This window comes from Cicer arietinum, chromosome 5 (assembly GCF_000331145.2).
Source record: "Cicer arietinum cultivar CDC Frontier isolate Library 1 chromosome 5, Cicar.CDCFrontier_v2.0, whole genome shotgun sequence".
NCBI classification, from domain to species: Eukaryota; Viridiplantae; Streptophyta; class Magnoliopsida; order Fabales; family Fabaceae; genus Cicer; species Cicer arietinum.
In genome coordinates this window covers 78,506,357-78,632,957 of record NC_021164.2, presented here as the reverse complement: position 1 = coordinate 78,632,957, position 126,601 = coordinate 78,506,357, and the positions used below count along the sequence as shown (strand labels likewise).

Below are 126,601 nucleotides of genomic sequence, written 5' to 3'. Positions count from 1 at the left end.
TGCATGTATAATAGCATTATCATATTTTAAATTGTTCCTGATTTTATTTTTTGGGTCAAACGTTGTCCTAATATGATTATAATTTTGACAGGTGACAAACAATGGATGGGCTGAGGGTGAATGCAAAGGGAAAGCAGGGTGGTTTCCATTTGGTTACATTGAAAGGAGGGACCGAGTCCTTGCAAGCAAGGTTTCTGAAGTGTTTTAAATTTTCCTATTGGGTTGGTTTATTGACCTAGGGATTTTGTATGTGTGTCATGTGTTGGTATTGTGAATAGCAATAGATAATGTGTTTTTATCTATGTAGCACAGACACTTGCGATTTAAGGCATGTCTGGTGTTCGGCGTGTGTCAGTGGTAGACACCAACACGACAAATGAATGTGGTTATCTTCAATCACTTTTATTTTTTCTATTTAGTATCCGTGTCTACTGTCGGAATCGTGTTTGCCTATTTGTGTCTTAGCTTCATAGCTTAGCATACAACAAATTGATTTGTGATATAGCTGACAACTTTTTCCATGTGATTATCAGTCGATAAAAGATTGTCTTGTTGTTCATAGCTATTTCATTGCATTGGAGGTGAGGTGTTCCTAACTTCATCTTTCACACCTTGCATTCTTTGTAGTTTATTAAGCATTTTCTGAGACTGCCAAGAATCAATTCCTCTGTTGATTATATGGTACAATCACAGTGTATTGACCTGTTTCGAGATAATTGACAAAATTAGCTTCGACAATTTGTTTATGTTTCATTTCCTTCAAGTAATTTTTGAAATATTTGTTTAAATGATTAGGAAACCTGCAAGTTTTTTGCATAGACTATAAACTAATCCAAACTGGGCCATAGATACACATGCTACCAAGCTCCTATCAGTCATAGGAAAAAGATTTTATCACAAATAAATTGCATTTAAAGTCCAAGTTTTGTGTTCCATGTTCATTGCTATTTTATTTTGTGAAAATACCGACTTTATATAAACATTTTTATGACAAAGTTATCAACATAGATATTTTGGGCAAATGTTACTTCTTTTTATTGATGGTAGATGTTATATCTGTATTTTGTTTGATTATGAATATGACATTATTGAAATATATGCAAAAAAATTCCTCATATTTCAAGTCCTAAGATTGTTATTATGTTTAAAGCTAAGTCAAGTTAAATAGTCTTGTACTATGCACACATTTATCTTTTACTGTCATTCGATTTAACGGTGGAACTCATTAATTGAATGATATAAATTAAAGTATATGTACGATGTGTAGATCACGTGTTCTCCTTACATGACGGCTCTGTTACACCTCTTTTAAAGACTATTGGTAACACTCTCCATTCCAAATTCCAATCCATCATCCATGCAAGCATTGAAATATAATTCATTCTTTCTTAGGACCCACTGTTTGATCACATGGCATTTTCTTATGAGTTTACTCCAATCAAAACCTGGCCTACAACTACAACTTACAAGCACCTCAAAACATAGCCTTCGCTTGATTGTGCAGTGCCTAAATAATTACTTTAAATTTTGGAAAAACATTTTTTTTTTTTTTAAATTTTATGTTAATTTTGTATAGTAGATCATGAAGTGAACAATTGACTATATTTTTATAAATAATTAAAATATCAAAAAATTATTTTTATTATTTTTAAAAATATATTTTCATTAACTAACACTTCATGTGTTTTTCATGATAATAGTCATATTCAATAGTCTTGCATTAAATTAAAATAAACACATATTTAAAAAAAATAAACTAAAAATACAATATTTTCACAAAATAAACTGAATTTAAATTTTGCCCATTACTTCTTTGTAATCTTGAATGTAAACAACAAGTCTTTTATTAAAATAAAATGAACATATATTTTAAAAAATAAAAATATAATATTTTCACAAAGTAAATTGAAGTTAAATTTGCCCATTACTTTTTTGTAATCTTGAACATAAATAACAAGATAGCGGAACAATTTATTTATGTAAGAAAAAAGTTACGAGATTTTAATTGATATTCTTTCTAGCTTAAAATGAGTGACTTATTTGTAAAAATGTTTTATTTCAAAATAAATTATCATTTTTAATTTATAAGATAGTATTAATTATTATTATTATTTTTTAATTGTACTATTTAATTTATATTACACGTACAATTTTAAATTCAATATTTTTACTTTAAATTACTTATAACAGTGAATGATCAATACTTGATAATAATATTTTAATAAAAATATCATTATCTCTCTTTTAATAAAATATTTTTCTTAATTTATGTAAAATGAACAATTACATCGTTCGTTGTTCGTTGTAATATATATTTGAACACATTGCAGGATACATAAATAACATAAAATATATTTCATGATAATTTGTCTATGCATCTAATTATGTAAATTTAGGACACTAATAATAATAATAATATCTCGAAGTCATTCTTTAAATTGATTTGGTACTTTTTAATTTTCACTCTATATGATTATAATAATAATATACATAATAAATAAATATTAATATTTTTAATATAGAGCTATATATAACACATGCATTAGCCAAAATGAATATATAATTCGTGTAAGGAATTGGTAGGTGAAAAGGACAAAAGTCAAAGGAAGAGTTAATATATGATTTGGCTTTCTATTAAAAACAAAGAAAAAAAAAACACGGTAAACTAATTTGATTCCCATTAAATTCTAACCGAAATAATATTTATTTAAAATTTGAATTTAAATATCATTTTACATAAGTATTATAAATGAAAAACTGTAAAAAAAAAATTCATTAAAATTTATCTTATCTATTCATCAAATCAAATAAAGTACGCATATAAAATGCATTCCCACTCTTCCTTTGAAAATTCTATTTATTTTTTCTTAATATTATTTGTTAGTTGTGACTTATAGTTCAAATTTAAAACCATTTTTTCTAACTTTTTATGAGTATGTTGGGCATCCTACTACCCAATATAATTTTTTTAGTTATTATTACTTAAAAAGGAAAAGGAGAAGGAAAAAATAGCCATGGCCCAATTAAGCCCTTAGGATTTAGGATGTCCCCAGTTGCATGTGAGCGGTGATCCACTAAAGCTCTGCGACAGCTAGGAGTTGGCTTCTCGACACAGACATTCCCATGTATCAAAAAGGACCACTACAAAATAATAAACATACTTAATTAAATGCATAGTTTAGACAATAATAAACAAGAATGACATATTAAAATAACTATTTACTTGGTTATTTGGTTATTAGTGTACCACATGATAAGAATATTGTTTCACGCTCTTTCTAGTGTCTAAAAGACCCGTCGAAAATGAAATCGGGCCCAACAAATTCCAATGTTTTCAATTGGTTATCCTATATCATACCAGTAGATTTTGGTTACTAATTCATTATGTTTGCATATTGTTGGTTAAGGTTGCAACATACCCATCTTTTAGGTTTGGTTTCCTTTAATTGGATCTTGCACTTTTGCTTGAAGTAATAATTAATGATTTCAAGAATCACTATCGCTCGCCGGACCAATTTTAAGTAAGAAATTCATGGATTCAAATTGTGATAGATTTTATTTTTATAAGTAGAGTATTAAGTCGTGTATAATTAATCTGACATTATATCGTATGTTAAAATAATTATTTATTATTTGTATATTCTAAAATATTAGTGTTGTTTTTTAGTTTTAAAAAACTATTTTAAAAATTAATTTTCAGTCACTTAAGATATTACTGGATGTACGTCCAAAAGATCATAACTCTTATGTGGAATATTTTTATTTTTTCAATTCACACAATTTTAATTCTAAATTTCAACACTTTAGTGTTTAAATTCCAACATCATTTTCAATAATTAATATTACAAAAAAAAATAAAAAATATACAAAGTGTTTGAGATGAACTATGTCAAAACTGAATAAAGGTAAATGACTGATACAAAAATAAATCAAATAAATAGTATCCAAGACTATTTTAAGGAATCATAGACGCCTAATTTATTCTCTCCCAATTTTAATACGACTCAATTTAATCTTTTAAAAAATTTAATATTTAAATTAATCTCTCACAAATTTATACGATAACAAATTAAACCTTAACAATTTTGTGCAACATTAATGTCTCATTTCCCTCCCAAGACAAGGTTGGGATTGAAATTTATATGCGTGATGATTCAGGAAATCTGATTACCACAATAAATGAAAGTATGTAGGCCATTTTACCATTCAAGGAAGGAGAACCTTGGTGAGCTTGACTACAAAATTATCGTTGACATTGTCAATAGCTCTAAGATGGATCTTTCTGAATTCGGGGTTTTAATTTGATAGTGCAAATGTTTTCTTAATTTAATACTCCTTTGAATCTTATTTAAAAATAAAAACGAGTTAAAATAAGTTGTTATATTTGATTTAAATTTTTAAAATGATAAACTAATATGATTATTTATTTATTAGTCAAAACAATCATGTTTTTAAGATGATAGACTGATATGATCATTCACTCATTATAAGTTTGTCAATTATCATGATTTCAATTATTTATATATTGTTGATCAATTTTTTTTTTAGTTTAACTTAATATTTGTTTTTTGTAATTCATAAAATTTAATTGTATAAGCTTCGACCTTACGATATTACACTTTGATTATATCAATTATATTTTGTTAACAATACATATTTTTAATTTATTTAAATATTTATGTAAAATACTAAAACAAACAAAATATATACTTATATAATTATTCAATTCAATCAACTATTTAAAATAACATATCATAATTATTTATATAATATTTAACTAATAATTTTATTCGTTGGAAATACCTCAAACTAATAAATTGAATTAGTGTGAATGCATCAATGTCTTGCTAGTATCATTAATAATTGTGAGGCAAAAGCTCTTGACTTTGGTATATAATTAATTTACCCATTGTACTTGTAATACACACAACTTCTTTTTACTTCTTTGGTATAAAATAAATTTACCCATTGGACTTCGTGATACACACAATTCTTCTTTTACTTCATGCTACAATTTCAAGGTACAATATATTTTAGATTTTTGTACGTAAATTCTCATAATTTTATTCTTAGTAAAAAAATATATTAATAGGTAAAAGAGTGTGAATATTATTTATAAATTACTCTTAACTTTGATTATTAAGTAATGTGAATTTCTTTTGTGTATTTGACCAGTAGTCTCTAATTAAAATTAAGGGGATAAATATTTTATTAGTCCTTATGCATGATTTAAACTCTTGTTTTATGTAATTTGTATCATGGTTCTGACATCAAACCACGATCAAATGTATTGTTTATTTTGACACTGTGTAAAACTATAACAATTTTATCTTTAATAAAATGTATCTAAGCGGATAGAGAAGAGTTATTTATAAACTATTCCAAATCTTAATTCTTATATAACGTGTGACTTTTAGTGCAAATAACACAACTACAATAAGGATAAATGGTAATGTGTTTCAGCGATAGAAAGACAATTTCTCATTTCTAATTTATAATATTTTGTTAACTTTATTTATATTCATTTTCCAACTTTTTAACCTTCCTTTGTATTATTTCTATTTTATTTTCTATTTCTATTTTTCACATTTTTTATTTAAAATTGCTTATAATTTTACCTTTATTATTTTTTCATGCGATGTATTATATTCTGTAGTCTACTTATTTTAATTATTTTTTAATCTTATAGTGCTTTGATAGCAATTCTAAGTCCTTACCCAATAACTTATCGGATGCGTTTCTAAAGCCTGTCTTCATATTCTTCTAAATTAAAGTTTACATGCTCTTCAATAAAAGGGGTTAAAACTCACATGTGTCCTTGAATGTTATTTTTATACATTTATAGTTTTTCCACATAACTCGACATATTCCTTACATATTTTTATTTTATGTCTCTTGGTAATTCCAATGACCACATATATTTTATTTTTTAAAATATTTCTCGTATTTTCAATCATATGTAGATGAAATATAAAGTAAGATTATTATTTATTTTTATTATAATCTAAAAGATTTTATCTTAATAAATGATTATTTTGTTGTAGATGAATTAAAAAATATTGATATTATAAATATTTAAAAAAGTATTCGATATTTGGTGCAGATGATTATTCTATTTTTGCTATTTTAAATTTTTTTAAACCTTTATGAAATTGTTCTATGTAAATATGTAATGTGATCATATTTTATTTTTAAAAGTATACGGTAAGATATTTTACTTGTCAATATCATTCTCTTAAAAAATAATTATAAGAGAAATTATTACAACCACATGGGCCACCAATGCAATGAGAGTTATTAGTATTAGATTGTAATTTAATTTACTGCTATTTTATTTTACTTCTGTATAAAAGACTAATAAGATAAACTATTATCGTATTTACATGTTAATTTTGTATTCATGTATAGATTTGAAAGAAATTCCATATAGAACCTATAACATAGAATACTAGTATGAGTGGAAGGTATTGTATTTTAATAAAAAGATTTAAATGCATTTTTAATATCCTAGTCAAAATAAAATTTCAATCTCTTAATTTCTAAAATATTTTTTTTATCATTTGTTAATTAAATTTTTTTGTTTGTCTTTGTCATTTTTAAGATGTGACATTTTCGTTTATAATATAATATTTAAATGACTTTTGTGAGTTAGATAAAATATTTTTGATATTATTATTTTGTAATTTATTTTATTTATATATTAAATATTAAAAATAAATTAAATAAATTTCAAATATTTTTTATCTAAATATTTTAAAATTTTAAGTTATTTTTGGATAAAAATTAAATATTTTAAGTTTAAGTTTTAAATAATATTAAAAATGTAATAAATTTAAATATTAAAAACAATTAAATAAAATATAAATATTTTATAATTTTAAAAAACTTTAAATAGAATAAATAAATTTTAAATATTATTAAATATTGAATATTATAAAATTTAAAATTTTTATATATAAACAAAATAAATTTAATTAATTTTAATAAATAAAATTAATAACAACAATAATGATATGCAAAATATTTTATTCAACTCATAAGTACTATTTAAGGGTTATGTCATTAATAAGAGTATCGCATCATCAAAAATTGTGGAGGATTAAAAAAAATCCAAAATTGGCTAATGGGGGATAAAAAATCAATTTTACAAATGATGAGACTACAAATTTATTTTGATAAAAATGACAAGATCAAAAGTGCATTTGAGTTTATAAAAAATTAAGGTACAAAGATGTTAATAAAAAACAATAATTTTTCTATATATAATTTAATTAAAAAGTTAAAATTTTCAATTAATAATACAAAATCACAATAAAATTTAAAATATAAAAAATAATATTTGATTTTGACAATAAATATATTCAAATGCATAAATAATAATATTATTTTTAAAAATAAAAAATAAAATATTAATATATAAAAAACCACAAATTATATTCACGATAAAATAAAAAGATTTATAAATACTATATAAGTATCGAAAATAACAAAATATCTAATGCAAATACTTTAATGTTAATATTTTATAAGTACACGTCTTTTATTAAATACAAAACTATGAAAAAGAATGTCATATTAGGAATTTTATCATAATTTTCCGTTTTGGTTCTCTTTGCTATCAAAATCCCATATGGGACCATGAAAAAACTCCCATATAGGGAGTAGGGACGTTATAAGAAAAACACACCCCTTTAGAGACAAATAAACTTTTTTCCGAAGAGGCTCCTTTTGTCGTTGACAATCATCATGTCACGAATCACGATTTATATAATTTTTTTTTTAGTTATTTATTTATTTCAACATGCTTCTTGTTGGTGTGGTTTTAGGGGTGACAAATTGGTGTCAATTCGCCAGTTTTAGACTCGTTTATGATGTAGAGGGGCATATACTAGCCAACTTAAGGTCATGGGTTAACCTATAATAACAAATAAAAATTAAGGTATTGGTTTTAAAGTGAGGTGACCCGTAAAAAAAAAAAATTCCGTTAAAGTTCAATGTAGTCTAACTATTTTACATAGACAATAAAATTATAAATTTATTAAATGTAGTGATAAAATATGCGAGTTGAGTGGTAAGCAGATTGGATATTTATTAAAGGGATAAATAATATCCTTAAATATATATGTATAAAATTTTAAAAAGATAAAGCTGGATAGAATGTACTTCCTCCAACATCGAATATAAATAAATAAAATATGAATAATATTTTATTATAAGGTATAAGAAAATAAAAATATTTTTATCGTGTAGAATAATGATATACAAAATATGTATCGTCTCATTAACTTGTCTCAAACCGTAAATTTTGTGTTGAGGCTGACCATAACTAAAAAAAATAAAAATATTGTAGAGCCTAAGATAAAATAGCGATCATATCTAAATAGACATTCCAATTACTCGTCTCATTCCAAAAAAATTAAAGGATATAAAATTTTATTTTTTACTCATTAATTTTACATTTTCACTCATACTCACATTCATTGTATATAAAAATAAAAAATCCCACACTTCACTTTAGATCAAAGGGTTCATAATAGTTTGGTAAATTATTGAATAATTTGTAAGGCAACGCTACTATTTGATAAAATGTTGATTAATTCATAAGACATATTGTTGATTTCAATTTTCGGCGATATGTTATTGTCTATTATTCATATTATAAATTATTTGTGGATTAATTTTTTTCATTTTATATGTTTTACTATGTGGTGACTTGTCTTGAAACTAATTCGATATTATCTTGTATTGTCATGTCTTTATTAAATTCTTATCTTATTGAATTTGATTAGGTTAAGAGTCGAGTTCAAATATAAAAAAATTATCTAATACAATATTAAGATTGAATGAATGACACACACAATCTAACAATATTAATCATTTATACAACTTTCATATTCAATTATATCATACTAAGAAATAAATATTGAATTAAATGAGATAATACCAAAAAACAACATAAGTTAAATTTATTTAATTTGATTCAATTTAGACTCAAACACAAAGAACATATAGATCAATTCAAATACTTTTGATTAAACTTTTAGACTCATTATATATTATTTGTTTTATTTTTATATCCATATAAGAAACTATAATCTATATATTATTTGTTTTATTTTTATATCCATACAAAAAATTATAATCTATATGATTTGAAATTGAAGTTAAAAGATATTAGCTTTATTTTTTAATTATAGTAAAGTTTTTATTGTCATTTGTATATCTCCAGTCAAGACATTTATTAAACAAAAAAAATATTTTTTTAATTAAAAATAATAATTTTACAAATTTTAATTAATTAAAAATACAACTTTAAGTAACTTTAGAATTAAGATTTTCTACACTTAATTTATTGACAAACTTAAACACTGTTGCATTTCCTTCTAAGTACAATAGGATTCCTCAAAAAAGAAAGAGAGTAATAGGCTGCCGCAGTTATTCCCGCTCAAATTCACATTTATTTTTGAAAAAGACTTTCGCCGCTGGCTCGATTATTTTTTGTGCGGTTGCTAGTTCCAAACAATACTATTTAATTCAAACCCACCTTTCATCTCCCACGTCATCACTCGGTAAAAACAAATCCAATAAAAAAATATTAATTCCTTAAATTTGTTTTTATAATCCATCCATTAATTTTTATTTTAAAAAAGAAATAAAATTTGAAATCAAACCATCTTCTCCTTTCTCTCGCTCACCCCTTTCCACTACTGATCTCTCCATCATCACTGCAACTAATTCCTGTTTCTTAAAGAAGACGAAACAATCACTCTCCGTCGGAACGTGCGTTTGCGTTTTATTCATAATATCTTAAAAGTCATCGAAAGCGAAAAACGAAGAAAAATTTAAAAAGCGATGAGAATCAATTTTTGCTTCCTTTTGTTTGTATAGCCATGTGAGAGTTCTGACACATTCACTTCTTCATCCACGCTACTTCAATAGTTCGTTTTTGTTTCTTTCTACTGAGTCACCAACTCGGTGGTGAGTTAACTCAATGGCGTCTTCCTCTCGAGCAAGGAGTAGTTCACCGTTTTCTCACCGGAAGCCTTCGACTCCTTACTCTTCCACTTCTTCGTCTTCTTCACTTACAAACGGTAGGTTAATACCTCGCTCTTCTTCTTCTACTGCGTCGTCGTTTTTCAACACTGGAGGCCGATCCATGACTCCGAGTCGCGGTCGGAGTGAGTCAACGTGTTACGGTTCACGCGGTTATAGAGATAGTTCTCCGGTTGCGTTTGGGGCGGAGGAGCTGATTGCAGAACCTGTTGATACGTCTAGGTCAGGAGATAGCATTTCGGTCACGATTCGATTTCGTCCGTTGAGGTAATGCTTAGATCTGTATTATGCTTTCAGATCCATTGGTGAATAATTGAATTGTTCGATTGTGGCTTTTGTTTATCGGTTAGGTTAAATATTACTGAATGATTTGGTTGCAGTGAAAGGGAGTATCATAAAGGGGATGAGATCTCGTGGTATGCAGATGGAGACAAGATTGTTAGAAATGAGTATAATCCAGCTACAGCTTATGCATTTGGTATTATATTAATTAGTTTTGTTTGATTTTCTTCGAATTATTTTTTGGTCAGGGAAACAGGTTTCTACTTGGGAAATTGATTATGATTTTGCGTTAAATGTAGAAACGTGAAATTGTAGATGTTAATTTTATAATTCTGATTTAATTATTGACAGATAGAGTTTTTGGACCACATACCAATTCAGACGAGGTGTATGAAGTAGCTGCCAAACCTGTGGTGAAGGCTGCCATGGAGGGCGTCAATGGTATGAAATTCTAATATCTGGAAATAAGGCGAATTTACAATGTGTTGTGTGATCATAGTTTGATTTGGTACTACCAAGTCATTTTCATGGATTGATCAAAGCTGTTTTGGTTTTAGCTGATATATATCTTTACTAGAATAACTAGGCTAACTGGTTAGTTATACATACTGTTCAGTGTTAGTTAGAGTAGCTACCGAGTCAGCTGAATTTTGAAGATAACTCTTTCCTTTTATAAAGTTGTTTTGGTTAATGGAAAGTAACTTTAATTCTAAACATTGCAGGAACGGTATTTGCTTATGGAGTGACGAGTAGTGGTAAGACACATACAATGCATGTAAGTGTCATTCTTTAGCTAACTGCTTTTCATTTTATTGTTTTCATTTGATGTTTTGTGCTCAAAGCCAGTGAGTCCTGCGTCACTTTTCATCAATCATCATATTGCAACATCATAGTTTAGTATCTAGATTGCAGAGTTTATCCGGGTAATATTGGCTGTTTGTCAAAAAAAGGTCATGTCAGGTAGTTGGTACTTGGTAGTAGTAATTTTGTGCCAGTTTGATTTTTGAACATGACGGCGCTTCTTGAACACTGGCTGCCTTTTTGTACTACTTTTGTGGGGAGTGTAGGTGATAGTTGCTTGATGTTTTTGTAGCTAATGATTACTTTTCCGAAGATTAGGGTCTGGGTTATGTTTAAAGGGTTTTGATCCACTTACAGTTGAGATAGTTTTTTTTTTGGGTACTACACAGTCTTGTAGGATTCTGATCATTCTTGGTTAAAAGGGATTTTAAAAGAATTAGGTATCGAAGAAGGGTGCATTATACATCCCAAGAAAAAGGGAAGTTTTGTATGGAAAAGGATTTGCATGATTGGATTAACCATTTGATTTGATATTGGAGCCTTAGTTGCTTCAGCATGCGTGCTGTGCGGTAGATGTATTTTGAATGCAATTGTTGTAACTTCATATTTCTGTCCAGTACACATAGTTCTGATGACCCATTCTTGTTAACTATTATTAACAATTAAAATTGACCTTGCTCCTGTACTGTTATTTTCACTCCCAGTTGTCAAATCATATGATCATGTTATGAATTGACTTGGTATTTCAGATAGTTGTTACCATGCTCTAACGCGTTCATTTGCAAATAGTAATGATAGGAAATCTATTTTCTCCGTTTGCTAAATTATTGATGCTTAGAAATATTATTGTGTCACTGGCACTGCTCTTTGTATGTGTGCAATAATGCAAATAATAGGAGGTCTGCACAGGATAGTAATATAATTATCTTTGCTTATTATAGCATTATAAGTTGCAACCATAAAGTTGGTTGGGTACTACACAGTCTTGTAGGATTCTGATCATTCTTGGTTAAAAGGGATTTTAAAAGAATTAGGTATCGAAGAAGGGTGCATTATACATCCCAAGAAAAAGGGAAGTTTTGTATGGAAAAGGATTTGCATGATTGGATTAACCATTTGATTTGATATTGGAGCCTTAGTTGCTTCAGCATGCGTGCTGTGCGGTAGATGTATTTTGAATGCAATTGTTGTAACTTCATATTTCTGTCCAGTACACATAGTTCTGATGACCCATTCTTGTTAACTATTATTAACAATTAAAATTGACCTTGCTCCTGTACTGTTATTTTCACTCCCAGTTGTCAAATCATATGATCATGTTATGAATTGACTTGGTATTTCAGATAGTTGTTACCATGCTCTAACGCGTTCATTTGCAAATAGTAATGATAGGAAATCTATTTTCTCCGTTTGCTAAATTATTGATGCTTAGAAATATTATTGTGTCACTGGCACTGCTCTTTGTATGTGTGCAATAATGCAAATAATAGGAGGTCTGCACAGGATAGTAATATAATTATCTTTGCTTATTATAGCATTATAAGTTGCAACCATAAAGTTGGTTGTAGTGTTAAACCTGTCAACAATTAGTATTTTTTTTCTTTCCAAAATTTATCGTTTAGGAAAGATAATTAGTATATTTTATTGTCATAGTATTTATTACTAGTTACAGAAAAAAATGTAAAATAATTAAGGGTATGTTGGTGACTAAATAATTAGTTGAAAATTTGAAGGGAGTCCTATAAAATGGAACAAAAGAAACCTCTCAAAAGATACCTGCTGTGTATCTAGCAGAGACATGATGTTTATGAGTATGAAATGAGCACATGGCATTAAACCTGTCGACTTTGGAAGTTTAGTAATGAATCCATACTTATTTCTTCTCAGTTCTTGTGAGAGTAACTCCCCTAGTCCAAAGTCTATTAATAAGTCATACTTATTTCTTCCCAGTCCTTGTGAGAGTAACTCCTCTAGTCCTTTTCCTGAGGCAACACATTCTGTGGCAAATGTTTGGTGAAGTTGTCCATTGCTTGCTGCAGTCACTTGAATACTTCTGTTTAGAACTCCATGTCCAACATATGTAAATGCTTGGTTCACTTGTTTGCTTCAGTTTCCAATGTCTTTCTGCATGTGAACTGCAGTATCTTATTGGTATATTTTTCTATGTAGGTTTGATCTTTTCGTTTGTGTTTTTAATTTTGTTTTTAATAATAATAATATATGCAGGGTGATCAAAGTTCTCCTGGTATAATACCATTAGCTATAAAGGATGTTTTCAGCATGATCCAAGATGTAAGATTTCTTGTTAACTTGGTAATTATTGATTTTATTAAAATTACATATGCGCCACTGTTGTTCATTATAACATGTTTTTTGAAGTACACGAGATGTCTCGCAACCCTTTTGTCGTAGTTGCCATATCTCAATCTCTCTCTTCCTGTGTGTGTGATAGTGTGCATGTGTCACCCTCCATTTTCCCTTTTGTTTGGCCATCTTTGTGCTCCATTCAGGCATTAGTTATTACTTATTTATTTACAAGGATACTTGAACTGTATGCCTTGATTGGTAATTTTTAGTTGTTGCTTCGATTTGGCATGATTAGAAGTATACCGTCCCATCTATATCTAATTTTATTTTCCTGCAGACTCCAGGAAGGGAATTCTTACTCCGAGTGTCATATCTAGAAATATACAACGAGGTAATAACTGAACATTATTTGCTAAATTATCTTAATGCCGAACATGGTCTAGTGTTTTTTTTTTTCCCATCCATGACCATTATGTGACAGATTTTTACATTGTTGCTTGTGTGTTGTGTTTGTGTGAGTGTCAGTGTGTGCGTTTCCAAAATATTTGTTTGTGGGAACATGCTGGTTATTTCTGCTTGGTTTCAGGTGATAAATGATTTGCTTGACCCAACTGGGCAAAATTTGCGGGTCAGAGAAGATTCACAGGTATCACATTTTGCTCTTATCTTGATTGAAATCTTTATTTACTGTTGTTTTTCCATCTATTTTTGCGTTTACCTGTAATCACGGGTGTCTGACTCTGTTTCATTTGTTCTTCAATACACAAACCCTGATATTTCCAATCACCTTGGAATATAGAGTACATGTGCTTTTGCATGATCAGTGATAGTGTTCATTGTCAGAAGATTGAAGTTCTTATGTATCACAATCCTTTTCTTTGTTTGCTCATAAAAATATTCAATTTAATGTTAAAATAATGTGTTTGAATTTCATTAAATAAATATCAGTTATGATATTTGTGATTTAGAGTGTCTAGAAATTTATTGTCGATTTAGAAGCTGGGAGCACTTTGTTTTCTTATATCTAATTGTATACTTGGTTATTAATCTTGGCTTGCAGGGAACTTATGTTGAGGGTATAAAGGAAGAGGTTGTTCTATCTCCAGGACATGCTCTTTCTTTTATTGCTGCTGGAGAAGGTACCTTTTTTGACAATGCTATTTACAAATTTCCTCCCACTTGTTTTTTCAAGAGTAGATAATATATTACTTGTGGACAATGATTGTCGGAGAAACATTTTAGTAAGCTAATTTCTTTTTGTCGCAGAGCACCGTCATGTTGGATCAAATAATTTTAATCTCTTTAGCAGCCGGAGTCACACAATATTCACACTGGTAAATATGCTCAATATTGGTAGTATTAAAATTGTTATTAAACTGATAATTTTTTCAGCTTTAAGTCTATTCAATGATAAATATCTATCACATCCGGAGGCAGTATGTTTTTAAATGTCTAAGCAGATTTGCTGTACTTTCCTTTTATGCATGCTTGTTGGAGCTGGTTGATGATTGAAAGTCCAAATAAAGTGTCTAATTATATATCAATTAATGTATTTTGGCTTTCTCTCATGAATCGAACCTCATCCGTTCAGTCAAATATATTCTAATTAATTTTATTTTAAAATTTAAATCTAAGTTCTGTAATCATCTGATACATTTACAGATGATTGAAAGCAGTGCCCATGGTGATGAGTATGATGGAGTGATCTTCTCTCAGCTTGTATGTAAAAATTATTTATGGCTTATCTGAGATTTCCATATTTATACCTGTTGGATGACTTTCTTCATTTTTGTTTATTATTTCAGAACTTGATTGATTTGGCTGGATCTGAAAGCTCAAAAACTGAAACAACTGGATTAAGAAGAAAAGAAGGATCATACATCAACAAAAGTCTTTTGACACTTGGAACAGTAGGTGTCATACTGTCTATATTTTCGCTACGGAGACGTTTTGTTATGTCTTTGTATTGCACGTGAGACCACTATTTTTAACTTCTAATTCTTGGCTATGGAAAAGTTTTACTATGACGTTTTCTTTGTACGCGACATGCTAGTTTTAGAGCATGCAATATTTGTCTGCATTGCTAATTCTGTTAAATGTTGATAAATCATATCTGTCACGCTGAACTATTTTCAAATAACAGCCTTCTCTTTGTGTGTGGGACCAGTAGAATTGAATCCTTTTTTATTTTTTGTTTTCCCGGTTGCGGAAGGCCTGAGTTAATGTCTTGCTATTGTGATTTTAATGAAGGTTATTGGAAAATTGAGCGAGGGGAAGTCATCTCATGTTCCATATCGAGATTCAAAGCTAACCCGCCTCTTGCAATCTTCTCTTAGTGGACATGGCCATGTTTCAGTGAGTTTGGAATTCTATAGCGTTTTCAACGATTTGATTGTTTACCAGCAATTTTTGTTGTCACTTTTAACTCTACTATTACAGATTGTCATTCTAATTTAAGATGCTACTTAAGTAAGGTTATACCATAGTTATTCTAGTTCTCATGTATGGATTTATTGGAAGTTTGGAACATAATATGTTAGTCTGTCTGCACATGGGTTTCTTATTAACATTTGTTCTCTAACATGAAAATTTCAGCTTATATGCACAGTAACTCCAGCGAGCAGCAATATGGAGGAAACTCATAATACCTTGAAGTTTGCCAGCCGGGCAAAACGAGTAGAAATATATGCATCACGTAATAAGGTTGATAAAAACTATTAATTATCTATACCATGGCATATGTCTATTAGCATATATATACTGGAGATTCCTAATTTGCTGTGGAATAATTTGTTGGCAGATTATTGATGAAAAGTCTCTAATTAAGAAATATCAAAGAGAAATTTCTGTTCTGAAACTCGAACTTGATCAACTAAAGAAGGGAATGCTAGTTGGTGTCAGTCATGAGGAGATTTTGACCTTAAAGCAGAAGGTTTTTATCTTCATCTGATGTTAATTTCTTGTTGTTATTGCTAAGCAGGCTCTTGCAATTGTCTAACCATATTTTCTTGTATATTGTGCCATTATATGAGTAGTTGGAAGAAGGTCAAGTGAAAATGCAATCAAGATTGGAAGAAGAGGAAGATGCCAAGGCTGCTCTTATGAGTAGGATTCAGAGGCTAACCAAACTCATTCTGGTTTCCTCAAAGAATGTAATTCCTGGATATCTAACTGATGTTCCTAACCACCAGCGAAGTCACTCTTTTGGCGAGGAAGATGTGAGCTACTCCTTCAATTACTTAGTATAGATTGTGTTTTTTTCTTCCTCTTCCCCATTTTGGGGCCGCAAGTACTCCAGAGAGACCTGGCATTTTTGTTTATATTGCCTCCTTGTAATTGAGAGGTTAAAGGTTTGAGTTGTCAAGGTAAATCCGTTTATAATAAACTTGCTATAGGTTCGGCCTTTTCTCTGTATCTCACCATGGCATAGGAGCTTCACATTATCAGGTTGTCACCCCCACGAAACCATTTTTCTCGAAGTGATAGTGCCCTCAGCTTCTTGCTACGATATGCAGTAAAACTAGTTTAGCATAATTCTAAATTTCCATAGGCAATAAATCTCCTGTTGTTAATGGTTGGTCTCCAAATAAGTTTTGCTAGGTACTACTATGCAGTGATTTTTGTTCTTCCGTCACTGATCTAGTAGACATAAACCATTATGGGGACGAAATGCTTGAAGCCCAAACGGATTTCACGTGAACCATTCTATGGCGTCCCTTTAACAGCTTAAACTTTTAGATTGAGTTGAATTTTCACTGCTCTAGTGCTTAACTATCTGTTTTCTTAAATATGTTATTACATAGCAGAAAGATATCTTTTGTGTAGAATAACTTTCGTAGTGTCCTTTTTTAAGGAAGTGTTGAACAGTATATAAAGTATTTATTCTTTTTTATTTTTCCAGAAACTTGATGCCTTTCGTGATGGTATGTTGATTGAAAACGAGAGTCAAAATGATGCTTCTTCAAGGTCATCACATCTGTTTCATGATGGTAGACATAAAAGATCATCAAGTAGATGGAATGAAGAATTTTCCCCAACTAGCAGTACTGTTACTGAATCAACACAAGCTGGTGAACTGATCAGCAAAACAAAACTGGCAGCAGTAAACTCATTCCCCCTCACTAACTATATTGTTATTTTTCAATCTTAATTTCATATCACTTGTCTCAATTATTATTTTAGAAAAAAATAATTGTAGTCACAAGGAAGTTCTCAAAGTGGGGCTGTGGTGAGTGGACCACTGCATCTGTATTGGGATCAGTATGGAGTCTAGTTTTCAAATTAGCCACTTAACTCATTATCAAGGGGCAAATTGGTCTTTGCCTTTTATTGATGTCAATATCCTGAGCAATGGATTTGGGCTGTTTAGCATATATTTTGAAGTTTAACTATCCTAGGGTGTTTATGTTAGAGGACTGCTCAAATAAATGATACAACTCAGCTAAACGATGGTGAAAATTGCTTGAGTGGATGTGGTGATATCATTCCTCTTGTTTTTATCACACTTTCACTTGAGTATTACAGTTCCATTGTAAAACAATTCTTGAATACTGTCTGGCACAATTGCATTTCCCTGTTGTTTCTCACTTTAAGCGGTAGATCATTACGTACTCTTTCATAGTTGTTGCTTTTAATGCTTGTTGAATTGTAGGGTGGGGTGACAATGTCCGATCAGATGGATCTTCTAGTTGAGCAAGTCAAGATGCTAGCCGGAGATATTGCTTTCAGTACCAGCACTCTGAAGCGCTTGATGGAGCAATCTGTAAACGACCCTAATGGCTCGAAAAGTCAGGTATTCTGCCTGTTTCAAGCATTTTTTCGTTTAACTGTGTTGTCAATAAAGAATATTAAGGGTCTGTTTACTTTGTGAAAACATTTTGTTTTCATTTTTTAAAATGTTTCTTTTTTGACTTGGAAATAAGAAAAACAATTCTTTTGACATTTTTATTATTTTTGAAAATGCAGATAATTGTTCACTTCAAAAGCTTCTTATTTCATTGTTAGCAAGTAAAAGTAACATAAATTATAGAAAATAAAAATAGAAAATGTTTTCACAATGTAAATGAACCCTATATTTTCTATTCGCAACATTCTCTCTAACCTGTTTATGTTCTGTTAGGTCTGATGTTACTACTGCACATACCTATAGTGTCATTAAGTTTGTTTGATATGTTTGTAATGCCAAATAGTTTTGTGAAAATGTTTATGGGGTTTTGATGCACCATGCCTTCTTAGACAATGCTGGCTTGTTTACAGATTGATAAATTAGAACGAGAAATCCAAGAAAAAAGGAAGCAAATGAGGTTGTTCGAACAAAGATTAGTTGAGTCTGGTGAATCATCTATGGCTAATTCATCACTAGTTGAAATGCAGCAGGTATTCAGTCAATATTACAGATTTGAGGGTTGTTTATTCATGTAAATGCTTTACTAATGGTCATTCATGCATTTGTTTTTCTTCGTGGGTTTGTTGTTACAGACAGTCTCAAGATTGATGACTCAGTGTAATGAAAAAGCCTTTGAACTGGAGGTGAGTAGTATTTTAGTTGTATTAGAGTGTTTCTTGGGTAGTAATCAGTTTAGTTCCAAAATCATATGATTTTTGTACGCCCTTCTATTTGGTCATTGAATTGTACACGGTCAGATACACCTAGTTCGACACTGATCATTCCTCTACAATACGTAATATGTCTCTTTAAAATATCTGCAGATTAAATCTGCAGACAACCGTGTCCTTCAGGAGCAGCTAAATGATAAGGTATGTGTCGTCTCATACACTTTGCGCCCCATCTCTTTTCTCCTGTTGTCTTATTTATTTATTTATTTATTTCAAACTAACAAGTTTACACGAATCCATATGCAATCCTTTTGTTGATTTTTCTTTCCTAAAAGTTGTATTTATTCTGTCATAATGTTACAAAATTTTCTATTTGACAGCCTCCCTCTTTGAATTTTCTTTTGTCAACAGTGCTCTGAAAACAGAGAGTTGAATGAAAAGTTGAAACTGCTAGAGCAGCAACTGGCAGCAATATCTAGTGGTACATCGTTATTATCTTCTGAACAACCCGCTTCCGGAGAACACATTGACGAGTTAAAAAAGAAAATTCAATCCCAGGTAAATCAGATTTTGTTGCTTTCTAAGTATGAATTATATGCATTTTAATACTGTTTCATTGCTTTTTGGTCTCTTCCCTTACTATGATGTTTTTCCCCTGCTTGCCTTTCTTTAAGGCTGCTGAGTGATGATACGTTGTCGTATTTGATTGCACTAGACTGACATTTTTCCGCCATGTTTTCAGGAAATAGAGAATGAGAATCTTAAGCTTGAGCAAGTTCACTTGTCAGAAGAGAATAGTGGGTTGCGTGTGCAGAATCAGAAACTATCCGAAGAAGCTTCTTATGCCAAAGAATTAGCCTCTGCTGCTGCTGTAGAGCTAAAGAATTTGGCTGGGGAAGTGACAAAACTTTCATTGCAGAACGCGAAGTTTGAAAAAGAATTGATGGCTGCACGAGACCTGGTCAACTCCCGTTCTGTCATGCAAACGGTTAATGGCGTTAACCGTAAGTACAACGATGCTAGATCCGGGAGGAAGGGGAGGATTTCTAGCCGCACTAATGACATTTCAGGAGCTGGTCTAGATGACTTTGAGTCATGGAGTCTTGACGCTGATGATTTGAGGCTGGAACTGCAGGCTAGGAAACAACGAGAGGCAGCTCTTGAGGCTGCATTATCTGAGAAGGAATTCGTGGAAGAGGAGTACAGGAAAAAGGCTGAAGAAGCCAAGAAAAGAGAAGAAGCCTTGGAGAACGATTTAGCTAATATGTGGGTCCTTGTTGCTAAGTTAAAAAAAGAAGGGGGAGCTGTCCCAGAATCAAACGTTGATAAAAAAGTTGACGGGGCTCAACACATAAACGATAAAAAAACTAATGGAAATGAGAGTAATTGTGTCTCTAAGGAGCAAGTTTTGGATGTATCAAAACCAGATGGTGAAACTCAAAAGGAAGAACCCCTGGTTGTGCGCCTTAAGGTAATACCATACTACAATTATTTTTATGTTTCTTTGTCCTAGAAATTTTGAACCGATTTCTAGATTGACCAACAGGATATTAATTTGATAAAAAATATTAACCCTCCCAATGGTCTTATTTATTTATACTAATAATTGGGGGTCCAAGGGTTACTAGCAATTCATTGTTCTCTACTCTGAAATATTCATAGCTTTTGTTTGAAAACACAGTGTAGTGATGCTAAACGCACGTCCACTCACCGCTCCAATTTGTAGATTTTAGGTAAACGTGAATTGTGAATGTGGAAAACCTGTATTCCAAACACGCACTTAGAAACAATAAACATTTCCGAAGGTATTTTCTAAATATTCTGGCAGTTGGATACCTTCATATACCAAAGTACCATTTTTAATTTCTACAGTAATTATTCTGAAATTCTTGAACTTGGATCATTAGGTCTGATGACAAAGCATACAGTTTCTTTGATTTTTACTACAAAATAAATAACTTGTGCTTTAAATGCCTGCTGATATACCGTTTTTGAATTGCAATTTATGATTTCAGGCACGCATGCAAGAGATGAAAGAAAAAGAACTCAAGTACCTTGGGAATGGTGATGCCAATTCCCATATTTGTAAAGTATGTTTTGAATCTCCAACGGCTGCAATTCTTCTACCATGCCGACATTTTTGTTGTAAGTTTTTCAAAAGATATTGGAATCTCTTTCATTCACATACATGGCAATTTTAAAATTTTCAATTTTTTGAAAGAATACTTACACTTTCTTGTTTGTTCTTGCAGTGTGTAAATCTTGTTCACTAGCTTGTTCTGAGTGTCCTATATGCCGGACAAATATTACAGATAGGCTTTTTGCTTTTACATCTTGACCCTATTAACAAGGTCTTTGCTTTACCTTAATATTTTCATGCATTCTATTCAAAAGTTGTAAAATTATTAACGTGTTTTCATTTTTGGCTGTTTTAATGTTTGCAGGGCTCTATTGCATTGAATTAATATGTCCCATGCAATTACGGGTGCCATTCTTTTATTAGTTTGCCTGTATGTAAGACCGTTTAAAAGGTACATCAATATCTTATTTCTTTTAAACTACCCCTGGGGAACTGTATAATAGGGGAAAAAAAGGGGTTGCGGAGAAAGAATGTAAAAAAGGGAAAGGGTGCAAACACCACCACTGAAGTACATATGAACGATGTATGTTAATACGGTTAAATTTCGTTGCAAAGTCCTTTGATGGGGGTTAAGAACAATGACAGTTTTCTGGAACTTAAACTGATTTATTTTTTTGTTTTGGATTTAAAGAGTATATACTATTTCACTATAAAAATTTAATTATTTTTCCCACTTAAGAAATTAGATCTTTAATGTATATTATATTTTTGATTTAAGTAATTGATAAAAGAAAAATAAAAAAATATAAATTGAATAATATTGTTATTAAAAAGAGTTAATTACATAAGAGTTACAAATTATTATATAGGCAATTAGATTTAATGTAAAATAATTAACTAATTACTTTAACTAACTAACCAATTTAATTAATTACTCAACTAAGTAATATCCCTCATCAATCTAGAATGTGTGTATTACAATTCTGAGTTTGGAAAATATCAACAAATATAAAATTTCAAAATACATTGACTAAACTTTTTTTTAAATGTCGAATATAAATCGTCTAACAGGTTTTGAATATTGAAAATACATCGCCTAAGATTTTTTTATGTCCAAAATACATCGACTAAAAGATTTTAAAACACTTGAAAATACACCGACTAAAATATTAATTTTTGTAAAGATTTATTATTTTCTTAAACTAAAATTTTTTTTTAATGTAATGTTGGTTCTTCCTTTTTTTTGTTGTTGTAATAGGTATTGAATCAAATCTACACCAATATGCTAGATCTTCTTTTGCCTTTTTTTTTCTCCTTTTTTTTTGATGGGATGAAATCTCATATACAACTTCTTAGTAATTGACTAGAACTTCTAATTCAGAATCCAATTATGATTTTTTTGTTCTTTATATAAACAAGAACATACTTGTTTTTTTTGTTGGTAAGTGTTGAATCTAGAGACTACATTTCTACTCAAGATCTTTGCTTGCATTTTTTTTAATACTAATTTGTCTAAAAAAAAATAATTTTGTCGTCAAATGTTTGTGTGTTTGAAAGTTTTTCAATAAATGCACTTGAATCCATCTTTCTTACTTGATGAAAATTGTTGATGTTGAAATAAGATTGATATCAAAATATTAAAGAAATCTTAGTTTTTGGTAAATTTTTGTTGACAAAAAATGTTGCCCTTAATGCCCATTACTTGATTTTTCAATTTTATTTTATTATCATCATGATGATGATGAAATGATTATAAATTAGAATTTGAGAGAGAAAGAGAAGAAAATGAAGAAAGAAAGAGAAATAACTAGTTTTGAATGAATAAAAGAGAGAAAAATAAATAAATAATTCAAGAATTAAATAAGAAAGAAAAGATAAATAAATTAAATTTCTATGAAAATTTTCCTAATAATTTTTTTAGAAATAAAATACAGAAATAATTAGCACTCTACTACCATATTATGATTTTAAGGTTAAACAATTTATGAGAGAAAAATAGAAAAAGGTAAATTAAATGATATTAATAATATAAATAATTAATCATATAAAAAGGTTGCAAACAATTATATAATTAATTAGATAAACAATTAACTAGTATAAAATAATTAACTAACTAATTAATCAACTAAAATATCTAATAAAATATATTTAAATTAATTATATAAAGAGTGAAATGAAGTACAAAGAAATGATATCACGTCCAATTGTTTTAAAAAATCTACGTAAACTATTTTGTTCTATTCTATGATTCATTATCCCAAATTCAAAGATACCCTAGAGTATTACTAATCAGAGAGACCCAAGGAGGGGTGGCTCAATGGTGCCATGCCCACCATCTTATTTAATATATGTATGTATTAAATTTACTTTTTGATCATCTAAATCTCTAGCGTTTCTTTTATGTGTACCGCTAGTAAGTCAAAATAAAAGCAACATTTCATTAAGTCTTTGCTTGCTTTGAGAGAAACAGCGGAGAGAAACATTGAAGAGAAAAGGACAAAAAAAGTTAAAGATTTGTTCTATTTGGCATGCAAATAAAGCGTGGGTCCCATACATTTTTGCTCTTTCTAGTGAAGTGAGAAGAAAGGGCCTAGAAGTGACCAAAACACTAATCAAAATGGTAAAAAAGTCTTTTAAATTATAATCTTTTAGCTTCAAAATTTTTTAAACTATAGGGTTACGGTAATATAGTCACATTTGTTTTCTTAATTTGGGGGTGAGTGTGTACTTACCAATCAATTTTGGGGTTGGATTTATAAATGTTTAATACACAGTTTTATTATATAAAATGAAATAAAATTTAAAATCGTTTAAAAATATTTTATTTGATAAAAAATAATTTAATTTAATTGTTATATATCAATAGCTTATTAAATTTATAACTAAAATAAATGAAAAAAGTTTGGACTAATAATTTAAATCTACACAATAAAAAAATCAAGCAATTCAAAAAAATTAAAAATTAATTTTATGTTTAAGAGTATTTTTGTACTTTTAAAAATAATTATATTTTTCTCTTTTCATTTTTATTAAACTAAATAAGAGAAGAAAGACAAATATAATTTTTTTTAATCTATTTTTTTTCATCTTTCTATTATACCAAACAATATATTAAATATATTTTACTTTTTATCTCTTTTTTTCTTCTCATGCGTTTTCTTTCTCTCTTCTCAACTTCTTCCAACAATCAAATGTAACCTAAAAGTAACTTAGAAGAATCCTTGATTCATTCTACTGTTAATGATAATTAAAAGTAATATTTTAAAAAATTATGTGATGCGGGCCTTGAAAATGGGCATATGAAATTGAAGTTGAAAAAATAATATTAAAACAAACAATTCCATTGTTATTTTGGAGGTTTAATTTTCATTACAAGATAGAAACTACTTTTTTATTTTATTTTGTATTAGTTATTTTTACAAGAAAACAATACTATTAGTTATATATATATAGATATATATTAATATTAAATTTGTTTGCATTTACAAAATTAATATTTTTTTAGTAAATTATGTCTTTTAGGTTTGAAGATATGGGAATTAACTAGTGCTATTAAATTCTTGGCTCCACGCCTATCACAATTGACGTGACTCACCTTGTTGGGTTGCTAAAGTAAACCACCGATGTGCAGCCATAATTAATATATTTAAACTATCCCTGTATTTTTTTTATTTTTGTTTTTATTCTATCGTACAAATTGTACAATCTTTAAAAATCTCAATAGGTGATTCCAAAAAAAAAAAAAATCTCACTAGGTGATTCCACAAAAAAAAATAAAATAATCTCAATTGGTCCCATTTGAGTTTCTTAAACGAATCTTGCAGTCACTTTGTCATTCACAAAACATTTTTTGCTTCCCAATTATAGCTAAAAATTCGGTAAAATAATTCATTATTTACCATGATTGTCATGTGAAGTACTATTTGTAAACCCTCTAAAAATCCTCAAGAAACTCTTTGGAGTTGCTTTTATGAGGCCAAAATAGTAGTTGGGAAATCGAAGAAAAAAAAAAAGTAAAGAGACTCGGGCAAGCAAAAATAAACATAAATGAATTGTAAGGAAATGCAGAAAGCAAAATAAAGAGGTTATTTTCCTCAAAAAAGAAAAACAAGTTATTTTCTAACAGATTTTTACAAACAGTTAATTATCGAGAGTGTCTAGATTTCCCTGGAATTTCTTTAACTCCAACCGTTGAATCAATCCGAGGAAGATTCAAAGGAATAGGATTAGTTAGTTGAGTTGATTGAACCTGAGCTAAAGGTACACACGTTACTTGAGGAAACAAATACTTGCTAACATGAATATCTTGGTCCTTAAATTCCGAACAGTTATTCTGCATAAACAAACTTGAAATTAGTTACTCATTCCCCTAAATAACTATAAAATATTTACACAAAAAAAAAACTATATAATATAGAGATATTTTAATAACTAATAAGACATAATTAAATGTCAAATTCTAATGTACAATAAAAACAGAATTGGTGGTATGAATTTTTTAACTAATTTTTTTTTAATTTTGACGTATTCATTACTGTAATATCTATTAAAATTAATTAAATTAAAAAATTTGATACATAAATAATCATTTAACTATAGATAATTTAATTTTTATAATATCAATAATTATTAATTTTTAAATGTATCATAGTTAAATAGATAAATAATTTCTTTTTACGTTAAATAGATATACAATATCTTTTTATGTTGCCATATGGATAAAAGATATGTTTGTTACGAATTTAAAAGAAAAATATTTTGTTGTTTAATAATTTAGAAATTATATACGGAGATTTTTAAAAAAATTGAAGCAGTTTTGAGTTCATTTGTAAGTAGGAATTACTATTTTAAAAAATAATTTCTTAGAAACTACTAAAATTAATTTATCATTTAAAACAGTTTTTACTTAATGTTGAGTTTTTTGAAAAGGCAGTCTAAATCCTAACTCCGCCTCCGACTACGGTGAAGTTGTTGGAATTCCGGCGCCGAGCAGAGAGCAGCATGAAGCATGAGCAATGAGTAGTCTTAATTTGAAGGTTAGTTATTATAATTGAAGGGTATAGAGAGAGCAAATTAAACCTTACAGAAAGCATTAGGAGCAAAAGAAGCATCGAGAAAATCTTCAAAACAGTAACCAGGTATTGTTTCTATCAAATACTCTGAAATGCTGCTTGTTGATACTGAACCACTCTCACTACCCATGTTCTCTTCAACCTTGTTACCATAACTACTCCCATTTTCATTCGAAACCGATCTCTCTATTATATTTGTTGATGATGATGATTCTGGATCCAAAGAATTGCTTGAAAGCTTCACGCCACTTAGAAGAAACCTGTTATGTTTCTCTGTATGTTCATTTGCTCTGTGAATTGAAAGGTCACATTCTCTGCAAACTATCGCTCTGTCTTCTTGGCAAAATACATATCCACGCTTCTCCTGCAATATAACTTCAAATATTATTTTCTTTTCATTCTATTATATTGTATGATAATCATCACCAATGTTTACATTATGTTTTTATGTTGCTGTAATAGCAACACTACTGTGATTTTTATTTTTGTCTGGTAATTTGAAGTTTGGTCGAGTATGAAAAGTCTGGTCAATAATTAACTGAAATTTATTAATCATTTTGATGGATTTGATTGCAATTGTATGAAATAGGAAGGATTGCGATGAGTGCAGGTGCTATTTAAAGTTTGATGGATTCATACTTGACAGATATCACAAAGAGGGAATTCTTTGGAGTGAAGGTGAATGAGAGAGAAACGTGTGTGTTTGGTTGCAAGCTTATTGGCATGGTGGATGGAAAGGTCACATCCATGGCAAAGAGCAGCTTCATCTGAAGGACAAAACAAAGAGGCTTGAACTTTCTCACACACATCACATTGGATCTTCATATCACAGTTTTGTGGTTTGATTGCTTGTGAGGTGTTTGTGTTAATGTTTGTGTTATCTTGACTCCTTTATTTACTTTTGTTGAAGGGAAAAAGTAAAGGAAAAAGAGACAAAAGAATTATGGGCAAATTGGCATTAGGGTCCAGAAACATCAGCTCCCACTAGGCCTCAGACTTGAGGGTAGTATTTATTGATTTCTGACTTTGAGAGACTCATATGAATGCCTATTTCATACCTATCTCTCTTTTATTTTCTTTGATTAAAAATTAAATAGGGAGGGAGGGAGGGACTATGCAAGTTGGGTATTATTATTATTATTATTATTATTATTATTATTATTATTAGTATATGGTTGCACAATAGCTTTCGCTCTCATTCTGACTTTATCAGTTTTTTTCTGAACTTTGAGGCATGGTCTGCCTTCTCTTTTATTCACTAGATGCATCAGTACATCTAGCTTACTTGCCATCCTATGTATTTAGATAACCACTTCTTCACTATTCTAAGTTAACTACTAAATAACAACTATTCAGATTCATCTATTTAAGGCATCCAATGTTTAACTATAGATAGTATTCCATCAAGAACAAGTGGAAAAACAAATCCACATTTTTTTTTAACAAATTTTATTACTAAATATAATATTAAATTTGGATCGTCCGATATTTCAACTAGGTGAACGTCCAAAATTTATGAGTGCAGGGTGTCAGAATTCTAAAATAAGATAAAAAATTTAGTTCCTTACAAAAAAAAAAGCAACGGGAGTGATCCACTTTTTTTGTTGTGTTGTTAAACAATAGAAAAAGATTTGATTTAATGAAAATTTGAAATCAATAATTAAAATTATACTATCTCTTTTATATCTCTTAAAACAACTTTAATTTTTTTAGATGACTTTTTAATATTGTAACTAAATACTTAAAAATTATGTAGAAATAATAGTAATTGAAAATAATTAGATTAAATATTTGTATTTAACATCTATAAATATTTAAGTTTTTAAGAAAATCAATTTATACCAACAAAAGATGTTTTTATATTTTACCAAATGACATTTAAAAAAAAAAGGTCGGATCAAATGTTTTTTGCATTGGAATATAGAAGCTCTCCTAAAATAAATGACAAATTAGATAAAGAAGATAAATTGAGATGATGCCACTGATTTCACTACTGTGAATTATTGATGATCAAAGCTTCCTTCTCTCCCTCTTTATAGGATCATCCAAGACCCCATATGTCTTGACTAACTCATATATACCTATCATTCTTGGCCATATGACTATACTCACTATTAACCCTAAAGATACATGTCAACCCTAATCCAAACGACTAGAAAGAGACAAAAGCGATAGAGTATTTGCTGAAGATAAATATTTTTATTCTCAAAAGAGCCAAGCTTCACACTATATGTATAACATTGTTCCGACTCAATAAAAGATACATTTTCTTCATTCTAATATCTCTCACACTACTTAAATATATATTTACTTAAATGTTAGAGTGTAAGTACCACCCCTTTAAAAACCACAAAGTACCGTAAATCTCTTGGTATCATTTTTTTTATAAAGAAATGTTACAAATCAATGATTATGTTGATTTTTGATATTTTAACTTGGGACTATCTTCCTAATTCTCCTTGAAAGTTGCTTAACTTAACCTGAATTATCTCCTAAGGTTGTAATTAGCTAGTGAGATATCTCTTGCTAATATCCTTGATTAGGCGTTGACAAGTTGGCCTAAGTTATGGACACTCGAAATAACACAATTGTCTCGAAAATCAAAGGCGCAATTAAGCAAAGACATCATCACACACACATAGATAGGGAGAGAGTCTAGTTTAGAACTTTCATTGCTTTGCCTTTTTAACTTCGTTTGGCCAACTAGTTATTGGAGGGGACCAAGCATGGGACACTAACATATAATTGTATCAAATTTAGGCCATCTATAATCAAAATATGACTTTGAGGTCAAATATCCCAATCGTTGGTTTGGTCTAATGAGTCATATTTTGACGATTTCATTAAATATTTTAAAATAAATATTTATAATATAACATGTTGCATCTTGGATCAAACGATGGAGATGTGCTGCTTCAACAACTATTGTAGATATATCAATCACACCTAATCTAAATCCCATTTTACCAAGCAAGCATGGTAATATAAAGGGTTCTCACATCAATTTGAATGATTCAAGAAGAAATGAACATGTGTTTTTAATATCAATATATTTTTGTGTCAATAGGAGGATTAGTGAAACATTTGAGTTAAAAATAACAACACAATTAAATTGAGGAGTGTATCCTCGTCTAAAATTTAAAATATTATATATATAAATTATTTTATATATAATATTTAATATCAATTTTTCTATCAAATTTAGAATTTTTACTATACTTGATAATACTAATTTTTCCTATAAAGATTAAGTAACTCATTATGTACTTAAACATAATTAGTTTTGAATCACGGTACATCACCAACAAAATCTACCTCGAGTTCTATTCAAGAACACATGTACATATACAATAAATTATAGTAATTTACATTATATATAGGTGATTTTTGTCATTTAAATAAAAAAATCATAATGTAATCCTTAATGTTTTAACAAATATTGAGCATTTAAAGAAAGCAAATTTTCGTCATTGTATCATACTAAAAAATATGAGAACTAGGTTTAAACGGGGATAACTTAACTAAAGTATGGAAAATCATATAATTTTTATTTCCTAATTATAAAATAAGTCACAAAGTTTGGTTGAGTTACTAGAGTGCTGTCAGATCCTTGTTGATACAGTTTGTATCTCAATACCCAATTTTAAATTTTAATCATGCTAATAATGTAGATGCAATGATAAATTAACAAGCCAGCTTGACAAGTCTTTTAAACTTTATTGCGGATGTATTAAAATATTTAGCTTATAGATTTTTTTGGAAGAAACATTTATAAATACTGTAAAAGTGGTTTTGCCAACTTTGTTCTTTCCTTGCAATATGCGTCATATTAGTTGGCTAAATGTGGCACTACTGAGTGAGAGTTATGTACATTAGCCAAATTGAAAAGTACAAGAATAGAAAACTTATTAAATTAATAAGTCGGCTTAACTAGATGACAAAACCACACTTTTTTTGGAGGGACTAGATCGATATGGATGATGATATTGTATGTGAATCTTTGAACAAAATATTGTATAAGATATGCAAATTGTTAGCATAGGTAGTGACTAGAAGATAAGAAAAGAACATCGCACTTTTTGACCATTATGTATTTAAATTTTATTGTTTCAATACTTCCTCACATGGTTAAGGTTTTGTATGACAAAATGATTTTTTTTATATATGGAGTGTCTTCTAAAAAATAACCTCAAAAGCATTCGATGCAATATTGCAACTCAAGTGGGTGATGAGTGGCCTCATTTTATAGATCATGGTCGGGGGTGTTAAAAGATTAATTAAGCATTTTCTAGGATTCAATTCCAAGTTGGTTATTATAAGTGCAAAAGTGTGATAACTCAAAATTTTCTTTTGGATCTCATCAAATTAAAAATAAATGATAAGTTTCTATCCAACAAATCACATAAATTTTCAATTTATAAGGATAAGAATAAGATAAGATGAATTCAACATTGTGAAATTCATTTACATACTTGGTATATATAAATAAATAAAAATATTTCTCAAACTCGGGTATAAGACCAAATACTAATTAGTACATATTTTTATTTAAAAAGGTGATTTTTTTAATAAATATTTGTTAAGTTATTTGTATCTAAATAAGGATAAGGATAAAATAAATGTAGACAAATATTTATTGTTATAGTCAAATTTTCGTTGGTGTGTCAAATTAGAGTTAAAAGTCACATTTAATGAAAAAATTGACATTAAACAATATATGACTCAGAGAATTCACATGCTCGAATATAATGTTTTAAGATTTTGAGTAAAGATGATGTGTTCCATTTACTTGTGTGATTTTCATAATTCAACAATTGTACAAAAATTTGATTTCACTAAGCATAATCGACTTTTTAATTAAAAAATTTCTTGATAGTTATGATCAGACAACATGTCTCGTTGATATTATGTGCCAACAATCGTTCACGTGGAACAAAATTCTTAATTAATCAATCCAAACAAAATTTAAACATTTTTAAAAAAAATTGAGGGTTTTAGATAAAAATCTTTGAGAAAAGTATCGGTGAATGTTGGTCCGCATTTTTTATTAAAATCATAGTCGAAAAGGCTTTCACGGACCGAAACTTGATGGAAGTTGCCTACATTCTGTTTGCTCTGCGGTTTGCATTTTCACGTGGGTCACATAATTATAACAAATAAGGACCATTTTATAATGGGGACCTCTATGTCATGGGTATTACCTAGCGTAATCAATATAGCCACCTCAATAACTCAACCTTCTATACCATTCCTCCTTTTTACTTCTACAATTCATATAATTACTATACTTTTAATTTATAATCTAATGTAGGAATCTCTCGAAAATTAAACAAGAAAACGGATTTTGCCTTCTGCAAATACACAACAACAATTGTTTTATTTATAATTATTTGTAAAAATAATGTAGTCATAATTCTAGAAGGTCTTCAATATGTAAGGTCTGGCCGGTGTATCTCAAGATCCTCCCAGAAGGACCCTTCCAGTTTGGTTTCCTTGTTTGGTGTTTTTTTGTCAGACATTACATATTCGAAGGACAGGGTCTCCTTGCATCAATTGTCTTCTATATAGTGACCGATGAAGGTTGTAAGGGTCTGTCCCTTACATTTTTTTATTTTATTTTTTTTACTAAGTCAAAAATGACATTTTATAGTGCGTCTTTTATAGCGCTTATTAAATACAAGCGCTGTTGTATGATATTTTAAAAATAACGGAGGATACAACAGCACTTTTTTGACAAGCGCTGTAAAAAAAGCGTTGTAAAAGACTGTGATTTCACATAATTAAAGGACCTATTAGAGCGTTTTTTGGAAAAACGCTGTAAAAAGGTTTTAAAAAAAAATAAGGAGGTCTTTTACAGCGCTTTTGAACAAGCGCTTTAAAAAGTCTGTAAAAAAGCGCTGTAATAGACTTTCATAAAATAAAATAAGGAGGTCTTTTACAGCGCTCTTTAAAAAAGCGTTGTAATAGGCTTTTAAAAGTAAAATAAGGAGGTCTTTTACAGCGCTCTTTAAAAAAAGCGCTGTAATAGACTTTTAAAAAATAAAATAAGAAGGTATTTTACAGCGCTTTTTAAAAAAAGCGCTGTAATAGGCTTTTAAGAATTAAAATAAAGAGGTCTTTTACAACGCTCTTTAAAAAAAGCGCTGTAATAGGCTTTTAAAAAATTACTATAAGAAGGTCTTTTACAGCGCTTTTTAACAAAAGCGTTGTAATAGGCTTTTAAAAAATAAAATAAAAAGGTCTTTTACAGCGCTTTTTAAAAAAAGCGCTGTAATAGGCTTTTAAAAAGTAAAGTAAAGAGGTCTTTTACAGCGCTCTTTAAAAAAAGCGCTGTAATAGGCTTTTAAAAAATAAAATAAGAAGGTCTTTTACCGCGCTTTTTAAAAAAAACGCTGTAATAGGCTTTTAAAAAATAAAATAAGAAGGTCTTTTACAGCGCTTTTTAAAAAAAACGCTGTAATAGGCTTTTAAAAAATAACATATAACAGTAAATCGCTTCAGTTTCCTCTTTATTACATAAACTTCACTACACTTCAGAGTCCTTCTCCTCTTCATTATCCTTCTCATTGCGAACCCTAATGTCCTACGAACCATATTGTTAACCATCTTCATATTTGTTACTATCCCTACGAACATTATTACATACTCTTCTCAATGAGAACCCTATTCTGTCCTACGAACCGTTCGTATTTCTGCGCATTCTCGCTGTTTCTTCTTAAACGAAACCGTAACCTTATGAACTCTACGTATTTCTTCGCACTCTTCAGGTATTGTATTCATTTATTCATTTATTTCTTATATATATATATATATAATGTGTCTGTTAATACTAATAATCACATTTATTTGATAGTGTTTTACAAGTTTTCCGAGCTCAAATGAGTGCTACAGTGTCGAAGCAAAAATCAAATAAATCACATGGATTCTAATAAAGGTTTGAAATGTATGGCTTTAAAATTTCATTAACAATCAATCCACAAATATTTATTGACTTATATGTTTTATTTTATAGTGCTCTCGTCAAACTAATAACATAGGCTGCGGATACTGTATATTACGATTTATGAAAGAGATTGTTGTTATAATCCCAGAAAGAGATCTAATTGAAATAAAGGAATGCATATTACAACGCTTTTTTTAAAAAGCGTCGTAAAACTAATACAACAAGCAGCGCGTTTTTAGAAGAGATTTACAGCGTTTTTTTTATTTTAAAGAGCGCTGTTGTATCTTTTTACAGCGCTGGATACTACAGTGCTTAATTTTTTGAAAAAACGCTGTAAATGACTTAAAAAAAGCGCCGTAAAATATCATTTTTCGCGTAGTGTTTACTAAATTTTATTCACATATTATTTGTTGTCTGTCTAATATATTCAATAAAAATTATTAATTTATCTTTAAATCTTAATTTAATTGATAAAAACTGATATCCTAGTGATAATTATATCATGTCATCTACATAATTTATTTTGTTTAGCTTCTCCTCTTTGATATGCATCATCAGTAACCGGTGGAGGATTTGTTGTTATTGTTACTTTATTCTGATCTTTCAATATCTCTGCCTTCATGCCAAATAATTGTAATTTTTGTATTTAAACTTAGAAAAAATAAACTATGCACTACAATGCACACCCATTAATCTTTTAAAATTATTTTATTTTATGTGAAAATTATACTATTAGATTTGTTCCATCTAACAATCCAACCATCATTTATTATAAACTAGCGTTCAAACGTATCTGTCGTTATTTTGTTATGTTGTCGTGTGTATATAAATTTTAATATGCTATTTTTTTTCTTGTATAATTTTAGTTAGATTTTTTAACTTTTTATGCAGTTTAACTGCAAATAATTAGTGTTTCAAAAAAATTGAGAATTACGTTTGTCCATAAAAAATAGCCACATCAAATGAGCAATTTTCTTTTTCAATTATATGCATTTGAGATCAATCTTTCCACTTTGTATTTATTCATGGTAAATAGTACTTGATTATGGTAGTTTGGTAAAAAATACTATATTTTTCTTTTATTATATATTTTTCGAATTTTATATGAAATAATTAAATATGTAAATTATGTGAACCAAATAATATATTTAAAAAAAAAATAGAGTATTATGTTGTAAACGGTTGTGATGATGAAATAAAGATGCGAAGACGAAATTTTTGTACGAACTGTTTTTTGCACTGTTGCGTTGCTGGGAAACTCGGGAATCAGCAGTCCAATGATAATGAGGCCCATAAGTTGACAATATGGGCTTTAATAAATTTCTGTCACCTTCGTACTTTTATGGTTCGTATAGTCTACATTTACACATGAATTGACAAAAATACTCTTTTGATAGTATTTTTTTAAAAAGAAAAAAAATGAAGTGCATTTCATTAAGTACTTTTGATTTTATCATTTTATTTTATAATTATAATTTTAATAATATTCAAAATTATAAAATTAATGGTTCATGTATACTTTGATAGTGCACTACTATTATTCTTTAAAAAAAATGATATATGTAAAATTGACTTTTATGATACTCATTTAAAAAAATAACATTTTTAATGTTCATATATTTTTTTTCACTAAAACATTTGTTTAATTGACTTTTACAATGTATAAAGTGGCTGATAAATAAATTCAATAAAAAAATTTGGATGTTTTTTTACTAGAATATTGAGGATGTTACTGTGTCAAGCATTAACAATTAGTGGACCAGAAATAATTAAAATATTATAAAATCTTCAAAGAATTATATATTTATAGAAGAAATTTTCCTCACTATCTTAAACTTGTTCCGTAACAAAAAAAATAATCTTAAACTGTTTAAATTGTATTTTTTATTGTCTTATAAAAACAAAAGTCTCTATCATTATTAATATAAGAATTAGCTCCTCTAAAATCGTCAATTTACTTTACATGTAAACCAAATATAAATTTAGGTAAATATTTACACATGCATTATAAATTATAGACGTATTAAAAGAAAAAACATTAGTTGTTTATGTTTTCATCGGGAATTATTTATTTATATCTGAAGTAAATTATTAACTTTAGACAAATATAAACTTTAATATTTTTCAAGATTTATTTAAGCTATATATTAAGAATAAACGTTATCGAAGTGAATTAGTGTCACCAAGCTTATATTGTTAAACATAAATCTATATAAAAAAACTCCACTAAAATCGATAGCTGCTATTAGAGTTTTTTAATATTATGTTATAGGTAGTATTGTATCTGTTCCTTTTTGTTTATTGTTTTAAGGTTGTTTACATAAACTAATAATACTATTAAATTTTTCATAGATAATTTTATCTTTTTCATATATTATTTTGAATTATTTATTATCTCAACGACAAACAATTTTTTTCTGAAAAAACTGACACTTAAAAAATGGAATGGAGAAAGTATAAATTAATATTACAAGCTATAAATAGAAAACAGTTGGTGAAGATTCATAATTTGTGTGGCATTTAAGTGGGGTTAATTATAAAGCTAGGAGTCAACAACAGCTAGTCAACACTCATCATATCATATTCATATGTGCCTTATGAAGTAGGGCATAGCAGCATTTTTCTTTTTCTTTAATATAAATTGGATTCACATCCATATTTAAAATCCCTGGGTACTGAGAGGATCTTAACCATAAAACATATGATGGAAGTTCATGGAAGCCACTTCCGGTCAGTTCAGATAGGATTCTTTATTATTTTTATCAACTAGTCCAAGTAGGGAAAAACATTTGAATTAAATATGATATCACTAATTGTTTATGTTCATGGTGGAAATAGGTTAATTCATCTGACACATATTTATAGATCGATCTATAAAAAGTTTAGTTTAATTTAATTTATTAAATAAAAATATTAAGTTTAAAATTTTATTTTTTTAAAAAAATTAAATTTGAACTCTTTAAAAAATCTATTAAATATATCATACTGATCTGTATAAATATAATTAAAAATATAATATTTATATTTATATATAATAATAATAATAATAATAATAATAAAAAAAGAACGACTTTTATATTTTTGTAAGAAAGATTTTTTATTTTATCTATTTAAAAGTATACTATTTATATTTCTGTTATAAACTTTTTTGATTGAAATTTGAACTATAATTTTTTATTTCCATATCTCGACATTTATACCTATTATTCTCTTTTAAAATCATAATATTATAAGTTTGATGATTGTATTTTATTTATTTATTTATTTTTTTACATTAGTGTTTTATTTTTTTATTTTTGTTTATGATTGTTATTTGTGTGTATATATTAAGTTTGTTGCGAAAAATAGAATAAAATAAATGTATATAAATTCAATGAAATTCACGTTTTTTATTAATTTAATAACTTTTATAGAGATAGACAAAATGTCATTTTTCTAATTTTTAATACAAAATAAATTTTTAATAAATTAGTAGGTTAAATTAAGATTTTAGAAAAATAGATCAAAGCTAAAAAAAATATTTGAAAGATGATAAGTCATATTCATACTTTAATTTTGTTTTGAGTAGGTATAGCCTATTTAAACAAAAATGGCGAGGCCTATTTATTCCCCAAGTTATGGTATGTTATGATTTATTTTGGTACAACTACACAAAATAAAATAAAACTGATACTCGGATATAAATATCTTATTTGTAAAAATAAAGGCACTAAGGCACTTTTGCAGAAAAAAGAAAAGAGGTAGGAAGCTACTAAGGGCAAAGAGAAATGAAGCCACTGTGAATGAGATGGAGAGGCATTGTTGAATGAGATATTCCTAAAACACCCTCTGTCCTACGACTACTAATAATTATTTGATTTACTTTATCAAAGACAAATTGGTAAGCTCCCCGGTCGGTTCTTTTATAGACAAAAATTATGCAGTACTTGAGAGTTGAGAGTGAGAATCCTATGAACTAGTATTTCCTAATCCCCGATGCTTGTCATCCCCAATTCGATTATTCAGCTATCAATTTTTTAAATTATATTATTGTTTTAACTAATTTTATTATTAAATCATTAATAAAATATGAAAATAATTTATATTTAAAATTATATGTTAAAAAAACTGCAATTAATAAACGAACTTAAAAAAAACTACATGTTAAAAAACTATAACAAAAAAAAAATGCAATTAAAAAAACAACAAAACTGCAAAAAAAAATATATGTAAGCAATGAGTAAAAATAATTGTCATCTAAATAAATAATCGATATCTAAAGTAAAAATACTAGTAGATGCATTAATGATACAACAACATAATTACAAAAAAATATTTATAATTACAATGCAAAATTATATGATTGTCGTTTAACATTTAAGTTTTAACAAGTCATTAATGTAGAAATCATAAAACTATTTTGTAATAAAAAAAAGTGAGATAGATAATTATAATTGATTCATCAAAAAAATAATAATAAATATAAAAAATTATGACATAAATATATGTCACTTATACTTTAAAAGAATACAGAACAAATATTTCTCATTTAATAAATATTACATTTTTATTGATAAATATTTAAAAAAGAAAAAAAATATTATCACGGAAAACATATTTATAGTTGATGCATAAAAAAATATGTAAATATTTATCAATAATAAATATAAAATAACTATAAATAAATACATAAAAAATACATGATAAACATTATCATGAATAAATATTAATAAAACATAATGCAAAATTTTATCATTGATAAATAGGAGTATTAGAAAAGTACAAAATAAATATTTTTTAATGTCACATACAAAAGCATGAGAAAAATATTTGTCCACGATAAATGTAATAATTAAATATAAAATAAATATTTGTATAAAATTAAAAAAAATTATTTAAAATATAAATGTAATATATACTATAAAATAACAACTACTCATCAGTTTCTTGTTAGATTATGTAAAAAATTCAATACTTTGTTTCTATAAAAGAAAATGTCAATACTTGATAAATGAAATTGTTTTTTTAAATTAATTTCAAACATTAAAAATTGATTCTAAATCCTTTTATTTATTTATAAATCTCAAATACAAACTTCAAAAGCTAAATCATGTTACATGAATTCAAATCGAATTAGGGAGATGACCTTCGGACTTGAAAATTTTGATGTAAAATTTAGTGTCATTATCTTTTAAATTTATTTTGAAAATGTGAATAAATTATAAAAAAGCTAAGTGATATATAGTGTCCATATTTTATGTGATAAATAATATAAAAATTGGTCTTCTATTTAAATAGTTCATAACAAAAACTATCGATATGAATCGTTCAACAGTTTATTTTAATTTATTAAACGAAAAAAAAAGTCATAAATACGAAGAATAAGATATTTGTGGTTGACAATATCTGAGTAATTAAAAAAGAAAGAAAATACAATATTGATTCCACAACATCTTTGAATACAAGGAGACAACATTCCCTTTGTGTAATGAAACAAGTAGCCACAAAGACAAATTAAGTACAAGCAAAGCACAATAATATATCATCAAGAAAATGAAGACAAGCACAAGAAGTCCTTGATGATATTAATTAATTAATGAAAGAAAGCAAAATACCCAATAAACAGACACATCCATAAAACAACACAATCCAAGATAAGAAAGACAATTGAGTATTCTCAATGAGAGGTTGTTGTGTCATCCTTGTGATGATCTTTGTCATCAAGTTCAGTAGTAGTCTTAGGATGATAACCAGGAAGTTTCTCTTTGATCTTTTCCAAAATACCTTTCTTCTCCTTCACTGCATCTTCACTTTCATCATGACTTGTTGTCTCTGATACAACAACAACAGGTGGTTCCTCTGTTTTCTTGTGTCCTGGTAACTTGTCCTTTATTTTCTCAAGGAAACCCTTCTTTTCCTCTGTTGGTTGTGCTGCTGTTACATCCACAACTTCTACTTTTTCAACTTCAACTGAACCCTCCTCTTCCACTACCTTCTTCTTTTCCTTCTTTTTCTTTTTCTTCTTCTCTCCATCTTCTCCTTCCTCTTCGCTCGACTACATCAATCAAAACCAAATTTAATTATTATTATTATTATTATTTCATTACACTTATTGATATCCAAGATTAATGAATGAATTAAGAAATTAAAGGTAGGTAGGTACTTACAGAGCTTGAGGAACTTCCAGATCGGTGAAGCTTGTCGAAGACGTTGTGTTTCTTCTCTCCTTCAACTGGAACTTGAACTTGAACTTCATCTTCGTCTTTCTTGGTCTCTGCCAGTTGATCAGACAGAGTGACCTTATGATCAAACTCAGTGGCGATCACATCCTCTTGTTGATGTTTGTGATCTTCATCCTTTTTCTTACCACCTAGAAAATCAAAAACACCTCTGTCTTTGATATCAGAATGATCAGAATCAAAGGTGGTGTTGGTCTCCTCGTACTTGTTATGATTCTCCTCTGCCATGATGATGATGATTTGGAAATTGTTATGGAAATAAAAAGAGAAGGGGAGTGGCACTTTATACTACTCTTGGAGTACTAGAAATGAATGATGAGACGCATGAGCCAGCGATTAAGATAATTGAGAAATTAAAAAAGACATGTAAGTAACTGACGTGTGGATGAAGTTAAACAATTAGTTTGCCCACGCTCCTATAACTACACTCGCTACAATTATTTTCAGCCATGTCGACAACAAACACTTCTACTACTATCATTATTATTTCCAAATCTTTTTCTTTTCTTAATTATATTATTATACTCCATGTATATCAAAATTAGGCCACCAGTCAACTATCAAGAGTTTTGTCAGATACCGTCTTATCGTTTAATTATTTCATTTTATGTTATTTTTTAATATTTAATTTTCAATTGGTTTTACATTTTAAGTTTTGGTACCCAATAACACTCAACAACATTTAAAAGTTTTTTTATTTTATTTTATTGTACTCTCTAGTTAGTATAAATTCACAATTTCAATTAATACATTGATAATATTTGATAAAAATAATAATAGTTTTTATTTTATTTATACAATTTTCATAATATATATAAAATGATCAAAAAGATCAATTATTTTAAGATGGTGATATTATTACATTAGATGAAGATCCACTTTTCTAGATTATTAATATACTTTCTTTAAAATAAAATATAAATAAATATAAAATTTGAAAATCTTTAAATATCATTTTTACTTATATTTTATTTTAAAAGAAATATTTAATATACTACAACTTTTATAGAAATTATTTAAATAAAATATCTATGGATAAGATTTTTATTATTCTTAAAAAAAATGGTAAATTAGTTCTCAAAATTGTAATAATTCGTAAAAATAATTATTGATTTTTACAAATTGATAGTTATATATTTAAAATTAAAATATATTTTTTATAAAATGAGTCATAAACATTTAGATGTGATGATAAAAGTCTTTTCTAGAGATTTTAAATTCAAATTTAAAATTTATAATACAGATATCTTGAAAAACAATTTTTTAGTTTATTATAATTATATTCGAATCATGAGTTAAAATTCTTTTTAAATAAAAAAGATCCTATAATGTGATAGATTAATCAAATATGAGATTCTTCTACAAATATCTATGTTAATGTCACTGTACCAAAAACTAATTTGCATACGGAAAATAAATTTTTTATAGACTAATTTATTAACAATTATTCAATTTGTATTTTTAATTACAAATTTAAAAGACGGGCAATCTTTTGAATAAAATATAAAAAAAATTATATAAAAATTGATGTATTTAATAATATTAAAATTAAAATAAAGACATCATTTTTAAAAATTAATTTTTTAGAAATATTTGTCAATTTTTTTTTAAAAAGTAACATTTTGAGCGATAGTAACCGTTTGGATTACATAGTATTCACTTTAAAAAAATGAAGAGGTAGTATTTGTGAATTTGAGTTGTTGTAGTGTTAATGATGAAAAGGTGAGATGATTGAAGAGAGCGAGTGAAACAATATGCGAAGATGGAAAAGAAAAGGAGAGTTGTGGAAAAAGATGAGGGAGACACGGCGTTAGAATGGATCTGTGAGTGAACCAAGGAAAAATGGACACGTGGACGAATAACGTGGGAAGAAGGTGTATTGCGGGACCCGAAGAGGTCGGTCTGGACATTATTTGTTATTATGGAAAAATGAAGAGTCGGTGTCTTGGGGGGGCAGTCGTGGCAGTGCCAGTGGAGATAGATGATCAAGAACAACCATGTTATTCGTCAGAGAGGGACGTTGTTTTTAGCTCCTTATACTTTTCATTCCACTGTACCTCTTTCTTATATACTCTTCTAACCTTTGCGTTACCATCGCATTCATCTTACAATTATTTAACTTATACTATATCCGTTAATTATAAAACTTTCTACCGTAAATGTAATCCTCCTGAATCAAACATCAAAAACTCACTAATGTATTCGGTCTTCATTAAGACTATATACATTTAACTTTTTCATTATTTTGTTTTTAGGGAGTATTCAACAAAATAAATGAATATTATGAAGAAAATAAGAGAAAGTGAATGAATTTGATATGTATATATGGTGACAAAATAGTCCCAAACATTTTAGAATTTATTTTTTAGTTTTGAAAATCAAATCTTTAATAAAAAGAGCAATTAAAAATAAATAAAAAATTATTTTAAATAATATCAAAAACTTATAAATAACATAATAAACAAAACAACAAAAAACTTGTAAATAATATAAAAAAATAATTTAATATATTTTTTTTCATAAAATATAGGCCATTTTTTTATTCCTAAAATTTGAATGTGTTTATGTATTATAATTTTTTTTTTGGTTTGGAACTCTTATAGTGCAGGGTTAACCATTATCTTTTACTAGTTTTTGGCCTATATAGTACCTTTAAAAAGATTAAAAATTGTGGGTCATGAAGGGTTGGTCTGGCAGCACAGTGGCAATGACAGTATACTGGGTGTATATGGGTGCGGATCAACTCGTCAATTTGTTCATCCAACTCAATTCAATCCAGTTTTTACTTGTATCTTATCATTTTCAGGTCCGACCCAACCCAACCTATTAAAACCCACTTATATTTGGTTTAAGTAATGGGTTTAACAAATTAAACCAGTAGACCTAACCCGATAACTATATATATATATTTTAAATTTTGTTTGGCAGTCTCAGTAGTTCAATAGAATTTTATTGCTCTTCTTATTTAGATTTTCAGCTTCTTGAAGTCGTGCTGCCGTCTACCTTCTTCTTTTGTTTATGTGCTTGCAACTGTTATGATTTTTATACAAATTAGTTATAATAATATATTATTAATAACTAATTTTTATATGAATTCTGATACAAGATGTTCATACGTCTAATAACTAATTTTAATAACTAATTTTTATATTAATAACTTCTTCTTTTGATGATTTTTTTAAAAATTGAATGAAGTGATTGAAATTTTATAGTTTTTGAGACATTAAAGTATTAAATATATTTTCATTTAATATATTTTCTCGTAAAATAAAAAACATATTATTTATGTATAACCCGTCAACCTAACCCAACCCGTTCTTGATTAAGTCGGGTTGGTTCGGGTTAAATGAAAAAAATACGGGTTTAGAACTTAATCCAATCTAAACATAATTGATTGGGTCGGATATCGAATTTTGTTAAAACCGGCCCAACCCAACTCACGTATACCCATACATGTATAGTGAAAAAATACGTTATTCAACCAACAAATCGTATTTCACAAAAAAAAAAAAAGACAAATCGTAAATTTTAAAGAGCTATTTGTGTTTTTAATCCATGACATTTAACTAAATTTTGATTTTAGTAATTTTAAATATTTTTAAAAAAGTTCATCCAACAATTTAAATTTTTTTATTGTAATCTTTGATGTCCTCTTTCATCTAAAGTAGGGACGTGACATGTTAACATGAAATGCCATATTATATTTTATTTTGGTGTTGTGTAATACATAGTTGTCACCTGAGAAGTGTAAGTTGAGTGATTTTCACATAGTAGAGATAAAAATTAAAATAAAATATAATTATAAAATTAAAAGCAAAAAGATTAAAAATTATAGTGATAAAAATAGATAAGAAAAAAAATTTAATTTTAACTTTCAACTTCAACTATTGTATATAGAAGTGTTTTATCACTACAAAATAATGGATATTTTATTTATTTATTTTCTTCTATTTTTCTATAGTAACATTTTTATGTATTTTTATTTATTGATATTACTCACAAAATATTTTCTTATTATAAAACTCATTAGTATATATATGTTTTTCATAATTTATCGCTAACAAAATTACTACAATTCCATATAAGAAAGCTAGAAGACGAATTATTTTATTAAAGACTTTTGGTGAGATAAGATTAATTAATTAATTAATTTATATCTTTTTGTACTATAAATACTTTTTTGCAATATAATTAAGGAGGTTGCTAACAAAGAAAATAAGTTAAGTTAATTATCAAACAAAAGAAAATTAATGTCCACATGGTAATAAGAATTCAACTCATATTAGTATAAATAATGTGGAATTTAGAGCATGCTCGTGAATGTGAACAATCTGAGAAGGATGAGGTTAAAGTTTGTCATGTGTATAATTTGGGAGCAGAAGAGTGTTAGGAAATGTTGTTAATGGAGGATGAGGAAACAAGTCCATTTAGACACAAGTTGAAATTAAAATTATGATAATTAATATGAGAGAAATGTACCATGCACTCCCTCACTTTAACTTCCCACCCCCCATTTTAAATGAAAATACTATTTCGTCCATTAAAAAAATTAACCACTTCATTTTTCAAAACTTCCAAAATTTTCAAACTTTCGAAATATAAAAAAGTGAACCTTTTTGACATTTTCGAAACTTTTGATAAACACGAAAGTTTCGAAACGTAATTTTTCAGAATATTTTGATATTTTCGAAACTTTTGATAAATCTAAAACTTTTGAAATGTATTTTTCCAGAATTGATAAAAAATTTCGAAACTTTTGATTAATTTGAAAGTTTCGAAACTTCTGAAATAGAAAAAATTTCAGAATTTTCGAACAATTCAAAACTTTCGAAATAGAAAAATTTCAAAAATTGCCATTTCAAATTTTTCAAAACATTCGAATATTTTAAATATTTGTTTAGTTAAAAGGGTAAAATTATATTTCTATAAAAATGGGTGGGGGGAAGTGAGGGGGGTGCATGATACATTTCTCTTAATATGATATAATAGACAATACAACAAAGATATGATCATGTAGACACATGAGACGTATGAAAATGTAATTAAGACACTCATTATCCGCCAGAGACAAAAATGCAATTTCTGAACCGATGGATTTGATAAAGTTTATCGGATGGGATTTTCAAAAAAGATTTTGAGGAAACATCTTATAGTCATAATTTAAGAAAAAATATTTTTCATATAATAGAAAAAGAAATTTGAAATACTTCCTCATATTACACCAGTTTGTATTCAACATATAAAAATATAATTCATGGTCCTCCTCGTTTTAAGGCTTGAGAAATTAAGTTTGCAACGGCTACATGTTGTCATTGTACGTCAATTGATTCAAATTATTTTTAGAGATTTATATTTAGTCTTTGGACTCGTATCACTTAGACGTGTTTATGATATTCCTATCATTTGACACTCACACATTTTAATTGATGTCATTACCAAATGCAGACGTTGAAGTGTAGATACACATTTGTCTTTTTTAAACCAATTATCTTCTTGATTTTAGATGAAGAATCACATAATTATATTGAATTTTTGTCTTTCAATTTACTTTAGAGATTAGAGTGTAAAGTTATCATATGATAATAACTAGAAGGTTAATTATCAAATGAACTCAACTCTTTGACTTTGCTTTGCTTTACTTGTTGTATTCTTTGCATACTTAAGCAAATGTTAGAAGAAAAATTACTTTATTGTTTTGTATTGTTTTTTTATTAACGAAACACAAAGAATGAAAGTTGAATTTGAACCAACTTGTTTTCCAAAGTTCATGGTCTTCCTCGTTCTAAGAACTGAGAAAGTGATTTATTTATGTCCATTAAATAAAAACTAGTGTAAACGAATGTATTCTTCAAAATTGAATTTGTTGAACCGACATCAATTAGATCATAATCTCAAACATAAGGATAAGAAAAGTCTTGCACTTCTACTTTCAAAAACCATATATTATATTATTTCAACGAAATACTTTACACTTATTTAACAAAAAGTTTATTTTATATATTATATATCTAATATTTTAAAATTTATATGTTGACCATCTTAATACCACAAATATGTCTCTTTAATTTTCATTAGTTGAATCGGCACCATTTCAATTATGTCTCAATTGTAAAGGCACATGTAATTGTTAACTTATATTTCTATGTTTTGCTAATCACCATTAAAATTTCAAATGATTTTCAAATACATAGGTGATATATAGTAGCATTCATCTATCTTATAGAAGTTCTATATGAAGTATTTGTTCTTATAAGAACAAGCATTACCTAGAGATAATGTCTTATATCCTTTGTCGTACTTGGAGATGGAAAAATGCTCGTACTTGTACTTGTACATGTACAACAGCTACTTGGATAACAACTTCAATAACTATATTTATACTCTCTCAATTTTTTAAGGGATAATAAATACTATCATAAATTCATATTCAATTGCAAAGTCTTAATTTAAATTCAAAACAAAACATTCAACCTTATTTGCTAATTAAACTAAGGACATATTATTATATATTCATATTTTTACGTAACAATTATCTGCATATTTTACTTAAATAAACTGATAAATAACAAACATCCTTACATTTTTAGCATGTTAGATTTGTTATCTATCTACCGTTTTCGGTTCCAGATGCCGTATACACTGTGAAGTTACAAGCATATAATTAAAACTTCAATTTAACGGTCGATGCCACCTTAAGAGCACGAAAACAAACAAACATTGGGCTACAAAGAAGTACCGTTTTAGCATATGTTTAGTTTGACATCTACGTCTTCGAGTGTGTGTTAAGGCGTTAGGCACCACTTTCACCACACAATTTAATAGAAGTCCCAAAACCAAGCTTATGCCATAATGTGGTTTTTAAACGTGAATTTGGTAAACGTGCCACAAAAGCACCATCCCAAGTAAATAATAATGTAGAAGCCTAGTAAGCAGTCACGAACCTGTTTGCTTCTTAAAAATTGCAATTACCATTATAAATTGATTATTAAATATGGTGTGATAGTAACAAGGTTAACAGAAGTCTTACTTTCCATCCTCTCCACAACATGAATAGTTTCTTTCCCCCACGAGACAAAAGGTAGTCCTCTATAAAAACCTCTCTTTTCCTTTTATTTGGATCCTTTTGCTCATGGTGACATCACCGGAGAATAGAAAAGCTAGATCCATGCCTGCCTAATAAGTACAAAGAGTAGTGTCTACTGTTTGTAAATAAGTCAAAGATACTTTACAAAAGTCCGAGTAAGAACGTGGACGCGAAGTTGATAGATAGAGAATCTACATTAATTAAATAATTACAGCCAAAAGAAACACATCCTCCACTTCCAAGGGAAACAAGGATGGATACTCAAACCATTGACAAACATTTCCAAATTAGTCTCTTCCATAAAAGTAGAGAAAGACTACAGTTTACTACTAATATATAGCATTGTCTCCGAGTTTGTTCAGCTCCTACCCAGGATTAAAAACACGAGTCTCCTTCCATTATAGATCTACCTCATTTTATGCCTTATATACTATCACTATTTTACCTTCGACGGCGTTTAGTATCCACCTGCAATACCAAACAAAATATAAACAGTTATAGCTGAACATAAAGGCTATGCCTATGGAGAAGCATCCAGATATATCAATATTTTTCAGGAGGTCAACCTTTATTATTCCTATTTATAATTATAACAAAAAGGTAGATTTTCATAAATATGTAGAGCTCTGAATAAAATGCCATGCCGTTAGAGTAGGCATTCTAGCAATTCAACATGAAGCTTTGCTTTCTTTAATGGGCAGCTTAGGAGTAAAAAAAGAAAGATCATTGTCTTAAAATTTGCATTAACCTGGAAGAAACATAAGTTAACCTAAGAAGAGGTAAGAGAAGATTCTGAAATTATCCATCATGCATGTTTGTCACAATCAGACTTTTGTTATTACATCAAAAGAAAGTTAAAATTCAAATTTGCAAACTGTGATACCATGTTATATTCTCATATTGAAGAAGTAACTTTCACCCTGTATAAAAACAGCTCAACTGATAATACATTTTACATTGAATCGAAGTATACATAAGGTATAATCATATGAGATTGGAGTGGAATAAACAAACCGACAGATGAATATATCAAAGATCTCCAGTGGCCATGTAAGTCAGTCAATTGATATTGTAGTAAGTGCTGAAAACAAACTCAGTCTCAAACTATCAAACAACAGTAATTATAAATACCTTTGTATCCAAGTGTCTCGCAGCAGAATGAGAATTTTGCAACTTCTTTTGACCTTCGACAGAACAACTTTCACAAAAGAAGTGATCGAGTCTTTTGGCTTCCTCCACAGTCATGTCTATACAAGCAGGATGAAACCTGAATCACAAATATTATGCTGAAGACTACATTCACTAAAAGCCTGATATCCAAATTATAAAGGCATCTTTTGCAAAACAAGCTATTATTTACGTAAATCCTCTTCAAAAAGGTACTTCAAACCAAAAGATCTCCATTTATCATGGTTTAGCAAACAAACTGATAGCCTCAAGATAGATCATTAAAGCCCACTGAAAAATTGGTTATTAATAATAACCTTCCAAATTGATCATGTGTCCCATAAAAAGTAAAAAAAAAATTGATGATTCAGAAGGCAGGATTTCAGTTAGCTTTGTAGATCGACCATATTTTGTGATGATTGACCACAATCATGAGGGTGAGAAAACTGCAGAGAATTAAATTGATGTTCTCTTCTAATCAAGATTTTAACAAGTAGGGAATAACCATGTAAAGTTCATCACTACACAAAATCTATCTATCTAAGGCTACTCTTTAATTATTCTGTGAAGGTGATCTTGAGTTGCCACTGGAATAATTTCATAGAAGATTCCACTCCAAGAATAAGAAAGGCGCTACATCCCCAAACAGAATTAATCATCTGAATCTTCACCTGGCATTTAAGATCTTCATTATCCATTTATCCTTAATTTGTTTGAGGACATGTCAGAAATCCACAGTCCACTTAGGGAGATAGATATTTATGGGATCTTAGAGCTAAGGCAGAATTTGGCACAGAGATCCAATTCAAGTGAATTCCAAGCATAGATGTGAATGTGTGAAAGCAACAAAGTATAATAAATTCAATAATAAATCCAAATGCAATTATTTTTAATTACTTTTGTTATAACTTTATAAATGTATATAAAATGTCTGAAACAGAGTATTTTTTTATAATTAGATAAGCGTAATAAAGAAATAAAAAGTCACGAGACACCATGGCTAGTGTGAAACACATGACATGCCAAATTACAAACATATATTCAATGAAGTGCTAAAAAACACATCATTCAAATGCATAAAAAGATTACTTTTATTCTTTACCATTTATATTCCTTCAAATATACTAAGTGCATCAATTTTCAAAAGTTAGATTTGATAATCAACAAACAAATTTCCCAATCAGCAGATTCAACATCATAAATCCAAATTTTTTGCTTTATCAATGCGTGGATTGGCATGCCATATATGTGCAAGGAACTATTTCCCATGTTTATGCATGTTGAGATTCCTAAAAAGCTAAACAAAATAAAGCCACCGCCTAACTAGAAGTATTGTTTTCTTTAGCTTCCATCTGTAGCTTTATCTATATCTATAAATGTCATGAACAGTTACATCTATTACGAAAAGAAACATAACTATCTTGAGTTACAAAACATTTAAAACATGCATCAATGCATGAACAAAAGTATTGTATAAGCAGAACAAGGAAAAATAGGGTTTTTTTGGGCGGGGGTTATTGAAGGCATGCATTGAATAACAATTAGACAGAAGCAGAGGCCACAACGAAACAAAGCAAAACAAGAAGTCACTAACAGAAAAAGTAGTTAAACCTATGAACTGCTATTAAGAAACGTATCATTCATTAAGCAACATCGGGTAACAAAATATTAAAGGAAAGAGTAGTCCAAGTTAATTGGACAGTCTTTCACAAGGAAAAATGATGCCCATATGGTTAATGCTGACTTAAAATACTTGTTTTCCTCACACGAGGACGATGCAAAACATCCACAGAACCGGACATACTAGAGTCCAGTCCAGAAAATCAAACAGACACTGAAACACAAAACAAAACACAGTAGAAGACAAATAAATTAGAGATAACATTCAACTTACCAATCACTGCATCCCTCGCACTGGACCATAAGCTCATCAGGGTTGTAGGGCATCTCACATTTACAATACCTGCAATGAAAATTTTTTGAGCAAGGAACATCACATAAGCCAGAATCCAAATAAAGATCCCACACCTTATTCATTGTAAACAAAAAAACTGTTACTTTCCATTCTCCAACTTAACAAAAAAAAATTTATTATAACATAATTAATATAAGGGACATCTTCAAAAATAAATAAAATGAAATGTGTAAACTGACGTGACCAGTTACATATTTAAGCAACAGAAACCCAAAGCACAAACAAAATTCTTTTAAAAAAAATACAATCTAAATTAATTGTTAACTGCCGAATAAAATAAATATTAAAATGCGAAATTCCATTCCAATTCCAAAGCAAAATCATACCTTAAAAAAAATAAAATTACATATTTTGAATTTAGCATTAACAGAGACTGTAATAATAAGAACAATAATAGAAAGATATCTCTATGACGGGGTTAATCAACTCACACAGCAACTCTATCAGGATTGAAAGCGCCGGTGGAGGAATTGTACTCGAAGCGACAGAAGAAATCATCATTACCAACGGCATCAAGCTTGGTATAGCTCTTGAAACTGTGGACTATACACTTTCCTTCAATTGAATCAGCGCTCTGAACATCAAAGTGATCGGAGAGGAAAACCTCCTTAGTACCATGAAACTGACGACGGCCGCCGATTGACTCCTCCGGCCGGTAATACCAACGAACGTGAATCTTGACGTTAGCACCACGAGAATCAGCTTCGATCCGCTCGATCTTAGCAACGTAGGAGGGTTTCGACGGATCAGAAGGACGCATGAGAACGCAATCGCCAGCTGAAACAATCGAGAAGAAAAACGCGTATATTAAGAAATCAAACAAAAATAGAAAATTGAGATAGAAAATAAAAATTTGCCGGGAAAATAAGTGAATTTACCTTTAATAGTTTTGTTCATGTGTTTGACTGAATATGACTCTAGGGTTCGCCTTGGAGCTTTTGGTTTAGCCATAGTCATAGAATCAATGTATGAGAGAGTAGTAACAAACAAACCCAAACGGAGAAGATTGAGGGAGAAAATAAATAAATAAAACCTTTTTAAAAAAAACAAATGAATATGAAATAGTAGTATTAGGTAATTTATTTACTAATTAAGTAGTAGTGGTACTTTTTTTAATTTTATTTATTGTTCTGGTGCTTCGCTGAACACGGTGAAATGGTGCGTCGACGTTGTGATCAACGTATGTTTAGTGTTCTGTTGCACCGTACAGAGAGTGGACCAGGACTTGTGTGGAAAAAAGGAGTTTGTGACGACGACGTAAGGCAAAATGGTAATTAAAGTGGAATTGCAAGGGCTTAGTGATATGTGTGAGAAGATAGACGTGGCTTTTTCTGTTATAATGTAGTGCGTGCTTTACACGTCACACGGAACGGAAGCTGATATTATTCCTGTTTCGGCATGGTCCGTGTGGGTGTGCAAACTCTTTTGCTTCATTTTTCAAAGTGCCACCTCCCAACTTATTTCAGTCTTTGACCTACATTCTCTCTATTTACTTTCTTCCTTACGAAGTTACTAATTACTATCATCTCATTTATTTATTGTTTTATGTTCCAATTTTTTTAATGGACAAAAACAAAATAAATAATTTCAAATATTATGTTATCGATTTAATACATTTAAAACTTAAATATTTTTTTTAATGCATTGAAAAATCACGAATAAATAGTTGTAAAATATTATTCCTACCTGTTTGATTTTCAAAGCGTGGTTTTTACTGAAAAATATGTTCCGGGTTATTAGGGTGGTTTTTATTGAAAAATTTGTTCCGATTTGTTAGTTTTAAAGTTCAATTTAATATTAACTACTATATTTGTTGTCACTTTAACAAATATAGACCAAAAAATATATAATTAATTTGGTTACTTTGATAAAAAAAATAATATTTACTTACAAAGCCGACTAAATTTACTTACAAAGTTCAATTTTATTAATGGTATGAAACAAATAGATTACATAAATTTAAATAAATAAAGAGAAATAAATACTAGTAGTTAACAATATAATAAAGAAAACAACAACAATACTTGATTTGCACTTGTTTAAAAAATAGTTATTTCACATTTATTAAAAAAATTATTAGGTGCATTTTATTTTGTTGATATTCATGTAAAACATGATATAAATTTACTAAACAGTCTCTAATTATAATTGTGATCTCTTTACAATATTTTAACAAATTAATTTAAAAATATTTCTTAAATATTAACATTAAATATACCATATTTACTTATATTTGAATCTAAGAAATGTAAATAATTTTTTGTTTATGTCAGGAGGAAGTATACAATAAAACAAATCTTTTTTGCTACAATAACTTATATTGAGAGGAACAAGGAGTATTGTTGTGCCAAGAAGAACCTTAACTGTCTATTTATTGCACAAAAAGACACATGTGAAATAAAATATTAAATAGTAAAAAATATTATAGATAGAGAAAAATAATTTTATATTTCCGTTCATTAAATAATAATTTATCAAAATAACAAAATATATTAATTTTCTTAGTTGGTGTAAATAACGTGGCAACTAAAAAATGAACAAAGGGAAATACAATGAAAATGAAGGTTATCAAGATTTTAGATATACAAATTATTATGATTTTTTTTATTTTTATTAAACTATCTATCTTTGTTTTTAGTCTATTAGAAAAACTTTTGATGTAAGAATTTGATGAGGACATATGAAGTATACTCAAGAAAGCAAATACAGATATTTTGAAACTCTAATTACAAAAGCAGGAGTAAAGAAAGTGAAAAATATTCTAAATAATTTAATAATCATTTTATATTTCAAGAAAGTATAAGTTGGGAAGAATTGAATCTAAGTGCAATAAGTTACTTAATTCAAATTGAAGAAGGTAAAGAAAAAAGATAGGAGTTATGTGTTATCAAATATTTATTATTAATTAGTTTTGAATAAGTAGTTGATAAAAGTTTATTTGGGCGTCATTGTAAGAATTTGAATTTGGTCAAATTTAAATAACTTGTAAGGTAGTGACGTTATAAAAGGTAAATTCCTAAACAAATTAGATTTAGAACATATTGTAAGGTGGGTGAGATTTTGCTCTCTAAAGTTCTTAAGATAGTTTACTTTTAACTTATCAAGAATGTTGATATTTGTAGTATTCTTATTCAGTAATTGATTCATTTGTTGAATTATAATTTTCAATTTCCTTTACATTAAACTATAATACACAAATTTTACCAAATTTCATTTTCAATTATACGTGTTCATATCACGATTTTTCTATTATATGTGTTCATTTTTAACTTACCAAATGTCACCCTGTTTTGGAATCGCGCGATTATGAGTTAGATAGTTTGAGTTATCATTTTCTCTAACAGAATATGACTTTGGTTCCAATTTATAAAATCTTCAACCTAAAATGATCCTAAAAGTTATTCGTGACAAAAATGTTCATATCATAATCCAATCCTAGAATCCACTCCCACTCTTCCACCAAACTGAACAATGGTTCGGATACCACTTGGTGGAGATCAAAGAGTCTGAATACGAGAACAACAATAGATGAAATGCTTTTGAACCAAAAAAAAATTGATACCACATATCTACTAAAAAATTTAATGTAAATATATGAATTTCTACTCTCATATATCTAATATTTAGCCCATCATAATCACATAATGTAAAACTAACTATTCACATTTAAACGTAATTGAATTCATTTCTCAAGTAACAACATGGCAAGAAAAAAAATGTTGAGAAGGATAAGATTTAACATATTTTGATTTCAATTTTGTCTATTTTGAAACTGTACAACGTATAGAAACCGCATGAAAGCGTGAGTGCTATAGAAATAATAAATAGTAAAATATAATTGGCTTAGATATATACAAGATGGGGGAGAAAGCAGAGTGATGAATAAATTCATCAATATATTACGTGGTATTGATTGTTGTGAAGGAAGCACCAAATAAAATAGAGAAATTCTAGGCATTAACATATGGGGTAGTTAACTGAGCGCAACTAGGTGCCCTTCGACAGGGATATGGAGTGATGAATTCCTTCCTATGAGAATGAGAATGTTTCTTCCTTTTCTTTGAATTTGAATCAGGATGTTTTGATTTCTTCAAATCCTCCACCGAATGAACATCTTCCATACAAACAAATGATCTTGCTTTCCCTGAGTAATACCTTGACAATCCTCTCCTGCTCATACACAATTTTATATAACCAAATTAATTTTACAAAATAATAATGAAAATAGACTTTTTTTTTTAATTGTAATAATTGAATGTTCTTACTTTTGTGAGAAAGTGGTTCCAAGGGAACCCATGTTGAATATCAAATTTTCAATCTCTTGTTCCATTTAGTCAGAAAAATGATTACAAAATACAAATTGTTAAAAAGTGTTGATTGTGATTGTGAGGTTGTTTACTTTTGATTATATATGAGAAGGTGGTGAATCAAATGACATTCATAAATTTAGATTCAATAATTAAATATGGATCTCGTGTTTATGGATAGCAGGGTTATTTGTTATGACCGCATCCTTCTCTACACTTTCTCTCAATCATTCACAAGAAATTACTATTTCAGGTGCGTAAAAAAGTCTATGTTAGTGGTGACTCAAATCAAAGTATTATAAATAAGATACTATTTTAAGAAAAAATCAAAGTAAAAAAAATTTGGAGAAAGAAAAAGTGAGACATTTTCGAAAAATATAAAAAAGAAATAGAAAAATAAAATATATCTAAACCTAAAAAATAAAAGTGAATATTTTGACAAATAATAAATAATAGTTTTTGAAGTAGTTTACTTGTTTAGGCGGCAACCGAAGAAGTAGTGTATTTATTTAGGGCGAACATGAAAGAGTAGCAGCGATCATTCACAGATAAAGTTGAGTTTGGTTGCATTTTTAATTTGACGTTGTGAGATGTCGTTAAGCGATAATGATGATGCAGCACGACGTCGTTTTGCAGTTACTGATTATCGCAAAAAGCTCCTCCAACACAAGGAGCTTCATTCCAGAGTTCGATCAGGTCCATTCCATTTCAACCAAACCCTAATTATTTCTCTTTCTTTTTTTCTTTTTCGTTAAATTATAATATTGTACTCAGTTAGAGATAATTTGCGGAATGCGAACAAGGATTTCGACAAAACAGAGGATGATTTGAAGTCCTTTCAGAGTGTTGGTCAAATCGTTGGCGATGTTCTTAGGCCTCTTGATCATCAACGAAGTAAGCTTAAATTTACATGCATTCTCTTCAACTTCAACCTATATCGAGATACATGTTTTTCTGCTTTTCTTTCTTCAGTATGAATGTGTATGGTGTATTATATTTTATCATGGTTTTAAATTATGGCATTGCAACTTTAACTTGGACTGCATCGCCAATAAGTGTGAAAAGGGTTGGGGTGGACAAGTTTTGATTTTTACCACTTGTTGCTTGTTAGAAAATAGGAAATCACTTTCAACTCACCTTTCATGTCATGTGTTGTAAATTACTTGAAATTCCACTTTCAGACATCCCACATTTATGTTGCAGCAAACGAGTACAAAGTGATTTGCATTTTAAGGCTAATTTTGGTTTGAGAAAATCTTTTGGATGTTTTTGTCTTTTGGATCTTTTGAGAAATCAAGATAATATTTTTGTAATTGGAATTGAGGACAGTATTATTAACTGGTGGTCGTAGCACCACCATAGCGGAATTATATGACGGATTTTTTTATTAACACCATAGGAAATTTGTGTAGGATGCCCACTATGGCGGCGCCATATGCTGCAATGGCGTGTTTATTTGGCGGATTTTTTGCCTTCGCCATTGACAACACTGATTGAGGATAGAAATCTATCCTCAATATAGAAATCTATTTTTTGAAACCATATGGGTCTTACTTTTTAACCTTCCTAATTTTCACTTGCTCAAGCAAGCATAACATAACGTTTATTTATGCAATGTTGTTTTCTTGTTGTGAACTCAAATGTCTGTCCTTCTCTTAGTCATAAATTGGTGGATTGGTTAAAAGATGATCCTCTAAGAAGTGCATATTATTTAAATCTTTTTAGTGATCGTTAAAGCAAGCAGTGGACCAAGATACGTAGTTGGCTGTCGTAGTAAAGTAGACAAGGAGAAGCTGACTTCAGGAACTCGAGTTGTGCTGGATATGACAACACTAACCATTATGCGAATTCTTCCCCGTGAAGTATACCTCATCATCTAATCTTGGACCATTTTTTATGCAGAAGATAATCACTTTAACATTCATCTCATGTTTGTGTTTTAATCACAATTTCCCAGGTTGACCCAGTTGTATATAATATGCTACATGAAGACCCTGGAAATGTTAGTTACTCTGCAGTTGGAGGGCTTTCAGATCAGATTCGAGAACTCAGGGAATCAATTGAACTGCCTCTAATGAATCCTGAGCTTTTTCTTAGGGTCGGAATCAAACCACCCAAGGTAACAATATCTTGACAACATTTGTATGACTTATGACTAGAGTTGCATTGAAAGAAGGAACTGAATATACTTTTCGCAGGGTGTTCTTCTTTATGGACCTCCTGGAACTGGGAAGACATTATTAGCAAGAGCAATCGCCAGCAACATTGATGCTAACTTCTTGAAGGTTATATTTTGCTCTTTGTGCTCTGCGCACTAAGTGCATGATGTGTCATTTTAATCCAAGTTGTACTTCAGTTCAGGTTGTATCCAGTGCTATAATTGATAAATATATTGGTGAAAGTTCAAGACTGATTAGGGAAATGTTTGGTTATGCTCGTGATCATCAGGTAGGAAGAACTTCTAATGCATCAAACTGGACTTTTCTTTTTCTAATTAGCTACTCATAATTGATTTTTACCGTTTCCATCCTTTTGTTTTAGCCTTGCATCATATTCATGGATGAAATTGATGCCATTGGTGGACGGCGTTTCAGTGAGGGCACAAGTGCTGATCGTGAAATTCAAAGAACACTCATGGAGCTTCTTAACCAGCTGGATGGATTTGATCAGCTTGGAAAGGTGATTTCCCATTAATGTTTACAAAATCTGCACTAGTTAGAAATTTACAACATTTATTGACTTTTTCTATATTGCTTTATATATATATGTAGAATGTAAAATAGTGGTTTAACTTGGTTGTGGTATGAAGGTTAAAATTATTATGGCTACAAATAGGCCTGATGTTCTTGACCCAGCCCTTCTTCGCCCGGGTCGACTTGATCGAAAAATTGAAATCCCATTGCCAAATGAGCAGTCAAGGATGGAAATCCTCAAAATCCATGCTGCTGGAATTGCAAAGCATGGTGAAATTGACTACGAAGCAGTCGTGAAGCTTGCTGAGGTACAGTGAAAAAAAAAGCTTGCTGAGGTAGTAGATTAAGGATACTTATGCATGCTGAAGTATAATTCGCATTATTTTCCTTATGGTTCTCTGTGCTGTATTGATTTCAGGGGTTCAATGGTGCTGATCTTCGTAATGTTTGCACTGAAGCTGGGATGTTTGCAATTCGTGCAGAACGTGATTATGTAATTCATGAAGATTTCATGAAGGTAAAGTGCTTCTATTTGATAATACTTAATAGATCCTTTATGTTGTATACTTGTGACAGTAAGGAAGATCATGTTTTCATTGGGTACTTTTAGTAACTTTTGTTTCTGCCAGACCATATTGAGGGCTTGTTAGCTTGTTCTGCTCCTGATTGTGGAAAATGTGTATTTAGAGAATCAAATATCCCTTCCATGCATTTAAAAAGTAATATTTGACTGGCGCGGCGTTTTGATTAGTGTGGCAACTTTTAATTGCTAAGGGTAGAAAATGCATTGATTTGTGGTTATTTACTTAAATTGGATATAGTCTTTCTTATATCTTTTTGGTTGATTTTTCAGGCCGTTCGCAAACTGAATGAAGCAAAGAAACTAGAATCAAGCGCCCATTATAATGCTGATTTTGGGAAAGATTAAAATCATTTTCATTGTTTGGTCTCTTCCAGCCACTAACAGAAATACTCTTTAATGCTTGAATAGTTTTTTTTTTTGCTTCACCTTTTACTCGATTAGTTATAAGTAACAGTATCACATGTTTTACAATATTTATTACATGACATTTTTATTTTCCTTTTCATATTTGAAAGGAAGGGAAGAAATATATTGTTTATATAGATTCACTATCTTGTTTGCTACTGTTACTATCTTAAATGGATAAGCAATTGCGAGGTCTTTTAGGTGTTTAACCGCGAGATTCTTGCATAATAGTACGTATATTTAAGAAGATATTGAAATCACATAGTCTTTATACAACACATAATATAAAGCACAATTTCAAAGTTCATTAGTACGGTATATACTAGTAATCATAGACACAAACGACATAGATAGATTGATATATAAGTAGGTAGGTTGATCAGTGGGAATGGTGGCCAGGCAATTTTTCTTTGATCTTATCAAGTATACCCTTCTTCTGATCAGTTGGCTCAGCTGGGTGATGAGTTGCCGTTGCAGTTGGGTGGGGACCAGCAGCAGCTGGAACAGTAGTTGTAGTTGTCTGTGAATGCTCCTTTTTGCCCACACCTGGAACCTTCTCCTTAATCTTATCCTTCACTCCCTTTTTCTTCCTCCTCCTCCCTCCTTGCCCATCATCCTCTGACTTTTATATTTCAAAAACAAAACAAAACCCACCAGTAAGATATACGTTCTTTTTGTAAACTCAAAACTTTTTAAAATATACTAACTCAATCACATTTGTAAATTAAAAGACATAGAAAACTTACAGAGCTAGAACTAGAGCTTGAACTGGAGGAGCGACGAAGTCTTCCTGCAGCCTGATCGGTGGGATGGTGTCTGGCTGGTTCAGTGGAGATTAGATCTGACACCGTTGTCGGATGTGTGGTTGCACCACCACCGTAAGCACCGGCACCATAGGTTCCAAAACCAAAACCTGTGGAAGTTGGAGGGGTGGTGGTTGCTACACCCGTAAGGTGGATAGGGTTGCCGTGTTCATCAGTTAACTTAACTGGATTACCGAATTCATCAGTGAGTTTGATTGGGTTTCCATGTTCGTCTCTTAATTGAACTCCCGCCATTTTCAACTTGCTATATGCTGTTGCTGTTGCATGTTGAGTTCTTTATTATATAAAAAAAAGCAAAAAGAAACAGTTTGGCGGTGAAGACTATGCATGAACTTAGCGCCAACACGTGGCTAAAGAACACAGCATCACACATTGCCACGTAAGATAAAGGACGACACATGTCCACTTCCACAGCGACACCTGATGTGCTGCATATATCCCACTTACACATGCTTTTGTTTGTTTTCCAGCGTTAAGTTATATTTGAACACATAATTTCTTGCAACACTTTTCACCACCTCATTTATTCTGTCTTTTTTGCTTTTTTGTTTTGTTTTTTCATCATATTAACGATTAACAACCTATCATCTATTTCTTTTTTTGTCGTTACAAAATTTAGTCACACCGTGTGTGCATATATATATATATAAAATAAAATAAAAATATATATGTATTTTTTTGTATAAAAGATTTATTTAGCATTATGATCGGCTAAATATTTCTCTTCACGACATAACTTATTATTGTGTCATTAAACTCAACGTGAATTCGACTAAATCATTGCGACTATTGAATCTTCGATGCATAGCTTTTATCAAAATCAATGATAAATTCAGCGTTGATTCAAATATGCATTTACCTCTATTGAATTGAATAATGACTCAATAGTAAATGACCAAATTGTTGTCCAAAAATTAACAGTAATAAACATTAACAGGATCAAACTATTTAACTAACATCCACCGATCCAAAAATTTACACAAAAGTAACAAACATTAACAGGATTAAACTATTAAACTAATGCATTTCAAACCACTGCAGATATCGATAACAATTATTTTCATGGTACCACCTGTTTCACCCAAAGAAAAGTTATATTAGAGCTGGTTTTTTCATAATATATATAATTCATTCATTCATTCTTTTTTTTTGTGTCCTCCAACATAGTCAGTCCTCTTTCTCTGCATGAGTTACTTGTTTTAAGATAAATTCCTCGAAAGCCAGAGTTGTCCTTGCTGAAGCCGAATCGAGTCGTGTAATGAGACGGTGGAGCTGGTGGCGAAGCAAGAAGAGAAGAAAATAACATTTGAAAAGCAATTATGATACAACAAACATGCACTCAACAAACAAAAAGATTTGCCCAAAATATGGAAGGAAACACAACATTTAACAGTAAAAATTTCAATTTGTTTCATATTTTTTATACGATGCAACTATGTCAAAAACCTTTTGGATACAAAATATGTTTTCTCCTCTCAATAGGATTTTTTCTCAGTTGCAAGAGCAACAAATCAAACCCCAAACTACTTGCTTAAAGTGTTCGAACCTTCTGAATCCCTTCATATAGATATTAATAATTATTTTTCAAATGTTCCATTCCACAAGTCCAAGTACATAGTCAATTTGCTACAAAAAGCACAAACTTTGTATAGCACAGATTAGTAAACGCAACAATATTTATGACTAGCCTCAGTATTTTTAATCACTGACCACCTTGTTATGAATGAAATGCAAAAGATATTTTATTGTAAAATGAAAAGGCACAAATTTGATGAAAACCTATCAGATACTTTTCATTTATTAAAAGCAACCAACCAAAGTCGATCAAAATAATTAGTATTGCCTATCAATCTGTTAAGAATATTGCTCAACTCCAGAAACTCCATTGGCCTATTGACATGCCTTACATACAAGAAGAATCGTGGACAGCATAACATCATTTGGATATATGAATTATATCCATACATTAAACAAATCGACCTGTACAACACAAAGAGATACTTGTATGTGTTCTTTACAGAGTAACTTCAGCCTCTACTTTTGTTTTGTTGAAATCACAGATTAGTGTACGGCTCCATAATCTTTTTGAGGGTGCAGAGATTATCAACGGTGGAGAGCCTGCTATAAAGGTAGTGGAAATGTGTTTCAGCTAACCATGGAACAGTTTCCAGAATGTTAAACAGGTAAAGTCTTTATAGCTAGGGTATAACAAAGTGTTTCAATTTCTGCTGCATGAAGCCAAACCCGAAAGAATCTGGAAGCACAATAACTTTCGATCTATAAAATGGAAAAGGGGCAAAAACTTATTTCTTATTGCACTGCACGGCATAAGCCAACTTTATGGATGCTTCTGATAAATTGGTGCATGCAACAAAATGAAAATAATGCAACTAACCTCCGAACAACCAAGAAGCAGCTTATGCTTTGCTAGATTTTGCCCAAAAGAAGCCCTTCTTTTTTGTAGGGTGACTATCTAACATGGATCTGGAACCTTTCGATCCAAATGAAAAGTGTCGTTTCAGAAAAGGTTTTCCAAAGGAGATCCTCCCACGAGAACTGGAGTCCATTCGAGGACCTTTACCTTTCTGCCCTCTCCCTTTAAGGTTATCGAGCACAACAGAATCGTCATCAATATCTGTACTGTCCTCAGCCCAATTCTTTGATGCCTTGTTTCTAGCCTTCAAATCCATTTCAGCTTTCAGAACTTTTTTGGACAACATCATAGTTTGTTTCTCACCAAAGCTGCAAACTGGGCAAGCTGGGTCGTACTTATTGATATCAGATGTCATATTCTCCAAACATTCAGCATGATAGATGTGTCCACAGATAAGAACAGCAACTACAGAAAGGTCATTATTTGCAATAATCTTTTGGGCGCCCCAAGGAGATTTCTCAATTAAAACCTTTGAGCAAAAGCCACATTTTTGCAAATCAACTGGTGACACTGAAAACCAACTACTGGATCTAGCTAACTTTTCACGATTAGAACCAAATGACTCACTATCAAATGACCATCTTTCTCTGTGTGGAGTTCCAATAAGTTCAGAAAAGCCAGGTATAGACCAACCATCTGAAGATCCCCCACGGGAGCACATTCTTGATCCATTGCTCCATGAAGGAAACATTGGTCTTTCCTCAGATAGAGAGTAGCTGCCAGGCGACTTACATGCTGGCGCTCGGATATCAGAAATTTGCCATAACATCTTGTGTCCAGGGGAATGGCCAGGCCACCTTGATGGGGTCAAGCTAGGTGGAAGCATGTGATATTGGGATGATAAAGGAGATGCTGACAATGAAGTTGAAGGCAAGGATGGTTTTGTAGGTGATGGCCAAGATACTACCGATGATTCTGCCAACCCATTAGCCTAGAAAGTGATTTATTAGTATGGAGTGTGTCAAAGAAACCACATGCCAACATGTACGCAAAAATGTAATATAATTTTTTTTTAAATTATTCACTATTATAAACTTACCTGTTCCATGCTCACATCCACAGAAACAGACCTTGAAATGGATTGATCTGCAATAAGCATGAATTACCAAGTCAGATACTATAAAAGAACCAGTTGACAGAACAGTAGATAATCAATGAATCAGTTACACTATAATAGTGCCATACCATTTTTTAAATATAGGAAACAAAGCAAGCCATATGAAACACCTTATTTGTACTTATTTAATTACCTGCCTAAAGTATATTTCCCGGTTCTTTATGAGGATGGATCTATGAAAAATCTCCTATACAAATAACCAAAAAGACTAGAATGATACTGTATTAAGAACTAAATTTGGTAAGCCCTGTGCTAAGAATTCTATCCTATTTTCTCATTAGAGGGAAACCACTTCAAGATTAAAATAATGCATAACAAACGAAAAATAATATATATGGATAAAATAGTATAACAAGGTACACATTTCGTCCAAATTAAACTAAAATGTTTTTGATCCATCAACTAAACTCAAAATCCATGTTGTTAATCCCCCGGATAGCGGTGTGTAGTGGCCGATCCCGGAATTGGGATAGCTGCACAGCGCATTGCGGGATGGCTGCTATTCAAAAGTTCCCATGGCTGTTGGATGAAACAAAATAACAGCAGAAAACAGAGAGCAGCAACTACTGTTCTGTTCACAGAAAACAGAGGATCCTGTTTGCAGAAATAAGATGACAATTGGGAGCAGCTGTGGGACGCCGGCAGCTGGGTCATCAGAGGCTTGGTGAGGTTCAGCTCAGAGGAAAGGAGAGAACAATGCTGTGCAACTGTAGCATCGCCCCAGACTCCAACTGTTCTACTATTTTGCGCCACTACTGGCTACCTAGCTCAAAATCTTAGCAGAAAGGTTCAGATGATCAGACTTAGGTTAACATAATGAATGGACTTTCATCAGCATCATTGTGCTTACAAGTTTGCAACCAACTTCATTATTATGTTCAGGTCATTTGATGCCAATCTTCTGTTAAGATTTAATTGGATCAAACTAGACTCTTACACCAACTTAGAATTTATATTTGAGCTTAACCCCAAGAGCTAGCATATAGGATGAGGGTTGCCTCCTCCACTTATAACTACTATTCAAGCCTATCGCATATATGAGGTGAGACTCTCAATAAGAACAGCCCAAGCTTTATTAAGACAACTTTGGCTGAATCTCTAATAATGTGGGATCTCAACACACTCTGGGCATCTGAAGCGTGAACAAGATGTAGCATAATAACCTAACCCCTTAAGCTAGCTCTTGAGGTGAGGATTCCTCAAGACCTATAAGGACAATGTTGACCACATCTCTAGTCGATGTGGGGTCTAAACAGAATGACTGTAAAATAACTGATACAAAATACAATTCTAAACAGACCAGACCGCGTAGGTCCACAGTTAAATCCAGAAAACTGACTTGTGAAGGTTACCTGAATTTAAATCTCTAACATTTGCACCAGTTCCTTCAGAAATGGGGGATTTTTGGCATCTATTTTGTTTCTGGGACGGACTTCCAACCTCTAATACATGTCCTGATTCATTTTTATTCTCTAATTCATCATTCCTGGTAATACCATCAGAAAACCAATTTATAGAAGTATCTTCACCAGCTACACGCCCCCGATTATCCCAACGGAGGCTCCAAGTTGGAGACATTCGATAAGTTCGATGAGAAATCTCGTTGATTGATCCACTTTGTACAGTTTTATTATCTCTGGCAGCAACACAGCAAGCAGCACCCATTGTGAAGTAGCAACAACTTTCAGCTTCTTCTTATATACTAAGAGAGAGACACCAATTCAATTGCATCCAAAAATACAGATCTACACCATTTACTAATGAACAAACAACTCTTAGCCTGAAACATTGATGGAAAAGGTATATAATCAATTCCAACAATCAATACTATGACAATTAAAAGCTAAAAGACATAATCCAAAAACAAATTATCACTTTTTATCGGCCAGTCTATTATTGCTGAAGTTAAACACAATTTTAATTTAAAACATTCTTTAATTATTAGCCGCCAATTTAATAGGGACACTGACACAAATAAAAAAAGAAAAAGAAAAAACTTCACATTTAGTCATTTTGATGCAGTAGAACACATAGGAAATGGGGGGAAAATGAATGTGAAAATATACAAATGAAATTGTATTCTTACGATGAATAATGGTATCAAGCTGAAATCACCAGAAAAAGAAAAACGAAATGAAAAGAAATCTGGTATAGAGTGAAAAGAGTGAACGATGAATGAATATATATATAAATAAATAAAGAGGAAACATGAAGGTGAGTGATAGAGTCAGAAGGATCCGAAATAAATGCAGAAAAAACGGAATTCAAAGTCAAGACCCCCCAAAGTTTGAATAGTAAAAAGAATGAATATTATAATTTATAATTAAGGAAGGCAAATAATGAAAATGGAGGCATAAAGATGGTTAGTTGTTGATAATATGGTTATTATTAGAGGAAAATAAATGAGGTTATATGAATATGAGAGGTTGAAGGTCGTTTACCTTATAATGAAATAATGAAGCGCCACATAAATAACACTCGAGAGAGAGAGAGAGAGAGAGAGAGAGAGAGAGACGGTTTATTGTAAGTTGTGTGCCGTTTGGGTTGGGAGTCTGTGTACCTCTTCTTCACGACTTCACTGTTGCTTCATGCTCTCACTACACTTCCCACCTCACATATCATTTTCTATTTATTCATTATTCATTATTCATTTATTAAATCGACATAACATTCGCATAACGCCTTCAAATTACATTTACGTCTTTTTCTTTTTCTTTTTCTACAATATATGTCAAACAAATAACATTTATAAGTTTTTTCACAGCGAAAATTTAATGGTACATATAATTATGAGATTAAATTTTGTGTTACAGTTGTCACCGTTGTTTCTTCTTAATCGTTGAAATTAGAATCAGATGCAACTCTAAGATTGAGATTATATAAAACCAATAAAATTGGATCTATATTGGGTCTTGATCTAATCCAAAATAATTTTCAAATTTTATCACAAGAAAAAAAAAACTCAATATTTAACTAATCTTACTAGGATATAAAAAAACATATTTACATTTTACTTCAATATGAAAATCTCTCAAATGTTAAAAAATAAAAACGAATTGCTAGTACCGTAATAAAATTTTGTAAGATTGTGATCTCAAAACATAAATTTATAACATAAATAAATTGAAAATAAAAGTTGGTTCAACTAACTCAATACGAGAAAAAAATAAGTAACTGTTTGAAATTTTAAGTTAACTTAGAGAATTTTAGTATAGTTTTGTCTAAAATTTATGAATTGTTAAATATTAAATTTATTGTTACGGGAAGAAAAACAGAAACTAATGTGTTAATTTATCAGTTTTTTATTGTATTTCGATGCATATGTATTTATTTATCTTGTTGTATAATGTTTTATTTATTTTAATTTTATAATCTCTATCTATCTTAAATGACCTCAGTGTCAATATTCATCTTATATTTTTTAAATTTGAATTCAAAAAAATTGCATTGTTAAAAATTTCTTGATAATTATGGTGGTGAGTTTTAGGTAAAATTTGAAGAATAAAACTGAATTGTTAAAACTAAACCTAAACTTGTCTAATAAAAGTCCATTAAAATTAGGAATCGACATTATATAATAATTATATAGATAAAGTTTGAAATCATTTAAGTTTGTTAATTACTTTATTTGCAAACTTTAATATATATATATATATATATATATATATATATATATATGTATTCACTTTGATTCACAGTTGTACGGTTTAATTCGTAAATTTTTGTAGTATACATTGTAGCTCAAAGGAAACTATGAATTAAAAGTTTATTTAAAAATATTTATGAAATTAATGTAAGTTGCTGTGTTTGAGTGTAAAAGATAAATGAAGCAATAAAACTCAAATAATAAATGCTATATTTTTTAAAGAATTTGCTTTTTTTAATTAAAAAAACAATATTAATTAATTTGAATTATATAATATAACGATGTAATATAATTTTAAATTTATTAACAACAAAAATAATAAATTTACGAATAAATTTATAATATCTAATTTAACAACGTAAAAAGAAGACATTACACAAAACCCAACAATATACTATGCATATATAACAAATTTTATAGATATCTAAGAATTAGAATTATTTTGAATAATAAAAAGTTTTGAAGATATGGCATTTTTGTGGGGCAAAAGGTTTAGTGTCTTCGGTAGTACTCAGAGTGGGTCGTACGCATTCCATGCTTTTCAATTTTCAGTTTCTCATTAGACAAAACACCGAGGTAAAGGTACCATCAACGATTCAACATCCATCATATAATAATAAATAAAATAAATTATTAAAACAATTCCTTTCTTCCAGTATTTTAAATTCCCTTTGATCGTTTTAAGTCACAGTCAAGTAGATGTGAAAAAAGATAATTATTAATCAGATCATTGTGCTCTTGTTCCTTCTCTTAATTAATTTATTTTGTTTTCCTTGTTCTAGACGTTTTTTTTATGAGAATGGATCGAACTCGAGTATGAGATTTACAACACTCGCATAAACTTGCACATGAATCCTTATGCTAGATTGGTGTTCTATTCTAAACCTCTAATCATCTAAATTAAGTTTCAAAGAGTTCAATAATGTGGAGAAATTTTTGTTTTAAAAATTAAATAGAATAGATATGATGAAAATACTTAATTTGATCCTTCAAATTTCATTCTCGTACTAAATTAATCACAAATTTTATCGATATCGTCAATTTATCAAACATTGATAAGATTAATCTCTTGACAAGTGGTAATGAATCATGCAGTCGATAAATAGCATATTGTAACATACCGTGAGTTTGTAGTTATTCATATGGATTCACTAGAGTTTGTTTCATGTACTCTTTTACTATTAGAGTTTTTATTTTATTTTATGTATTTCCCACCAAAGACTCTTCTTGTGGACCTTTCTATTGTACATCATTTTTAGATATATTGTTGTTGTCAACCACCATCTGTTATACATATATCGACACGTGTTCCTGATAAAGAGGTCATTCCAGAACTGTTCCTGATATTGAGGTTATTTCAAACGCTCTTTCTCTACCACCTTTTTTACTAGATCCAACCATTGATACTCTCCATTGCTATTCTTTAAGGTATAAACCTTACTCGTAATTCATCCCCTCATTAAATTGGTTTGAGTTATCATCATCTTTCTATTGTGCATTATATTTACTTGTCTTCAAGTGAAATTTTATCTCATCCAGAGTGGGGGCAGACAATGATGACAATGTGTATGCACTTTAGAGAGTAGTGGTACATATATGAGCTAGTTCATTTACCTTATGAGAATTTAGTAGAGTTGTCGGTGGTCTAAATAGTGTAGTGTTTTATTTTATTTGAACTGAATCACTTGTTTTACTTTGTCTCATTATGAATGTACTAAATATAAAAAAAGTATTGACACAAAAATATAGTGGCGGTGATTGGAGATCGGTGATTAGATATGGTGGTTAGTGATTGGTGATAGTAGGAGGTGTGTAGTTGGTGGTGGTGATGGTCAGAGATGGGTGGTCAGTGATGGAGATAGTATTGAGAGATGGTGGTTGGTAGTGCTCGGTGATGGTAGTCGATAGTTGTTGAAGTTGTGTTTATGTCTCCTCACAGTGACATGTTAATTTTAAAACAAAAATAAGAATTATGAACCTATTTTTGCTGTTGAGTTTTAAGCAAAATTTATTTTAAAATTAAGTAAAAAATAAACTCAACTCCATTTTATTCTAACAATATTTTGTTTCAAAATTAACTTTTAAAACAAAAAATCAGATACTCACGACCACTTTGAATACGTCATTATTTTGTTGATTTTAAGTTTTTAGACAAAACTGTTTTTAAATTAAGTATAAAACTAACTTAACCTCGTATGTTCCAATCATGTTTTGATTTTGAAGTTAACTTTAAAAACTAAAAGCAAGAAACTCATATTCACCCGAACGAACTCTAAGATATCTCAATACAAAAACGACTTAATAATTTCATAAAGAATAAATATCCTACACAAAAACAAAATTAGTAGTAAAATAATGAGATTGAAATCTTTATAAATCCTTTATTCGGATTAAAAAAAAAAAAGGATTAATTTATAAAAAAATTATATATTTATAAAAAAAACCTATTTAAACTTAAATAGTCAATATAATATCACCAGATTAAAGTCATCTAGCTAACAGAAATACTTATTATAAAGAATAAAAAAATAAGATTTATATTGAAAAGTAAAAAAATTAAATTTTTAAATAATTGAATATACAATTTTTTAATATAATATTTTTATATTTAAATTTTTAACAAGTGTTAGCATTTGCCTTAAAATTATTTTAATTTTTCCTTCAAGTTTAGATTAATTAATTATATAGACGGCAAACACTTCACACAACAAGAATGATTTGTTCTCTAAATCCATGAGTTATGAAAGATAGATGAGGTCATATATGTCTTTTCGCTGTACTTGGGTCACTACCACGTAGATCATGCTGGTTGACTGTCAACTGTTAAGAGGTGACGTGCGTTGGTGAGAGACGCCAAGTATTAATCCATCTCCTAATTATGGAATTAGGTATAAAACAATTTTATACTTGAGAATTTCATTATTAATGTTAAGACTTAAGAGCTACTACTACTAGACAAGTTAGCCAATTACACTGAAGATTTTCTATATTTTAATTAAATGAAGGAATTTAGTTGCAATACCAAAAGAAGCGTTTCTAAAGATCCTACCATTACCATATCTATGGTTGTTAGAATCGACAATCAATGACAGATTATACAATATGTTTCTAAGACAAATGGTACCTCCACGACTATTAAGCACAAAAGTTTCAATATTCCAAACTCACTTCACCAAGTTGGTGGATATCACGTATCTTCCATTTCAACAACACAACAATATCATCTGAATAAGTAAATTCAATCTCCCAAATTGTAAGCTTCTCGTTATATTAGGTTCTTCAAATTTAAAAATTAATAAATATATTTTTTAAATTATAAAGTATTAATAAATTAGTTTATTAGTAAATTTTTTTACTGTTAGATATTTTGATATGAGACTATAATTAAATATGTGGTTTATTAATATTGATTTGACGTCGACCAAATATTTAAATTCTATAAAAAAGAATAGTTTATATTATAATAAAATATAACGTAAAGGAATCATATATTCAATTAACATATATATTAATTAATATATATATTACGATTTCTGACATATAAATTTATGTATTTGTCAATTAACAAACTTAAAAAATTGATTTGACTAAATCGAAATGCAATTTTCAGGATAATTTATCTATTCACTTTTACAATAATATTTGGACACTTGTCATTTTTCTTACATGATATTCATTTTTTTCTCTATCTTTATTTTTTGTCATCTTATTACATCATCAATATACATGTTTCTATTTATGTTCGTGTGTTTCAATGTGTCATTGAAGTGTGCGAGTGTTCCTTAAAATATGTGTCCTATTAATTTATACAAGTTCTTTATTTTTTTTTAATAATCATATATAAATAAATATAATAAGTGAACATTAAACAATCAAATCACAACTACAATAAAATTATAGTAAAAATAATTATAAAATATATCTACCAATGCGAATGTTATTAAAAGAAAAACTATCAATTTGAATTTTTTTATTATATAATATTTTTATGGTAAAAAATATTTTGTGTCCCTGAAAATTTAAAGTCATACAGATACTCAAATCTACACTTTGCACATACTCAAGGCCACCTATACATCCTTTTGTCTATTCCTATTTTTTTACCCTAAAGCTTCCATAGTAGGCATATGATGGCCCGATCACGTACTTTGTTTAAAAGAGAGTGAGATTTTTTTAAATATGTTATTTGTGAAAAGTTTTCACTGAATTTTACACTAGGAAATCTAGTTAGGGACACTAAGTTCCAATCTAACATAAGTAATGTTGGTTGATGATTGACAGAGATGGGGAAAAATTACGAAAACAACTGTTTTAGTCTTTAATAAAAGATAAAAAATTTGTTTTTATCAAAACATCTAAAAAATTACTTAATAAAAATGTTTTAGATTTTAATATTTTTAAAATTATATTATATTTTTTTTCTTCTAAATTTAATATTATCTAAAAAATTAAATTAATTTAAAATGAAATATTACATAATATAAATTATATATATTAATTTAATGATATTAAATTAAAATTTAAAAAATTTATTTTAAATCTCATATTAAAATTCGTCTTAGATTTTTAAATATGTTGGACGGACCTAACGTGTAATAACTAACTAGTTAGATTTATAGAATTTTTTTAATAATTTTATGTGCGATGAAATGATAATATATTAAATTCATATTTTCATTATACTTTGTGTTTATGAAATTACTCTCAACCACTCTATGGAAAGGGAAACAAACCAATTACACTTACTTACTCAAGTAAATAGAGATTTTAATATTTGAAATTGCAAACATCGGTAAACTTAGTTTTCCAAATTTACAAAATAGAAATTTAGTCCCTTGAATTCAAAAATATTAATCAATTTAATTATTTTTTAAAATATTATTTTTATAAACATCTGTTGAAACCAATAAAACTCATAAATATTGACTTAAATGGTCTTTTGCAAGATCAAAATTAAGTACACAACCATCTAAAATTGTAGTACAACAAGTGAAGAAATGATTAAATTGAGGGGAATTTTTCATTTTAAGAGACTAAATAATTATTTTGCAAATTTGAAGGATTAAATTGAATGATCCTACAATTTTAAAGACAAAAAATGTTTATAGACTCTTTCTATATCTGTCTATAAACATTTTTTGTCTTTAAAATTGTAGGATCATTCAATTTTAATTCATTTTGTACATATTACTAGAATTATTGACACATCATGTCATTATGTACATATTACTAGAATTATTGACACATCATATTATTAAAATTCAAATTGAAAAAGAATATCAATATCAACAATTTTAAAAATTGGCGATCAAAATGATAGAAAACAAAGTAAATGAATTAAAATTGTAAATTTAGTAAAACATAGGAGAAAATTATTTAAGTTTTATTTATTTATTTATTTATTAAATTGATAATTTAAGTCATAAAATATATACACAATTACCTTTTCTTTAAATTTTCTATCCAACTCGAAACAAAAGTATTTACATAGCCATTTTGATAGTGATGTATAGCAAATTCACGTTAGATTTTAGTTAAACATTCCAAAATCTTCTGCATAAAAAAACAAAAATTATATTATGGCTCATGAATACATTTATTTTATTTTAACGAGGTTGTCTTGTATTTGAATTAAAATTCGGTAAATGCCATTAAAATTCTTATGAGTGCTTTATTCTATTGTGATGTAGGCGTGGTAGACTTGCCGCTAGCTGAACACACGTTATTTGTGTACTTAACCTAACCACGAGTACACCGTTTATGCATGAAAATGAATAATTACTATTCTCTATATATACATCCTCGTATCATTTATATCAAAGCAACACAATTGAATAATTAAGCAATCATGGCTAGGCTTCTTAACCGTATTCAACTCTTTGCAGCTTTCTTTGCTATCATTCTCCTCGTTGCATCAGGCAAGTCACACTGAATTTTGTTTATCACACATTATTGTATGGTTGTGATTGTAGTTTCTTAATTTATATATTTTTTAAATAAAATCTTATTTTTTTTTTTATGAAAAAATATAATATCTTAATTTATAATACTATTTGTTTTTTGGTCTGTATACATAGTACTATTTTATAGCTTCTTACTTTGTCCCTTTTTATTTGCTAAAATTAAATGTGTCGCTGTTAAATGAATTTTTCATTAATTTTGTAAAATATATTTAATTTAATGGGAATGCAGGTTCGGAAGAAAAGGAGGAACCAAAACCAAAAAATTGTTGGCGTATAAGTAACACGTGGCCTCATGCTAGATGCTTTCATACTGCAGCTTGCAATCACTACTGCCAGAGCGTAGAGAATGCACTCGCAGGGCAATGTGGTTTCTTCTTCAAGAAATGTGAATGCAAATTCTGTGATGATCCACTATCCACCTAAAGTGCAACAAGAAAAAATATTAGTAAAGAATATCAATATGGATGAATAAATAATAGTCTCACCAATTTCATTAGAACTTAATTTCTTGAAGCAAAATCTCAATTATTACGACATTTCATCTGATTCGTCGTGTATTTGACTAAACATCTTACATTATTCTATAAATAAGTTTTTTTTTTAATAAATTAGTTTATTGACTATGATAAATTTAATCTATGATCGACAATCTTGTTATCATCTGTCATTCATAAATTCATGCACATGTATATATGGATGTTAGCGCACTAATTTTTTTTTTTTTTTTTTTTTTTTTTTTTTTTTTGGGGTTATTGTCACTTTAAATTGGGACACATGATCTCAATATAGACTTTGGTAAAATAAAATATTAAAAAATTGAGTGATAGTTGATGACCGATAGTTTATAGCTATAAAGTTAATTAATTAAAATTAAAGTGTTTGCTAATTTTAGATTGATCAATATTTTTTTTTTTTTTTTTTTTTTCTTTTCTTTTTGGGGCTAATTGTCACTTTAAATTGGGACACATGATCTCAATATAGACTTTGGTAAAATAAAATATTAAAAAATTGAGTGATAGTTGATGACCGATAGTTTATAGCTATAAAGTTAATTAATTAAAATTAAAGTGTTTGCTAATTTTAGATTGATCAATATAAAATAACATGATTATTTAATTTAAAATAATAAAAAATGTGATATTTTTATTCAATCTTTTACCTATCATTTTACTCAGTCAATTTTTTTTGTATTGAATTTATTTTTCTACTTCACTTTTATTTTTTTATGTTTTTTTGTTCTCCATATTCTCATCTATGAAATTGAAACATCATTCTTTATATTATAAATTATATTTTATGAAGCACGAATGTTAACACATATGTCAAACAAGACACTAATAATAAATTGAGAAAATTAGATTTTGTACTACGCAATTGGACTTATATCTCCCCAAAATGTAAAAAACTCAATTTTATTCTTTTCATTTTCATTCAATCAAAGGTACAAAAATTGCTCCAAAATCGTACCCCTCACTAAAATTTCTGATAATTAAATTATTTCCCCCAAAAATTCGGTACACAAATTAACAATATCAGAAATTATATTTCCAAAATTTCCGTTTGTGTAATTTGTATTTCGAAAATTTCAAAGCATAAACTTTTAGATAGTATAAATTGTGTACTGCACATTTCACCATCAAAATTTTCAGTACACTATTTATGCTACCGAAAAATTTGTGTCTTAAAATTTTCTGTAGTTATTTGAAATTTCTGGTAAGTAATATATTTTTTTTAACTTTTGTTTGTTCGTAGGGATAAAAAACATCATTACGTATATATTTGATCGAAGCATATTCAATTTTTGAATCACGAGAAACTGTTATATCTTGGGCAAAAGAGGTTGACCGAAAAAATTGAGTAGGTGTTATCATTATTCTTTCTAACATAGAGGCCAAAAAGAGAGGAAAAACATCAAAATTAATTCTCAATTGTGATAGAGGTGTAAATTATAAGTAAAAAAAAAATAATAATAATAACTCCAGAACTTCAACTAAAATGTGTGGTTGACCTAACATCGTCAAGAGTAATAGTCATTTTACAAATTGGCAAGATCTTGGCGGTGCTCATGCTCCTCCTTATCACGTTGTATATGTATATGTATATGGATATGTATATGATCCTCAAACGTGGCATCTTGATGCTCCTCTTGCTCAAACTCAAGCTGAATAAAATAATATTTCTCGTGTTGCATCTCTTTGTTCCTCTTTTTCCTTTTTTCATCGATTACTCCCCTATTAGATTGTATAGGAGATCGAACTCGAGAATGTTCCACAGTGTTTTTGGCTCCTTTGGTCTTCACTGGAAAAAAATTGAATGAAAAAATATAAAAAAAAAATATTAAAAAAAAAATCTGACCCAAAACTTTCAAGAACGAAATTTCATGTAGTAATATTTCAATACCGAAAATTTCATTTTTTAAATCTCCAATAGTTAGTTTCAACCGGATATTTCAAGATATACAAATTTATTTTAGTTTTTACTATTCACTTAAGGGTGTTTTTGTAAGTTAAGAGATACAAATTATAAATCGACTATAAGTCCAATTGTTGGATAGAAAATCCAATTCTCAATAATTGACTGTAATTAAGATGTCGGTGCAGTATCAGTATCTGACGCTGACATGTGTCGTACACCTACTAGTAAAATAACATAAAACATTAACGATGCGCTTACTAGTAAAATAAACTAAAAAATCTATGGATTTATTACAAAAGTTTTTAGCATCAGGTTTCTACTACAGATAATATTCAAAAGTTGAATTAAAGATCTTATTCCTATTTTATCTTGTAGCTTGTGTAAAAAAAAAAACTAACATTAATCTTTCTATCTCATCCCTCATCCTAAACATGATCCCATCTTTATCCAATTTCTCACACTTTAAAAATCACTAAATGTGTTCATCTCTCTTCATTGCATCATTTTTTTTAAAAAAAGCTTTGAACATACTCTTAATAATATATTACCCTAGTTAATCTCCTTTCATCTAGACGATATTTATACTTTCCGATGAAATTAATACAAAGTTCACATCAAATATTGTATACTCTTCGGTCTATTTGATAGCCACTCCAACCATCAATATTACCGTTAGTTAGTTGATGTTATTTTATAGCTTCTATCTTTCTCCCCGAATTCTCCTCCTCCCAATGTGATTGACATTTCAACTAATACGTCTGTCATGTTTCTTCTTCTCTTTATCTCTTAATATATTTATCTCATTTATGACTTTTGTGATAAAAGAATCTAAAAAATGTATAAATAGTAATCGTAAAAATTTACAATTTGGCATAAAAAGGTAAATTTAATTGTATGAGTTTCTTGTCGGATTGAAAGATTTGTTGAGTTATTTTGGTAAGGAATTAAATAAATGGAGTCCGGTTCTATTCATGCATGGCGTTGTCAATTTTGTATTATGTGACATAGATTCTTGCCATGCATGAAGTTAAATTTTTTGCTGTAAATTTTTTTGGTAAAGATTAAACAAATGGTTGTGTTATATAGAAATAATAGTATCACTATGAACAGAAAACAAAAGTAACAGCACCAAAAAAAAGATGTTGAAGATAGTGTGTTAATATTGGGCAAAGTCTGAGGGTAAGTAAATCCACCCAGCCTTAAACATATTAGTTTGAGCAAAGTCTGAATTATTACATGAACTTTATATTTTAAGGTAGTTTCTTATCTAGTACTTCTTTGTTCTTAAATACATATATGAATTGGTTAATGTGAATGTATAAAATACACCTTAATATTTTGTTCAATTTAGACTAAAATTGAGTTTCGAAAAAACACAAGAGGAGAGAAGAAGTTCACATATTTTAATTAATGTTTTAAAAAAATTGCATACAAAAGTGGTCCAATGATAAAAAAAAAAAATCACGTGATTGTGTTTCAAACATGTAATAAAAATAAGAGTCTAATCTTTTCTAAAATATGAATCCATATAAAAAATAGTCTATTGGATTGGGCCAAACATAACAATTTTCATTGATAAAAATGAAGTAAAATTAGCGAGAATTATAATCAACTAGAGAACAAGCTTCCTTTAAATCAATGGTAATTAAACTACACGATTGATAAGGTGAACCAAAGGGCTCCATCATTATGGATGTGTTGAAGGAGGGCAATTGAAGTTAATTTCGAAAAGAAGTCATTTACAAAATGTTCAATGCCATCACGAATAAAACCACCACAACACAACAAGTATTGCCAGAGGAAGGACTTTGAAGTAATCAAGTGGAGATTTTTGCCAATGTTAAAATTGAGAATGGTTGCCTTCCATACTAGTGGCGCTAGGATTTTTTTTAACTCAACTTCAATAAGTTATCCAAATTTGAATTTGTGAAAAACTCATTAACTAATTAATCAAATTAGCCAAAAAGAAATAAGTTGAAGGAAGGACTGTGCTTTGAAGATGGATGTAACAAGCATGTCACAAGCTCTGCAACTTCACGCACAAGTCATAAAATTGAGAACCCAAAACCAACGAAACCTATCCAACCTCTTCACCTTCGCCGCTCTCTCACCCTCCGGCGACCTCAACTACGCACGTCTTCTTCTCAACTCAAACCCATCTCTCAACTCTTACTACTACAACACCATCATTCGTGCTTATTCTCACACCTCTAATCCCACTCATCATTTCCAAGCTCTTTCTCTCTTCCTCTTCATGCTTCAACCACCCAATAACAACCACTACGTACCAACACCCGATAATTTTACATATCCCTTTGTTCTCAAATGCTGTGCCCGATTGAAACTTACCCAACAAGGTAAACAGCTTCACGGTTTAATTGTTAAGTTGGGTTTTGGTTCTGATATCTATATACAAAACGCGCTTATTCATATGTACTGTGAAATTGATGAATTGGGTGTTGCACGTATACTGTTTGATAAAATGTCTGATAGAGATGTGGTTTCTTGGACGTCTTTGATTGATGGGCTTGTTAATCATGATCTATCTATTGAGGCAATTGGGTTGTTTGAGAGAATGTTGGAAGCTGGAATTGAAGTGAATGATGTTGCGGTGATTTCTGTTTTGAGAGGTTGTGCGGATTCAGGAGCGTTGAGTGTGGGGAGGAAAGTGCATGGGATTGTGAAGGAGAAGGGGATTGGTTCTAAGGCTAATGTATGCACTGCACTTATTGATATGTATTCCAAATGTGGGTGTGTAGAGAGTGCTAGGAAGGTGTTTGATGAGGTTGTGGATAGAGATGTTTTTGTTTGGACTGCAATGATTTCTGGCCTCGCTTGCCATGGGCTGTGCAAAGAAGCTATTGACTTGTTTGTTGAAATGGAAATGTTTAATATAAAACCTGATGAGCTGACAATTACAGCTATTTTATCGGCATGTAGGAATGCAGGCTTGGTTCGTGAAGGTTACATGTTTTTTGGCGATGTCCAAAAGCGTTACGGTATGAAACCCACAATTCAACATTTTGGTTGCTTGGTGGACCTCCTTGCAAGAGGAGGGTGTTTGGAGGAAGCTGAAGATTTCATTAATGCAATGCCAATGAAACCTGATGCAATCCTTTGGAGGACCCTGATATGGGCCTGCAAAGTTCATGCAGATACCAAAAGAGCTGAGCGTTTGATGAAACACCTTGAGCTGCAAGGTATGAGTGCACATGATAGTGGAAGTTACATACTCGTTAGTAATGTTTATGCGTCGACAGGGAAATGGTGTGACAAGGCAGAGGTTAGAGAGTTGATGAATAAAAAGGGTCTGGTAAAGCCGCCAGGGTTTAGTAGGATTGAAATTGATGGTGTTGTGCATGAATTTGTGATGGGGGATTATTATCACCCGGAAGCAGAAAAAATATTTGTCAAATTGGATCAGATGGTAGATAAACTGAAAAAAGAAGGATATAATCCAAAAGTATCAGAGGTAATGCTCGAGATGGATGACGAGGAGAAAGCCATTCAATTGCTTCACCATAGTGAGAAGCTAGCTCTTGCTTATGGACTGATCAGGACATGTCCTGGATCCAAAATCAGGATTGTAAAGAACCTAAGGTCTTGCGAGGACTGTCACGAATTCATGAAACTAATCTCTAAAGTATACCAAAGAGACATAATAGTAAGAGATAGAATACGTTTCCATCATTTCATAAACGGGGATTGCTCTTGTAAGGATTATTGGTAGCATGAGAATTGTCCTTTGATTGAATTTTGCAATGTGTAAAAGGAAAAGTTGTTGAGAAATACTACCCATGTACAGTCATATGAACTATTAGCTTTGATGCCTAATATGGCCATTGAGGCAAAATGCTAATGCCAAGCAATTTTTTCTGCTTGCATGGACATGATTACCAATTTTAAATGTAAATCATGAACGATGGCCTGTTTCTGATAAATATCAATAGATGGGATATACTTTGATCCATGATCCATGACAAATGTGCATATTCAGAGTACTTGATACATAATTCAGTTTCTATTTGGTTAAGATATGGCTTTATAGGAGACCTGGAGAGGGAGAACAGCATTGATGCTTTGGATGTCCTTTGGTCCGATACTGTTAGCGAATTGCAGGTATGTTGCAAGGACATATACATGTCTTTTCACTGCAAAGTACTTACCTAAGTTACCTTATGTATGTTACATTCTGTTGTTTAGTTAAAGATATTTATACATGATAATGGATTAAGTTGTGTTATTGAATTTACATTTTAATATTGCTATTTTGAAAGTTTGATTTTTTAGTGACTTTTGTTTATGACCTGAAGGGGGGCAAACCCCCAACAGAGAAAACAAGAATAGAAAATCAGAAATCTCTTGTTGGGAAAAAAATCCCAGTAAAGTAAGCCCGTCCGCACTTGAAACTAGGCACAACATGAAAAGAACTAACACTGACTCCACTGTTCAGCCCAAACTTAGTAAGCCCGTCCGCAACTTGGTTTGCTTCCCTGTATTTGAAAACCATTCAGCAACATCAGCAAGTCTATAATTTTACGGACCAGATTAAAACTAGGGTGGGATTGAGTGCATCCTTTGGTGAGGTAGTTCACTGCAATTAAGGAATCGGACTCAATCCAAAGTGACTGTAGCCATTTTCAAGGGGCATCTTCACCCCTACAAGAATACCCCATAGTTCAGCATTAGTGATGGAACAAGGTTCTATATAAGAAAGAGAAACCTCAAACCTGCCACCAAACCACCCGTATCATTCCGAAGGACATCCCCACAAGCAGCACGGCCTCCTCAATTACAAATGGACCAATCACAATTTTATTTTTGCCAGCCAAGGGGGGAGGAGTCCACACAATTTGACTAGGAATATTACCTGAATTCGTGTTGTTATTCACTAGTTTAAAATTGTTGCTGCCTAGCTGAGTTGCTTCTGCCATACCCAAAATCTTTGAAGTTATCTCTTTACTACACGCAGTAGCCCCTTGGAAAATTCTTTCATTCCTACACTGCCACAGCTTTAAGATACCAAAGAGAACATTCCATTTATGATCATGCCGAATTTGAGGACTAGACAAATTCTTAGTAATTCACTCTTCCCATTAAACGCATAAAAATCAGGCCAAGGTCTTCCATCGAACAAAATGGCCCAAGTCTCTCTAACTATCTGACAATCACGAAACACATGCATACCATTTTCTTCACTGATGTTGTATGCAGAACACAAATTTGAATTTGTCACACTCCTTCGCATCCTCATTGAGTTTGTTAAGAAAGCACTGTGAGCCAATCTCCACAAAAGCCCTTTACCAGAGCAGACTGGATTTTTGAATGACTCGGGTAACATAGTTGGAGAGTTACATTATTGGTGAACTGAACTTATACTTTTTGATAATTATTGTACTCTTTTTCCTGTGGTGACGATTCATGTCGGGATAAGAATAAGAATACAAAGGTTTGTGCTCTACAGAATTGGATTGAATACTTCATAATACATTGTTTACATTTATCGCGTCACAGAAGTTTGAACTTAATGTAGCTTACAAACTATCAAAATCTGCCAAATCTTTCTTTTAGGCATTTACCATTGTTTTTAAGTTAATGATTGAACATATAATTTAGCTAACCAGTATAGGAGATTTGTCCCTTTTGCTATTCATCACAGCAGAGATCAATGAATGAATCAGCTAGGCATAAAAAATGACACTAGTGTCATCATCTTGTGGTGAAAGTAGCAAGTTGAGATCGATGAAAGAGAGTTTCTTCTTAAAAGATATTGGATAAAGGTGTGATCTCTTGTGACACCTAGTGCTTGACCAAAACAAACATTTGAGTGTTTTATGATCACTACCAGTCGTTGCATCATGATCTGCTTCATTTAGAAGACAAATGCTTGTGACTTTCCAATGCTCGTGAAGTTCAAAAAATTTCCCACAGTAGTTTTCACACTTTTGCTTCCCACCAACTTTCTGAACTTGATCTCTTCCATTAATCTTATTGATCATTCAACTTCTTGTTCTTTTTTCACAACAACATTGATCTTCCATTTATCTCTTGACAGTAGCATGAGGCGTATGGCAACTTCTTCTTCGGGGGAAATGTCGGAAGATTAAATTGAGCTAACCAGTTCTGATTCCGGTTCAGTTTTAGTCAATGGTGAATCTATCAAACCTTGTTCAACAACATTGATCTTCCATTTATCTCTTGATAGTAGCATCCTAGAACGTCTTTTAAATGTATTGATAATTTTTTTAATAAAAATTGACACAACAAAATTATAATAGTTCATGGACTTAATTTCATCGGTACAGTCCATTTGCAGAAACCAATTTCATTTTCTAGTCAGAGTTAGTCATGTTTAGAAAACTTTGAACTATTCTTACATCAAAAACAAAGGAGGAATTTTCAATTAGATAATAAAAGACAAATTAATGTCTTAAGTTTCTAATTGTATGTTTTTTCGTTGTAGGAATTCCTTGAAGATTTTAAACATCTATAAAACTGATATAATATGACATTTTTCAACCTTATATTTTTTCATAGAAAGGGGGGAAAAGAAAGAAGACAACAACAATCAATAAAAAAAGGTAAGATGAATTCGGCAAGTTTAACATTGTTTCTAATTAAATAAATCGTTTTTAATTCTCAAAGCTTCACATGATTATTGTCCTAAATTTAGTTTTTCTCTGACGGTGATGCAAACTGATTCTCTTGTGATCAATAACGTGCACTTACTATTCATTGGAGAAAAGCTGCTTATATCTTTTGTCCAAAATCAAAGAGTTTGAGAATAAATAATGATTATGCAAGTAGTCTGACTCGTGAACATAAAAATTATAAATCTAGAGTATAATTGGAGGACAAATATTAATCAATTAAGGAGCAAATTACTAGTTAAATTTCAATTTGTAAGACATATTACTAATCAAATATCATTTGGGGGACAAAATACCAATCAAGGGATGAATGAAACAAATTAAGGAAGAAACATTGAGCATCACTTTTTCTTTTACTATTTAACCACCCTGAAGACCAATGGTATGCTTTTAAATTCTGACATGAAGGAACTCTCCTATGAAGTTATGCTTAATTTTAAAGGATAAAGTGAGGGGATCCATTCCCTAAAGAGAAAGATATATACCATTGCTAATAAAATAAACTATTGATATAGTTTGTCATTTATGATAAAAATAAAATTTGTACGTTGTTTTATGACCTCTAGGAAGTAAATAACTGTTTTATAACATTTTTTTTTCTCTAGAAAGTCTAACGACAAAACTCAGAGACACTAAATACGGAGAAATAGAGTATCATAGGTTTGAACTCTCACACTCAACATATCAAATGTCTTTGCAATCTTTTACCATCTGAGTTGCGTACGAGACGACATTTCTTATTCTTTACTACCTTGTGTCGTTGAACTTGAGAAACTGCCAAGAGATGTTTTAAATTAATCTATTAAATATTTTTAATTTTTGCAGAATGCTCCGATGGTCTAGAACTCTTATGAATTTGTTCATAACTTAACCTTAATTTTGATTCCAAGTGGTTTGTCTTTATCATGTCTCAGTGTCTGTACTTTTGTCAGTTCGTGAGTAAATATTGTTTATCAGTTTTTGATAAATTTTGCTTCTTCAAACCCTTATACTCTCCTATATGGACTTCATATGTTTCTTGTTACTTTTTGGAATTCAAATGTGGGTGGTTAGTGTCACATTGAGTTGATTTATGCTAAATAAATAATGTATAAGATGTGACTCAAAATTGTGTCAAAGTTTCTTGGTGGTCCAGATCATTAGCTCATTGTTGTTCTCAGTGCTCCCCAGTTCCCAACTAGCAATATCAGAGCCTTAATTTGGCTTGATGGGAGAGAGTGGGAATAGATTTTAGTATATTGGATTCTTGTATCGTAAATCTTTCTGCAATAGAGTCAACGGACATGTGCAAGTATAGTGACATTTGATTTGAGAGAAATATTATTAGAATTCAAGTGTAAATGGTTAGTTCTACATTGACTATTAGTAAACTAAAGTGAGATATATAAGAGAAGTGACTCATATATTCAATATATTATGGTTTTTAGTGGTGTGGTGTCAAAGTCTTTTAGTGGTCTTAGTCATTGGTATGTCGTTGCTCTCAATCCTCCCTAGGCTTCCCAGCACCCCTTTGAATTTATTGAAAAATTGTGTTTGCAAAGGGAAAACGATTTTGTCTCCAATACCAAATAATCCTTGAGGCAGGCCCTCTTCCTTTCTACAAAAGATTGTGTCATGCAACTCATTTCATTTATAATAATTGTTGTTTAACCCATTTTTAAGAACATGACATATTATAGAGCACTCTTGCTAAATGACATCACTAGCTATAACCTACTTCAATTAGATCTTAATTAAAATATTACACTCCTGCCAAATGTAATCAGAATTAGGACAACTTTTTAACAAAGCATGTGAACCATTCAATTACATGGCTGGCCACATGCTCGCCCCCCCTTTCCAAAAAATAATACCCTAAACTTTAATTTTTAAGCATGCAATCAAATATTCTAATCCAAAAAGAAAGCATCATGGGAGATTTCATCACCCATGCCACTCTTTTTCTAATGTTGGGACATATACCAATACATCTTATTATATAGTAATACAAACTTGTACATAGACAACCAGACATAGAAAAATAAAATTATAAACCAAAACAACAAAGTACACCGACTTTCATCAATTCTGTTGCTTGTTTAAAATTAATGTCTTTTCATTTTTGTTCCTTTTTAGTATTTCTCTAGCAGAAGTAAATGAAATTAATGTAAATTTGGGTGGTTTTACCTTTTTAACTTTATTTTGTCACTTAAGCAAATAATGGAAACTGAGTAAGAGTCACCATTTTGTAGCTAAGCCAAGCCTATTATTGCAAGCAATAGGCATGGGAATCTTATCGGTTAGTATATTTTAATTAAAAAACAAAGGACAAGCACCTACAAAAATTCTTGAGTTGTATTATAGGACCTATTTGGATTGATTTATTAAAGTAATCTACATAAACATTTGTAAGACTATTTGAGAAAAACTATGGAAACAATTAATGACATTATAGTTCAAAGACCGTAAATAATTAGTGACATTATAGTTTAAAGACTATTAAAGAAAGGTTATGGAAACAACTTATTCGGTATTGGAGTCACTCAGAGCATGACTTGGATATCTTGTATTTTGGAGAGGTGATAAAGTAGGATTCATTCGTCAGCTTTTCGTATAAGAAAAGGGTGTAACACACTTCCACGGTCAAGTAAGAATTTGACAAAGAGAAATTTATGTCATAATTTGTGAGTACTTTTATGACTTAAGGAGTCCGATTTATTTAGAGATCCCCTTTAGAGTTTCTAGAATCTTCCTGTGATAATCATCAGAGGTTAGTAGATGATCGTCAGAGCTTCTCTCATGGTGTTGGACAGGTGTCCTTTTGCTATGTGATAGGTGGTTGCCATCTAGTAGCTAAGGCCGTTGTAGGGTTTCCATCCAATTGTAGGGATTGGGAGTCTAGGTGATCTAAGGTAGATCATTACATTGGATTTCATTTGGTTGAGTGTTTTGCCATAAATTCGAGAAGTTTTGTTATGCAGCGTATTGGGTTTGGGTCGAACCGATATTGGGTCTGACCTGAGTGGATGCTAGTTCGGCCTATAACACAATTAATGCTTTATAGCTAAGTCAAACCTATTCTTGTTATTTGAAGCTTATTTTCTTAAATTCGTCATGACAGTTTATGAAACACCTTATAATGAATATGTAAATTATTTTACTGTATTTTATCTTTTGTTATAAATATAACTCACACAAACATTTATATGATAAGTATTAATGCAATAAACACTTACTTAAATTGTTTTTCTAAACAGTCCAAAAGTCTATATGCTTCTAGAAGGGAATATCGAAAATGCATAACAAAATTTAAAACGGGGAAAATAAGGAAATTTTGGCTTACAACTTATTTTACTATATTTTCCTAATAATGGTTCCAAATGCCAATAGCCTGCATATAAGAGAAACATTGTTATCTGATTGAAATAATACACTATGAGAAGTTGAGAATCTTTGTTCCTTTACAGCAATCTTGCATTCCTTCACATATCAAAAGATGTGTATATAATACATGCTTTCATCTGATGACACCACTAAACCGTCCATTTTCCTATTTCCCTTTTTGTAAACTGGGAATTATTCTTTCTTCATTTGTGTACCATAGTTAAGGGAAATATTATTGATGGGAATAGATAGGTTTGATAAGAAATAAAGCATACAGAGTTTTATTCCTTAGTAGAAATTGCAAAAACAATTGATTAAGAGTATTCGAATTAGAATAATTATTAGTTAGATTTTATTTTTCTTAATTAGGCCAAAACTCCAGATTACCAATATTTATTGCTTTTGAAAATCAAAAAGTTAAAACCTAAATAAAAATTGAAATTGCAGACAATAAAGTTCCAAATATAATAGATTATAATTCCTTATCCCGTTTGAAAGTTTGAAATTATTCTCTAAAATTTATTGTCAACCCTCCAATTGAACTGTTGTAGAATGCAAAGAAATATATGCCAATTCAGTCGTGGCCATTAAGCTTCTATAATGATGCATATTTTGAGCTTTTTTAAGTCTCTTTACCATGCTAACTATTGGACTAATTTCCATGTAAGCCACTCTTTGTTTGGACTACTATATAAAGATTACATACTCATACTATTATCTAAGAGTGTTCATTTAAAGAGATTTATTTTTGTGTGCATTCAGTGTAAACTTTTATAAAGTCAAATAATTACAATCAATCTTTGGTTTAATTTTAAAAATAATTATGATTAAAATTAAATATTTTAAATAATTTTACAGTAATAATGTAAAAAATATTTATATTAATGATATATGAATTAAATTATTAAGTTATTTAAGAATGTTATAAGGAATATGGAGATTGAAAATATGAATTTTCACGTTTGTTATAAGTTTAAAAATGGTGTGAAAAATATTCCCACAAAGGCGGTAATGAAATTTGTATAATCAATATCTTATGCTTACCCCACACATCTATCATAATATTCTCATCTAAAAACATTGAGTCTGTTTTCTTGTTGTCTATTTAACATCCAATATTTATTCCTATAAAATAATGGAGACCTTATATATACTATAAAAGATTTATTATGAAACAAACACACTTTCAGTTAAATTCAAATTCAAGTAGTTGATGAATTTTGGTGATGGATAAACTAGTGTTCAAAAGATATTTAAATTTAAAATTTGATTGAAATAATTATTATTCATTTAAATTCAATATTACAAGGGGTTCTTTCATTCCCTCTGCATTGATTATATGATTTATGATTTTGGAATGGTTGAGTTAGGCACCCAACAATTAATATAAATATTTTCCAAATCTTCAAGTCTTGATATGAATAAACAATCCTACAATAAAGGCTACCATATCATTTCTAAATTCTAAAAAAAGTTAATTATTTTTACTATTTTTAACATAAATATATTAAGTACTCATTTAGAACACTGCAACAAAATACCAATTTATATTTTTTTATTACAAATAAGATATAAAATAGAAAGTAAACAGAAACAAATCGTTGTTCATTCATTTGTAAGCAATATTGGCACCCTTAAGATTACTTAGGAGAGGTGATTTGATTACGGAAGTCTATTTTTAAGAGGTCAGAAGCAAAATGCTTTTGCTTTGTATGCGTAAATAATAATATATCTTTCAATATTTTGAAAATACTAATATCTGGTGCTCTTTGATCATTCAACATCCAAGGGCACATTCGTCATTTCATGTTGACATGGGTAAATTCTAATGTTAAAATATATCATCTTCATGATGCTAAAGCTTTTTGGTGACCGATGGCTCATAGAGCATACTTAAACCTTACCTAATGTCACACTATGAGTAAACAAATCTAATGTCACATTACGATCATATAGTAATATTTCAAAAACTATAATAATAAATGAAACATAGATAGAAAATAAGAAATAAAAATATTTCCGTTCTATAAATTTAAAAATTAAAGTGATTATTTATATATATTATATTTCATTGCATTATATTAATTGAAGACTAAACATAACATTTTTTTGTCTAGATAAAATGATAAAAAAAAAATTATATACCAATTGTAAAGTCTCGAATTAGAATTCGAAATATAATATTCAACTTAACAATATCAACATTTTGAATTAAATCTTATGAGTATTTTCAAATGTAACTTTTATTATGAAATAGAAAAATGATTAAGAAATATAAAAAATATTTATTTAAGTTGTCAAAAGAAAAATATTCATTTAAGTCCTTTATAAAATATACAACAATAATATCTCAACATCCATCATCTTTAAATCATCATTTAATATTTTATTATTTTTTTTCTCACTCTTGTCACATTATTAATATATGGCATTTATTAGATCACTTTCACTATTTATTTTTCTCTTGAAGTATTATTATTCATTTCTCTCTCAAAGTATCATTGGAGTAGTTAAATGTCTATTGATAGTTTTTGAAAATATTATTAAAGAAAATAAGTTGGGTAAGTAGTCATGTTAACCCTTGTTTTATTATAATATATTTGGGCTGTTGCCGAAGCTTTGGTATCCCTCGAGTAGGCCCTTAACATGTTTTGTATTTTGTGGAAGAATACGTACCATACAAAGACATGTGTACTCAATAAACACAAAACATCTTTATCATTTTATAATATTACGATCATTGTTTAGGATGTAGAGTTGTCTTTTTAAAATTCTAATTCAATTAATAAAATATTAATATTATTATCTGAAATTTAAATTTAAAATGTTAATTTCCGATATAAATATATTGATGTCACCGTAGAAGAAAAAAAAATAATTGTAGAAGTGTTGGAATCTTATCATAGAAAGAGTAGGGAAAACCAACCTATCTTTTATAATTAAAAGATATGGAAAAATGTTGTGCTACTGCTGTACATTCATAATCCTTCATACAAAATTTGTCACATATTTTATCTTACATGTTTGGGATAGGAAATTTTGATGATAAGACATCAAACAAGTATTGAGATTTGAGAGCAAGATAACAAAATTTCACCTCAACATACATAATGCATGAGAGAAGTTTTAATGTTTTATAATGTAAAATCTTATTATTAGGTTGGAGCCTATTTTGCTAGTTGGCTAGCCTTTTAGTATTTTCCCGAGTAATTTAACTGTTTAAAATGATCTTGAATTCGTAAATTCTTCTATAAATAGATTTACTAGGCATAAAACGATTAATAAGAAATCACGATTCCATGATTCAAAATTGTATTAAAATTATATATTATTTTCTTTACTGTAAGAGAGTAATTGAATATATAGTTATTCGATATAGAGATTTGTCGGTCTTTTTATTTGGATCCAAATATTGTAAGAGAGCCTTATATTTAAAAACGAAATTAGTATATTTGGAACTGAATTTTGATTAGTTCCATGTGACTAAAGCACATGCTGAATGTCACAACTTAGCATTAATTTAATGAGAATGAGGTAAAAGGCAGAGAAGTTAAGATGGCATATGCAAACCATATTTACATGTCCAAAATTCTGTAACTTAATTCATTGCACGTGGCCTTACACAAAATATCAGCGCACTCATATTTGATATTTAACTAAACATAATGTTTTTTTTACTTTCCAAGAACTTGGTGTAACAGCTTTACTTCAAAGTTGCAACTTTTACTTTCATTTTGTTGCCTGTCAGTTTATATCTCAACTTAAACTCATCATAAAAAATAAAGGAAAATAAAAAACATGTTGGAATTAAATGTCTAAACTATAAAAATTAAAAAAAAAAACTTAAATTTTAAAAGACCTACAATGTCAGATCACTTTTATGCAATCCACACATGTTGCAACTTGTACGAACTCAAAATAGTTAGGTTCACATATTTGCCTCACACAAATTTATATTTTATTTTGCATTTAATTGGTCCCAATTCATTCACTCATTGTTTATTAAAATTTATTTACCTGCCACAAACATTTTTCTAAATTTAACGGTGAACCTTTGAAGATGAATTATTTAAAAGCTAAGTACATCACAAAGACAAATAAGTAGCTGGAAACATAATGATTCTTAATTGGAGTTAGAAATATCAGAAATATAAGAAACATTAACAATCCGTAAATGTTTGTGTGTTTCCCATTTGAAGGAATTTCTTCCAAATTTTGCAAAATAAAATCAGAAGTTGGGTGCAATGGCCAAACTCTCATCAGCACTTGTCCCTTTCTTTTGCTGCTCACTTTTGGACTTTTCTTTCCATTAAGATACGTATCTCTAGTCATTACTTAAGGCTTCCCTAGACAAACCGAATATATTTTCAGCTACTATAATCTATTTCAAATCTTATCTTTATGTTTCGAATCATAAATTATACTAACACTCTAATTTTGTTAAAATTATAAAATTCATTTTTTTTTGTTAAAATTATTGTAGCACATTTTTATTTTGTCTAATTCATGTAATTTTTTCTTGTTTAAGTATCATTGTGTGAATTGGGAAGACTAAATAAAAATTAAAAATGTAAAGGCTGAATAAATCTAATTCCTGTATTAGTGGAAATCCACTTGAAAGACAACAATTAATATGCTATGTAAAAAGAAAAGTTTAGAAAAGTAAAATTTCTGCTTACGCATAAACCCACTTATTGGAAGATTGCATGCATTGCACTATGTCAAAGTTCAATCAAGAATTAATATTATAATAATGAATTATGAATTCAAATTTGTCTACTCCACTATCATTGAGCAAGTCCCAAAATTGTACACGATCTCAAGTTTAGTCAAAGAAAGCATTGATTTGATTTGATGATATATATTTATATATTTGAGTTTTTTAATTTCTTCTCACTCAGTTTTTAAATATAAATTAGTAAATTATAATTATACATTTGTTAAATACATTTCAAGGTGTAGATTACTATTTTAAACTAATTAAATAATTATTGAATGAAGTTAACAAATCTTATAACACTTACACCTACTCGTTATTTTAGTATATATATAAATTAACAAGATATAACTAAAAATTGATGACATGCACTTTAAAATGTAAGTTGCTAATTTACAACTATTAAAAAAATGAAAAGTCTAAATTAGCAAAATCAATGTATAGACAGATATAATAAGACAAAGAAAAGAAAATTAAATGGAGAACTTAGTCAATAATATATTATATATTATTATAATCAACAACAAGAACAATAGTGACTCAATCATACAAATACAACCTTAATACAATGATATGTAGTGTGAACACAACAAAGATCATTTATAGAAGCAGCACCTAACAAGCTTCACCCTCTTTATGATACTACTAATATACTACACACATTCATCATTATTCCTTATCACTCTCTCTCTCTCTCTTCACTCTCAATTTCTCCAAAAACATATTCAACCAAACCCAATAGATCTCATCTCAATAATGCATCATATCTGCAGAAGCCATAATTGGTTGATTCAAATAAGCCATATTCAAAGGGTTGAAGTAATTGTTGTTGTTATTGTTGTTATTATCATCAAGAGGTTCAAAAACTCCATTGGATACATTCAAGAAATTGATGATTTCATTCAAAGAGTCAAGTCTATTGTTGAGTTCATTGAGTTGAGCTCTAAGCACAGAGTTTTCAGATTCAACAGCCAAGTAACGTTGAGTTGTGAGGTTAACAGAAGTTACAATCTGATGATTCTCGTTCCTTAATTGACCAACCTGAACAGCAAGATCATCCAAGTGTTTCTGTTTTCTCATTCTTGATCTTCTTGCCGATTCCCGGTTCGATATCATTCTCTTTCTTTTTCTTTGATCCATCATCAATTGTAAATCTTCCTCTGAACCTGAGTTTGGTAGTGTTGATGACCCTGAAGATGTTCCACTTGATGAAGCCATGTGAGAGAGATTGTAGCTAAGAGTTGAAAAAGTTAACAAAAAAAAAAGATGAAAACAGAACACAAAACAGAGGAAAAAAACAGAGGACACAAAACAGAGGAAACAGAACAGAGGACACAGGACCCAGAAACTAAAAAGAAAATGTTTTTGCAGAAAATTGAAAATGATAGTAATAATGGAGAATAAAGATTATAAATTTAAGAAAAAAAGATGAAATCATGAAACGTAGTAGAGCCAGTAAAGGAAGACAACAGAGAAAGATTGAACTAAATGGGTCCTGCGCCTAACAGTAGAATTGATCATACAACCAGAAAAGAAAATTTCACTCAGAATTTGATACATGAATCTCAAACATCAAGAACAATAGGTTTAGCATTTAAGATGTGAATGAAGCTTCTTTTCGTTTTTTAATCACAAAAAATCGGTGCTGAAAACAAAGAAACAGAGGTTTCTTGAGGCAGAGCACTCAGAGAAAGAAAGAAAAAAAAGTTACAATATATGAAAGAAATGTGTTAAAAGAGAGAGAGATAGAGAGAGAAAGAAAGTGGAAGAGGAGTGAATGTGTTTGAAGCAGTGAATTTATAGAATGAAAAGTAGAACAAGTTGATGAAAAAATAATAATAATTATAAGTATCGTACATTAAAATCTAAAAAAGATAACAAAAGAAAAGAAAAAGGAGGGGTCCTGAATTATTATTATTTTTTTAGCTTTTTCTTTGTTTTTTTCTGTTGAGTGATAGAGAGAGAGAGAGATAAATAAATAAAATGAGATAATAAAAATATGGAAAGTGGAAGAAGTAACTAGAAATAACATAAACAGTGGAATGCAAGTATGGAATCGAATCAAGATCCAGCTGGGAACCAGCAATCACACAATCATATAACTCTTTATTTCAAAATACTTCCAAACCGCACCACATTTTCTCATCATTTCAACTAGGATAAATTTTACTAATAGATATGGTAAAAAAGAAAATTTGTATCCTCTAATATTTGCAGATATAATAGGTAATAGTCATAGTGGAGATAATTTAACCATAAATCATATGTGAAGTCAATATTTTTAATTATATTTGCATTATAGATATATTCCAATGTAATAATATTTATTACAACACAATACTTTTACTATTTTATTAATGAATATATAATATTGTAAAATATATATAATCATTAATATTTATTTTTAAGAAATGACATTTATAATTATTAAAATTTTACATAATCTTTTAAATATTAATCTAAAGTGGATGTGATCCACGTTAAAATGTTCCTATAAAAACAATAAACTCACAATTTATCATCATCAAATCTCATTCTCTAGTCTCTCCTACCAAATCTTTTAGGTGTATATATCAAAAAGGAAATGATAGTTGTTACAAAGGAGTTTTAGAAGAATACATACGTAGACATGGTTTTTTCACCACTACCTACACGTTTTCCATCAAATTGTGAAAGGTCGATTTTCCAACCTTTAAAAATCAAACACATAAGTATTCTTTTTTAACCAAATGTATATCTGCACATAATAATTTTTTAAACTAACTGGGATTTATTTAAACAATTAACATCTCTTAAAATATCCTTTTGTATGCAAATCAAGAGTTAAATTCTGAATAAATGATTAAAAGATTGATATATAACTAAATGATACATTTGTTGCTATATTTTACTAAATAAATTTAATGAGCATATTTGTCTATATAAATTAGTTTTTACAACAACGTCTAATTAAATACTCTCTGTGTTTCATGTTTTAAATTAATTTCATTTTATCTTACTTTTGACATTTCGGCGTGTTTATTAATTTTATCATATTTTCTTAGTAATTTGTTATAATATCAAACATGCATTATAATTGGTGAGGACGTCGCTCATAAATTTGAGGTAATTTTAAGTATCTCTAACAATATTAATTTTTAAAATAATTAAGTTTAGTTTTATATTTAACCACATTAATAATATATATGTAGTTGTCAAAAATAAATTTATTAGTAAAAAATTAGGAGAAACAAAAACAGTTAAAAACTTATTACTTGTGATTACTTTATTATTTTGATACTTTTAATATCTGCTACAATTTCAAATAAAATATTTTAACAATAAAAATTATCAAAACATAACTCATATAAAATTTAATTATGAAATTATCTTTTTCTTTTTAAAATGGCTAAAAAATATACATGGATGACATTTCTATCACAAAAATGTGTTAATAATGATATAAACCAAAGTCAAATTATACTATTAATCAAAATTAGAATAAATCTCGTTAAAATTATACACCACACTTGACAACCACGTACATTTAACAATGAAGATAAGATTAAGAATCCAAATATTCTCATGAATTGATGATAAATTTCTTATGAATAACTATGTTGTTTGTATTGAAAAAGTTATTGTTAGATGTTAAAGATTTAATAATTAATAAATTTTAATATATTTAAAACGTTATTGATTGATATTTTTTAAATAACAATTATCGATTTTTTATTTAATTATTTTTTATGTAAGTAAAATTAATGTAAAACTTTTTTGTTTATTAGTTAAATTTAATATATAAATTTTGAAAATATATTTTACTTTTTTATATATTTATTTATAAAAAATTAAACTAACTTTGCTATCGACTATAATTAGTAACTTTTATAAAATTACAAATGTTTAATGTTCATCATAATTATGACAAAGACTTTCTTTTGTTTTGTTTAATTTCCTGAAAAAATATGGTTTTGTTTATTAGACGAGTCATATTGACTAATTTGGTTCGTAAAAAAGAACTAATTTGAATTGATTGTTTTAATTTTTTGTTTTATAAAAACAACTGTACGAAAGTCATCTAAACGGCAGGGCCTCGTCTAACACATGGAAAAACTCACTAGTTAGTATAGAGCGTGAAAGCACGCGTACTTTCTGACCGCACGATCCATTAATATAATGGATTTATACCGCGTGTGAAGTTGCCTCGATTGGCTACGCGTGACAAAACCTGTGGTAGAAGACGTCACTCTCAGACACGCGCATAAGGTAATGCGTGAAGAACACGGACGGTTGCAGTGGCGCGATTGTAGTTCACGCCAGGTGTATGGAATTTAACCGCACTTATTATTTTGTGAAGGTACAGAGTGTTTTTAACGAATAAGAGCCCAAAAATAGGGTGGGAATAGTCTATAACCTATGCTCAAGTTTGGTCCAAGTTTTGTTAAAATTAGATTAGACAAGGCATATACTATTTCACAAGTTTATGGAAAATAAAAATAAGTGTCCTTTGTGACCTGCATGATTGATTGGGCAGAAAATTTGTGAATAGAGAAATAGAAAATATAGAATAAAAGAAGAGAAAAATTGATAAGAAATAAAGTAAATTTAAAATATTATTTAGTAAGAGAAATATAATCCCCCTAAATAGAAATTTCAATCATTTAATTTTACATTATTTAATTGATTTAAAGTAATTTAACTAATCTAATATTTTTAATGCCTTGATTTGTAGTTATTTGCGCTAACTATTTGTATAAACGTATTTGGTCATTGAGAAATACAAAAATTGGTTATTGCCTCAATACCTAGATATCTAAAATTAATGCAAACCCTTTTTTAAGAAAATCAACGGCATAAGAAGACAGAGGTAATACATGTAAATAAACAATTGAGATTTCTTCACACTTCAGTCAAGAAATTGAAAAGGTGTGTATCCAAATCCAACACATTATGGTGCATTTCTATACCATTTCTCTTCATCTAAATAAGAAAAGTTCTTTCTCTTTTTGCAACTTCTCTTCTCTATTTCACTCATTCCAATCACACCCTTGAGGTGGGTATTTGTTAAAAAAACAAATGTAGAAATAAAATTTTAAAAATTGTGCATTTAATATTTTAGAACTGCAAAAATAAAAAAGTTCCACCTAGCTTAAAGTATTTTTTTAATTTCTTTTTGTTTTCTGAACAAGTGTTCATTTGTTAGCATCACTCTAAGTTTATTTAATTTAAAAAATTAGGTTTGAGACCATTAAAAAAAAATTTGGTCCAACATACTAATCTATATTGATAAATACAAATAAATATTTTATTATTATTATTATTAAATTATATTTTGTATATCTTATTAAATTATATATTATTATATATTTGCTACATTTTAAATAATTTATTTAAGTTTACCAAACTATGCATTATACATATATATATATATTTAAAGATCTTATAGCATCTTCAATACTTTGTACTTGATTGTCTTTTATCTAAAAATAATAATTATGAACGTTTGTAGATTTGAGTGAAATAAAAATGTATTAGAAACTCTTACACATCAGTCCTTGCAAGTTGCAACAAATGTACGTAGAAGAAGGATAAAGAAAAGAGCAAGTGAAGTTAATTAAGTTAATTAGTGTACTTATGGGGTCCATTTGAGTTCTTAAAGTGATTTACCACTTCAACAAAAATTTATTACAAATATTACAAAATTTTATACAATTTATTATTGTTATTGTTGTTAGCACAAAGTTTTATCAGTGTCTTTTAAATTTTGTAAGAAAATATTACAGCATTTTGTATTTTGAGCTTTTTGTGAGCATTATTCACCTTTTTATTTTTTTATAAAAGTGGAAAAGTAAAAAAATATCAAATTAGAAAATTAGAAAGGTCCGTTTACGAGTCTATGTGTAAGTTTAGACCCAATATTTACTTTGGGCCCTTTTCTTATTGATAAGATTTTTGGGCCTGTATTTCATTTTCACGTAAAACAAAAAAAAAATTATTATTATTATTATTTTACTTTTATTTTTAAAAAAAAAAAGTTTATTATTTTTTATTGTATAATCATATTATTCGATGTGCAACTCCTTCAGTCACATCTAAACTTCATGACTTCCTTTTTAGGAGGAAGTCAATATTGGAAGCTTAACTTTAGCCGTCGTGGTTTTAAGTTTTTATTGTACTTAGAAATGAGAATAGGTTAGGCCAGATTAAATTTTGAAAGACATGAGTTTGATTTACGATTAATTTTTTAGGCTTAAGTCTGGCCTACGGTCTATCATAAGCTTTTTTTTCCGTCTGACCTTTTTAAAAGTCTGACTTGGAAGTCTATTTAAAAGTCTTATTAATATTAAAACATTTAAATGTTGTACTTATACCACATTCTCTTCACATACCAATTTCAATGTACATATCTATATATATTAAACAAAAAATAACTTTTTTTAACAAAATAATTTTTAAAAAATCTAAAACAAACATCATTTAACCCCTAAAACATAATTATTGTTTTAAAGAATAGATTTTTTTTTTCTGAAACAAACGCACCAATTATTATCTCTCAAACAAATATGGAAGGACTATCGAGTTATTGACTAATTGAATGGCGACTACCGAATATGAAACTACTACCAAATATGAAATTGCTACAGAATATGGAATGACTACTGAGTCATTGTCTAATTGATATAATTTAAAATAGAAAATAATATTATTAATATAATAATAAAAAATAACATTAATAAATAATTATATATATATATATATATATCGGTCTATCAGACCTAATAGCCTTTTTTTATAAGGCTAAACATGACATATTTAAATAAATAGGCTTTAAAAATAGTCTGAGTCTAACTTTTTTATTAAATAGTTCAGTCGATGGCATAAAGTAGGCCAGACCATAAGCCCCTGTCGGACGGCCTAGCCTATTCTGATCCCTAATTGTACCCTTGTATGTGATATGACTAATAATTACAACTAATGGCTATCAAGTAATTAAATTAAAGCGATTAACGAATTTCAATTAAGAATTATTTTTTTAAGAAAATTTTATCTGAAATAATTTTTGTTCAAATTATTGATTTTTTTGTCGAATTATATATTATTATGATTTCATTTTTTAAGAATCAAATGATTTTTTAGAAAAAAAACTGAACTAATGGCGGTGTATATTTTTCTACAAATATTTTTTTATAAAACTAAAATAATTAATCTTCTGGTTAGTTTAATTTCTCTGAATGAACATCAACTATTTAGATATTTTAATTTTTTTTTTTACTCACAAATTAAAACTTTTTAGTTCATATAATTAATAATTTTGTAACTATTTAGATATTCTAGTCTGTTGTCCCATTAATAACTTGTAACCGGGCCTATGAACTAAAAAGTTTTAATTTAAATCTACAAGTTTTTATCTAATTTATTAGATTCTTAAAATTTTAAATAATTTAAAAGTTAAAGATCTTTGTCTTTAGAGATATAATTAACTTGTCTAGTTAATGAACTTAACTGTAAAAATTATACTTGTTTTTTTTACTCTATTTTACGAGTTAAGAAACCAAATTAGAACGTTTAGAAATATGTCTCACTTCCATATCAAAACAATGTGTTTTATTTTTAAAAATAATTTAGGGTGTTTTAGAACAATTACATTTCTACATTTTCTTTCTTTAAATCATAAGTTAATTCAACAATTATTAATAGTTAAAAGTATTTGTTTATAACAATTGAACCATATTAAAAAGTTAAAGATTATTAATAGTTAAGAGTATTTGCTTATAGTTATTCAACAATACTAAAGAGTTAAAGACGCGTTGTCTCAAATTCAAATTCGATATTTAACAATATTGTATAAGTTAACTATAATAATTTTTAACATCTTTTAAAAGATATGTCAAATACATAATTATAGTAGTTTTTATCGTCTCTTATAAAATATGTCAAAGACTAGTTATGATTTTGGAATTATGTACGCTTTTGGAAAAAGAAATTCAAGATGTTAGTATTTTTTTATTTAGTATTTATATACACAAAATTATTGTATTAGTGAGTGATAAGAGTTTATTGTTTAATGTCAACTTTTAAAAGAGAACACATTTTTTTTTATAAATAAAAAAAAAAACTGAAAGAGAACACAGGTGAATATGATTATTTATTGTTGTTGAAGTTTTTGGTATATAAGTTAATTTTTATTTTTTTAGTTTTACAAATATTTTTAGGAAAAAAGAACAATGTAATTTGTTCACAATAACATAGAATCATAACTTACTGTAAATATATTTGTATTGGAATTTTCAAAAATAGTATTACAACGTGATAGAATATGATTAAGCATATTTATACGCCATTTTATTTAATTGTTTGAAGGAAAAAAAAATAATACTCTTATGCCATTTTATAATATACGGCATATTTATATGTCATTTTATATTCTTATGGCATAATTACTAAACTTTTGTTACTAATGTTTTTAAGTTTTTAAAATGGCGTGTAAATATGCTTAATCATATTCTTTTGCTAATTTGAGATAAATATTTTGGCGTATTAAATGGCGTATAAGTGGCGTATAAATATGCTTAAAAACTTTTGTTACTAATATTTATACGGCATATTTTTTTACTAATGTTTTTAGGTATCAAGGTTGGAATGTGTACAATCTAATTTGAGATACAATCAAGTGTCTTTCTTATATAAAACCACAACGTATAATAAAATTGATGTTTTTCGTTGTGCTTAAAAATCAAGTTGATTTCTTATTTTGGCATATAAGTTTATTTGATTTAGACATATATATGGGCCGGTTTGTATTTGTAAAACCGAAGCCCAAATCATAATCATGTAAAGAATACCGATTTGGGTGATTGAATCTGGTAAAAATATTATTCGTTATAACACTAAGTTAAATTAGGTAAAATCACTTGTTTTTGGATTTAATTTAGTTGGATATTGGATTATCTATATTTTTCTTCGAAAATTAAATATTAATGATGGACTATCATATTTTTTTAAAAAAAATTTACAATTTTAATTTTCACAAAAATAAGTGTAATTTAGTTTAATTATTTTTTTACACTATAATATATATAAATATACAATTAATGAGAATATTAAGATATTAAAATACTTTCACCGCAATTATCAATATAATTAAAGTTGTAAGATTCTTAAAATTGTATAAAATATTTACAAGTATCAAAATAATTAAAATGTAATATCCCAAAGTAACTAAATAATTTTTAGGAACTAAATCACTTAAATAAACACGGCTGATCTGATTTTACATAATACTTAAATTTTTTTTAACGGTTTGCTATTTTATCATATCGCCCAATCATATTTGTTTATTTGATCCATTTTTTATATTTTTTATTCGGACTGAAATGGTCGGATTGGTTGGACTTTCCAATCTATGTACAATCCTAAAGGGTATGATTGTCTGAAATCCAAATAAGTAAAACTCTCTTCAAATACACTGTAGAAAATTTTAGGCTGTAGATACTGAAGGAGATATTTTTGTGTATTAAAATTTTAGAACTTCGTTTATATTTTGTACTTTCTAATAGTTAAGATGAATTTTATATTTATTTGATGTAGCAGGTCAATTATTTATCCATGGAGGTTGCAACATGTAAAATCTAATTTGATATACAAACAAGTGTTCATTCTTTTATAAAGAAGTTGATATTTCCTTGGTGTTAAAATAACATCACAGTTAAGAATAATTATTCATTATTTGATTAGAAATTACAATGATGTTGATCTTTTCGTGGTGTAAACAGAATTTTTTATTTCTTTCATAAAATCAAAATATTATTCTAAGCATAAGAGATATCTATAATAAAGAAGGTATCAAAATTACAAAATCACGATGCTAATAATCGGAAATTAAAGTAAAACTCCAACAAAATTTAAAAATAATCAATTGTAACAAGGTGTCTAGCCATACTCAACATCTATTCATCTTAAAAGTTGGATATACCATTAATGGTACTCATAATGAAAACATTTGACATGCGCCTTTATCCACCCCATGATAAAATTTTAATATTTTTAAGAATGATATTTATATTAAGTCTATTTTGATTTTTAAATAGCTCAAATCGTCACCAACCAAACTAAGTTACTCTTCGACATATTAACTGACCACACATAAAAGACCATAAATTAATTAGCATGAGTGATTGCATTGTTTGAAAGCACATTAAATAGACCTAACCAATCTAAAATACCATACCATACAAGTCTAAATCAAGGGTAGTCAAAAAGTAAATGACGAATCAATTCAAACTCAACACACCTTGCCACACAATGTTGTGCTTAATGTAAAATAATTATTCGACGGAATAAGTTATCTTTTGTAGACAACTTGTTATGAAACAACCCCCAAACAAAAAGAGAAACTTTCAATAAAATGAATGGATGTCAAGGTAAGTCACCAAAAGATGGTGACACAAGACCATCAACCACATTTTATTTGCAATACCATATAAGTCTCATTTATGACTACACGCCTCATCGAACATTGTTCCACGACTAAGTATCAGTTGTATTAACCTATAAATGAATGTTAGCCAAAAGAGTCCCGCATTCTTCCACTAACCCTTCCTCCCATGCAAACAAATGCATTATCCACCTCTATCCTTTAACACATTCATTACGCAGCAAGTCAACTATAACACTAACATACTCTTTCAGTTGTAGATACAAATTAAACAACCTACCCAAACTCTCTCTCAAAACTCGGCCTATACAAATTGTTATCAAATCAATCTTTTGACAAATTCCATTCATCCTCGTGGATATCATATATATATATATATATATATATATATACCTCCACAATAAACTCCCTCCTAACTTATCAAAATATTATCTACATTTATTAACAACACATTACGCCAAATCCCCTAAAAAATCCTCTCCATAAAAATAAAGTTATTTGTATTATTATGGCATACAAATTGATTTTTTCATACATAATGTTTGGATTGTGTGATATTCAATTTGAGATGCAAATAAGCATCACTTTTCAAATAAATTATACAAAATTGAAGATTTAAATAAGAAATACAATTACCATTTGATTTAAATTTAAATATAGTGTGTTATATTATATTTTTAGTATATTTTTTTTTGGAAAAATTGTGTCGAAATTTTATAACTTTTAGGAAATATAAATGTGAAACTAATCTTCACACAAATAATATAGTGTAGTTGATAAGAATTGCAGATAATAATTTATTTTTTTCTTTTATATACAATTAAAGTGTTTCTTTTTTTTTGAATGACATTGTAGATAAGAATTATTATTTATCATTTGATTGGAAATGATAGAGAAGTTGAAATTTTATGCTGTGCATATAAATCAAGTTTATTTCATATACGGCGTGCAAGTTGATTAGTTTTAGACCTAAAGGTCATATTGCGTGAAATCATATTTGACATGTAGATAAATATCTATTTTTAGATAAATTGTAGAGTATTAGATAGGAATTGTGCATTTGTCACTTGGTCTAAATTTAAAATTTTATAATTTTCAATACTGCAATATTACATTCATATATTCAGTCAGTTGTATGAGATCCACTCAAAGGTTGTCGATTAGATCATTTGAAATCAATTTTTGAGTAAAATAATAATTGATTTTATTTTATTTATCTTTTAATCAAAATTTAAACTATTAGAACTATATTTTTTTAAGAATTAGCGACAATTTAGTTCCATAGATTGAAGTATTCAACATGCGTCTACACTATCAAACACAATCTATATGAGTTTAGAGAATATCCAATTTTAAGTTTAGAAAATGATTATGCACCTTAAAATTGATTCTAATAGAAACAACTCCCTTTAACTTCTTTAGTTGAAATCAATTATCTTGTAGATCCATATGATTTATCAACTATGTCTCTTTAATGACCGAGGAAAGCACCCTTTCCATTTCTATACTTCTACCCAAATACCTTCCTATAATTCTTACAATTGTTTTTTGAGGAGATAAGGATTCTTAAACGTGGTGTTGCAAGTTGTATAAAAGTCATCTTCCCTCTCTAGGTTAGAGAAGAGAAACCTCACATTTTCACTTTATTATTATTTTTTGGTTTAAATATAATTTTAGTCTTTGTGTTTTAATATTTTATGAATTTTGATTTCTCAATTTCTAAATCAACAATTTTAGTCCGTTAATTTTTTCAATTTTTGAAATTGAACTTATCATTTTTCTATTAGGCTTATGTGGCTCATTTTAATATGACATGACATTTATTATTTTAAAAATTATTATCATGTTACATAAATATAGTTGTATTATTAATGTAGGTTCAGTTGTAATTTTGGTATATTTATTTTCACTTATTTTTGAAATTGGTTCTTCTATTTTAAAAGTTGATAGTTTTGATCCACCTATCATATTTTTTAGCTATAAAATGATGATGTTGACATATTTTAAATGACGTAATATACAATTAGTTAAATTATAAAAATGAAAAAAAAAAGTTAAAAGTTAAGTTTTTATAAGGTTTTATTGTAATTTTATGAGATATAATAGTTCTATATTATGTATCATATTGTACGTACGGTATTTAAATTATTATACATCGTAATTTTTTAATTAAAAAATCAGAATGAATGACCAAAACTATCAGATTTTAAAATAGAGTGATCGATTTTGTGAATTTGTAAAATTAAGGTGACTAAAATTACAATTAAGTCATCAATTTATAAGAAAAACTATTATTAATTGAAATACTTTATTATTTTTCAAATCAATTTTTTTTCTTGTTTTAAAAAGAAATTTTTTGACCGGAGTCAAAATAGAAAGAGGGAAAGGAAAGCCAAATATCTTGGTAGAAGAGGCAAAATGCAACACCATAATCATCAACATTTTCATAATATTTGATTATTCTTATGTGTTGTTCTTCTGCATTCACGAGTTTGTTCGCGATTCATCTATGTGATCATTCTTTTGCGCTCGTTAGTTTGTTTGCAATTCATCTGTTTCGTCGGATTTTATCCTCAACTCACCAAGTTCGTGTTCTTCAATTTAGTTGCATACTGATTTTTTTCTGCCTTGCATATTGATTTGTTGGTTTGTGTGCGCTTCATTGTTTGATATTATGGATTGCATACTGTTTTTTTTTTTTTTTTGTATTTTAGTTGTACTTTTTATAGAATTTTCAAGTTTTTTCTTCTTCTGGTTTTTCTACTTTTTTTTTCTTCTGGTTTTAATTGAATTTTTTACCGGTATTTTGTAATTTTTATTTTATTTTATTTTATTTTTACAGTTTTTTCTTTGGAATTTTTTTTTGCATGTAATCCTTTTAGTATTTTATTGATTTTTTCTCCAGATTTTTTAATATCTAAATACAGTTCATTTTATAAAATTATTTATATATTTAAATAAAAATTGAGGTTGCAACAATTTATTAAATTAATAAATGTCACATTATATTAAATTGTACCATATCAACGTAATTTCAAAAATTAAGATAATTAAAGTATCAAAATTATTGATTTAAAAATAAAGATATTAAAATTAAAAAATTATTTAAATAGAAGACTCAAATCACAATCATACGATATTTTTATAATAGGTTCCAATTCATTAATATATATTAATAGATTACCATATACTAGTATTAGTTAATACTAGTGCCGTCATATAATATTCATTCATTTATAGAAAGATATCATAAAATAAAATGATATTTTGGATGTACTTTTTTGGATTGTAAATTTAACTAATACTAATTTCATTATTTCTAGCGTAATATGTTATATTATTCATCTAGAACATTAATAATATATTAATATCTAATTAGTATAATTTAATAAAAGTAATATATATTTTTTATTTATATATTTTTTAATATATATTAAATAATTAAATGATTCAATTATTATAAAATAAAATAAATCAAAATTAACAATAAAGAAGAATGTAGAAACTTAAACAAAAAAACAAAACATGGTAATACATTATTTCGTTTAATAAATTAACCATAATTAAGTTAATAAATATAATTATTTAATGAAAATTTATATTTACATATTTAAAATTATTCAAACAATTTGAATTGGTAACAATTAAATGCATTAAAATATAAATAAATTTTGTCAAATTGAATTATCTATTTCATCAATATAAATTAAGTAAAATAAACTTAGTCAAAATTAATTTCATTAAACTCAATTATCATCACCACATAATTAAATATATTAATAACAGTTAAAATATAAAATATAAAATAATCATTTAAAATTACAATATATTATTGATTATGGAAAAAATATAGTTGACTTTAATATAATTTATTTCAAAAAGAATCTTTATCTTATGCTTCTAAATTTTGTTAAAATTTAATTAATTGATGGCTTCTACTTATAAAGTACTTCTTTTGTTTTTAATTTTTGCCATTTAAATATTTTTACAATAAACAATAATACATAAATATTCATAATTTTTATACTTTAATTTAATATCTCATTTTCTTTTTATCATTGTAACATATAATAGCATTTATCACATCATCATTTCTATTTATTATTTCTCAAATATTGATAGGACGTAGAGATATATACAAATTATTTTTCTTTTATATTTATTTTAAAACTCTAATTTAAGAAGAATATATAATAAAATAGTAAAAATACAATTGTGAGATTAGTACAAAGCTGCGGTTGTTTGAGAAAGTGCGGCTCCCGAGGGAATGAAGAATTAGGCAACAAAGTAAAAGTAACTGATAATTCGGTAGGTTCTGTCTAAACCCTATGATATCTACGACCGCACCATGTCTGAAACACTGAACCAAAGTGGGTCCCACTCTGTTCTTTTTCTTTACCCTTCAGCTTACTACACAGTCAATCAACAACACATTATAACAAAGCACGCGCCCCTCTCTTTTATCTCTCTTCCTCTGTCTTTAGCTGTCTACTACCTTAACCGTCTCAATTATTATTTATTATTATTAATAATTATAATTCTTATTTATTTTACCACTAGTATTAAATTAAAATTCTCTTCTTACTTTGTTGCTCTCTGCAACAAGAATCTCTATCAAGCTTCAATTCGAATCCATTTTTTCTGATTAGGGTTTCCGAATCTTTTATGCGTTTGTTTCTGACAGATCTCAATTCAACCTACAATGTCCGGACCCCTGGATCGATTCGCAAGACCTTGTGAGTTTTTTTTTCCCTTTCCCTTTTTCTCTTGATTCACACACACTACACTACAATACACATGTTTCTCTTGAAATTCTTGTTGTTGATTTTTGGAATTGTGAAATTTGACAGGTTTTGAGGGGTTTTCGGGTAGTGATGAGAAAAGAGAGAGGAGATCTGATTTTGAGAATTCAGAAGATGAAAGGAGAACCAGAATTGGATCCCTTAAAAAGAAAGCTTTGAATGCATCAACGAAATTCAAACATTCTCTTAGAAAGAAGAGTGGAAGGAGAAAGAGTGATGGTAGAGTTAGCTCTGTTTCGATTGAGGATGTTCGTGATGTTGAGGAGCTGCAAGCTGTTGATGCGTTTCGTCAGTCTTTGATCATGGAAGAGTTGCTTCCTGATGCATTTGATGATTATCATATGATGTTAAGGTTAGTGATCTCACTCACTACTGCTTCAACTTTCATGTTATTTTTACTTGAATTTCTGGGAAAATGATCTTATAGTTAGGAAAATTTGATATTTAGAAAAATGAAAAAATGTTATTATACTTGCATTTTACTTGATTTTTGTCAAATAAAGTTGTATTTTGTAGTTACCTGATTTTGTCAACAAAAAGTTCTATTGACTTGATTTTGTCATTTTACAGATTTTTGAAAGCTAGGAAATTTGATATTGAAAAAGCAAAACATATGTGGGCTGACATGCTACAATGGAGGAGAGAGTTCGGTGCTGATACCATTTTGCAGGTAAAGTGTAAATAAATAGAATTTGCGGTTTTTGTTTCTTTTTTGTTTCTGTTTTTGAAGGTTTGATTACAGGGAACAAGATGTATGCTTTTAAAGTGATCGTGTTACCTAACAATTTGTTTTTTTGCATCAGGATTTTGAGTTCAAAGAGTTAGATGAAGTTGTAAAATATTATCCACATGGCCATCACGGTGTAGATAGGGAGGGAAGGCCTGTTTATATTGAAAGGCTTGGAAAAGTTGATCCCAACAAACTTATGCAGGTTACAACTATGGATAGATATGTAAAGTACCATGTGCAAGAGTTTGAGAAATCTTTTGCAATAAAGTTTCCTGCTTGCACTATTGCTGCCAAGAGGCACATAGACTCAAGCACCACAATCTTAGATGTTCAAGGAGTGGTATGTTGCCAGCAGTTATTCCTTTTCGCATTTGTTGTAAACTAAAGTTCTCAATTCATTGTTCTTTTCGCAGTTGTGTGAGTTAATTATAGTGAAATTTACCATATCTTCTAAGACAAAAAAAAAAGTTCTAAATTCATTTAAATCATTTTAATTTTATTTTATGATTTAATTTTCAGGGCCTTAAGAATTTTACAAAGTCAGCCCGGGAACTCATTATGCGGTTGCAGAAGGTCGACGGTGACAATTACCCTGAGGTCCAATATCTCATATTCTGCATATTGCTTTTGCTATTATAATTGAATGTTACTTAGCTAGTTATTGGAAATTCCAAAGGTGTCATACTATGTTCACAGTGATTAATGGTAATTTTTGTGCTGATACAGACACTCTGCCAAATGTTTATTATAAATGCCGGCCCTGGATTTAGACTGTTGTGGAGCACTGTCAAGTCTTTTCTTGATCCCAAAACAACTTCAAAGATCCACGTATGTAAAATGCCGTCTCCTAGTTGTTTAATGCTGTGTAATGGTGGTATTTAAGTATTGACTGATTACATTTCTTGATGCTTTGTTGGAAACATTACTTAGGTTCTTGGTAACAAGTATCAAAGCAAGTTACTTGAAGTAATTGATGCCAGGTACACATTGGCTCCATCTTCGTTATGTTTTTCTTTTGTGTTGCAAAATGCATCCTTTAAAAGCCTAACACATTGTGTACTTAATGAAGTGAGTTGCCAGAATTTCTGGGAGGTACCTGCACTTGTGCAGATCAGGGAGGTTGCCTTAGATCTGATAAAGGGCCATGGAAAAACCCTGAAATATTCAAGGTTATATGCTATCCTTGGTTGATTTTTTGACAGATTTTGACAGAGTTATACTAATACCATCTCACTCGTAATAGGCTGACAGTTGATTGCATTTGGACTTTTTGCAGATGGTTCTCAATGGCGAAGCTCGGAGGGCAAGGCAAGTAGTAAAGGTTCTCAACAGTGACGGGAAGGTTATTGCGTATGCCAAGCCACGATACCCAATGGTAATTCATTGCATGGCTGATTGTTGCCTTGATCATGTGGAGTCTATTTATCATACATCGTTCTTACTTTTGCTACTCCAACCTAACAGGTAAAAGGCAGTGATACATCTACCGCTGAATCAGGGTCAGAAGCTGAAGAGATTGCTTCTCCAAAAGCAATGAAGAACTATTCGCACCTTAGACTGACCCCTGTTCGTGAGGAAGTGAGTCTCGGCCTATTATTATACAAATTGCTATTTACGAGAAATATATAATAACTAATCTGACAGGATATTGTGGTGTCATTTGATCTACATAGCTGACTCCATTTTGTGGAAAAAGGCCTTGGCTGTTGTTGTTGTTGTTTGTTGCAGTCCACAATATTTGAAGATATTGTGGGGATGGTGATAATCAAAGTATAACATTAAGAAACCTGGTCAGAGGATTTTCCCTATTCTGTTTCAAATGTTAATATATGCACCCATTGTGTTCTTTGTCAGGCTAAGATAGTAGGAAAATCAAGCTATGCTAGTAACTTGTCTGGGTATGATGAATACGTTCCAATGGTAGACAAACCTGTTGATGCTGAATGGAAGAAGCAAACATCTCTACAGAGGTCTAAGTCTAATATCTTAAAAGGTTGGCGACTTCTTGGTATTTATTGATGCATTCTTTCGATGAATCTTCTTATTTTGCTTAGTTGCTAAAATTTCATCCAATTGCACAAATAGTTCCACCAGTATGATATTTTAATAGGCTTTAATGAAGATGTGAATCACAATTTCCGTCAGTGCTATAGTTTTGCATACAAACATTTAAAATTTCACAATATAATTTTGGGATCATCTAATGAGTGTCTTAAAGTCACTTGTCCATGAATACAAAACAGAAAGTATTCAATGAAAAGTACAACATTCAAGATATTGGGAACTTCAAAAACTTTATTTTCATTTTTGACATTCAATGCATTGCATTGCCTTTGGATATGTATTACCAAATCACTGAAAATTGCAGTGTCCCAGTGGTTGCTGGGAATTTTATGAATACTGTTGTATCTGATTTTTTATGTGCCTGTCCTTTTATGGCAAGTGTTGTTTTTTGTTGTGCCTCACCCTCTGGGCTGGCAACCCACTGGCGTTATACTTGTATTCTCTTCTAGAAACTTGGTCTCCTCCCTATGTAGCGTAGTTTGCACTTCAAAGTCCATGTATTCCTCTTTTTTGATTCTTTAACAAGTGCCCCAAGGGCATTTGTTAGCAATTCCCTATTTATATTGTGCTACAACATTCGGGGTTGGTCACACACCACACTTTTAACCAAGATTGGCAACTATGGATCCTTCTAGTATGTTTGCATGTAAATTTTGAAAGGCTTTCCATGAGGAGGGGTATGTTAGAGATTTAAACCGTACATGGACTTGCATTTAAGAGTTCGAGCTGTTGGGAGAGTTAGGGCTTGATGGCGTTGGTTGCTTGATTCATGATTTGACTTTTTTTATGTAATTTTCTTCTACAAAGATTAAATTCGATTTCCAATACAGGATCACGTCCTCTTCCTGACATACAAAATACTCCAGAAAGAATCCATGCTCGGATATGGATAGCACTAACTGCCTTCTTCTTGATGGTACTTACTATTTTCCGTCAAGTTGCTTGCCGCATGACCAACAAGCTTCCTGCAATATCATCTAATGATGATCAGAGAACTTCAGAACCAACTCTGGAGACAAGAAACATGACAGTTCTTCCTCCATCAACCCAAACACATACAGAGGAAAATCTCCTCCCCTCCTTGCTGAAAAGGTTAGGTGATCTTGAAGAGAAGGTTGACACACTCCAATCTAAGCCATCTGAAATGCCTTATGAGAAGGAAGAATTGTTGAATGCTGCTGTCTGCCGGGTGGATGCTTTGGAAGCAGAGTTAATTGCTACTAAAAAGGTAGGATGCAATATTTTTTAACACCAAGAAAGTGCAGTCATGGAAATGAATTTTATAATAGCAGAGATCGTGTCTAATTCATTGAGACACGTCCTTTATTATCTTTAAATTTAAAACTAAAAACATGTTGCCGCATCTTGCTGATTGCATGTTGCATGGAGTGTAGTATAATAAATTACTGTTTTGCTTGATACTGAGGTCTGTGCATTTAAAAAATGGCACAGAATAGTGCAGTGATGTGAAAAATACAGTGTCTCATCGATTCCATAACTAAGTTAGGCCCTAATATTTGATTTTTTCTGGATTGTGCGTAGGCTCTGTACGAAGCATTAATGAGGCAAGAAGAGCTGCTTGCTTACATTGACCGCCAAGAAGAAGCCAAGTTACGGGTAAGTTGGCATCTTTGTCTACTTAGCTAAGTTGAAATCTTAAAAACAGGGACATTTTTCAGATTTCTGATATTTCTGTTTCCTTCATTTGCTGTGCTACAATCAGAAAAAGAAGTTTTGCTGGTAAAATATACTGCTGATAGAAAGATACTCTACAGAGGAGGGTTGTTTCTCATTGCACGGTTGTACTTATACTTCTGGAATGTTGTAACCCATGATGTAACTCTACCCACTGTTTTTCAGTGTAAAATGAGTAAAAAACTAAATGGAAAACTACTTCAATCAAATGTGTGTATATCTAGAATACCATCTTTGCTAGCTTGTTAAACACAAGCTCTGTCAGTTTTTGTTGTGATCACTTTTGTTTACCCTTGTATTTGGTTTGTTTTCCTTGGTTGAAAAGCTTTTGTTTGCACAAGTTCACATTACTTGCGCAGAGTGATCAAGATTTCTTGCTGATCTTATTCTCTGGTTTTTGTAGATTTGCTTTCTCCAGAAGTAAAAATGTAGCTCTTTCGTTTTGTTTATTTGTTTATAAGCATGCGTTCCAATGCATAAAAAGGTGGGAAAAAAAAATAGGATTTTAATTGTTTGGTAGTAGTATAATCCAATGAAGCTTTTGAGGCACCCAAAACCAAACACAGGAATTGGTAGTATGAATATCGAAAGCCATTATCTTATTAAGATCTACTGTATTTGCAGGGCTGGTCAAAAGAAATATCTGTAGACGTATTGTAGTCTAGGCTATTCTTTTCTTGGTAAAGCAAACATTCACGCAGGTATTATGAATTACGACTCTTTCCAAAATGGCTGCAAAAGCAGATAAGTCAGGGACTCGGGTAAAGAATTTGGGATTAGATGCAGTGATATGCACTATGCAGTCACATGCATTTGGATGATCTAATCAAGATCGAAAAATTTAAATTTTTAGGCCAATTTTAATTTTTTAGTAGCTGCATATCCGCCATCACGCTTATTGGAGGGTATTCACTCATTCACCCCTTCCAAAGGGAGTGTAAGATTTTTAATTAACTGTTGAATGAAAAAATCTAATGGTTTTATATTTTAAAATACTCATAATTTGTTAAGGGAATATAATGACATTGACGGTAAATTTTTTTTGTTAATGATTCAAATGTTTTAGTTTTATTTCTAAAATGAGTTGGTTTAAGATAGGTAAAATGGTAAAATATTTTTGTAAGTAGCTGTCGATAAGGTGGTTTAATTGGAAACAATACAATAAAAAAGCACTATGAATGCATACAAATATAATAATACTTGGAGATAAACATCTTTTCCATTAAGTTTGCAGATTGCGTATAGCCAAAGGAGTTACATTGATAACGAAAACCAAATGTTTCTATCAGTGGGTTTGAGACTCGATTGTGATAATGTAACATATACACAATTGTCAAAAGATGGCACACTTTATTAGTTTATATATAATAATAATAGTAGTAGTAATAATAAATAATAATAATAATTATTATAATAATTATAATATTGTATGAAGCAGATAGGTGAATGCTGCAGGCATTCGATGGGGCTGATGACATAGAAGGCCTCCAACTTTACAAGTCTTGTTTTTGAAGGTCACATAACTAGTTCAATTATCACCTTACCAGTGGAAGCGGAACTGTAATCACAAAACCAATAATGTAAAAAGTGTGAGAACAAAAGCACTCGAGAGTCTACAAAAGAATAATCTTATGGAAATATGCACAGCACATATAACGTACCAACTTCTTCTTTTTCTTCTTGTCAATTTGAGCTTGGAGTTCTATTTGTCTAACAAGGGCGTCATCTAGTGCCTAAAACCCAAATAAGGACTAAAATGAATTACCAGCACCCATAAGATAACATGCATTTATTTTATCATGTCTTATTTCAACAACAAAAATTTGACAATTTTTGTGATAACTTTTACATAGATTGTTAATTACGTTCAATAGATGTTAAAATTCATTGACCCTTACAACCTTATTAACCACAAATTTAGACTCGATTAACTATAGTTTCCAGATCTTCAAATCTACATTTAGTTGAACACATGAAATTTGTAGTTAGTCGAGTCTAAATTTAGTAAAGTTAAATTGAGGATTAATAAATTTCAACACCTATTAAAAACATAATTAATCACCGTGGCTGTGATTTATATAAATTGTCAAATTTGTTTAAATTTAGTTGCACAAAAACCATTTCTTTTATTTAATTACACATACTTTAACAGGGAAGCATTATTAATACCTTTTTGGTTGCAGCCAACTCTTGTTCAAGAGAAGTGACCCTGGTTAGAGCATTATTTAGCATTTCCTCTTTTTCTGGAGGCATGGAGGGCCTAACACTGAGAATAGTAACTTTTTCTTCAAGGTCAGCCATGCGCTTCATCATGGCCATGTACTCATTGCTTGAAATGGCAGGTGCTTTCATCATGGTGCCATCATAATATTCTGAGTTACCATACAGTGCTGCTTCAGTGAGTTTCCTTGGCATGCTACTTGTCATGCGGATCATGGTTACAATTCCCATAACAAGGGCCATTATTCCACCCACAAATTGACTGCCAATCCTACCAGAATTCTTTTCATTATTGTTGGGGAAACAATCTGCAGCTTAAGGAAAATAACATTTTTTTAATAGTGATAAATTACTAGTTCATATAAATGGAAGAACAATAATGTATTGAAGGAGCTATCTTATATTCATATAAAATGGTAAAACAATTTTCAACAACAATTTGGATGGATAACGTGGTTCAAATACATGGTTAATTACGTTGGATGATTATCGAATATAACAAACTCAATAATCATCTAATGACACATTTAGCCACAATTTGTAACGTCAATAATTACAATTTTTTTAGTATATGTTTTAACAGAAATTGTGGCTAATATATGATTAAACATTTAACAATCATGTATATTTGAACACAATTTGGATGACTAATGGATATCATATATATTTGAACATTGAAAAATTACAGTTAATGACATTTAAAATTGTGGTTAATTTCGTTTTATGGATGGTTAATGTGTTGTGACATCTTATTACATGCATTAACCATGTCCTGGACATAAGTAACCCCATATTAAAACTATGTTAACCATCCAAGTTGTTGTCAAATTTATGTGTCAAAATAACATTTATTGTGATGAAATGGTACCTAATACCTTTAGAAAGTGCAAATTTGTCATTATGTGTTGTTTTCTTCCAAGATGAATCGACTGATTTGTCAAGTACTGGAACATAGGAATCATACTGATAAACACCACATTGTTTTGCAACCTGCATGCAACACACTATTAATAAAAAGGTAGCAAATGGAATTGGAAATTTTGAGTTTAATTTCATCAAGTAATGAAAACTGGTCTAAGTCTGCTTGAAAAGAATGTCTATGTTCTAATTGTGCCATATATCTTAAGTATTCTTCTTCTGTCCTATTAATCCACACAGCCTCAGGTTTTATATAAACATACTAGGAAGGTAGTTTCCAAAAACTTACACCATAGGATTTGGGTTGTTCCTGGGACAAACAATGAACATCGTGTGTCTCTGGAAATGAGTCTCTGAATCCCTATATTGTAGGCAAGGAAAACAAGGTTACTAAAGTTACCATTTGTGAAGCACTGACACAAGCATCAAATGCAACACTAGCACATCAACGCTAATAATACTTTGAGAAAATAGAAGTTATTGAATGGAGCTATATGTGCCAGTGTTGTGTCGTCTTTGACGTTGAACATGTTTTCAATCTGAAGTGTCAGTGCTACATAAGCTACCATATATGGTAGCAAATATATATAAAGAACAAATTTGGACTCTGAAATTGTCAATAAGCAGGAAACTGAGTACTACCTTCTGATATGCAGTTTCATCTTGTCTGATTGTTTTCTCCTCAATCCCCGATAAGGCATTTCTTGTACATTTGCCGACGCCATTTTGAGCCATCTATTTCATCCAAGGAAATAATTTCTTTATTGTTTTTCTTTGCTATATTAATAATATTTATGTCACAAGGGAAATTGAAATTCATCATTTGTGCAGCAAAACTACCTTCAAGATCTCTGGATCGTTCCACGGTCCCTTGTCAGATAGCATGCAGCCACCTTTATCTGCACAAGTACAAGTACCACCCAAGAATTCTGGAAGTTCACTGGTAAATTTACATAAAAAAAAGGTGTTATTCATTGTCATAAATCATAAATAAAAATTCAATGAATTTGATAAGGAAGAGTTGATTTTACTGAATTTTAAATTGTCACAACATGACTTAAAAAACTTGAATGATAAAGGAGATAAATTTAACCTGGCATCAATGATTTCAAGCAACTTGCTTTGGTATTTGTTACCTAGGACCTGGTCAGTAAAATCATTAATATGTTGACTTCCCTGCTTAACTGAAAATGGATCTTCGTACAAATTTATAAGTAGCCTAAAAAAGCTTACATGGATTTTTGAGGTAGTCTTGGGATCTAAGAATGACTTAACAGTGTTCCACAAGAGCCTAAATCCAGAACCAGCATTGATGATGAACATACGGTTCAAGGACTGTGTGGAAAGAAAAATTCAATTAGGGTAAACTTAGAAGGGCATTTAAACTATTGCCATGCATATTATTTTTTTATAGGCAAATGTTAGTTGTTAATTTGATTGAATAAGTAAACCATTATACCTCGGGATAGTTGTCACCATCAATCTTCTGAAGCCGCTGGAGGAGATCCCTTGCAGCTTTGTTCATACTTTTAAGACCCTGAGTACCAAGCAAGCTAGTCAGCAATTATAGGAAACTTATTTCAATATGAACAAAAATTTATAACGATTGATATGATTATGATATCCATAATGCACATATTGGCCTTGTTAAGTTTATGGTGATTATCATTTAATGTGTTAAAAATAGCTTCTCTTCCTCTTGTTGCTTATTCTTTGTCATTGAAGAATTGAAAAAAAAAATAGTCTTAGAAGTAGAATTTTGTACACACCACTCCTTGCACATCCAAAATAGTTGTGCTTTGATCAATGTGCTTCTTTGCTGCAATTGAACAAGCAGGCAACTTCACAGCAAAAGTCCTCTCAAACTCTCTTACATGGTACTTCAGATAACGTTCGACCGATGTTACTTGCAACAACTTGTTACAATCAACCTGACCCAATCTTTCGATGTAAACCGGTCGTCCTTCTTTGTCAACTCCGTGATGACCTTGTGGATAGTATTTCAGAACTTCATCTAGTTCCTTAAATTCGAAATCCTTATAACAGAACAAACAATTTATGATAAGATACATAAAAATTATGCAAAAGTACATGACATGAACATGATTTTTTTCCAACTGAGATATACCTCCATGATAGTGTCAGCACCAAATTCCTTCCTCCACTTAAGCATATCTGACCACATTTGTTTTGTCTTCTCTATGTCATACTTTCTTGCCCTCAAAAATCTTGACCATGGTACAGTAAAATTATAGATCCATTGGAGAATTGAAATCAAATCAAGGCATTAAATAAAGCTACTCATACTACAGCTATAAATATATAACTGAAAAATACACTACTACCTCCCTCCCTCTCCAATATATTAAGAGAAGTAGTTAAGATACTTAATGTGTATGGATGTTTCTAAAATACTCTTTTAAGTTTTGATGCGTCCAACTCTTACTTTTCGTCTCCCAAGACAAATTAGCGGTATTCAAAAGGGTGTATTTGAATAAAAATAATAAATGTATCTAATAATTTGAAATTAAGCTTACATATAGGGACAATTTTTTCTTCAAAAGTGGACTTATATTTAGAGGCAGAGGTTATGTCAAAAGTGTTACCTTAGCATCATATGAGGATCATCATGTTTTGAGGGTAATAGCTCTTCCAAGATAAGTGTTTGGCGAAAAGCGTCAACTGCCTGCAGCTCTTCAGCATCAAAATCATCCTCAAAAGAGACAGACATAACCCTGCTGTGCCTCCTTCCCTTCTTTGTGAAGGAATGCTTGAACTTACTTGAGGCACTGATTGCCACCTTCTTTATCGATCCAACCCTTTTCTTCTTTTCATCCTCAGAATGTTCCATTTCATGACCTGTGCTTGCCAGAAGAAACAAATTTGCTCATAAAAAGTTTCAATTAGATCATATAGAAAGAAATTCAGAAGTTAAACATCTTTATCCTGCTGTTGTTTCTACTAACAGCAACTTTGGCAAATACATTGTATTTTTCAGTGTTATAGCATGTTGATTTTAACTGTAATCCATTGTTCATTTAGGCACCAACAGTAATCCATTGTTCATTTGTTTCATAACTTCACTAATTAGTAGTTATTGGCAATTGAAACCATACACAATCATATGCTACTGATCCCCATTTGTGCAAGAGGCATCAATAAGCTGTAATAGGATAATTTCAAGAAGTGCATGTAAAAATAATATGTTTCATTTTCATCTAATTTCCACTTTTCCAATCATCACATATTAAAAAGGAGTAAATATCCAAGTTCGTTATTGAAATTGTAGGATCATATCAATTTAGTCCTCCACAATATAAATATTCCAAAATGATCCTTGTAATTGCAAAATATTAATCAAGCTTGTCTCCCTCTCTCTTGATTTGTTAACAAATGCATTCATGACATTATTCACAAAAAATGACAAGTTTCTGAAAATGAAAATTTCTGAAAAAATAGACTGACCACCTAGTTTGACAGGTCGGTCAAGAGTTGCGGACATAAGGTCACACATGATTGATTGAATATTGCAAGATAACTCGAATGATCAAATACAGCCGCAATAGGCAGAAGAAAAATCAAGCACTAGCATACATCAAATCGCCACTATTGAGGCTTCATGTGCACCTATACCTTCAAAATTTCATCCATAGTCAACAACATGTCAGAAATTTCAAAAATTAACAATTAAAACAATCAACATTAATCTTAGCATGCATATGTAGACAAAAAGAAATAACAATAATAAGAAAAAGATAGACAACTTAATTATGAAATGCAGCTGAAGCAACTAGAAACTCATGCAATAAGAATATGATTTGAATGTTGGGAGAAATTTGTTATGAGATGATACCTTTATTTGAGACAGAAGAATGTAGGGAGTTGCAAAAGGAAGATAAAAACTCAAATATATCATCCGAATAAATCTCATAAAATGCGGCCATAATGTGATAATAAGGTCAAAATGGTAAACTCAGCCAGGTTGGTTTACAACTTGAATTGACAATTATAGAGTTTTCTGTTTTTATATGACTCTTTTTCAGCTTCATTTGATTTGGTATTGGCGAAATGCATGCCACTCCGTTCCTTCGTAATCAAATTCCTAATTCATTCCCACCCAATCTTACCAACTCATCAAATCATATATTTTTTTGCACTCTTGCTTCATTTTAATTTTATTTCGTTGACATTTTTTATTTACAGGACAAAAATAATTATCCTAATAACTTGTCCAAATATAGCATTATTTCTCACAGTTTTATATTTAAGAAATAAACACGTCAAATATATATTATTGCCAAAAAAAAGTACTATGACTATTTTCATAACGAACAAAATATGATAGTTTACCGGCGAATGAACACAAGGGTATGTTTGGGAGTAGCAATATACAAATGAGCTGGTACGTGATATTGTGCTGCTCCACTAAGTCCAATTCACGTCTTACCAAAATGAAAACGCACATCCAAACGTCGTTCACAAATCACAACAGGAGAGGAGAGGGATCAAAATTACATTACATTAATTAATTATTTAATAATAAAACATAGCGACCTTTACCACAACTCATGTTTCTTTGGTATTTCTTACAAGTCATTATCCCCACCACACCATACTCCCAACCTAAAACCAATTTTATTAGGAGGTCTTTTAACATTTATATTTGAGTAAAATTGCTAACAAAATTTAAAAATTTATTTTGTTGACATTTTAAAATAAATAATTATTTATTAAATTAATATAATCAATTTTAATGATATTTATTTTTAATTGTTAACTAAGTCAATTAATTTAATATTTATTGAGATTATTAATTTTAAATAAGATTTTATTATTTTTAATTTTAAATAATAAGTTATGCATGTATTGTTAATTAAATAAATAAGATAAAAAAATTAATTAAAGTTATATCATAAATTAAAAATATATATATTTTTGAGACAAATTTATTCTAAATGAATCACTCATTATACGATAAAAAAAGTACTATATAGTAATTTGTTAGCTATATTTCTTTACTAAAAATTCGTAATTAATTAAAATTAAATTTTAATGTTTTAGAAGTTATACTATATCTGTTTGTGTCTAATTTTTAGATTAAAATGTAGTTTTGGTCATTCATTTTTTTAAAAGGACAAAACCTAGTGCATTTACTTTTCGTATGTTTCTTAAATTAACTAACCATAATCTTATCAAATTTATAATTTTTTTAAGATTTGTTATAATCATAAAATATGTGTTTTGTGTTAAGAATTATACAAAAAAATGCACCTAATTTTTTTAAAAAAAAAACTTTGACATTTAATCTCCATTTTCATTTGACTTTTAATTTGGATGATTTAACAATATATATCATTTTAATTTGGATGATTTGACAATATATATCATGTTTATGTGTAATTTTAATTTAATTTTGAACAGGAGACTAATTTTTTTATTTGTAATTATGTTATATTTTTTTAAAGAAAAGTCATTCAAAAAATATCTGCATTAAAATTGAAATAAATGTTCGAGTGATATGAATACATCTATGCAATCTTTGAAATTTTTATATATTTTATTATTTATTTTAATCAATTAAATTTTAATATTATCATATATAATTTTTTGTTTTTAAAAGAGAGGAATTGAAAGACGTATTCTCAAGATGCAACCTTCCATGGATTTTTGTTTTAGAAAAGTAGAAGTCATGTGTACCTACATCATGAAGATGTGAATTAGTACTAAAAACAAAAAACCAGTTGTTTTACATAATCACACCATGAGGAGGATGTGATATTGTATTAGCCTTAAAAAGTAGGATATTTCAAAATATATTTTAAAATGAGAGAAAATTGATATGTTTTTATAATAAAAGAGTTATTAAAATAATTTTTCTCAAATTTGTTTTATATATTTATTATGAAGTAATTTACTAACTACTTTTTTCATAGAAAAAATATATTTATTCAGTTAAATTTGTAAAACATATCGATTATAACATAAATTTAAAATCTATAAAACCAAAAAAAATAAATATACAAATACTCACAATATTCATGTTAATAATATAAAACAATAATATATTTGATGTAAAAAAATAAAATTGTTCAAAATACTTACGTCTTACAATATGTGAACGACGCATAAAGCAAGTATATATAACTATGATATTAAAATCATTAATTGAATATTATTACAATTTAAAATATATTAAAATAAATTCCCCTTATACATTTTTAAATCAATTTCTTCTTAAATTTTTTTGACTTAAATATAATTTTGATAATTTATTTTTATTTAAAAAATATATAGATCAATTTTCTCTTTAAATTATTTTAGTTTAAATATGATAACTTATTTTTTATTTAATATTTATTTTGGTGTTTTAATTCATTTTAGTTATTTACGTTTTTTATAAGTGATATATTTCGGTCTTTGTCACCGTCAAAATAAAAATTATAACAAAATTCAATTGTTGAATCTCTTTTAGTAATTTCCAATATATATTAGTATAATATTCTTTTTAGAAAAATTCATTTAACCTAATAACATATTTACACTTAAAATTTTATTTTTTTAAAACATAAATAAATTATTTGAAACAAACAAATTATATTATTATATTTTACTGAACTGTTACTATTTTTATTAAAATAACACGAGAACAATTATTCACTCAATTGGAATAGTTAATGAAAAGGATATATGCCACATTTTTAGATGAATATTGGATATTTTTATTCGATGGGAATACCGAGTGAATTCTTTTAGAAGAGTGAACAGTACAGTTGATGCTCACTCCCAGTTGTATTGTTTCTTTGGACAGAGAACAGTAATTGGATCACTCCGTTAAACTAAAAATTTCAAAACCCTTCAAATCGAACCCTATCGTCCTGTATTTGCCGCCTCATCATCTCTGCTCATAACTATTTCAAAATTCCGCGCCTCGCTTTCATATCGGTTACCTCCTACTTCTTTCTTTCGCTCTTTAATTTCATTTCTATTTTCTCTATTTCTCTCACCTCTTGTTTTTTCTTACTTCATTCATACTCATTGCTTTGTATTATAATTCATTTTCCTTTCAGATAGAAGAGTGATTCAATGTGTGTGTTTGATTTGCTCTGCTGATTTTATTTTATTTTGTGCACTCGCGTCTGTTTGAAGCTAGCAAATTGTGTAGCCTAGTTTTTTTTTTTAATTGTTTTTTTGTAATCATTGCTTGCTAATAGTATGTACATTTATTTAATCTCATAAATGTTTTGTATACGAGTGAGTGTAATTTGTAATTATTAGTTTTAATTTACTATTTCAGATTCCACTGCACTTCCAAAAGAATTGGTTGTGCAGTCCTTGTTTTAATCGGAGCCAATCTTTAAGTTTTTGGCGGTTTCTTAGTTTGAATATGGCCGGTGATTCCTCTGTAATCATCAATGGAAACGGCAATGGTAGCATCAACCCACTGCCTAACCTCCAGAGGACTTACCAAGTGGTTGTGGCTGCCACCAAAGATATGGGCATTGGTAAGGATGGAAAATTACCTTGGAGATTACCTACTGATCTCAAGTTTTTCAAGGAGATAACTACAACAACATCCAATCCTGAGAAGAAGAATGCCGTTGTTATGGGAAGAAAAACATGGGAGAGTATCCCTCTTCAGTTCAGGCCTCTTTCTGGTCGTCTTAATGTTGTTTTGACTCGTTCAAGTAGCTTTGATATTGCAGCAGCAGAAAATGTTGTTAAATGTGGAAGTATGTCTTCTGCATTGGAACTTTTAGCTGCTTCTCCTTATTGTACATCAATCGAGAAAATATATGTGATAGGTGGTGGTGAGATATTTAGGTATATAATTTATTTTATTTTTCCTTCCTTTTCATGTTAAGCCCTTTCTCTGCTTTAGACTTATAGATGATTATTTTCATGTATAGAGAGGCTCTCAATGCACCTGAATGTGAAGCCGTCCACATAACAGAAATTCATGCAAACATTGAGTGTGACACTTTTATGCCTCCGATTGATTCCACTATATTTCGGCCATGGTACTCATCCTTTCCTAAAGTGGAAAACAACATCCGATATTCTTTTACCACTTATGTGCGTGTGAGAAGTTCTGCAGCAGAGCCCCTGAGTCAGAATACTGATTCACTTTTTGATAACAACTCAGATTCTAAAAAATTTGAGGTTCATAACTTTTCTTTTCTTCCGAAAATGATTTTCGAGAGACATGAGGAGTACATGTATCTTAGGCTGGTTCAGGACATCATATCTCAAGGTACCACCAAGGGTGATAGGACTGGGACAGGGACCTTGTCAACATTTGGTTGCCAGGTAAAATTTCAGTTGATGTATTGTGGGTTGGTGTAATTTATATGCTTATGCCATCTGTAATAATTCCACAGATGAGGTTCAATCTGCGCACAAGCTTTCCTCTTCTTACCACTAAGGTATGTAGCAGAGGTTATGGTTTAAGATATGTTAAATCTACTGTGCAAAATAACTTGCTATTATTTACTCATTTTTTTTTTGTTTACTAATTTCGGTCTTTATCGGGGAAGAGGAATATCTATTTGTATATTTTGATAAAGAAATTGAAGTGATCTCTGCATTTGATTGCTAGAGAGTATTTTGGCGAGGGGTTGTTGAAGAGCTTCTTTGGTTTATCAGTGGCTCAACAAATGCCAAGGTAATTATATCTTTTGCCAATCTTATCCACACACATAAATCCTAACCATTTTTCAGTTAGGTCAATAACCAGCTGACATGAGCCAAATATTGTGGAACTTGGGGCTGGGGTACTTTAAAATTTTTTGAGCTTAGGTTTTACTGGAGGCAGACCTATTGAAAGCTTAGGATCTTCCAAGCCAACTCAATTTCCCGTTATTATTTTTAAAATTTCTTTGCCACTTGTGAATTTAAATTATTGATCAGAAATGTATAATATTACTGGATTCTTGTTAATCTACACAGAACTAAGTAGCTCTGAACTTGTAAACTGCTGGCTCATATCTGTTTCCATTTTGAAGGATTCCTAATTTCCTACGCTGGCTCTCTGCCTTTCTACATGAGTTGAGCCAGATTGCAACATTAGATCCTGATGGTCGTTAAGGAAGTTCATGTGGATGACTTATTCTTGTTGACTGAAATATTAATCTATTTTCGATGCTATAGATTATTGAGCACAATGGGACAATATGATGTTAACACAGTTCGCATTACATGTTTTATTCTTTGTTCTGAAAGAACTATGTGTTGGTATTTTGGATATGAACTATTACCAACTTAGTTCTGAAAGCATGTTATCTAACATATACTTATATTGACAGGTGTTACAGGAAAAAGGCATTCATATATGGGATGATAATGCATCCAGGGAATTCCTTGATAGGCGAGCATGATTATTAATAGTTGTAACTTTAAAATACAAATTGTACATTTATCTTCTATTATTTATTGATTGGCTTTACATTTTATTACAGCATTGGTTTGTCAGAGAGGGAAGAGGGTGACTTAGGACCTGTTTACGGGTTTCAATGGAGGCACTTTGGTGCTAGGTATGTGGATTTATACCTTTTTCTCAATAGGTCAATAGACTATTTATGTGGTAGTGTGCTATTTATTTGCCATCTTTCATTTTATAGGTATACTAACATGCATAATGACTATGCCAACCAAGGACTTGATCAACTTTTAGATGTTATCCACAAGATAAAACATAATCCTGATGATAGACGGATCATTCTCTCTGCATGGAATCCAGCAGATCTTAAATTGATGGCTCTTCCACCCTGTCACATGTTTGCACAGGTCTACAACTTTATTTGGGTTTATTTGTAAACTCTCTCTCTCTCTCTCTCCCTTACTTCTCTAGTCTATCCATAGTTTTTAATTTATAATTTCAATTTTAACTTTTGCAGTTCTATGTAGCAAATGGGGAGTTATCATGTCAAATGTATCAGCGATCTGCTGACATGGGCCTGGGTGTGCCATTTAATATTGCATCTTATGCCCTCCTGACATGCATGATTGCTCATATTTGTGGTATGCAAATTTAACTAATCATCTGCTGTCGAGTAAAATATGTTATAGTATGTATTCATCATCTTAAATCTTGAGATTTTGTGGGTGTAAGTAGTAAGAGATGATGTATGTTATTTTAGTCGGTTATAAATGTCTTTGAGCTCGCTAGTTGTTTTTTCATAGATTTAAATTATACTTCTACTCATTTCCTGTGTAGGGGCATGGGGCAAAACTAAAACTGTTCATGTGCTCAGCTCAGCCCAATCTTGATTTAGTACTTCTTTTTTTAAATTGAGATTTTTACCTTAGGATGTTTGGCTCATTTGGTTTGTTAAACCTATTATAGATGTAATGCAAAAACCATTCATGCATTCGCACCTCACAAGTCACAACTTAAGCTGCTGGGATAGTTAATTTGCGATATGGTGTCTCATCTATAGACCAAATGGTCTAGAGTTTGTTTCTTGCTGCCCCTATTCTTCTATTATTTCAACACAAGGTAGTTGTACAAGACAAGGTAAGTGTTTCACATTGGATGTAATATGACCTGAAAATGTATTTATAAGTGGCAGTCATTCCTCACTTTACAAATTAGTTTTGTAGAGTTGAGTTTGGTCAAACTCAAATTTTAAGATGTTTTAGTGCCCATCTAAGATCCATTGGGTTACACGCTATCAAACCACTTAGTCTTGCTCCTAATGTCCAACATGTGGAGGGGGTTGAGAGTTCCACTTAAGACATAATATTGTATGAAAATGTGTTTAAAAGTGAGAGACATTCTTCACCTTACATGCTTTTTTCTAAGGTTGAGTTAGATCCAACTCAAATTTTAAGATGTTATCAGAGCCTATTCGAGATATGTCCGGTCTTGGGAGTGTTGAGAGTCTCACACTGGATGTGATATGACATGAAAATATGTTAATAAGTGAGAGATATCCCTCACCTTACAAGCAGATTTTGTAGAATTGAGGTAGGTCCAACTCATGTTTTAAGAGGAAGTTATGAAGTACAATAATTAATGAGAAAATTGGACTTCCCCCATTGTAGAAAAATTGATAGTCTTGTTTAGGTGGTTTGGGTATGTTTGGAGAAGACTCATAGAACAGATGGAGGATAGCTAAATAGCTAGAGGTAGATCAAAGAAAACTCCATGCCAAACCATTAAGAGAATCATTTAGGGGCAAATGGTCTTTGGATTTGACACTTGACAGGTTTTGATGAGATCAATTGATCCACCTTGTGGAAAAAGCTTGATGATGTTTGTTAGGATGTATAAACAGGGATAATTATGTTTGTTCGGATATAAAAATAGGAATAATTATGAGTTTGTTAGTAGTTGTGTTCCTAGGTTGTTAGTAGTTGTATAGGTGTAACTGCTTTGGTGTTTCGGTTATTAGTTAGTTGCCCTGGACCTAATCCCTATCCTAATGTATTGGAAGTCTTTAATAGAGGCTTCCACCCCTTTAGAAATGAGCTTTGGCAAAATTAGAAACTGAGTGGTTTATACCATTGTAGGAGCGTATCCGCTCTTGTGTATCATTTTCTTTCAATTAATAAAACTCAGGGACGAATAATGCCATTTCGCTGTTGAGTTCTATCAAGGAACCTAACAATGTTTTTGTTGTTGAATTGATGGTTGGGTGCTGGTGGACTTGGGATTCAAAAGTTTATTGTGTTGATAATATCAGTAAAAACATCAAGAAGTAATTTGAATTGAAACCATCAATTCTTATATTATGTCTTTTTCTTGTCAGAACTTGTTCCAGGGGATTTTGTCCATGCTATTGGGGATGCACATGTTTACCAAACTCATGTGAAGCCTCTGCAGGAGCAGCTTCATAACCTGCCAAAACCTTTCCCAGTATGTGTAATGTTTAAGAAAATTATTTGATATAAAGTAGTTAGGCACAAGTTTTGTTTACCATTTAGCGCTACTTTAGATTTGTGTTTGATGACTCTCTTACTTGCTGACTAAACCAACTGCAATGCAGACTTTGAAGATAAATCCAAAGAAGAAAGATATAGATTCTTTTGTGGCGACTGATTTCAAGCTCATAGGCTATAATCCTCACCAGAAGATTGAGATGAAGATGGCTGTTTAAATCATGGGAGATCTTAATCGGTTTATCCCTTCTTTAGGTTGTTTCTGCTTTCTAAAATGAGGCAAGCATGCAATTTTGTTCTGTTGGCTATTCAGAACAACCTTCGATTTCTTTAAAAAAAGTCCTCCACAAAATCATCAAAAGAAAATTAAAAATTAAATTGTCGAATGTTGCAAGAGATGATTTTAGATCACTTGATGATTGCAGAGTTCTTAGAAGTCGCCAATTTGTCTTTAGATAAACTTGAGTTAGAGGGTGTTTTTTTCAATGATGATGATGATCTATTAGATTTAGAGGGTGAAAGACCTCAAATTTATGAGATCAGTTAAAGATGAATGAATATTGGTAAAAAATATTGTAGAATACCTTTTTGTAATGAAACAAAATGTTTAATTTCGATGAATATATAAATTTTGATTCTAAATTTACATGTTTTATAAATGATGCTCATATTTATTTTATATAATAAATAACAAATACATACCAATGTTGGCGTCCTATGTTTTTAACATTAGTGGTGTTAATGTAGGAGTCCATACTTCATAGAATACGAGTTATGCCAAATCCATTTCAACATGGATGGTAAATGGGTGCAAACTTGGTACATGTTTGTTTTGGCGGTGGAGATAAATAATATTAGACGCGCATTGAGTTCCTAAGTACTGTTTGTAGCATCTTTAATATCATGGTGAGTTGGCTTACTATCGTGGTTGGTTCCCTTTAATATGGCCACCATCACTTTTGCACTGAGACTGCTGATTAGTCTGCTGCTAATTCACGTCTCAATAGTCTCTCTTCAGTTTTTCATCTTGAGTTCCCTCTTTATGTCTTAACATTTATCGTACGAAAACAGATTTAGTAAGAGATGTCTTTTGATAATTAGAATAGCTATAGATTTAACGGTGTACTGGACTATACATTATTACATTATTTAATAATTTAATACAGAAGAAATAGTGTGAAACTTGAACCCTTCTTCGATCTTATTAGAAGTGTTGATACATTTGAAATGTTTCTTCTCAGTCGTAAGTTATTTCCAATTTTGAATTTCAAGACAACATTTGTTAATTTTTTTTTCTTCATTAAACACTAACTATTTTAACTACTCTAATCAATGAGTATTTTAGTTGTTACATATTATTTTAATCTAAATAAAAAATCCTTTTTCTTAAAAGAAATGGACATTGTCTAAAATGACACTAATGATGGGATTGAAGGAGTACAAAAATGTCACAAGAATAGCTACATGACAATGTTTTCTTTTTTTATTTCCCCAAGTTCATTTCAGTTGTCTTTAACGATTAGTTCTATTTAGTTCTTGTAAATTTAACCAATAATTGTTTCAATTAGTAATAAAACTCTGGTTTTATTAAAAAGTTCATCTTTAACTTAATATATTAATCATTTGTGTCTAATCAATTTCTATTAATTTTCAATTCAAAAAATGTGTTTATGATTATATCCTTGAATTCTCATTTATGGTCAATTGTTCTACACTTGCAACAATTTTAATAAATAAAGATAATATTGGAAAAAGTAGAAAATAGTCAACACTTTTAATAAATAAAGATAATATTGGAAAAAGTAGAAAATAGTCAACAATTTTAATAAATAAAGATAATATTGGAAGAAGTAGAAAATAGTGTAATGATAAAGTAATACATAATGTAATACAAAAATATATTTTGAATGACACTTCACATAATGTAGTTTTGTGTTTTTCAATATTCTTAATTATGAATTAAGAGCTTTTTTATTTTATTTTATTGAGTACTTCTAGCACCAACCTAACAAGGAACATTTTCTTCTTTCTCCACCTTATTAATTTGATTCTCGGAGAAAAAGTCTGATGGTTGTCTTTTCTAATAATAATAAGTAGTTGATACATTAACATTACATACCAAAGAAATAATAGTTTTTTTTTACTAAAAAAAAATAGGTGATACAATTGTATCAACTACTTTGTTATAACCTTATAAAATGCAATTGTATAATCGGAATATTTCATTGTGGATAGTTATTATCTAATCATTGGTTGAAATAAGATAGACTATTTCAGTTCAACAATGGTGCATCAATTTTTTAAAATGCGTCATTAACTTAAACGAAATTCAAATTCAAATTTAATGATACGACCAATACTCCTTTTCCTCTAGTGGTTGGACCATTTACAGATATTTTATAATTTTACGGTTCATAATTAATGGGAATATATAAAATACATGAGTGAATAAATACTAAACAGTTGATTCCAAAATTAAAATTTCAAAGTAACAAATTATACGCTTACATCAAATTGTATAATATAATAATAACAGCATTAATTTACTCGCATTGCTTAAAATAAAAAAATATAGTCCATAAGTCAAAGTCTTTGATGAAAGGTTCAACAATTTCAAGTACGTTTAGTGATGTGCATGACTAAATTAGCGAGCTCCAATTTCTCAACTCCATAAAGTTGAACAATTTTGTTTTTGAACCTTATGAATAATTCATCCATGATTATTTCTCCAAACTCTGACTTCAAAATTGGTTCAGCAACAGCTCTTATATATTTTGCTACTGCCTCAGCTCTTGTGTCTTCAATTCCATCAACATTATTAAGAGAGTAATCATCACTCACATCAATGTTTTTTATCCAATCCGTTCTAATTGTCTCTAACCTTTGAACATGAAAAGATCCTTCTTCTTCAATCACTTGTCTAATTTCATTTGATGTAGGACAATAGGATGGTATGTTAAAAGAGTCCAATTTTGTTTGCTCTATCAATTCCTACAACCAACAAATAAAGTTTTGTTTTTATATACATTAATTTGCTCCATTTATTGTCACACAATTATTAGTGGTGTGCATGTTTAGGCCTTTTTAAAATTAATATTTTATTTTTTATTAAGATTTTTTAAAGTTGAATAAAATGTTTGATTAATTAATTAGTAATAATTAATTACCTCAGCGGCCATGTCATTGAGTGCCATGCCAATAACAACCCATGCATTTATGA

At 29.4% G+C, this 126,601-nt stretch overlaps 14 protein-coding genes and 3 long non-coding RNA genes across 30 annotated transcripts in view; 8 read left to right on the top strand and 9 right to left on the bottom strand.

Moving 5' to 3' along the window:
* LOC101510813 (SH3 domain-containing protein 2) overlaps positions 1-559 on the top strand; it is a 5,338-nt gene extending 4,779 nt beyond the window's left edge. For both annotated transcript variants that reach the window (XM_073369309.1, XM_004500719.4), the window contains one exon: positions 92-559. In XM_073369309.1, coding sequence (XP_073225410.1) covers positions 92-208 — 117 coding nt within the window. In that variant the 3' untranslated portion in view covers positions 209-559. The remainder of the gene's footprint in view (positions 1-91) is intronic.
* Positions 560-9,640: 9,081 nt separating this feature from the next.
* Positions 9,641-21,718, top strand: LOC101511344 (kinesin-like protein KIN-7D, mitochondrial). The gene is made up of 25 exons (XM_004500721.4): positions 9,641-10,320; positions 10,434-10,531; positions 10,687-10,776; positions 11,058-11,110; positions 13,363-13,428; positions 13,781-13,834; positions 14,030-14,089; positions 14,504-14,582; positions 14,710-14,777; positions 15,106-15,162; positions 15,249-15,353; positions 15,694-15,798; positions 16,039-16,146; positions 16,244-16,375; positions 16,479-16,661; positions 17,345-17,545; positions 18,095-18,235; positions 18,700-18,819; positions 18,922-18,972; positions 19,153-19,200; positions 19,411-19,557; positions 19,742-20,470; positions 21,015-21,144; positions 21,252-21,350; positions 21,444-21,718. Exons 1-24 carry the CDS (start codon positions 9,992-9,994, stop codon positions 21,335-21,337), a joined length of 3,240 nt encoding a protein of 1,079 aa, XP_004500778.1. The 5' UTR covers positions 9,641-9,991; the 3' UTR covers positions 21,338-21,350; positions 21,444-21,718.
* Positions 21,719-25,105: 3,387 nt separating this feature from the next.
* Positions 25,106-26,976, bottom strand: LOC101511890 (B-box zinc finger protein 20-like). The gene is made up of 3 exons (XM_004500723.4): positions 26,791-26,976; positions 26,159-26,515; positions 25,106-25,412 (listed from the first exon to the last, which is right to left on the bottom strand). Exons 1-3 carry the CDS (start codon positions 26,974-26,976, stop codon positions 25,224-25,226), a joined length of 732 nt encoding a protein of 243 aa, XP_004500780.1. The 3' UTR covers positions 25,106-25,223.
* Positions 26,078-27,208, top strand: LOC140920274 (uncharacterized). Its single transcript, XR_012163004.1, has 2 exons — positions 26,078-26,217; positions 26,741-27,208. It is a non-coding gene; the product is annotated as an uncharacterized lncRNA (long non-coding RNA).
* Positions 27,209-38,484: 11,276 nt separating this feature from the next.
* Positions 38,485-39,699, bottom strand: LOC101512214 (dehydrin ERD14). Its single transcript, XM_004500724.3, has 2 exons — positions 39,241-39,699; positions 38,485-39,128 (listed from the first exon to the last, which is right to left on the bottom strand). The coding sequence occupies exons 1-2, from the start codon at positions 39,538-39,540 to the stop codon at positions 38,751-38,753; spliced, it is 678 nt and encodes a 225-aa protein (XP_004500781.1). The 5' UTR covers positions 39,541-39,699; the 3' UTR covers positions 38,485-38,750.
* Positions 39,700-46,489: 6,790 nt separating this feature from the next.
* Positions 46,490-50,596, bottom strand: LOC101512538 (chromatin remodeling protein SHL). Of its 2 annotated transcripts, XM_004500725.4 has the most exons (5): positions 50,417-50,596; positions 49,970-50,315; positions 49,458-49,526; positions 47,528-47,663; positions 46,490-46,864 (listed from the first exon to the last, which is right to left on the bottom strand). In XM_004500725.4, the coding sequence occupies exons 1-5, from the start codon at positions 50,493-50,495 to the stop codon at positions 46,838-46,840; spliced, it is 657 nt and encodes a 218-aa protein (XP_004500782.1). In that variant the 5' UTR covers positions 50,496-50,596; the 3' UTR covers positions 46,490-46,837. The 2 variants fall into 2 exon arrangements, with proteins under 2 accessions (XP_004500782.1, XP_012571496.1); XM_012716042.3 differs by lacking the exons at positions 46,490-46,864; positions 47,528-47,663 and adding an exon at positions 48,117-48,234.
* A 2,673-nt stretch (positions 50,597-53,269) lies between these two features.
* On the bottom strand, positions 53,270-54,206 carry LOC140920554 (uncharacterized). The gene is made up of 2 exons (XR_012163238.1): positions 53,804-54,206; positions 53,270-53,708 (listed from the first exon to the last, which is right to left on the bottom strand). It is a non-coding gene; the product is annotated as an uncharacterized lncRNA (long non-coding RNA).
* Positions 54,207-54,295: 89 nt separating this feature from the next.
* Positions 54,296-57,669, top strand: LOC101513175 (26S proteasome regulatory subunit S10B homolog B-like). The gene is made up of 10 exons (XM_004500726.4): positions 54,296-54,541; positions 54,620-54,739; positions 55,571-55,707; positions 55,803-55,964; positions 56,044-56,130; positions 56,207-56,293; positions 56,387-56,524; positions 56,655-56,846; positions 56,957-57,055; positions 57,392-57,669. The coding sequence occupies exons 1-10, from the start codon at positions 54,436-54,438 to the stop codon at positions 57,464-57,466; spliced, it is 1,203 nt and encodes a 400-aa protein (XP_004500783.1). The 5' UTR covers positions 54,296-54,435; the 3' UTR covers positions 57,467-57,669.
* A 74-nt stretch (positions 57,670-57,743) lies between these two features.
* LOC101513498 (uncharacterized) lies at positions 57,744-58,617 on the bottom strand. Its single transcript, XM_004500727.4, has 2 exons — positions 58,273-58,617; positions 57,744-58,148 (listed from the first exon to the last, which is right to left on the bottom strand). The coding sequence occupies exons 1-2, from the start codon at positions 58,582-58,584 to the stop codon at positions 57,906-57,908; spliced, it is 555 nt and encodes a 184-aa protein (XP_004500784.1). The 5' UTR covers positions 58,585-58,617; the 3' UTR covers positions 57,744-57,905.
* Positions 58,618-60,170: 1,553 nt separating this feature from the next.
* On the bottom strand, positions 60,171-64,505 carry LOC101513801 (uncharacterized). 6 transcript variants are annotated; one of them, XM_027334224.2, is made up of 5 exons: positions 64,343-64,505; positions 63,254-63,681; positions 61,824-61,870; positions 60,746-61,715; positions 60,171-60,627 (listed from the first exon to the last, which is right to left on the bottom strand). In XM_027334224.2, the coding sequence occupies exons 2-4, from the start codon at positions 63,564-63,566 to the stop codon at positions 60,768-60,770; spliced, it is 1,308 nt and encodes a 435-aa protein (XP_027190025.1). In that variant the 5' UTR covers positions 63,567-63,681; positions 64,343-64,505; the 3' UTR covers positions 60,171-60,627; positions 60,746-60,767. The 6 variants fall into 6 exon arrangements, with proteins under 6 accessions (XP_027190025.1, XP_027190026.1, XP_027190027.1 ...); XM_027334225.2 differs by having other exon boundaries at positions 60,171-60,604; XM_027334226.2 differs by having other exon boundaries at positions 60,171-60,471.
* Positions 64,506-71,253: 6,748 nt separating this feature from the next.
* Positions 71,254-72,014, top strand: LOC140920582 (uncharacterized). The gene is made up of 2 exons (XR_012163300.1): positions 71,254-71,465; positions 71,740-72,014. It is a non-coding gene; the product is annotated as an uncharacterized lncRNA (long non-coding RNA).
* Positions 72,015-75,502: 3,488 nt separating this feature from the next.
* On the top strand, positions 75,503-80,202 carry LOC101515569 (pentatricopeptide repeat-containing protein At4g21065-like). Of its 2 annotated transcripts, none has more exons than XM_027334285.2 (2): positions 75,503-78,044; positions 79,984-80,202. In XM_027334285.2, exon 1 carries the CDS (start codon positions 75,925-75,927, stop codon positions 77,653-77,655), a length of 1,731 nt encoding a protein of 576 aa, XP_027190086.1. In that variant the 5' UTR covers positions 75,503-75,924; the 3' UTR covers positions 77,656-78,044; positions 79,984-80,202. The 2 variants fall into 2 exon arrangements, with proteins under 2 accessions (XP_027190086.1, XP_004500791.1); XM_004500734.4 differs by having other exon boundaries at positions 79,981-80,202.
* Positions 80,203-89,141: 8,939 nt separating this feature from the next.
* On the bottom strand, positions 89,142-90,435 carry LOC101488322 (bZIP transcription factor 44). The gene has a single exon (XM_004500735.4). It carries the CDS (start codon positions 89,871-89,873, stop codon positions 89,406-89,408), a length of 468 nt encoding a protein of 155 aa, XP_004500792.2. The 5' UTR covers positions 89,874-90,435; the 3' UTR covers positions 89,142-89,405.
* Positions 90,436-103,521: 13,086 nt separating this feature from the next.
* On the top strand, positions 103,522-108,749 carry LOC101488984 (phosphatidylinositol/phosphatidylcholine transfer protein SFH6). Its single transcript, XM_004500737.4, has 14 exons — positions 103,522-103,808; positions 103,923-104,226; positions 104,445-104,544; positions 104,678-104,944; positions 105,124-105,201; positions 105,331-105,432; positions 105,535-105,584; positions 105,674-105,773; positions 105,881-105,979; positions 106,069-106,182; positions 106,459-106,597; positions 107,499-107,896; positions 108,211-108,285; positions 108,392-108,749. Exons 1-14 carry the CDS (start codon positions 103,775-103,777, stop codon positions 108,410-108,412), a joined length of 1,881 nt encoding a protein of 626 aa, XP_004500794.1. The 5' UTR covers positions 103,522-103,774; the 3' UTR covers positions 108,413-108,749.
* An 814-nt stretch (positions 108,750-109,563) lies between these two features.
* Positions 109,564-115,511, bottom strand: LOC101489636 (phosphatidylinositol/phosphatidylcholine transfer protein SFH3). 6 transcript variants are annotated; one of them, XM_004500739.4, is made up of 15 exons: positions 115,355-115,511; positions 114,967-115,134; positions 114,108-114,360; positions 113,630-113,729; positions 113,271-113,537; positions 112,961-113,038; positions 112,735-112,836; positions 112,595-112,644; positions 112,342-112,441; positions 112,144-112,236; positions 111,791-111,862; positions 111,459-111,573; positions 110,533-110,897; positions 110,025-110,096; positions 109,564-109,921 (listed from the first exon to the last, which is right to left on the bottom strand). In XM_004500739.4, the coding sequence occupies exons 2-15, from the start codon at positions 115,013-115,015 to the stop codon at positions 109,904-109,906; spliced, it is 1,734 nt and encodes a 577-aa protein (XP_004500796.1). In that variant the 5' UTR covers positions 115,016-115,134; positions 115,355-115,511; the 3' UTR covers positions 109,564-109,903. The 6 variants fall into 6 exon arrangements, with proteins under 6 accessions (XP_004500796.1, XP_012571476.1, XP_004500799.1 ...); XM_012716022.3 differs by having other exon boundaries at positions 114,970-115,134; XM_004500742.4 differs by having other exon boundaries at positions 110,533-110,891; positions 114,970-115,134.
* A 2,711-nt stretch (positions 115,512-118,222) lies between these two features.
* On the top strand, positions 118,223-124,023 carry LOC101489312 (bifunctional dihydrofolate reductase-thymidylate synthase). The gene is made up of 11 exons (XM_004500738.4): positions 118,223-118,443; positions 118,796-119,322; positions 119,409-119,808; positions 119,880-119,924; positions 120,098-120,163; positions 120,804-120,865; positions 120,957-121,031; positions 121,119-121,284; positions 121,395-121,518; positions 123,252-123,358; positions 123,489-124,023. Exons 2-11 carry the CDS (start codon positions 118,886-118,888, stop codon positions 123,597-123,599), a joined length of 1,593 nt encoding a protein of 530 aa, XP_004500795.1. The 5' UTR covers positions 118,223-118,443; positions 118,796-118,885; the 3' UTR covers positions 123,600-124,023.
* A 1,821-nt stretch (positions 124,024-125,844) lies between these two features.
* Positions 125,845-126,601, bottom strand: part of LOC101490611 (probable caffeine synthase MTL2) — a 2,149-nt gene continuing 1,392 nt past the window's right edge. The window contains exons 3-4 of the mRNA XM_004500743.4: positions 126,549-126,601; positions 125,845-126,372 (exon numbers count right to left, since the gene is read on the bottom strand). The exon at positions 126,549-126,601 is cut by the window's right edge and continues 205 nt beyond it. Of these exons, the coding sequence (XP_004500800.1) occupies positions 125,995-126,372; positions 126,549-126,601 (431 nt within the window). The 3' untranslated portion in view covers positions 125,845-125,994. The remainder of the gene's footprint in view (positions 126,373-126,548) is intronic.

Coding starts and splice junctions, on each gene's coding strand:
- LOC101512214 (XM_004500724.3), bottom strand. CDS start 39,540: ATGGCAGAGGAGAATCATAACAAGTACGAGGAGACCAACACCACCTTT. Junction 39,129..39,240: donor CTGGAAGTTCCTCAAGCTCT/GTAAGTACCTAC, acceptor TGATTGATGTAG/TCGAGCGAAGAGGAAGGAGA.
- LOC101513175 (XM_004500726.4), top strand. CDS start 54,436: ATGTCGTTAAGCGATAATGATGATGCAGCACGACGTCGTTTTGCAGTT. Junction 55,708..55,802: donor TGCGAATTCTTCCCCGTGAA/GTATACCTCATC, acceptor ACAATTTCCCAG/GTTGACCCAGTTGTATATAA. Junction 56,847..56,956: donor CAGTCGTGAAGCTTGCTGAG/GTACAGTGAAAA, acceptor TATTGATTTCAG/GGGTTCAATGGTGCTGATCT.
- LOC101489312 (XM_004500738.4), top strand. CDS start 118,886: ATGGCCGGTGATTCCTCTGTAATCATCAATGGAAACGGCAATGGTAGC. Junction 119,809..119,879: donor TGTCAACATTTGGTTGCCAG/GTAAAATTTCAG, acceptor ATAATTCCACAG/ATGAGGTTCAATCTGCGCAC. Junction 121,519..123,251: donor CATGATTGCTCATATTTGTG/GTATGCAAATTT, acceptor TTTTCTTGTCAG/AACTTGTTCCAGGGGATTTT.
- LOC101488984 (XM_004500737.4), top strand. CDS start 103,775: ATGTCCGGACCCCTGGATCGATTCGCAAGACCTT. Junction 104,227..104,444: donor GATTATCATATGATGTTAAG/GTTAGTGATCTC, acceptor GTCATTTTACAG/ATTTTTGAAAGCTAGGAAAT. Junction 104,545..104,677: donor GTGCTGATACCATTTTGCAG/GTAAAGTGTAAA, acceptor TTTTTGCATCAG/GATTTTGAGTTCAAAGAGTT.
- LOC101488322 (XM_004500735.4), bottom strand. CDS start 89,873: ATGGCTTCATCAAGTGGAACATCTTCAGGGTCATCAACACTACCAAAC.
- LOC101515569 (XM_027334285.2), top strand. CDS start 75,925: ATGGATGTAACAAGCATGTCACAAGCTCTGCAACTTCACGCACAAGTC.
- LOC101511344 (XM_004500721.4), top strand. CDS start 9,992: ATGGCGTCTTCCTCTCGAGCAAGGAGTAGTTCACCGTTTTCTCACCGG. Junction 11,111..13,362: donor GTAAGACACATACAATGCAT/GTAAGTGTCATT, acceptor TAATATATGCAG/GGTGATCAAAGTTCTCCTGG. Junction 18,820..18,921: donor CACTAGTTGAAATGCAGCAG/GTATTCAGTCAA, acceptor TTGTTGTTACAG/ACAGTCTCAAGATTGATGAC.
- LOC101513498 (XM_004500727.4), bottom strand. CDS start 58,584: ATGGCGGGAGTTCAATTAAGAGACGAACATGGAAACCCAATCAAACTC. Junction 58,149..58,272: donor CAAGCTCTAGTTCTAGCTCT/GTAAGTTTTCTA, acceptor GAAATATAAAAG/TCAGAGGATGATGGGCAAGG.
- LOC101511890 (XM_004500723.4), bottom strand. CDS start 26,976: ATGAAGATCCAATGTGATGTGTGTGAGAAAGTTCAAGCCTCTTTGTTT. Junction 26,516..26,790: donor CTCTTTGTGATATCTGTCAA/GTATGAATCCAT, acceptor GTTATATTGCAG/GAGAAGCGTGGATATGTATT. Junction 25,413..26,158: donor CTCCTAATGCTTTCTGTAAG/GTTTAATTTGCT, acceptor TTGTTTATGCAG/AATAACTGTTCGGAATTTAA.
- LOC101512538 (XM_004500725.4), bottom strand. CDS start 50,495: ATGACTATGGCTAAACCAAAAGCTCCAAGGCGAACCCTAGAGTCATAT. Junction 50,316..50,416: donor CATGAACAAAACTATTAAAG/GTAAATTCACTT, acceptor CGATTGTTTCAG/CTGGCGATTGCGTTCTCATG. Junction 47,664..49,457: donor TGCGAGGGATGCAGTGATTG/GTAAGTTGAATG, acceptor TTTGTGATTCAG/GTTTCATCCTGCTTGTATAG.
- LOC101489636 (XM_073369024.1), bottom strand. CDS start 115,445: ATGGCCGCATTTTATGAGATTTATTCGGATGATATATTTGAGTTTTTA. Junction 113,538..113,629: donor GTGCTGACACTATCATGGAG/GTATATCTCAGT, acceptor TTCTGTTATAAG/GATTTCGAATTTAAGGAACT. Junction 112,645..112,734: donor AGACTACCTCAAAAATCCAT/GTAAGCTTTTTT, acceptor TTTACTGACCAG/GTCCTAGGTAACAAATACCA.
- LOC101513801 (XM_073368992.1), bottom strand. CDS start 63,566: ATGGGTGCTGCTTGCTGTGTTGCTGCCAGAGATAATAAAACTGTACAA. Junction 61,871..63,253: donor TGTTAGAGATTTAAATTCAG/GTAACCTTCACA, acceptor TGCTTATTGCAG/ATCAATCCATTTCAAGGTCT. Junction 61,716..61,823: donor TGGATGTGAGCATGGAACAG/GTAAGTTTATAA, acceptor ATCACTTTCTAG/GCTAATGGGTTGGCAGAATC.